This window comes from Tubulanus polymorphus, chromosome 7 (assembly GCF_964204645.1).
Source record: "Tubulanus polymorphus chromosome 7, tnTubPoly1.2, whole genome shotgun sequence".
NCBI lineage: Eukaryota > Metazoa > Nemertea > Palaeonemertea > Tubulaniformes > Tubulanidae > Tubulanus > Tubulanus polymorphus.
In genome coordinates this window covers 11,751,557-11,895,735 of record NC_134031.1, presented here as the reverse complement: position 1 = coordinate 11,895,735, position 144,179 = coordinate 11,751,557, and the positions used below count along the sequence as shown (strand labels likewise).

The window sequence follows — 144,179 nt, the reverse complement described above, 5'->3', positions numbered from 1 at the left end:
TTGATAATAATGTCATAAATCCACCTAATTGAAATGTCCAAATATCCAATAATAAATATCCAATCCATTTATTTAATTCGGTCATAACTAAATAATCATTTTTTAAATCAACATATAATCTATTTTCATCTTGAATTGGCAGCATATAATTACATAATTTACTCTAACCTTTTACTACATTTTCTGATATCGCGTCATTAATTCTAGCTGTTCTCGCGGTTTCATAAATCTTAAATAATCTAATAATTTCATCTGATTTCATTGTATCTAATTCATTATAAGTTAAATTTTTACCGATAAAATTTTTACATTTTCCAGATGCTATTAATATTTCTAATTGATGTTTACAATAAAGATAATATTCATAATTATTATTTGTTGTAACATTATTTAAAGCACCATCATCTGGAATTAATTTGTTTTCTGTTATTCCTAAATCATCTAAAGTTTTTTCAATTGGAACATCACCATTTTTAGATTTTATTTTCTTTTCACCTCCCATTTATATAACAAAAAAATAAGTTGTGATGTTGCAACTAGAATGTAACTAGAATGTAACTAGAATTCAACTAGATTAACAAGCTAGTTGATATATTGTTGTTTTTATTTATTTCTTGTTAAATCTGGTTGATTTTTGTTCCAACTACCAATAACTAGAATTCAACTAGAATGTAACTAAAAATATACTAGATTAACAAGCTAGTTAAAATATTGTTGAATTTTATTTGATTTTTGTTTCAAATACCAATAACTAGAATTCAACTAGAATGTAACTAAATATGTAATAGATTAACAAACCTGTTGAATTTAAATAAATTCATATTTAAATGGGTGTTGTAATCTAAATAGTAATTTTGATCTTTTAATATTTTTCAATTTATCCATATATTCATTATGTAAATCATGTGGAATAATATCATTTTCCTCAAGTGCATTTTTCATCGATTTTCTGTCTTTATTGTAGAATAAAACTAGAAATCTAATGTTTCTCTAAAGTCTTTAACAATTGAATTATATTTTTGATTTAAAACCCATGTTGTTATCACGAAATGTCTCCCAGAGAAAGCCAGATAACATAACTCACTTTCTCTCACTTTTGAATCATGTAAATTTGCGCAATCATCTATAATGAATAATGTATTTGATCCTTTATAAATATCTATTGCTATTTTAATACAATTATCTAAATTTTCTTTTACTGTTTTAGGATCTAATATAATAAATTTATTATTTCTAGTAATATTTCTATCATAAGGTTGATTAAATTCATATGTTGGACAAAATAATACTATATTATCAAAATAGTTTTTATAAACAGTTTCTAATAAATTTAATATAAAATAAGTTTTTCCACAATTTGTTACGCCAGAAATTAACATATTATGAGGCTCAAATATAAATAATTCCTTATTCATTTATATATTTTTAATTTTACTTGATAATATCCATTCATTGAATTTATCTGGCCATCCAACCCATTTTACTAAAGAATATTTTTTTCTTTTAATAGTTTTTGTTTTTAATACTTTTTCAATTTTATATTCTTGTTCTAGATTTTCAGTAGTTAAACTCAATTCTTCTTCGTAAAAGTAGCTATCAACTTCTTCACCATCTAAATCTTCTAATTTATAGACATATGGTTTTGTTGTTATAACCTTTTTTATTTTATATATTTCTCTAGTAAAATTTCGATCGTATCCTTTATCAAATATCTTTTTATACTTAGAAATTCTAACATTTTGACCAACTTTAAATTTAGGTTCGCCAAAATCATCTACAAGAAATGCTCCATATAAATTATTCCAAACAATTTCAGAATTTTCAGGTTTTCTAGCATCAATAGGTTTCATTCCAATAGAAGAATGATAAGAATTATTATATCCTTCTATCAATTTTGGCAAAACATCAATCCATTTAAAAGTATTATTTGCTGTAAAATATTTCCACATTCTTGTTCTTAATGTTCTATTAAATCGTTCAACAACTGCCGCTTGTTTATCCGATTTTGTTGAAAAATATTTAATATTATGATTGTCTAAGAGTTCATGAACAAGTGAATTATCAAACTCTTTTCCATCATCAAATTGTATTTTTTCTGGTTTTAGTTTATCACCCGAAAGAAATTTTCTTAAAACATTTGATGTTTGTACAGCATCTTTTCTATAAAGTGGGAAACTCCATACATAACGACTAAAAATATCAATTATACTCAATATCCATCAATAATCATCATTATCTTTCTTAACATTTTTCATATCAATTAAATCTCCTTGCCACTGTTGATCTACATAACTTACCATAGTTTTACGAGTTTTATATTTTCTAACAATTTTTTTATGTGTTGTATATGTTGGTTGTTCTAACATGAATTCATTTATATCTTTATATTTAACTAAATTTTGTGGGATTATCTTATCTAATTTATCTTGTTTTACTTGACGCCATATATTTTTGGTAGAAGAATAAGCAACCGAACTCTCAGGGTTGTAATATAAATTTCTTAAATATTGTTCTTTAGTATTAGGAGTTTTTTTACCACCCATTTATATATCCTTAATTTTAACTTAATATTTCTAATATTGAATACTATCTAATTGTGAATTTACAATATTTAATTGTGCGTCAGATATAATATAAATGTGCATTTTAAAATTTAAGCTTCCTTTTTTCTTTTTCATGAATAATTGTATTCCATCTTTAGTGTTCTGTAGTTATTTTCCAGAACCATGTAATGAATTATCCTCTGTTGTTCTAAAATCTAACCATAATGCATATTTATTGCCGGTATAATAATCAATTTGATTAATATTCAATTAAATATTCATTACAATTAATCATTTACAGATTAAAAATCCGACACTTGTCCTATGGTACATTTATCCGGTTTGATTTGTAAATTTTAGAAACGTCCTCCAAAAAACGACAAAACGGATCATCATCCCCAACACGACAACGCCATAAATAATGTCCAAGATACGAATCAAAATGACCTTTCACTGTGCCGTACTTCGGGAAATTCTTTTTAGCATGTAGCCACTGATCTCTATGAGATTCGTGCACGCGTTTGTATCCGGATCAACAAATGTCACACTATGATTTACGGTCAAATGCTCGAAACCGCGTTGGTTTAGGCAGGAATACGCTTCCCAGCAGTCGCTCATGATTGTTGTTCCCGGCAGTATCCACTTTTCGATAATCGGTATCAGGGTATCGCTATCACGTTTATCGACACTGACCATAAACACATTCTTATTATTCCCTCTCTCAATGCCCCCGAAAACCCATTGCCCATCGACGCATCGTCCTCGGTTGAATTTCCGTTTTCCGAACTTGCTTTCATCGATTACCACTACTTTGCCTGGTCCGCCTATGGCTTTACAATTGTAAAAAACAACCAGTTCGCAAACTTCACGGAAAAAACTAGCCCAGTCGACAATTGTTTTGCTGGATAAGCCCATTTCAGTCTGTATAACGGTCTGCTGTACTCCGCGCGATAACCAATACGTTATTTCTAATATCTCTGCGATCGTTAAGTTAGATTTAGAAAACCAACTGTCGGCTCGAACCGACTTAAACCGTTGGTGCAACACACTATCAACACGTTTTCGGCAACTCCACCGCCATCCTTCACTCGCAGATTTGTTGCTGATGTCCAATGACAATTTCATTTCATCATTACAAACCGGACACTGACGTGAAGCTGCAATCAGATTACGATCCATAAACCAGTCAATAGTTCCACGTCTTGTATTCATGATTGTTCCAATTAATTCTTTATAGGTGATGACTTTTTTCTTATCGTCTCTCTCATAACTACAAGTCCAACTATCATCATTTTTCAATTTTTTACTTTCTGGCGAAATCATGTTTATAGTTCCAAAAATGAGCCTAGAGCCAAACTCCATATTAGCCAATTTTTAATTCGACCGTTCATAACCTTTCATTTCGGCTCATTTCTATTGGCCAAACTTTGATAACAAAGTGTTATGGAACAATGAACGGTAAACAGGTTAACCGCAAACAAATGTGGAAATATGATTACCACTAGTACTTGTTCAGCTTCGTTGAACGATGCATTGATTTAGATTTCTTTATTGCTTGTATTCAATATACCACGCATTAGTAATAGGGGTAATGGGCTTTCATACCAAAGGTCGAACGGTCGAGCTCATTAAAAACCAAAACATTAAAAGCAATTAAAACTATAATACATTTTCATAACCGCGTGCATTTTATATTAAAACTAAATATTTATTCTAAGATATCAATAATTTAAAAAGCATATTGTAAATAAATCAATTGGTCGCTCCACTTCGCTACCGCTCCGCTCCGCGACCAATTGATTTATTTACAATACACAAATTCATATAGTCAAATATATTCAAATAATAATAATTATTCTATTATTCAACTGAAATGCACGCGGTTATGAAAATATATTATAGTTTTTAATTACTTTTAATATTTGTTTTTAATGAACTCGACCATTCAACCTTTAACCTGAAAGCCCATTACCCCTATTACTCTTAAAATATTCATATAAATAAATAACATTTAAATCATTGAACTTCTAAAATCAATTTTAATAAAACATTTAGTATTAAAATGGAAGCAAATAAGTACTACTGTCCAACATGTAATATCAATGTAGATAAATCCCAAAAAGCAAGACACAATAAAACTAAAACACATTTAGAGAATAAATTGAAACTAGAATATTTACAGTTATATTCAGAACAGTTAACAAAGGCAAAGAAATTTATTGAATTATGGAATCATGATCCAAATAATGAACAATACGTTGAGGAATTTGATATCAAGGATCTGATGTTTATACTAGAACATGATTCTATTTGAGCCTATATACATTCAATGTACAGAGCTATGGAATAAATCTATAAATTCACAGCTGTTACTATGACGCCGAGACATTATGACACATAATGTTACAAACGTGTAGAGAAAATTCTAGAACGGTGTGCTGGAACTCTGAATAGAGATGACACATCATAATCAGAAACGTGTAGAATATTCTAGAAAGGCGCGCCGGAACCAAATGACGTGGCATAATCAACGACGTGTCATTCTAGAAATCGCCCCGGAAATGAACATACGCTCTAATATTGTGCTCAGGATATTCTATCTCTCGAAACGAAATTAGGAGTTTATAGTTTACAATTATAAATCTAAATGTAAGTACTGTTTGTTGTAGTTATTAAGGCTATTAAATATGAAACCTTTAGATATATTTAAGTGTATTTAGTATATCTTTTAGATGGTTAGAGTTACCGCTAATATCTTTTAGATTAATAAAACGCCATACGCATCAAGAAGTGATAGAGAAACTCAAGATACTCTTTCTGACTGAGGAATCAACAGCAATGGATATCGAACCAATAGAATCACCAAAAGATCGACGAATAAACTATATAAGAATTTCAAAAACATTAAGACTCCAATGATTAAGTTTAACATTTGTTGATGTAGTTCAATATTTACCAGCAATTGAAAAAATGCTTGTAATTATAAATTGTATTTATAGAAATCAAATGATGTATTGGAAGAAACGACTGAACAACTTGTATAATGTATTGTGTAAATCTGTTTGGTGAATTTTTATGTTCAGTCGTTTCTATTATGATTAGCGCATGCGCATTGATCCAAACCGGGCTTGAATGCCCGGTCTTGCCTAGTGCACATTGTTTTGATATTTCATATCGGTTGTTTCTATTTACATAATGAATATATAATTATGATTAGCGCATGCGCATTGAACCAAACCGGGCCTGAATGCCCGGTCTTGCCTAATGCGAACACGTTTTGATATCTTATGTGTTCAGTTGTTTCTATTATGATTAACACATGTGCATTAAGCAAAACCGGACATCAATGGCCGCATGTGACGCATGTAACGCATGTGTTGTTTCTATTTTAAATAATTTATAGAATGAATATATAATTATGATTAACGCATGCGCATTAAGCAAAAACGCTCCTGTATGTCCGCATGTGACGCGGGTATTGTAACTGGTATTATTTAGATATCAAGGAATCGAAACTGACTTATCAAAAGCAGCGAGGAATGAAAAAGGATGACGTTGGTTGAAGAAATGGAAGAGGATTCTAAAATATTAACCAATTTAGTAAAAAATATGTATAATAAATGGAACTAGAACAACCACAAACTATCAATATTACAAATAACACTGGTGTTATAAACATATACTACAAGAAGTGTTCTAAATGTGAATTAGATAAATCATTAACAGAATTTAGTAAGCGTAAGATTAGCAAAGATGGTTTTCAATATTGTTGTAAAACTTGTTTTAAACTATACACCAAACAGTACCGAGAAGATAATAGAGAATCTTATAATGATTATATGGCAGAATATATGAGAGAAAGATATCAAACAGATCTTAATTTTAGATTGAAACAATGCTTACGGTCTAGATTAACACAATTATTCAACAAAGAAACACATTCAGAAACACTATCTAATTTATTGGGTTGTTCAGATGAATTTCATGGATTATATATCAATTCGATGATAAAATGAATATAGATAATTATGGGGATTATTACCATATTGATCACGTGTTACCAATATCTAAATTTAACATGAATGATGAATACAATAAAAAACTTATTTGGGGTTGGAAAAATTTAAGGCCTTTAGAAAAGAAAGAAAATCAAACCAAATCTAATAAACTAGATTTACAGTTATATTCAGAACAGTTAACAAAGGCAAAGAAATTTATTGATCAATGGAACAATAATCCAAATAATGAACAATACGTTGAGGAATTTGATATCAAGGATCCGAAATGACTTATCTGGACAGTTATAACTACTGCTCCTAATAGATAAACAAAAGTAGTGAGATATCAAATAGAATTCAAATAAAATATATTAAAAAAAACAATATCTTCAACTAGCTAGTATTAGTTATTGTTTTTTTAATACTTTCTTTTCAAAAAGAATACTTTATATCACAAATAAAAAATACTAAAAAAACAATAACTAATACTAAAATTCTTTACCTTTAACTAAACTAGTATTAATCTAAAGAGATACAGGTATCATTTGAAGAATACTTATATTTTTTTTTGCTTTTTTCCTGTAATATAAATGTCAAAGAAATCTAATAAGAATAGTATTGATATTGAAAAGACATTAGATGATTTAGGTATAAGTGATAATAAAGATACAGTTGTTTCTAATTGTGCTCAAGTTAATTGTAATATAGATTATGAATACTATTTATATTGTAAGCATCATCTTGAATTATTAATTGCTGGCGGGAAATCTAAGGAGTTTTTAAATAGAATCATTACTTTTCAAGAACTAGACTCTATGAAACCAGATAAAGTAATAAAATATTTTAAGATTTATGAAGAAGCTAGATTAGCTAAAATAAGTGATTCTATTTCGAATGGTATTGTCAAATGTTATTCTCAGTTATGTAACCAGTTAATACCAATTGATGATGAAAATAAATTATATAGTGATTTGAAAAATGACTACTTAGTTATGACTGAATTACAAAAATGGGTCGGATATGCTTCATTTCAATTGGGATCGGTTATGACATTAATTTCTACTGGTGTCATAACATTTTCGAACATCAAACCTATGGAATATAAATCAGGTAAGAACGAAACAGATGTACTACAACCAAACGTCGAAACAGAAAATGAATCAGAACAAAAATTAAGTAAAATAAATGAGTGATGGAGTTAAGAAAAAGGCTAGATCCGAGAAACAAATTAAATGGGCAAGAGAATTAGGTAAAAGATCTTCTGAATTAAAAAAAGCTAAGAAAAAGAAATTAACTGATATTAATGAATTATCTGATATTGATTCAAATAATAATCCATCTGATTCTTCTAATGCTGGAAGTAATTATAAATTATATATTACAATTGGATTAGTAACAGTTATTATATTATCTGGTGTAATATATAGATATAAGTATAAATCTGATTATAACAATAATGATTCCAATGATAATAAACCTATCATACCAGAAAATAAATCAAATGATAAAGTCATTGAAACTAAATCTAAATTATTATTAATGGATTAAAAGAAGATGAAAAAAGAACAATATCTTAGAGATTTATATTATAACCCAGAAAGTGAAGTATCATATTCTAACGTTTCAGAATTATGGAATAAAATTAAATCTGATAATAGCAATATAAAATATAGTGAATTGAAATCATGGTTACAAAATCAACCAACATATCAAATCCACAAGAAAATGAATAAAACTTATTTAACAAGGAAAGTTATGGTTTCATATATCGATCAACAATGGCAAGCAGATTTAATTGACATGAAGAACTTAGAGGAATACAACAAAGGATATTTCTGGATACTGAATGTTATAGATATATTCAGTAGATACGCATGGTCAATTCCAATCAAAAATAAAACTGGAATAGAAGTTACAAATGCTTTTAAATCTATATTTAAAGAAGCTAATCCAGATAAGATACAATTTGATGAAGGTAAGGAATTTTATAACAAACATTTTAAAAAACTATTATCTGATAACGATGTAAAATATTTTTCAACACATTCAGATAAAAAAGCATCTATTATAGAAACATTTAATAAAACATTGAAAACTAGAATGTGGAAATATTTAACTGCTAATGAAACATACAAATATATCGATGTGTTAGATGATTTAGTGAAAGGTTATAATAATTCTAAACATAGTTCTATAAATATGAAACCTATACAAGCTAGAAAAGAAGATAATTCGGAAATAGTTTGGAATAATTTATATGGAGCGTTTGTTACACATGATTTCGGTGAACCTAGATTCAAAATTGGACAACACGTAAGAATATCTAAATATAGAAAAACATTTTATAAAGGTTATACCCCTAATTTTACAGAAGAAATATTCAAGATTAAAAAGATGATATTAACTAAACCTTTTGTTTATAAATTAGAAGATCTAAAAGATGAAGAAATATTAGGTTATTTCTATGAACAAGAATTATCACTTGTACCAAATCCAGATGAAATAGAATACAAAATAGAAAAAGTATTGAAAACAAAAACTCTAAAAGGAAAAAAGTATTCTTTGGTTATAAAGGATACGATGATAAATTTAATGAATGGATTTTATCTAGTAAAATTTAAAAAAAAATGAATAAAGATTTATTTATATTCGAACCGCATAATATGTTAGTTACTGGAGTAACCAATTGTGGTAAAACACATTTCATATTAAACTTGTTAGAAACTATTTATAAGAATCATTTTGATAATATAATATTATTCTGTCCTACTTATGAAATGAATAAAACATATAATAGAGATATAGTTAAGATGAAAAAGTTTATTATATTAATCCTAAAAAAGTAAAAGAAAATTTAGATAATTGTATTAAAATAGCAATTGATACTTATAAAGGATCAAATACATTATTCATTATAGATGATTGCGCAAATTTACATGATTCAAAAGTTAGAGAAAGTGAGTTATGTTATCTAGCTTTCTCCGGGAGACATTTTGGGATAACAACTTGGGTTTTAAATCAAAAATATAATTCAATTGTTAAAGACTTTAGAGAAAACATTAGATTTCTAGTTTTATTTTATAACAAAGATAAAAAATCTATGCAACAATCATTGGAAGAAAATCAAATTATACCTACTGAATTACATGATGAATATATGAATAAATTAAAGAATAATAAAGGTTCAAAATTATTACTGAGACTACAATTTCCCTATGAATATATATTTATAAAATAACTATTTATATGACTATGTATTAGATACCCTAATATCTGATACCCCATTAGATACCCTAATACCTGATACCCTAATACCTGATACCCTATTAGATACCTTAAATACTTAAAACCCCCTTTTTTATTTACTATTATTTTATACAATTTTCAACCTTTAATACTTTTTGAGTGTTAGAAAATTACTTTCTGAATCACTTTCATCATCACTCTCCAATTCACTATCATACCCCATCAATTTTTTGACGCCTTATAAAACGTTACCATTATGAAACCTAAACAATGTTAACCATTCAGCGTCATTTTACAAACGACAGCCGTAAATCGATGTGCAAAACGTCACAGGTCTATGTGTACACAAACAAGCTATCTGGCAAAATATTATTGACATAGATGTAGAATGGCTTCCTGTGATTATATAATGACCTATATTTGAACGTCGAAATGTTATATTGCATTGAATATCATTAGAAGACGTATTGTAATAGTAAAGGATGTATGATTATATCAGAAGGGGCAGGCATAAATAGAAATGATAAGTAAATCGGATTATTCGGTTAAATGGCGGATGTATACACGATTTGGAAGTCTGATATAAAAGTCAGACCCTGACGTTGGCATGCCGGTGGAATGACGAAGCTATCTACGATGTGTGTAGGGCCGGCGTGAATTTCATCAGCGGCTAAAAGCGGTCAATATGAAAATGTGTAAACATATAATTTCAATATTCAAACGTTTTAGAAAATATGTTTGATATTAGGAGTATGCAGGTTTCGTGAGATTAGCAATTTATAAAAGCATAGCTATCATATACGGCTCCGCGTCCTCTGATGGCATGTGTATTAGGTGACAATTCAATTCAATTCTTTATTGATCCTTATTACATTGAAATTTCGGGATAAAATTCCCAAATCCAATAAATACAAATTTTAAAATAAATTAATACAACATACATGACACACGGGTAATTCATACAGAACAACATAAGCATGTTATTTTAAATGACAATGTCTACTTCAACCCAACCAGACTCAAGACTCTAGGATATCGAGTGACAGCCAAACCCGTGGCCCGGGCCGGCTGGCTAGGCCACACGATATGCTCGAAGTCATGATGAAGCAGACATCAGAAGAGCTCGTTCTTCAACCATGGAGGCAATGAAGTTGCAGACCAGCTTAGAGGCATAAGTAAATGAAGTCGGTCGCAAGTTCGCGATCAATTATTGAGAATTTTCAATAAAAAAATTTAAACCACTACTAGAGTCGAAGACCCGCTGTATCATCTACCCAATCGCCAAATCTCATCATTCCACAAATTTCTTAAAACTTCGATTTCAAATTTGCAATTCCACATTAGCTTAGCCCAGAAATTATACATTTTTTTCGCAGGCGTCAAATAATTTTCTAAAATTAATTTTCTTGTTTCAAATTCTCTACCGAATTTTCTCCTTCAAATTCTTTATTATTTTTATACTTATTTTTCACCTTTTTTACCGAATCATCAATAGTTGTTTCATTGTTATGCTTATTCATCCAATCAAAGTTATCATTATTTTCTACTTTATGTTTCATAGAATCTTTATTAGTGTTTGCTCCTAATATTTCACTTACAGTGTTTGATCCTAATATTTCATTAGCATCAGTTAAATCTAATTCATCTTTATTAGGTGTTGCTAATAAAAAATCTTCATATAATTCTTTACCATTTACTTTTTTATTTGTAACATATCTAAATGGGTGTTCTATAAATTCTCTTAAACCAACACGTTCTATTACATTAGTAATATGTGAATTTGTATTCATATGTTTATTCCAATTTGATGGAGCGTTTGAAAATTCACCTTTACAATAATCACAATCATTTCTATTTTTACTAACATTTAATATTATTAAATTATTATATGTAGAAGGTATTACATTATTAGATGTAGTAGGTATTACATTATTAGATGTAGTAGGTATTACATTATTAGATGTAGTAGGTATTACATTATTAGATGTAGTAGGTATTACATTATTAGATGTAGAAGGTATTACATTATTATCAATTACATTACTTAAATTATCAACAACTTCACTTTTATTATTATCGATTTCTATTAGTTTAGTTTTATAAATTTTGAAAATAGGATCAAATATCAAAGCTATATTACAAGGTATTACATAATATAAACCATCATTATTTTCATGTGTATCGATGTATGGAATATGTTTATATACTTTACCTCCTTCCATTTATATAATAAATTTTTATTAAAGTTAAAATTTTAATACATAACACTATCTAATTGTGAATTTACAATATTTAATTGCGCGTCAGATATAATATAAATGTGCATTTTAAAATTTTTGATTCCTTTATTCTTTGTCATGAATAATTGTATTCCATCTTTAGTGTTTTCTAGTTTTTTTCCAGAACCATGTAATGAATTATTTATCCTCTGTTGTTCTAAAATCTAACCATAATGCATATTTATTACCGGTATAATAATCAATTTGATTAATGTTACAATTTTCAGATGATTTTACTTTTTCATTCATAAAATGTTTTCTAATTTCTGGCCATTGATCAATCATTCTCATTCCTTGACAAAATATTTTATTTGCTATTCCCTCGATAGTTATTTCTACTTTTGTTATTTCAGGATTATAATAATTATCAACATTTATTGCGCCATTAGTATATGTTGCAATGGTAAAAAATATTAATATACCTTTAATAGATCTTCTTGGGAAGTTAATATTCTCATTAATTATTTCATCATTTGCATTAATAGTTACAGTTTTAAATTTATCAATATAATCATATAATAATGAAAATCCTTGATTGTATTTAGTTTGAATTATACTTGAAATATTTTCATCAGTTACTGTATCATATTCTAAACATATATTCGATAATTTATAACTCATATCTTTATTAACGCTAGATATTACAATTTCATTAAAAGGAGTAAATGTTATCTCAAATATAACGTCTTCTTGAATTGCGTATTTATATAAAGGCGCATTGTTATTTATCAATTCAAAGTCTAATGGAATTTTATATTTGCTTCCATATATACTTTTTATCAATTTATCTATAGCATTAGTTAATATTGCATTATGTGATTCTGATCTTAATTTATTTTGGTTTTCTGATTGGATTCCTTGAAATATCATATTATTTCTATTTTCTTTAGTTAACCATAAGTCTTTATAATGCATAAATAAATTATAATCATCTAATGAGAAAACTGTTTCTGGACCAATCTTTATTGTTAATTTTTTAATCAAATATCTTCCAACATTATCAACAACATAATTATTATTATTACCGATTACTTTTATATCGGCTGATAAATAAATACTATTTGGAACATAAAAAGTATTTTGTGTTAATCGAGGAATTCTAACATATAAAGTTTCATCGGGATTAATATTAGAAGGGTTATGAGTAATTATATGATGTGATCTTTCTGCTTTAATAGCATTAGATATTCTATGATTCTTAGAAGGATTGATATAACTCCCACTCATTTATTTAACAAAAAAATTAATTATTTATTTTTGATCATGTTTATTTTTTATCATGTTTACTAGCCCAAAAATAATTGCACTTACAACTGTAATTAAAAATAAAATAATATGTTCCGCAGCAAAGTTAATAATGTTTCCTGCAGATTTCAATATAATACTTTATCTTGTATAGAATTATTATCATTCGGGGGTTTATCTGGTTTATTGGGAGTAGGAGTAGATTTCAAAGCATTTGATATTGCTAAACCAATTGTTGTAAATAACATAGTTACAGCTGTTAGAATTGACAGAATTGTTATTCCTTCTAATTTAAATAATAACTTTATCTATCTTTCAATGATATTTCAGAATTTGGTTTAATCAACAAATCTTTAAAAAATAACTTTTAATCTATTAATATTATAATCATATGATTTTAATAATAATTTAATTTCTTGTTTTTGTAATTCTATGTTATATTATCAATCATCTTTTCTTTTTCTAAATATGCATTTCTTTTTTTAAATTCGATTTCTTCAATAACTTTATTATCTCTATCTAATTTTAGTTGTTCTATTTCTTTATTTTTATCAGTTAATTCTTTTTCTAAAGTTCTAATTTTAATATCTCTTTTACTTTTTTCATGCGCAATTTTATCAGCTGATTCTTGCATACCTTTAATTTCTCTACGTGTTTGTTCAGGAAATGCTTCTAATTCATCATCAGTTAAATCAAATAATCCTATTTCTAGTAAAGATTGTATTCGATTTATTCCAGTTTCAGCACCGGGCGTATCTAAAACACTATTCATCTCTTCTTCAAATGAATGAACTGTATCTAACATGTTATCAAAATGTTTTACTAATTGTAATTGACTTGAATCATTATCAATTTGTTGGATATCTCTTCTCGATGTTTCAGGCGTTGAAGATCTTAATTTATCTAATCGATCTCTATACTCTTCAATTTCTGTTTCTGAATTTTTATTGATTATTTTTAATAAGTCATCAATTCTTTCACTAAATTCTGTTATATTATCATCTCTTTCTTCTTGTGTAACATCAGTTATTTCATTATTAATACTTATTATTTTAATTCTATCTGGTTCTAATTATCTCAAAGTTGATTCCGCTAATATTTTATTTAGTCTTGTCTTTTGATTAGTGATATCAATATAATAATCACCATCCAAATGATAATAATATTTACCTTTAAAAACTTTTAAATTTTCTACTAAAAGTTCAGCATCTCTATCACTTATATTATACCCAGATCTTTCAAATACAGGTTTGAATCTATAAATAATTTTATTATATTCTAAATCTTGTCTTGATAAACCTTGATTTAAATTTTCAGGAGGTATTCTCGATTTAGTTCTTCTATCAAATTCATCTGTTGATGTGGCTTTAGAACCACTATCTGCTAAATTAGAATTATATGCTGATTCATCATCATTGTCAATATTAGTTTCTGCATCATTATAATCATCATCAATATATCCTTCATTATTATTTCCCATTTCTCCCATTTCATAATCTTCTCCACCTTCTACATCCATTTACATAATAAAAAAAATTAAAATTTAAAATATAATATTCCTCCGATTACAATTCCTATACAAGTTATAGCTAATTTAGTATTTTCATGGGATTTATTATCATCATTTAGTTTAATTATATCATATTGAATATCATCAGTTCTAATATTTTCTGATGTATTGTAATCTTTTATTTTGGAATCATTATCCAATTTAATATTCTTAGTTTTAGTTTCTGTTGATTGAATGTTTTTTATTTTTTTCACCTTCCATTAATTTTGGAGCAGTAATTATCTTTTTATTTATATCATTTAATCCAAATGAATTATTTATTGTTGCAGTTTTAGTTAGATTATTATAACCAATTATATTTCCCATCTTTAATACTAAATCATTAGAAATAATAAATAGATTAGGGCCTATACAATTATTTAATCTAATATGTGATTTATCTAAATAATTTTGATATCTTACAATGTTTTCTGGAATAGATCTATTTTTATCATTATGAATTGAATCTTCAAATAATACTTTGAATTGTTTCTGTGTATCAAATGATGTATTTAAATTTCCAATTATTGGGGATCTTGTTTCAACTTGCGCACCTAAAATACATATCAAATAAGTTCTAATAGATTGATTTATTCTTTCTATACCTGATTTAGTAAAACCTTCACTATTTTCTAAAATAAAATAAACCCAACCATTATTGTTTTCTTGTTTTAAATGATCATAAAATTTCGGTAATTTATTGAAATTTAATGTTTCTAAATCCTTAGTTTCTATTTTACCATAACCTAATTTATTATTATAGATATTATAAAAACTATTAGATGGTATGGGAAGTGCACAATATTCGGCAATCTTTTTAGGGCAAGGAAGTGATCTTATTGTTCCAATTTTTGTTCTAAAATCAGAACTATTTATATCTATATTAAATTCATTACAAATTTTATAAAACTTTGATAAATTAATATTATTATATAATTCTTTAAAATATCTAGATCCTGGTAAAGCGCACTCTAATTCTAATATTATTCTGATTTGAAAGTATGTATGAAATCTAAATAAACTTTGAATTTATATTTAGAATTATTCAAATGATCATTCCAACTAATTCCACATCCTGTTGTTGCACAATAAACAGCAAAATTTAATTGGTTCTGCCAATACTTCATATTAGATTTTAATAACCATTGTTTTTCATCTTTCAATTTTTTAAAATTAATTAAATAGACATGAAATATATTTTCCATCTTTGCATTAAAATTATTAGTTTCAGTAACATAAATATATAAATTAGTTAATGAATCTAAAACTTCATTTCTATATGTAATATCTTTATTAAAATCTATTGCAGGAATATTATATTTAATTGATTTATTATATTGGAAAGCTTTTGGAAAACTATCTGCCATTTATATAATTAAAAAATTAATAATTTATTAATTCTTTTAATAATTTATCTTGTTCTTCAACTGTTATATGGCCATTTAAACTTATTGTATAATCTAGTGTATTCTTTAAATTATTTATTTCTTTTATATTAGTTTTAATTTTTTCTTTATTACTTTTTATATTTAATTTTGAACTTATACCAGTTAAAACACTTGAACTTAATCCTAACACACCAATTGATATAGCTAAAGGTGTTAATGGGCTGAATATTGCCAAAAATGTTATTACAGAACTAATTGTAACCGAACCACTAATAATAAGATAATATATAATTTTAGATTTTAAATATTTTTTCTTTTTTATCTTTAAGTCACTTTCAAATTCTAATATTTGTTTTTCTAAATATATTTTTTATTTAGTTTTATTTATATCATGAGATATAATTTCAATATTATCATCCATTTATTTAGCAAAAAAAATTACTAATTAGTAAACTTATAAGCAACAAATATAACAATAACAGTTCCACCTAAAATCCAAATTATTTCATATTTCTGTTGTTCATTACTTGGGGTATAATAATCTGATATTGTAGGTTTATGTAGATGTAATTTTTCTTTATTTGTTACCGCGTTATATAAACTCATTGCATCATCGACTGATTGAAAATCTCTATGTGAAATCTTCTGATCATATAATTCCTTGTTAATATAATCCATATAGTTTTGCCTCTTTTCTCTATATTCTTCTGTTGCTTTATTGTATTTCTCTAATGCTAAGTTATGTCTTCTTTGTTCTGTTAATGATCCATTTTTATCAATATGTTTAAATAAATATCCACCACCAGTAAATGCTAAAGCGTTAACAATTGCCGATCCTATAATAGTTATAATTGCAGAAGCCATTTATTTAGTAGAATAATTACGCATTTATATGGGAGGAATATATTTTTGTTTTTCTAAATAATCAATAGTTAAATTAGATAAAGTAATTGCTAATGTTAATTTTAAAATATCATTTATATCAAATCTATCAACATTAACACTTCCCATTTTGAATACCTTCTTTAATTCCATTGAATAACCAACACTTCCAACTGATAGTAATGCGCCATTATATAATCCAGTTTTTATCCACTTATTATCACTCATTTATTTATCAAAAAAATTACTATCATCAAAATATTTAGTTATCTTATTTACAATTAATTCAACATTTATTTCATTACTAGTTTCATTTGTATATATTTCAATTACTATTTTTTTAATCATCGATGATAAAATCTTCATCTAATTCATAAAATCTTAAAGATTCTCTATTTAAATTAGTAATCTTTTCTACATTTAAAGTTTCTTTATCTATTGTTGTTGCATACTCAAACGTTGTTTCATTAGAAAATGCAATATTTTTGATATGTGTAATTACATCATTAACGTTAAATTTCATTTCTTTCTCACGTTTAAAATCAAATCCAAAACATATGCTCGGCCCAACAGTTATATTCATTTATATAATGAAAAAATTACTCTCTACATCTTATAACTAATTCATAAATTACAGGAAAGTTATTCAAATCAATTAAATATATCCATTGTGATTTCTTATTTCTAATTTAAAATTATTAAATTGAGGAATGAAAGGTTTAAAATCACATTCTGTTAAATTATAATTTATTTGAGTTCCAAATTGTTTAACATTTTATAGCGGTAAAATATTTAGTATACTAGAACTACAAATTGTTTCTTTAGTTGCTTCGAAAGTTTTTGTTGGCGCGATTAAATTGCAATAAATATAAAAGTGTGTAAAAGGTATTATATTTGAGCTGCCTTCTGCGTTTCCAGTAACTGTAAGAGGTTTAATTCCTAACATTTTAGCCAGTGGTTTGTTTACCATAAATTTATGTTGTTCATTAGATATCTTTATTCTTATTTTATTAGTACTATCAATTTTATTAAATTAAATTTCAAATACAGAAGTGCCCCCGATTTTCAACCGAGCTCTTCTATTAATTTCCTGCGCTTATGATTCTAAATTATATAATCCTGGTTTTAAAAATATATGAAACCATTTATCTTTATTTCTCATATAAATCATAAACCCTCTATGTTCAAAAGTTTTATCCGATATATTATAAAAAGAATTACATAAACTTATATTAACTAATTTTAAAACTACACAATTCTTGAATTCTCTATCTAATTGTACTAGTAAATTATGAGATTTATAATTTGTAAGCCTTCTAGAATCAACAAATATTCTGTATTCTTTTAATTCTACCATTTATTTTACATATTTTCTTATTCGAAATCTATTTCATGGTGCCCTTTTTCATTCTTACCTTTGTATACGAAATAGAAATCACCAGAACATAATTCTTCTAGATCTTCACTTGATAATCTATGAAATCTATCCGGTAAATATGTTCTGAATTTATATGTATTTCCTTTTAATCCTTCATGTTCTAAGTGTATAACTAATTTATCTCCATATTTGTTAGTTACTGTATCAATATTTGTAATTAGATATTTCTTATGGATTATTAATTCTTTTAACTTCTTAAATTTATAATCTACTGATTTGACATTTGAAGTATCTTTTATTCTATCTAGAAATAATTTGTTGTTCTCACTGTGTGCTTGTTTACTCTCCATTTATAATATATATTTTTATTAAAATTTGATTAACACGTTAGAATTCTTTTCATTATCTCGTTCTCTTTTGTTTCTTCTCTTTTAAATTTTAAGTATTCATCTAAATTACAACCATAAGCAACTGTATGAATTCCATCATCTAAAATATATCGTTTATCATCAAATGGGTTTAGACTTATCTTTTCAATTTCTTCAATAAACATTTCATGATCTTCAGATCTTAAACATCTCATCTTATGTTTTCTAACTTCTTCATTGAATATACAATTGATGTAATCTTTGAAATGAATATTCTTTTCTACTACACTTTTGGTTATTCCTTTTAACTTTTTAGCTTCATGTTCTTTAGTTTTATATGAATACATTTTAGATCTAATACCGATGAATTCAATCATTTCTTCACCACCTAATTCATCTTTGAATTTACCGGGAACTTTTTTATTATCATTGCTAAACAATTCATGATCTTTAGGATAGTTACTAAAATCAAAATGATGTTTTAATGTTTTTAAATCATCAGTTATGTTATCAGTTTTTATCTTTAATATGTAAGAATCTGTATCAAAATATAATATTTCTATATGTTTTTCTCCAAAAAGTGGTTGTAATACATTATAATAGAATTCATACATTAGTAATTTTGATAATTCTAAAACTGAAGCGCCAACATAGATTGGTTTATTAAATTTCATTGATGTTCTTCTCATTTTAACTGCAGCTAAATTTTCATCAAATATTCTGTTACCAATGAACTTAGGATATGATTGTAAATGCCTTATCCTTTTACCATTACTGACTAACTCAATATCATTTCTATTTCTAATATTTTCACAAGTCTTACCATAGAATGCATTATTCATTAACTTGAAGAAATCTTTTTCGAAATCAGTTTTAGCTTCAGTTCTCTGTTTGGTGTTAAAATCTATATATTTTTCCAACCATTTAGATTGACTAAATGAAATATATCTATGTACTTTTTTTAGGATCATTCCTTGTTTTAGATAAAACTTCAACATTCTATAATGTACTACATAATTATATTTATCTTCCTGAGTTACCATTAACTTTTCTGTAAGAATATGATTTTCGGGTTTAATTCTTTTTTGGTAATTTGATAATTCTTCATGAGTTACAGTTTTATGTTCGGGACAGTTAGCTAGATTTCTAGATTTAAATTTAATATGTTCAGGATATTCTAAATCTACAACAAAGAAGTAACCAGTATCTGAATCATCTGCAATATCTAGGATTCTTTTCTTCCAATCAAATTCATCATTATTTTCACGTTGTAAAACTTCACTTATTTCAAATACTCCATAAGGTTGTGGTTCCATCATTGCCCAACCATACAAATTATTTGCATCTATATATAATAACTTATATCCAGGGTTATCATTTACATTGAAATATCTATCACCTAATACACCTGAAACTCCTCCTCTTATAGATTTTTCAAATAATAATAATTGATCTATACTTGTTAACAAATCCATTTTTATATCTGTAAATTTTAATCCACAATCCCATGTTAATCCTGGTGATGAATAACAATGACAAGGATCAATATTGAAATATTTTAGGTTTACATCTCTAAACCTTTCGAATATATCGGTTAATAATAATACATCTGATTTTAAATATAAATCTACTAATTGCCCATGATTTTCTATTTTGAAATGATTCCAAATATTCAATGTTCTATTATAGACTTCATCTTTAACATATTCATTTTTTAATTCATCATAGAATTGTTCTTTCAATAATTCAGTTATGTTAAAATCATTATGATTTTTATAGAAAGAATATGGAATTGCTCCTTTATATCTCATTAATTTAAAATCATCATTATTTGGGTAATATTCTTTTAATATCTTTAATTCATCATCAACTAATGATTTTGATAAGTTATCTAATGAACTATTTAAAAATCTATATGAATCTATAAATCTTAGGCAACCAAATTGGAATGATATATAATTCTCAGGTGTTTTAGCTAACATTCTAAATTTATAAGTTGGTATTTTATCTTTTGATCTATTTGAATTTAATATTTCTATTTCATTATTGATTTCTTCTATTTTATGGCATAACTGTTTGATGAATAAATGTGCATCATATCCTGATAGATTATGAAATATAACTGGTATAAAGTTAATTTTCTTAGCTTGTAAGTTACAATTCTCATGTGCGGCGCCCCTAAACTTTCCATTCAAATGATCATGGTCTCTTACTTTTTTATCTTTATAATTAAATATCTTTTCACAATAATAACATTTACCTGCAAACGCAAATTCTTCTTTATCTTCTTCTGTCATTATAATTTCTATATTTTTATTTAACTTTTCATTAAATTTTATTTCATATTCAATTAATAAGTCACAAAAATGATTGATAACATTTTCATTTCTATAATGATAATATTCACTTTCAATTAGTTCTGGATAATCAGATTTTATATATAACCCGAAAGCAGCAGCTGATTGATGAATCTTTTTAATAGTATTTGTTTTTGGTGGTTCATCTGAAAAATCATTTTCATTAGAATTTAATTTCTTTCTTTTATAATATATTTCTTTTTTATCTTGATCAGTTAATTCTTTATTTAATGATTCAAAATCTCCATATATAACAAATGGTACTTTATTTTTGTAATCATATTTTTTGAATTCTAATAGCAAACTAATGAATTGTCGCGGGCGATAAAACCAAAGAAAGAATTGTGGGGGCAACAAAACCAAAATAATGAATTGCCGCGGGCGACAAAACCAAAATGGTGAATTGTCCAGGCGACAAAACCAAAATGGTGAATTGTCGCGGGCGACAAAACCAAAATAATGAATTGTCGCGGGCGATAAAACCAAAATGATGAATTGTCTTGGGCGATAAAACCAAAATAATGAATTATCCCGGGCGATAAAACCAAAATATTGAATTGTCGCGGGCGATAAAACCAAAATATTGAATTGTCGCGGGCGACAAAACCAAAATATTGAATTGTTGCGGGCGACAAAACCAAACTAATGAATTGTCGCGGGCGACAAAACCAAAAAAAGAATTGTCGGGGCGACAAAACCAAAATAATGAATTGTCGCGGGCGATAAAACCAAAATAATGAATTGTCGCGGGCGATAAAACCAAAATAATGAATTGTCGCGGGCGATAAAACCAAAATAATGAATTGTCGCAGGTGACAAAACGAAAATGGTGAATTGTCGCGGGCGACAAAACCAAAATAATGAATTGTCGCGGGCGATAAAACCGTAATAATGAATTGTCGCCGGCGATAAAACCAAAATAATGAATTGTCTCGGGCGACAAAACCAAAATAATGAATTATCGCAGGCGATAAAACCAAAATATTGAATTGTCGCGGGCGAGAAAACAAAAAAAAAATTGTCGCGCGCGACAAAAACAAAATATAAAACCAAAATGATGAATTGTCGCGGGCGGCAAAACCAAAAAGAAGAATTATCGCGAGCGACAAAACCAAAATAATGAATTGTCGCTGGCGATAAAACCAAAATATTGAATTTTTGCGGGCGACAAGGTGCACCTTTACTATACCTTACACACCAAATTTATAATTGTCTACTGTATTACATCTCGCATGTCTGTTGGAACTACTTTTTCTGGATGTATGTTAATAAAGTGTTCGTCACATGTTACTAGATAGATGGCGCATATGTTTTGAGTTCATTTTTGTTTTATGTTCAGTGTGTTCAGTCTTAAACATTGCCGATATCGCCGTCGTTCGGTTTCAAGTAGGTGGCGCTGCAAGAGCTGTCTCCGCGTGTCTTAAACATTGCCGATATCGCCGTCGTTCGGTTTTAAGTAGGTGGCGCTATCGTAAAGTTTTGTTTTATGGTCAGTGTGTCCAGTCTTAAACATTGCCGATATCGCCGTCGTTCGGTTTTAAGTAGGTAGCGCTGCAAGAGCTGTCTCCGCGTGTCTTAAACATTGCCGATATCGCCGTCGTTCGGTTTTAAGTAGGTGGCGCTGCAAGAGCTGTCTCCGCGTGTCTTAAACATTGCCGATATCGCCGTCGTTCGGTTTTAAGTAGGTGGCGCTGTCGTTCGCCTGATTAGCTGTCGTCGAGGTCCTTCAATTGTTCGGTATAAACATTCAGTAGTCAGACCATTGAACGAAACAAGATTTTAAAGAAATGTTTTGATAAGTATTGTTTCATTTATTTCGGGTATTTGATTAAAGCGAAAATCGATGATATATAACATGAAATAAGATATGAATACATACGATATATACAATGCGTTAAAAACAGTTCAGACGGATATTAATGATGTTCTATAGAATTTTATAGTGACAAGAGTTACATACAACAGGGAAGTGTGATGAGAGTCTCTTTGTCTCTGGATTGTATATATCTCTCATAATTTCTGTATTATTCATTATTTCTGAAGATGACTATTAGGACATAGACGAAACGTTGAATAAACTACTAACATTTTTGGACTTTTTCGTTATCATTGTGGGATTCTCTCTACATCGCTTCAGACGGATATAGTGTTTTATCAATCGTGATATCGGTTCTTTCCACTGTATTAAAATGGCAACGGTTGTCAACGAAATTATAAATGATGACGATTTTGACGATCTATTCTTTGATAGTGACGAATTGGTTCAGATCGATACGGAAATATTACGGGAATCCTCTGGATCAGGATCAACTAATTCGGCCGATTCTAGTGAGTGTTATTCCTTTTGAATCAATGAAATATCGGAATAGTTTCCACCTAATTGCAGGCACTTTATTCTTTCCTTTTCTTTTTCATATAGGTACTTCTCAGGCTCAGCTGACCAGAGACTGCGATCTGAACACGAGAAAACACACATACAGGTATTTTTTAAAATTTATTTTTATAATCAATACAATCCTTTTAGGTTATAAAATAATAAACGAATACAGAAAATAATATATAAACATAATATAAAAAATCCAGATAAGTACATGTTAAAATAATAATCATTATTATTATCTTCGCAGGAACACTATATATTTGGAAAAGGCTATGACTGAAGTGATTAACCATCGAGTATTTAAATTCAGTTCAAATGGAATGGCAGCAGTACATTATGGAAAATCGATCAATAAAATTTTGACTACAAATACGTCGCCGTCCAGACTTGGAATTGACCAGTGGTTTACATGTCCATTGTTTTAATTTGATAGTCACAGGGACAGTTTTTTTAACGTTTTTGTTCTTACGCCATTTTTGTAATTTGACACGACACATATAACAGATATATATCGGGTACTGTTCAGTATCATCATCAAAATCAATGTTGAACAACTCCTTCACATGGCTTTTGAAATTATTTTTATCGATATGACGACGATCCGGAGGTTTCGCATTTTTTCCACACAATCGACAAACATCCATGACTAAAAACAAGAAAAGGTTAATTAAATGAGATTGCTGATGCTATTTAGGCAACTTGGTTTATATGGGGGACAATAATTTGTAGGCCTAATGTAAGCGTTATTAAGTAACATTATTATGTAGTAAATACACATTTTAAAGATCATACTTCGTGTATATGTTTGTGTCGTAACATAGCAACATGACGTCAGAAACGAAAGCTGCGCGAGTCTGGGCCGAAATATTTGACATCCTCAAGGCCCAAATAACGCTAAACCCGGAATCGGAACGAACTGGCAAAAACATATGTTTAACACATAAAAACAGACTTTAATCACAATATAAATACTTAATGTTCCGATACCGGGTTTCGGAGATATAGAAGAATAAAAATTCATACCTTTTTGGACAAATTTTACGAGAAATTGTTGAATTTCAACCGATTTTCTAAAGAAAAATATGTGTATACAGAGCCACTTCCACGTTGTTCAATGAGCTGCAGTGCGCATGCGTAGTATCGATCGCAGAACATTTATCGGGCTAAAACTATTGCGGGTTGTTCTGCGACCGAATCAAAGTTGATGTTGACTGGTGTTCAGCTGGTAACACACACTCGATAAGCGTAGCTTACTGCTGTTGCGGTAACCTTTGATGTACGGGCTGAATTGAATAGCCTACATCCGGCAATTAAAAGCGTCCGTATTCCATCTCATCACACTTCCCTGCATACAATAACAGAAATTAAAAATCAGTTCAGACGCGAGTACGTTGGTTAGTTTTAGCTACGTAGGTTTTAGTCATCAGCGATCTCATCATCTTCGGGTTTTCGTTTTTGTGCTGCAGCACCGAGATTATCCAGAAACGATTGGGTAGGAATTGCCAGCGAACGTAATATTCGATAGACGTTAGCGCGCGCCTCATGGTCGAGGGTGCGATAATTGACCTTTCGGAAGATAAGGCTGACTCGACCACCGCGAGCCGGTTTTCTGTGCTCCAAAACACCCAATCCGATATCCTTCAAACGCGAAAATTCCGCCTGCACAGTTTCGCTGGGCATTCGCATACGATTGACAATGTAGGAGGCGGTAACTAATTCTCCTAGTGTAAGGAGTATTTTTGTAGCCAGGCGTGACGGCACCACGTTTAAATCACCGCCCGCATTATCGATAATTCCTGACAAGAACTGTTTGTGCGTGATCATGTGATTGATTAATCGGAGTGCGCGTACAGCTGTTTCCTTGGTAATCACGTGAATAAACGCCTCATATTTCTGTTCTGATTTGAAAACGGTCACAGTTTCATTGTTTTGTAATTTCAGTAGATCGTCGATTTGTCGGACGAACACATCGTCCAAAGATTTGCCGCACTCTACTTGACTCAACAATGTTGCAGCGTCGTTCGTTGCTTGCAAGACCATAGCCATTCTTTGTAACTGTCCTTTGGCTTTGCTATGAACTGCCGAAAGATATGGATTTTTGTAGTGATTGGCCTCAAGAAAGTCCTGCGTTTTTGCCCAATTTTCTTTAATAATCTCCTTAGCATCGTCGTCGTATTCGTATACATGAAACCCTCCTACGTGGCTAGCGTGTACCGTATACAATAGGCTGAAACGACAAAGGCAATACTGTAGACTGTATCGGTAAACAATTGCAGAAACAATGACAAATTAGGGTTTTAGTGCTAGTACTTAATTCGATTTGCTTGGGTCAAGATTCTAAACAGGCAACTTTGACAGGAAATAGTCACACCGAAATTAAAGTGGTAATTAGTAATTTAGGTAGGATTTTAAAACTAGTGGTTTTGATAATTACAGGCCCTGTACTAACGGCTGCAGCCCACTAACAAATGTGTTAATGCGAGTAATAGGGGTAATGGGCTTTCATACCAAAGGTCGAACGGTCGAGCTCATTAAAAAACAAAACATTAAAAGTAATTAAAAACTATAATATATTTTCATAACCGCGTGCATTTTATATTAAAACTAAATATTTATTCTAAGATATCAATAATTTAAAAAGCATATTGTAAATAAATCAATTGGTCGCTCCACTTCGCTACCGCTCCGCTCCGCGACCAATTGATTTATTTACAATACACAAATTCATATAATCAAATATATTCAAATAATAATAATTATTCTATTATTCAACTGAAATGCACACGGTTATGAAAATATATTATAGTTTTTAATTACTTTTAATGTTTTGTTTTTTAATGAACTCGACCATTCAACCTTTAACCTGAAAGCCCATTACCCCTATTACTCTTAAAATATTCATATAAATAAATAACATTTAAATCATTGAACTTCTAAAATCAATTTTAATAAAAAATTTAGTATTAAAATGGAAGCAAATAAGTACTACTGTCCAACATGTAATATCAATGTAGATAAATCCCAAAAAGCAAGACACAATAAAACTAAAACACATTTAGAGAATAAATTGAAACTAGAATATGAAGATGATATATTAGAAACTAAATTAGATGAATTAAAGAATGAAAAAGAAACATACAAATGTGATACATGTAATCAATCATTCAGTGATAAAAGGTATTATAATGAACATTTAAAATCTAAAAGTCATATTAGAAATAAGAATAATGATATTTTAGGTGAAGATTATTTTGATAAAGATAATGATAAGAAACATAAGACAATTAAAAGAATAAGAAATAAATTAAACAATAAAAGACCATACATGGAAGATGTAAGAAATTATATTAATTCATTAGATAATAAAAAAGATATAGAGATAACCGAAGCATTTAAAAGTGATATTGGTCCAGCAGCTATCGAGTTTAAATTTCATAAAGGAAAAACATTAGAAGAAAATAAAAAACATTTAGAAAATATTAAAAATATTATAAAAATAATTACTGATGTTGAATATCCTAAAATAAGTATATCAGTTAAAGTAAAGTTTATAAAATCTGAAGATAAACCAATTTATAATATAAATTCTCATTCACAACATATTATTTCAAAACAACATATAGATGATAAATTAGATAAATGTTATAATGAAGTTAAAACTAAAATATAAGAGAAATATTTTGAAGGATCTGGTTTAATATTTGATGAAATAATATTTATGACTTTACATGTTTATAACACAAAATATAATAAGTTAACGAAATCAAAACCAATCGATGAAAATAATGTATCATATTATAAAGAACCAGATATTGAAGCATCGAGTTATATCAAACTACCATTTAAAACTAATGCTGTAATAAATGTACAAAATGAAGATGATAAATGTTTTCTATGGGCTATAATAAGTTGTTTACACCCAAACAGAAGATATTACACATAGTTTTAGATTAACTCATTATAAACCATTTGAAAATAATTATAAGATAGATAAGTATCCTGTTAGAATTAAAAACATCCCAAAAAAAGAAAGAGATAATAATATAAAGATAAATGTATTTGATTTAATCAAATTACCAAATACAAAAGGTAACAACATAAAACATTATACATTAGAACCTTTATATCTATCAAAAGATTATGATTCAAACGATGTTATAGATATACTATATTATGAGAATCATTATATGTAGATTAAACAAATCGATTTATTTTTTAAATCAGAAAATGATCACCATAAAATATATCTTTGTAGAAAATGTTTACATAGATTCAGTAATGAAAGTACGTTATTAAATCATAAACAATTATGTGAAAATCATGATTATTGTAAATTAGTTTTACCAAATGAAAAAGATAAAATATTAGAATTCAAAAAATATGATTACAAAAATAAAGTACCATTTGTTATATATGGAGATTTTGAATCATTAAATAAAGAATTAACTGATCAAGATAAAAAAGAAATATATTATAAAAGAAAGAAATTAAATTCTAATGAAAATGATTTTTCAGATGAACCACCAAAAACAAATACTATTAAAAAGATTCATCAATCAGCTGCTGCTTTCGGGTTATATATAAAATCTGATTATCCAGAACTAATTGAAAGTGAATATTATCATTATAGAAATGAAAATGTTATCAATCATTTTTGTGACTTATTAATTGAATATGAAATAAAATTTAATGAAAAGTTAAATAAAAATATAGAAATTATGATGACAGAAGAAGATAAAGAAGAATTTGCGTTTGCAGGTAAATGTTATTATTGTGAAAAGATATTTAATTATAAAGATAAAAAAGTAAGAGACCATGATCATTTGAATGGAAAGTTTAGGGGCGCCGCACATGAGAATTGTAACTTACAAGCTAAGAAAATTAACTTTATACCAGTTATATTTCATAATCTATCAGGATATGATGCACATTTATTCATCAAACAGTTATGCCATAAAATAGAAGAAATCAATAATGAAATAGAAATATTAAATTCAAATAGATCAAAAGATAAAATACCAACTTATAAATTTAGAATGTTAGCTAAAACACCTGAGAATTATATATCATTCCAATTTGGTTGCCTAAGATTTATAGATTCATATAGATTTTTAAATAGTTCATTAGATAACTTATCAAAATCATTAGTTGATGATGAATTAAAGATATTAAAAGAATATTACCCAAATAATGATGATTTTAAATTAATGAGATATAAAGGAGCAATTCCATATTCTTTCTATAAAAATCATAATGATTTTAACATAACTGAATTATTGAAAGAACAATTCTATGATGAATTAAAAAATGAATATGTTAAAGATGAAGTCTATAATAGAACATTGAATATTTGGAATCATTTCAAAATAGAAAATCATGGGCAATTAGTAGATTTATATTTAAAATCAGATGTATTATTATTAACCGATATATTCGAAAGGTTTAGAGATGTAAACCTAAAATATTTCAATATTGATCCTTGTCATTGTTATTCATCACCAGGATTAACATGGGATTGTGGATTAAAATTTACAGATATAAAAATGGATTTGTTAACAAATATAGATCAATTATTATTATTTGAAAAATCTATAAGAGGAGGAGTTCCGGGTGTATTAGGTGATAGATATTTCAATGTAAATGATAACCCCGGATATAAGTTATTATATATAGATGCAAATAATTTGTATGGTTGGGCAATGATGGAACCACAACCTTATGGAGTATTTGAAATAAGTGAAGTTTTACAGACTGAAAATAATGATGAATTTGATTGGAAGAAAAGAATCCTAGATATTGCAGATGATTCAGATACTGGTTACTTCTTTGTTGTAGATTTAGAATATCCTGAACATATTAAATTTAAATCTAGAAATCTAGCTAACTGTCCCGAACATAAAACTGTAACTCATGAAGAATTATCAAATTACCAAAAAAGAATTAAACCCGAAAATCATATTCTTACAGAAAAGTTAATGGTAACTCAGGAAGATAAATATAATTATGTAGTACATTATAGAATGTTGAAGTTTTATCTAAAACAAGGAATGATCCTAAAAAAAGTACATAGATATATTTCATTTAGTCAATCTAAATGGTTGGAAAAATATATAGATTTTAACACCAAACAGAGAACTGAAGCTAAAACTGATTTCGAAAAAGATTTCTTCAAGTTAATGAATAATGCATTCTATGGTAAGACTTGTGAAAATATTAGAAATAGAAATGATATTGAGTTAGTCAGTAATGGTAAAAGGATAAGGCATTTACAATCATATCCTAAGTTCATTGGTAACAGAATATTTGATGAAAATTTAGCTGCAGTTAAAATGAGAAGAACATCAATGAAATTTAATACACCAATCTATGTTGGCGCTTCAGTTTTAGAATTATCAAAATTACTAATGTATGAATTCTATTATAATGTATTACAACCACTTTTTGGAGAAAAACATATAGAAATATTATATTTTGATACAGATTCTTACATATTAAAGATAAAAACTGATAACATAACTGATGATTTAAAAACATTAAAACATCATTTTGATTTTAGTAACTATCCTAAAGATCATGAATTGTTTAGCAATGATAATAAAAAAGTTCCCGGTAAATTCAAAGATGAATTAGGTGGTGAAGAAATGATTGAATTCATCGGTATTAGATCTAAAATGTATTCATATAAAACTAAAGAACATGAAGCTAAAAAGTTAAAAGGAATAACCAAAAGTGTAGTAGAAAAGAATATTCATTTCAAAGATTACATAAATTGTATATTCAATGAAGAAGTTAGAAAACATAAGATGAGATGTTTAAGATCTGAATATCATGAAATGTTTATTGAAGAAATTGAAAAGATAAGTCTAAACCCATTTGATGATAAAAGATATATTTTAGATGATGGAATTCATACAGTTGCTTATGGTTGTAATTTAGATGAATACTTAAAATTTAAAAGAGAAGAAACAAAAGAGAACGAGATAATGAAAAGAATTCTAACGTGTTAATCAAATTTTAATAAAAATATGTTATTAAAATGGAGAGTAAACAAGCAAACAGTGAGAACAACAAATCATTTCTAGATAGAATAAAAGATACTACAAATGTAAAATCTGTAGATTATAAATTCAAAAAGTTAACAGAATTAACAATCCATAAGAAATATCTAATTACAAATATTGATACAGTTGCTAACAAATATGGAGATAAATTAGTTATACACTTAGAATATGAAGGATTAAAAGGAAATACATATAAATTCAGAACATATTTACCGGATAGATTTCATAGATTATCAAGTGAAGATTTAGAAGAATTATGTTCTGGAGATTTCTATTTCGTATTCAAAGGTAAGAATGAAAAAGGGCACCATGAAATAGATTTCGAATGAGAAAATATGTAAAATAAATGGTGGAATTAAAAGAATACAGAATATTTGTTGATTCTAGAAAACTTACAAATTATAAATCTCATAATTTACTAGTACAATTAGATAGAGAATTTAAGAATTGTGTTGATTTAAAATTAGTTAATATAAGTTTATGTAATTCTTTTTACAATGTATCGGATAAAACTTTTGAACATAGAGGGTTTATGATTTATATGAGAAATAAAGATAAGTGGTTTCATATATTTTTAAAACCAGGATTATATAATTTAGAATCATTAGCGCAGGAAATTAATAGAAGAGCCCGGTTGAAAATCGGGGGCACTTCTGTATTTGAAATTTAATTTAATAAAATTGATAATACTAATAAAATTAGAATAAAGATATCTAATGAACAACATAAATTTATGGTAAACAAAAACTGGCTAAAATGTTAGGAATTAAACCGCTTACAGTTACTGGAAACGCAGAAGGCAGCTCAAATATAATACCTTTTACACACTTATATTTATTGCAATTTAATCGAGCCTACAAAAACTTTCGAAGCAACTAAAGAAACAATTTGTAATTCTAGTATTCTAAATATTTAACCGCTAAAAAATGTTAAACAATTTGGAACTCAAATAAATTATAATTTAACAGAATGTGATTTCAAACCTTGTATTCCAAAATTTAATAATTTCAAGTTAGAAATAAGAAATCACAATGGATATTTAATTGATTTGAATAACTTTCCTGTGATATATGAATTAATTATAAGATGTAAAGAGTAATTTTTTCATTATATAAATGAATATAACTGTTGGACCGAGTATATGTTTTGGGTTTGATTTTAAACATGAGAAAGAAATGAAATTTAACATTAATGATGTAATTACACATATCAAAAATATTGCATTTTCTAATGAAACAACATTTGAGTATGAAACAACAATAGATGAAGAAACTTTAAATGTAGAAAAGATTACTAATTTAATTAGAGAATCTTTAAGATTTTATGAATTAGATGAAGATTTTATCATCGATGATATTGAAATATATACAAATGAAACTAGTAATGATATAAATGTTGAATTAATCGTAAATAAGTTAACTAAATATTTTGATGATAGTAATTTTTTTGATAAATAAATGAGTAATAATAAGTGGATAATAACTGGATTATATAATGGCGCATTACTATCAGTTGGAACTGTTGGTTATTCAATGGTATTAAAAAAAGTATTCAAAATGGGAAGTGTTAATGTTGATAGATTTGATATAAATGATATTTTAAAATTAACATTGGCAGTTACTTTATCTAATTTAACTATTGATTATTTGGAAAAACAAAAATATATTCCTCCCATATAAATGCATAATTTTTTTGCTAAATAAATGGCTTCTGCAATTATAACTATTATAGGATCGGCAATTGTTAACGCTTTGGCATTTACTGGTGGTGGTTATTTATTTAAACATATTGATAAAAATAGTTCATTAGGAGAACAAAGAAGACATAACAATAATCTAATTAAAACTGCAACAATAAATAATTCATTTGGATTAAATGATATAAATAAAAAGATTATCACTGCTCCAAAATTAATGGAAGGTGAAAAAAATAAAAAACATATTCAATCAACAGAAACTAAAACTAATAATATTAAATTGGATAATGATTCCAAAATAAAAGATTACAATACATCAGAAAATAATAGAACTGATATTATTCAACATGATATAATTAAACTAAATGATGATAATAAATCCCATGAAAATACTAAATTAGCTATAACTTGTATAGGAATTGTAATCGGAGGAATATTATATTTTAAATTTTAATTTTTTTATTATATAAATGGATGTAGAAGGTGGAGAAGATTATGAAATGGGAGAAATAGGAAATAATAATGAAGGATATATTGATAATGATTATAATGATGTAGAAACTAATATTGATAATGATGATGAAACAGCATATAATACTAATTAAGGTGAAGATGATGATTATGATGATGATGATCCCGAATTACGTGAAAGATTAAATAAATATTTAAAAGCTCCTGAAATTGGTAGAATTTCAACTAGAAGAGAAAGAAAAGAATTTATGGAACTATTAGTAAAACAACACGAAAAAAATCCTGATAAACCTATGGAATTATTTAAAATGAAATCTAGAGTAACAGATACAATTGTTAACGAATTATTACCAACAGTTGTAATAGATGAAATTGATACTGAAGATGTTGTAGAACAAATTTTTAAGGATGACCCATATTTCAAAAATAATTTAGAATTTAAAAATGATTCATGGTATTATAATGTTAATTTAAATAACAAAATTGTATCAATTCAATTATCTAAAATGGGTCAAGAAAATATTTATGAACCTGAAATGCGAGCAAGATCTACAATTGAACGTTCAAAAGGTGGCACAGAATTTCTCAGAATTATATGGAATGCACTCGATAGAATAAATAAAGAAGAACCAATTCCTAAAATTGATATAAACAAATATTCACCATTTAAAAATCCATTTAAAAATCCAAATCCTACTGATTTTGATCCAGAAATGGAAGAGAATAGAAATCGATTAGATAGATTAAGATCTTCAACACCCGAAACATCGAGAAGAGACACTCAACCAATTGATAATTATTCAAATCAATTACAATTAGAAAAACAAATTGATAGATTAAGAGATTCAGAAGAACTGATGAATAGTATATCAGATACATCTGGTTCTGAAACTGGAATAAATCGACTGCAATATTTACTAGAAAAAGGATTTGTTAATTTAACTGATGAAGAATTAGAAGCATTTCCTGAACAAATACGTAGAGAAATTAAAGGTATACAAGTATCAGCTGATGAAATTGCTAATATTAAGATGAGATTTTCTAAAATAACCATGTTAGAAAAAGAATTAGTTAATGTAGATGAAGAATTAAAACAATTATAATTAAATAGAGATCATCAAGTAGTTTATGAAGCTGATTATGAAAACAGAAAGTTAGCTTTAGTAAAAGAAATAGATGATTTAGAATATAACATAAAATTACAAAAAGAAGAAAGAGATATATTATTAAAATCATATGATCTTAATCATATTAAAAAATTAAAAGTTATTTTTAAAGATTTGTTGATAAAACCAGATTCTGAAATATCATTAAAAGACAGAATAAAGTTATTATTTAAGTTAGAAGGAATAACAATTCTTTCAATTCTAACAGCTGTAACTATGTTATTTACAACAATTGGTTTAGCAATATCAAATGCTTTAAAATCTACTCCTACTCCCACTCCCAATAAACCAGATAAACCTCCAGGTAATAATTCTATACAAGATAAAGTTAAGGATGGTTTAAAGAAATTAGCAAAATATTTATGGGAACTATCTAAAAAATCTGCTGCAGCTTTACCAGGAGTTATTGCTTCAATTGTTGGTTTTATATTGAAATCTGTAGGAAACATTATTAACTTTGCTGCTGAACATATTATTTTATTTTTAATTACAGTTGTAAGTGCTATTATTTTTGGTTTAGTAAATATGATATCAAAAAATAAATAATTAATTTTTTTGTTAAATAAATGAGTGGGAGTTATATCAATCCTTCTAAGAATCATAGAATATCTAATGCTATTAAAGCAGAAAGATCACATCATATAATTACTCATAACCCTTCAAATATTAATCCCGATGAAACTTTATACGTTAGAATCCCTCGATTAACACAAAATACTTTTTATGTTCCAAATAGTATTTATTTATCAGCCGATATAAAAGTAATCGGTAATAATAATAATTATGTCGTTGATAATGTTGGAAGATATTTGATTAAAAAGTTAACAATAAAGATTGGTCCAGAAACAGTTTTCTCATTAGATGATTATAATTTATTTATGCATTATAAAGATTTATGGTTAACTAAAGAAAATAGAAATAATATGATATTTCAAGGAATTCAATCAGAAAACCAAAATAAATTAAGATCAGAAGCTAATAGCGCAATATTAACTAATGATGTAGATAAATTGATAAAAAGTATATATGGAAGCAAATATAAAATTCCATTAGACTTTGAATTGATAAATAATAATGCACCTTTATATAAATACGCAATTCAAGAAGACGTTATATTTGAGATAACATTTGCTCCTGTAAATGAAATTGTATTATCTAGTGTTAATAAAGATATGAGTTATAAATTATCAAATATATGTTTAGAATATGATACAGTAACTGATGAAAATATTTCAAGTATAATTCAAACTCAATACAATCAAGGATTTTCATTATTATATGATTATATTGATAAATTTAAAACTGTAACTATTAATGCAAATGATGAAATAATTAATGAGAATATTAACTTTCCTAGAAGATCTATTAAAGGTATATTAATATTTTTTACCAATGGAACGTATACTAATGGCGCAATAAATGTTGACAATTATTATAATCCTGAAATATCAAAAGTAGAAATAACTATTGAAGGTATAGCGAATAAAATATTTTGTCAAGGAATGAGAATGATGGATCAATGGCCAGAAATTAGAAAACATTTTATGAATGAAAAAGTAAAATCATCTGAAAATTGTAACATTAATCAAATTGATTATTATACCGGTAATAAATACGCATTATGGTTAGATTTTAGAACAACTGAAGATAACTTATTACATGGTTCTGGAAAAAAACTACAAAATACAAAAGATGGAATACAATTATTCATGACAAAGAATAAAGGAATCAAAAATTTCAAAATGCACATTTATATTATATCTGACGCGCAATTAAATATTGTAAATTCACAATTAGATAGTGTTATGTATTAAAATTTTAACTTTAATAAAAATATATATAATAAATGGAAGGTGGAATATATGAAATACAAACTCCAAGTGAAATGATATCAGATATATATTATATATTACCTTATGATGAATACAGTAAGTATTTTGGAGATTACTTTAATCAATTCAAATATAGAATAAGTAAAATAGATAAGAATATTGAAACAAAAATAGAAGATAATATTGAACCTAAAATAGAAGATAAGAATGATATTGAATATAAAATAGAAGATAATATTGAAACTAAAATAGAAGATAAGAATGATATTGAATATAAAATAGAAGATAAGAATGATATTGAATATAAAATAGAAGATGTAACAGCATCTACATCTTATAATATACCCTCTACATATGATATTGAATCAAAAAAGACAAATGAAAAATATTGTGACGTATGTAAACAGTATAAAAGTTATAAGAATTGGGCAACTCATCTTAATTCACTCAAGCATAAGAAAAATAAGAATAAGATTTTAAATGAATTAAATAATGATAGTGAAATTGATAATGATAATGTTAAAGAAGATAAATATTGTGAAGAATGTGATAAATATATAAGTCGTAGTAATTTTTCAAAGCATAAATTAACACAGATACATTTGGATAATATAGAAAGAAATATATGTGAAAAGTGTAATGTTGTTGTATTACCTAAAGATAGAATTAAACATGATAATTCTTTTGAACATACAATAAAAGCTGCTGATTTAAATTACCTTTATAGAGTACCATCTGCATTTTTTGATATCGAAAATAATGATCATAGGAAATTATATAGATCAATTTTTATCGATTATGTAAGAAATAATCCAAAACAAGTATTATCAGATATTAAAATTGGTCGGACGCTTATAAAAATTGATCTAAATAATTATTGGGGCATATATTATTTCATCAAATTTAAAAGGAGAGATTTTTTAACAGAATTGAAAAAAGTTGCTGCTAATGATAATATAAGTGATAACTTTGATGAAATAATTCAATACTATAGTTATGAAGATTTTTCACAGGATGTTATAAATAAAATAAGAAATGAAGCAAAAAATGAATATAAAAATATAAGTGAAGACAAATTAAACCAATATATTTATTTAACTTATGAATTTTTTGTTAAGGGTTTGAATGGTAATGGTTATCATTTTAAACTATTAGGTGAAAGAAGATCGCAAGAATTAAGAGTTGCATGGCGCAAATTGTTTTTAGAATTAGAATCAGAAAAGTAATTTAAAATATGAATATAATACCCCTTGTGTCTTTATTGTCTTTAGTAGTTTAGTACTTTTAGTACATAAAGAATAAATCTTTATTTTATTAGTAGTGAATAAAATTATTTTTAAAACTACTAAACTACTAAAGACAATAAAGACATAAATATGTATATAACACTGTTTCAATAATTATATTTATTCATCTGATGGATTTTATATATTACTGTTTCAATAATTAAATCTATTTATCACACATATTTATTATATATATCTGTTTCAATAATGATAAATATCATAGATTTATCATTTATAAAAATTATTTATATATTTATTTTTCTAAGTACTAATTAAATAAAGATTTATTCTTTATGTACTAAAAGTACTAAAGATAATAAAGACATAACAAAACACATATAGATGTAATAAATATCATAGATTTATTTATCTCACATATTTATTATATATATTTGATTCAGTAATGATAAATCTATGTGTTTGTTATGTCTTTATTATCTTTAGTAGTTTAGTAGTTCTATTTTATTTTATTCACTACTAATAAAATAAAGATTTATTCTTTATGTACTAAAAGTACTAAAGATAATAAAGACATTAGGGGAGGTATATAATACATATCTAATACATATATAATACATAGGTATACAAATAGTTATTTTATAAATTTATATTCATATGGAAATTGTAGTCTCAGTAATAATTTTGAACCTTTATTATTCTTTAATTTATTCATATATTCATCATGTAATTCAGGAGGTATAATTTGATTTTCTTCCAATGATTGTTGCATAGATTTTCTATCTTTGTTGTAGAATAAAACTAGAAATCTTATATTCTCTCTAAAATCTTTCACAATTGAATTATATTTCTGATTTAAAACCCATGTTGTTATCCCAAAATGTCTACCAGAGAAAGCTAAATAACATAACTCACTTTCTCTAATTTCAGAATCATGTAAATTTGCGCAATCATCGATAATAAATAATGTATTAGATCCTTTATAAGTATCAATTCCTATTTTAATACAATTATCTAAATTTTCTTTTACTGTTTTAGGGTCTAATATAATAAACTTTTTTATCTTAACTATATCTCTATTATATGTTTTATTCATTTCATATGTAGGACAGAATAATATTATATTATCAAAATGATTCTTATAAATAGTTTCTAATAAATATAATATGAAGTGTGTTTTACCACAATTGGTTACACCAGTAACTAACATATTATGAGGTTCAAATATAAATAAATCTTTATTCATTTATTCTTTTAATTTTACTAGATAAAATCCATTCATTAAATTTATCATCATATCCTTCATATTTCACCAAAGAATACTTTTTTCCTTTAAGAGTTTTTGTTTTCAATACTTTTTCTATTTTGTATTCTATTTCATCTGGATTTGGTACTAATGATAATTCTTGTTCATAGAAATAACCTAATATTTCTTCATCTTTTAAATCAAACATTAATATTATCTTTTTAATTTTAAATATTTCTTCAGTAAAATTAGGGGTATAACCTTTATAAAATGTTTTTCGATATTTAGAAATTCTAACGTGTTGTCCTATTTTAAATTTAGGTTCTCCAAAATCATGTGTAACAAATGCTCCATATAAATTATTCCAAACTATTTCTGAATTTTCTTCTTTTCTAGCTTGTATAGGTTTCATATCTATAGAACTATGTTTAGAATTATTATAACCTTTAACTAAATCATCTAATATATTTATAGACTCATCGATATATTTATATGTTTCATTAGCGGTGAAATATTTCCACATTCTAGTTTTCAATGTTTTATTAAATCTTTCTATAACAGATGCTTTTTTATCTGAATGTGTTGAAAAATATTCTACATCGTTATCAATTAATAGTTTTTTAAAATGTTTGTTATAAAATTCTTTACCTTCATCAAATTGTATTTTATCTGGGATAGCTTCTTTAAATATTAATTTGAAAGAATTTGTAACTTCTATACCGGTTTTATTTTTAATCGGGATACTCCATGCGTATCTACTGAATATATCTATAACATTCAGTATCCAGAAATATCCTTTGTTGTATTCTTCTAAGTTCTTCATATCAATTAAATCAGCTTGCCATTGTTGATCGATATATGAAACCATAACTTTTCTTGTTAAATAAGTTTTATCCATCTTTTTATGAATTTGATATGTGGGTTGATTTTGTAACCATGATTTTAATTCACTATATTTTATACCACCATTATCAGATTTAATTTTATTCCATAATTCTGAAACGTTAGAATATGATACTTCACTTTCTGGGTTATAATATAAATCTCTTAAATATTGTTCTTTTTTCATTCTATTTTAATCCATTAATAATAATTTAGATTTAGTTTCAATGACTTTATGATTTGACTTATTTTCTGGTATAATAGGTTTCCGATTGTCATTGGAATCATCTTTATCATCAGATTTGAATTTTGATTTATATATTACACCGGATAATATAATAACTGTTACTAATCCAATTGTAATATATAATTTATAATTACTTCCGGCATTAGAAGAATTAGATGGATTATCATTTGAATCAATATCAGGTGATTCATTTATATCAGTTAATTTCTTTTTCTTAGCTTTTTTTAATTCTGAAGATCTTTTACCTAATTCTCTTGCCCATTTAATTTGTTTCTCGGATCTAGCCTTTTTCTTAACTCCATCACTCATTTATTTTACTTAATTTTTGTTCTGATTCATCTTCTGTTTCGATGTTTGGTTGTAGTACATCTGTTTCGTTCTTACCTGATTTATATTCCATAGGCTTGATGTTCGAAAATGTTATGACGCCAGTAGAAATTAATGTCATAACCGATCCTAATTGGAATGAAGCGTAACCAACCCATTTTTGTAATTCAGTCATAACTAAGTAGTCATTTTTCAAATCATTATATAATTTATTTTCATCATCAATTGGTATTAACTGGTTACATAACTTAGAATAACATTTGACAATACCATTCGAAATAGAATCATTTATTTTAGATAATCTTGCCTCTTCATAAATCTTAAAATATTTTATTACTTTATCGGGTTTCATAGCATCTAATTCTTGAAAAGTAGTCTTAGTTAAAAACTCTTTAGTTTTTCCACCGGCAATCAATAGTTCTAGATGATGCTTACAATATAAATAGTATTCATAATCAATATTGTTATTAACTTGAATAGAATTAGAAACAACTGTATCTTTATTATCACTAATACCTAAATCATCTAATGTTTTTTCAATATCAATACTATTCTTATTAGATTTCTTTGACATTTATATTAGAGAAAAAATGCAAAAAAAAATATTATAAGTATTCTTCAAATGATACTAGATAGTTAAAGTTAAAGAACTCTAGTATTGACTACTGATACTAGCTATTTGAATTTAAAGAATTTCTATTTGAATCTATTCAAAATATAAAGTATTCTCTTTTGAAAAGAAAATATTAAAAATATAATAGAATTCACTAGCTAGTTGAAGTTATTGTTTTTTTATTATATTTTATTTAAATTAGGATTTAGATTATCTCACTACTATTGTCTATCTATTAGGAGCAGTAACTATAACTGTCCAGATAAGTCATTTCGGATTCTTGATGATAAATCCTAAAACTGAAAATAAATTCAAAGAAACGACTGGTGGAAATACTATTTCATAAATACATATATTTCATTCTACAATCATTATCGATTTCCACATTCCAAGCCGCTCGGCAGCCGAGCGGTAAGGTATGCGTGGAATGCAGGAATCAATAAAGTATAATACAACATCTGTCACTATGTGTCATTAACAACAGCTTAATGACACAATTGAAATTCCAGCAAACGTAATGCATTGGAAGCCTATACAGTATGGCTAAACTGCTACAGTCTCATGAGTTGAAATATCCATAATTTCTGATTCCACATCCATCTATCTTCACTTTCTTGATTCAATAGCCTTCATTTTGTTATCTAAAAGATAAATATCTAACGTAGAATAAAACTAACTTGAAGTTGTAGTTGTAAAATATTAATTACAACACTTAAACATGACCATTTTGTGGCTCATCTTACCAGGATAAGTTTTACATGTTTAGCGTTTTCCAACGCCTTAATAACAACAAAAACAGTACTTACATTTATAACTGTAACCTCCTAAAATTGTGTTTATAGAGAGAATATCCTATACGTTCCTATGCTTATGTGCTGCGCGCTTATAACTGCCAGTTATTCACTAGCTAAACACTGTCTGGTGCAACAGATGTTCCTTCCTTTGTAATATAATTGATTAATCCTTTTCAAACGAAATAGCACGTTCGATCAATATTCAAATGAGGTGCGCCCCATTCAACTGAATATGAAATACAGCACAGATGTTTTTTGTAAACAACCTAATACAATTACATACAGGCGGTTTGACATAGATCGAGAGAAACCGGTTCTCTAAGCGTTTAACATTCAACGTATTTTTCATTATGTGTTGAGTTCCATAATTCAACAAATGTCTTTGCTTTATCCAGTTGATCTAAATATAACTGTATATCTAGTTTATTAGATTTAATTATGTTTTCTTTCTTTTCTAAAGGTCTTAAATTTCTCCAGTTCCAGATTAGCTTCTTATTATAATCATCACTCATGTCAAATTTAGAAATCGGCAACACGTGATCAATATGAAAGTATTCACCATAATTATCTATATTCATTTTATCATCGAATTGATATATTATCCATGATTTGAGAAATTCATCTGAACAACCCAATAAATTAGATAGTGTTTCTGAATGTGTTTCTTTGTTGAATAATTGTGTTAATCTAGATCTTAAGCATTGTTTCAATCTAAAATTAAGATCTGTTTGATATCTTTCTCTCATATATTCTGCCATATAATAATTATAATGTTCTATATTATCTTCTCGGTATTGTTTGGTATATAGTTTAGTACAAGTTTTACAGCAATATTGAAAACCATCTTTGCTAATCTTACGCTTACTAAATTCTGTTAAAGCTAATTTATCTAATTCACATTTAGAACACTTTTTGTAATATATATTTATAACACCAGTGTTATTTGTAATATTTATAGTTTGTGGTTGTTCTGGTTCCATTTATTATACGTATTTTTTTACTAAATTGGTTAATAATTTTAGAATCCTCTTCCATTTCTTCGATCAACGTCATCCTTTTTCATTCTCCGTTGCTTTTGATAAGTTCTTTCGATTCCTTGATATCAAATTCCTCAACGTATTGTTCATTATTTGGATCATTATTCCATAATTCAATAAATTTCTTTGCTTTTGTTAACTGTTCTGAATATAACTGTAAATATTCTAGTTTCAATTTATTTTCTAAATGTGTTCTAGTTTTATTGTGTCTTGCTTTTTGGGATTTATCTATATCGATATTACATGTTGGGCAGTAGTATTTATTTGCTTCCATTTTAATACTATATTTTTTATTAAAATTGATTTTAGAAGTTCAATGATTTAAATGTTATTCATATATATATGAATATTCTAAGAGTAATAGGGGTAATAGGCTTTCGGGTTAAAGGTTGAACGGGCGGGTGAGTAAAAAATGAAAAACATGAAAATAATTACAATTTCTACTTGAATTAGGAGTGAAACTCATAAAAATGAAAAATAAATTCGAGCGTGTGAGAATTTATTTTTCATTTTTATGAGTTTCGCGAGTAATTCAAGTAGAAATTGTTATTATTTTTATGTTTTTCATTTTTTACGAGCTCGACCGTTCGACCTTTGATCTGAAAGCCTATTACCCCTATTACTGACGGAGATAAGGGAAGAGGCTCGTCTTCCGTACTATACACATACGTGAGAGGTCGATCGTTGATCGTAGCCTCAATTTCACACAAGAGAGTTCGTAATTCATCGTCCGTGACGATGCTTCTACCGAGAATCTTTCTGAGGCATTCTTTCGTTACGCCTATCATCCTTTCCCAGAATCCCCCGAACCAAGGGGCTCGTTTGGGAATGAATGTCCATCTGATTCGATTGTTCGCCATATATCTCGCGACGATCGGCGAATTGACGATTTCTTCTATCTCTACGCAAGATTTTAGAAAGTATGACCCGTTGTCACTGATCAGTTCATGCGGTAACGATCTACGCGAAACGAATCTCCGGAATGCTCGAATAAACGCGGCAGGTGTCATATTAATGACTGATTCGAGATGGACTGCTCGCGTGGTGCCGCATGTAAACAGACAAATGTAATGTTTATGGCGCTTGTCAGACGTGCCTCTGACCCAAATTTCGCCTGAATAATCTACTCCGGTAACAGTAAAGGGCGGAGCATCCGTAACGCGCGAAATTGGAAGTGGCGTTGGTATAGGTCTGCAGTAGGCGGAGCCTCGTACTATAGCGCACGTAACACATTTCCTGAGAACTGATTTTACGACTTGTCTAATTTTCGGTATCCAGTATCTTTGCCTGATAGCAGTAACAGTCCCGCCGATTCTTATATGTTTACACCTCCTGTGGTGAAACAACACGATCAAACGCGTAATATGGTGATCTGGTAATAGAATGGGAAATTTGGCATCGTACGGTAAAGACGAATTTTGCACACGACTGCCGCATCGAATAAGTCCCCTGTCATCGATAAAGATTTTCAGTTGTTTGACCAGGTTACCGCGTTTGAGTTTCTGGTCTGTCAATTGATTCAATTCAGATTTAAAGTATGTTTTCTGTAAGTCCATGACCCATTTGTTTTCTGCTGTTTTTATCTCATCGGCGGTGAGTTCCCCGCTAACCCGATCGGCCGGATTCCTCAGATTATGTAAATATCTGAGGAAATAAGCGGTAACACGCACGAGTTCGGTCAACGATCCATATTTTTCCGGATCAATGATCTTTAAGATACCCGCTTTTTCTAACTTTTCGTGTTGTATCGACATGGTAGTCTCGTCGACAGATTCATCAGTTTTAATTTCGTTATCGGCTTGAAATCGCGAGACTGGCCAATCGCCGACTTTCAATCAGTCGGGCCCGTGCCACCATAGTGTTGAATTGGCCAGTTGATGAGTGGTTATACCGCGTGTTAGTAGATCCGCTGGATTATCTTGAGTCGGTACGTAATTCAATTCCACATCGAGATTGTCTAGATTCAAGGAGTTTATCTCGTGCACCCGATTTTGAACGAAACACGGAAGTCGATTTTCACTCCTAGTCCAACTTAGGACTATCTCGCTATCGGACCAGATAATCGCTTTGCTGAAATTGTAGCATGGATTAAGCGCATCGAATGAATATTTGATCAAACGGGCGCCGACGACGGCGGCCATTAGCTCGAGGCGCGGTAACGAGAGCTGTTTAACGGGTGCAACTCTGTTTTTCGCTATGACAAGCGCGGTGTTTTTCCCTTGACGTAGATAAACGGTGGCTCCGTAGCCACGTGAACTCGCGTCCACAAAGCAATGTAACTCAGTATCGGTATCCTCCGACGGCGCAGAAAAATACTTCCGGTTAATCGTTATTTTTCTCGCATTTTGTAGATCGCGGTACAAAGTTTTCCAGTTATTGCTCACCTCGTCTGGTAATAATTCATCCCACGAGACATTCGCTTTCCATAATTCTTGGATGAATATTTTTGATTTGATGTGAACCGGTGATAACAGTCCTAACGGATCATAGAGACTCGCCACGCTCCTGACGATTTCGCGCTTCGTAATAATTTCTGGTTCGCTATGCTCGATCGCTTGTTTGTATTTAAGCCTGTCCTGATTGACATCCCACAGGAGTCCTAGGTTGCTGACAACGTCATGTCCGTTCAATAAGTTGTCTTTACTCGCAATATGTCTGAGGTTTTCGTTGTTACTAGTCCACTCACATAGTTTAAATCCTGCGTCGGACATCATCCGATTCGCACTATGGTAATAATCGATCGCTGTCGATTCGTCTTTCACCGACGTAACGACGTTGTCTACGTATATGCTCGATTTCATATCGTTAGCTACCGTGCTCCAAATCTGATTTTATGACGGCATTGAGAATAAACGGCGAGCACGCTGCTCCGAATAATACAGATTTAAATTGATACGTAATGAATTTGCTTTCGGGGTCGTTTGGATCGCTTAGCCAGAAAAATTTCGTGAATTTCCGGTCTGGCTCGGCTAGGCCCACTTGAAGGAAGGCCTTTTCGATGTCGCTACTAAGTCCAACGTCGCATGTACGAAAGTTCATCAAGATCGAACCAAGATCGTTAAGCAGTAGCGGTCCTTTTTCCAGGCAGTCATTTAAACTCGGAGACTGACGCGTACGGAAGCTACAATCGTAGACGACGCGAATTGGTGTTGTAGCTGAGTCTTTCTTCACCGAGTGGTACGGTATATAATGACCTTCGGATTCGTTTTCCTCGTGGATCGACTCGATGAATCCACGCGCTATTTGATCTTCGATAATTCGATCATAGATTTTTCGGGTATCGTTATTTAGTTTCCTGACCATCGCTCGCGTTCGGTTTCGTGTCGTTATTGAACGTTTCAATAAAGAATCTATATCTTTGTATTTCGATAATCCGTTCGAATGCGAAATCATCTGCTTCTGCGATAGATGATTGTAGATTTTCATCTGGCGTCAACGAAAGAATTGTTTGATCTAGTTCTTGTATGAGGTTTAGCTTTGTGACCGCTGATGATATGATTGCTACCAGATCTTGAACTTCCGCTAGGCCTACTTCTGTTGATCCGGATTGTAGGCTCTGGTAGACCTCTTCTGCACGATTGAGGTATTTAGATAACTGCCCTCGGTGGGCCAACCGAGATGCTGTAGGACGCTTCGTTTGGTCCATTTCGTTTTGACGCTCAGTTTCGTCATACGCATTTTCCGATGTCGTCGACATAATCCTGGTCACGGCACCAAATGTGATGGAGTGACTATCACCACAGAGAGTTGACCAGATCCGAAGGAGTAAAGTCGAAGAGCGTGTTGTATTTTGTGAATCTAAACAGCATCTAACTTTATTACTACAGTATAGGGTTACAGTATAGTACACATGGCGCGAAACAGCAACCAATCATATAAGAGAGACATCAACGAATCATATAAGAGAACCAACACATGTCGTTCTCGACATTATTATCATTGCTAAATAGTTCATGATCTTTGGGATAATTGCTAAAATCAAAATGATGTTTTAATGTTTTTAAGTCTTTGTTATCTCATTTGTCTTGATTTTTAGTATGTACGCATCCGCATTTTTTGCAATTAATGGAAATCCACAGTTAAATGTACCATCTTCAGTTGATAAATCATAAACATAATCTGATGGGTTATATATTTCAAATAAACTTTAACTTCTTCTGTTAATTCTTTTTCTACATGCCTTTAATTAAAACAATTTGGTTTAGATTTAATTAATTCTATATTAATATTAAATCCTAATGAACTGCATAATATATTCAATCCTGATATAGCAACTTTTCCTTTCTGTGCAAAGGTTATCTTTTTATCCTAAGTAAATTTTTTAGTGCCATCTGCGGCATAGAATCCAATGAAGAACCACTTTCTTAAATTATTTTTTGCATTTAATACATAATCTGGTACTATCTTTTCTTTAGTTGAAGTATTACTTTTCACTATTGCATGAATATAGAATTCATCATTATATTTTATAGCAAAATCTTTAGGATTATTTACAAGTATTCTATAAACTGCTGATGATCTCATAACATCCATGATTCTAAATGTTTTATGTGAATAAACTTCTTCACAGAATTTCTTAATTCTTTCTAATAATTTCAAGTCTTGATTGCATAAATACCAACAATATTTATTACCCCAAACATAATTATACACACCTGCTGAACCATCACTCATGAAAAATCCTTTGATAAAATATTCTTTTTCTTCTAATGTTTCGGGTTCTATATTATAAATATTATCAATAATTTCATCGAATGACATATGATTCATTCTTTGGAAAAATCTTTTATGTAATAATTCATCTCCAATTTTTATATCAGTTGGTTTTATTTCATCGCCATTTCGTTTAATTAAACTATGATCTTCTGTAACATCTACAAATCATAATTTAGTTCTAACTCTATAGATTTTCTTATTTGTTTTATGTCTAATAATATTCTTTAATTTTTTCCATCCATTTCTTGTCCAAACATCCATTAATCCATTTATTTGTATTAATTCTTTTTCACCATATGAAATATAACATTCACTTTGTTGTGGAATTATTTCTGAAATTCTTCTTATCAATATTTTATCATTACATTTTAATAATATTGGGGTGTCAGCTGTTACAGAATCAAAATATTATATTTCAATATGCTTTTCCCCAAAAAGTGGTTGTAAAACATTATAATAAAAATCATACATTAATAATTTTGATACTTCTAAAACAGTTGAACCAATGAATATAGGTTTATTAAATTTCATTGACGTTCTTTTTGATTTAACTCCTGTTAAATAATCTTCAAATCTTTTATTTCCTAAATGTCTAGGACTTGATTGTAAATGTCTTAATCGTTCAGAATTATTTACTAATTCAATATCATTTCTATTTCTAATATTTTCACATGTTTTACCATAAAAACTATTATTCATTAATTTGAAGAAATCTTTTTCAAAATCTGTTTTTGATATGGTTCTCTGTTGAGTATTGAAATCTATATATTTTTCTAACCACTTCGATTGATTAAATTCAATATATCTATGTACTTTCTTTAATTTCATTCCTTGTTTCAGATAAAATTTTAACATTCTATAATGAACGATATAGTTGTATTTATTATTTTGAGTAAGTATTAATTTTTCTGTAAAAACATGATCTTTCGGTTTTATTTTCTTCTGGTATTCACTTAAATAACTATCATCTACGGTTAAATGTTCTGGGCAATAAGGTAAGTTTCTTGTTTTAAACTTTATATTTTCAGGATATTCTAAATCAACTACAAAGAAATAACCAATTGGTGCTTCATCTTTTAAACTCGCAATTGCGCTTTCCCAATCAGTTTTATCATCATTTTCAACTTCTGTTAATATAAAATTTTTGTATGGTTGAGGTTGCATCATTGCCCAACCATATAAATTATTGGCGTCAATATATAATAATTTATATTCATCATTTGCTTTAAAATACCTATCTCCCATAACACCACTAATTCCACCTCTTATTGATTTTTCAAATAATAAAACCATATCTGGTTCTTTTAATAAATCTAATTCTACATTTGTATATTTTAAACCACATTGCCAGGTTAAACCAGGACTAGAGTAGCAATAACAAGGATCAACATTAAAATGATTCAAATTAACTTCTCTAAATTTTTCAAATATGTCAGCCAATATCATAACATCTGATTTTAAATATAAATCAACTAATTCACCATGATTTTTCATCTTAAAATGGTTCCAAATATTTAATGTTCTATTAAACACTTCGTCTTTCACATACTCCTCTTTTAATTGATCATAAAATTGATCTTTTAATAATTCTGTTACATTAAAATCATTGTGTGTTTTATAAAATGAATAAGGAATTGCGCCTTTATATCTCAATAATTTAAAATCTTGTTCATTTGGATAATAATATCGAGTTATTATAAAATCATTATCAACTTAACTTTTTGATAAATTATCTAATGAACTTGCTAGAAATCTATAAGAATCTAAAAATCTAATGCAACCAAATTGAAATGAAATATAATTTTCAGATGTTTTAGCTAATAGTTTAAAATCATATTTTCTTACATTTACACCATTCATAACATTATATTCTTCTATTTCTTGATTAATTGCGCCCAATTTTCCCGATAATTGTTTTATAAATAGATGGGTATCATAGCCTGATAAATTATGAAATAATATTGGTACGAAATTAACTTTCTTAGCTTGTAAATTGCAATCTTCATGAGCAGCTCCACGATATTTTGAATTTAAATGATCATGATCTCTAACTTTTTTATCAAATGAATAAAAACGTTTTTCACAATAACAACAATGAGTTGCATAATTAAAATCAATTTCATCTTCTTTTGTCATAACTATTCTTTTATTTTTGTTTAATAATTTTGCAAAATCACTTTCTAATTCAATCATTTTGTCACAAAAATCATTAACTACATTTTCACCTCTAAAAGAAATATATTGACTTTCATATAATTCAGGATAATTTGATTTTATATAAATTCCATAAGCAGCAGCTCTTTGATGAACTTTTTTAATTGTATTTATAATTGGTGGGTCTTGTATTGTGTCTTCATTTAATTCATTTCCTTTATCCATTGATTTTAATAATTGCTTTTTGTTATATATTTCTTTTCTATCTTGATCAGTTAATTCTTTATTCAACGATTCAAAATCCCCATAAATTACAAATGGAACAATATTCTTAAATTTATGATTAGTAAATTTCAATTTATAATCTTTTTCTGTTGGCATTATTAATTTACAAAAATCTTTATTATCACATAAAGAATTATGTTTTAATAATGTATTCTCAGTCATAAATTTAGATAAACATTTTCTACATAGATAAATTTTACGATGATGATCACTTTCTGTTCTAAAGAATAAATCAATTTGTTTTAACCACATATAATGTTCATTTTCATCTTTTTTTGTAATATAACAAATCTATAGCATTTTCATCATCATAATATTCTGTTAAATATAAAGCTTCCAATGTATAATCTTTAATATTTTCACCTTTTGTCTTTGGTAATTGCATTAATTCGAATACATTTATTTTTAAATTATTAACTTTTTCTATTTTGGAAATCATTTTTATAGTTACTGGATATTGATCAATTTTATATAATGTTTCATATTTCCGGTAATTTGTTATTCTAAAACTATGTGTAATATCTTCTGTTGGATGTAAGCAACTAATAATTGCCCACAGAAAACATTTATCATCTTCATTTTGAACATTTATTACTGCTTTTGTTGTAAATGGTAATTTAATATAAGATGATGCTTTAATATCCTTTTCTGTTGTAAAGTTTGAATCATTTTTAAACATTTCATTACTTTTTGATGTTTTATTTCTTTTTGTATTATAAACATTTAAATCTAAAAATATAATTTCATTCAATTTTAAGCCAGAACCCTCAAAATATCTTTCTTCAATATGACGTTTGAATTCATTAAATATTTTTTCTAACTTCTCTTTTATTTGTGTTTTTGAAATTATTTCTTCAGAGAGTGTTTGAATATTATAATCCATTTTATCTTCTGACTTTAAAAAACTTACTTTCCCAGAGATACTAATTTTTGGATATTCAACATCTGTTATCAAATCTAGTATTTTTTCTATTATTTCATTAAATTTAATATAATCTTCTATTGTTGTACCTTTAAAAAATCTAAATATAATAGCTGCAGGACCAATTTTACTACGTAATGTTTCTAAAATTTCAATTGTATCTTTTATTTCTAGTGAATCAATATAATTTCTAACATTTTCCATGTTAGTTTATTTGAAATGGATTTAGTTTTTGAAGTAATTTTTTTTACTTTTTGAGGTTTATCATCAAAATAATCTTTTCCTAAAACATTATTACTCAAATTTTGATGGTGTTTTTGTGATTCGAGATGTCTATTATAATTCCTTTTTACTACAAATTCATTACAAACTTCACATTTTATTTCATCCACATTCATATTTTCTAATCGTTCTTTTCTTTCATTGGAATTTTCTGGAGTTTCAAAATCTATTACATTTGTTATATGATTTGCAGATTTTTCATGTTTAGATTTATTAGATTTATCGATGTATTTTTTACAATATGGGCAATAATATTGATTTTTATTAACATTATTGTTTTCCGTCTGGTACTCACTCTCTTCCATTTATAAGGAAAAAAAATTACTTGTGGTGATGAGTGGTGTTTAGTACTCTAGTACTCTGGTATGAAACCCATATCTTCCAATTACTCAAAGGCCCCACTTATCCCTACTCGTATCGGGAGGCGTGGTCAGCGCCTTCATGTCGACATTGTGGGCCCATTACCCTGTACTCGCCATGGAAATGTTTACATCCTCGCCGCCCAGGACGCATTTACTAAATGGCCAGAAGCATGGGCCATTCGTAGTGAGAAGGCGCACGTTGTTGCCCGAATCCTGGTGAACGAATGGGTTTGCAGATTCGGCTGCCCAGAGAGCATTCATTCCGATCGTGGTTCAAACTTTGAATCCAGGGTATTTGCTGAGATGTGTACCATATTAGGCATCGATAAGGCACGAACGACAGCATACCATCCAATGGGCAATGGTCAGGTTATGAACCTCAACAAGACACTGAAGTCAACACTGACAGTCGCCGTTAATGATAAGGGGACCAATTGGGATGACCATTTGCCCGCATGCCTGATGGCTTTTCGTTCCAGCATCCAGATGTCAACCCAGGAAACACCATTTTATCTAACCTTTGGGGAGGAAATGGTATTACCCATCGACATCATGGTTGGGAACCCGAACCCTTCAGGACTTAAAACCAAGTACGGCCATGACCTGACTGACCGCCTAGAGTATGCCCATCACCATGTGAGAGACCGTCTGCAGGCTGCTCAGAGGCGCCAGCAATTGGCATATGACAGGCTTGCCAAGCGTGGTGGTTACCAAGAGGGTGACCGTGTCTGGTTGCTAAGCCATTTCCTGAAACCGGGGGAGGCGTCAAAATTCCACCACAAGTGGAAGGGGCCGTATACTGTTATTGAGTGCGTGTCCGAGGTAAATTAGAGAGTATCCCCAGTGAGCGGACAGAAAAAGACCAGGGTAGTACACTTCAATGATATGAAGTTGTGTTAGGGTGATATCAGAAAGGATTGCCCTAAGGAAATAAAACCCACTGGGAGGTTAAAACGGAAGAAAACTTCATCACTCCCCGTTGCTGAAGAGGATGGGTCAACTGACTCGGATGCATCATCAGAAAACCCGATACTTGAGGACACTGTGTGGGTTCGGCCAAAAGCAACACCTGTTCCAGTGAGAATCCCGCCCCCGGTGGCACATGAGCCTAATGAACCCGATGCAACCGTGGCAAATGGTACTGTTCAAAGACCGCCTGTTGATGACCATGTGCCATTGGATGCCGTTGTACCTCAACGCCAGCTTCGACCGCAGGGCACTCTGAAGCTTCCAAAGAGATACGCTTATGAGATGACACATTGCCATAAGGCGCGGCCTTGCCATTGCTTCGAGGCAACTTGGAGGCGCATCGCCCTGAAAAAGGACACATGGCTGCGTAGAGGTTTGGAACTGCGACAAAATGAATCGGCTTAGCCAAAATAAGATGTTTGGCAGTGGAGACGCCATTACCTATCTATGGTCATATGTGCCGTCTTTCCTATCCCATACGGGTTGCCTTCATCGTTCTTTAGCCTCGATAGGATGACGCAAGATATGAAGCAGAAGCTAACACAAGAAGTAGCCCGGTTTATCCGTACGTTCTGGCCAGACACAAACATGGACAGTCCATCCGTGAAGGAGCTTGTGGCATCGGCTGAGCGGAATGTGTTCGAGCCAGGCCACTTGGTCGTAGGTGCCATTATCTTAGGTTTGAAGACATCAATGAAGAGGAAACTGCACCCACTTGGGCGAAAGCGCTTCAGAGAGTTATCGGAACAGTTGAGGGGTATGGTAGCTGAGAGTGGCGGGAGGCCAGAAGACCTCGATGGGAAGCTGGCGAAACTGCAGGAAGTCATGCAGAAGAGGACGATGGGCAAGCCGATACTCTTGCTCGGAGACTCAATGTTTAAGGACGTCAAGCCAAGTGGGGACTTGCTCCCAATATGCCATCCCGGTGAGACCATTTCAATGCTCCTGGGGTACTTAGCAAACATATCGGTGAACTGTGGAGCGGTGGTGTTCAACCATGGTTTGAACCAAACAAGGAACTATGGAACAGCCACCGATGATATCTTCACCCTCTATGGTGTGCTAAGGGCTAAGTACCCCATAAGGGCTAAGTCCACCGCATAAATGTCTTCTCTGACAAGGCAGGTTTCATTCCAATAGTCCACCCAGACTTAAGCGATAGAGATTTTACCAATATACATTATCGGAAGCCTGCTATGGAGTTGGTGAAGAACCACATACTGACAGCGGTGGCGGAACATTTGGCAAATTATGGAGCTCCAATACCTGTAGATGGTCCTTTGTGTTGCTTACCCTACCCTCCGATGGTCGTTGCCTTGTTTCGTGCCTATGTTGCCCCGTCCACTAAGCTATACCACCACAGCTGCCACTACCCCCACTATAAATAATATGTATATATATATATATGTATAATTATTCTCTTTTCTTTGTGTATCTTTTTGTATATTTTAGGAATATCCATAAACAGCAACTAGACCTGGATGTCACGTCTGGGAGTGCTTTGACAACAGGGGACTGGCATCCCGATTTACCTTCTGATGGTCGTAATTGCGTGATGTGGGGAGCCGCCGATGGTAACCCCTAGTCTGACCCTGGCACTCATTGCGCGTGCGTTGCTGCCTTTGAACAAAGACTGGATTATGGACTATGGATTACCTGTTGTATATATATATCGCTTTGTTACTGTGCTTGTGAAACGAAGAACGTGTGTTTGTGGAACAAACTTTAATCTGTCAGTTATTATGTCGGTGCGCGGCCTCGACAATTTAAGGGGAGGGGTGGTGTGATGGGCCGGGTTTATCATAGTCCGGTTCTGTCGTTTAGTGTTCGAGTCCATGCGCCTCAATATAGTGTAACTGTGGAGACCGGAAGAAGCTCTCTCTCCGGTGTGAATAAAACGGAGGCAAGTGGTTACTATCTTTTGTTAGTGTTCAATCGATCGTGATCCGTTTCTTTAAAGGATTTATTTGTGCTCTATTGTCATACACACAATAGAGGCAATACTATTACACTGGTATACTGATGACTAAGCTTCATTTGCGAAGAGAGCTCCTCCCATATGCCTATCACGCGATTCAGAACTTGGAGGGTAATTTAAAATCTTTAAGATATTGTGCATGATAGGCTTAATCTTGGTGTAAACTGATGAGATTTTGTATAAAATATATTCGTTAAAGTTATATGATAAACAGGAGGGTTCAATATGGCCTAATTCCTGAGCAAATAAGATAAATGTGTGTGAAATCATCAGAGCTCTGAACTCAACGGCAGTACCACGTCATTTGGTACCAGCGACAACTGATTGGCCTTCTATACTGCACGTCCACCTTAACCCAATTATCACCAACACTCTTGTGCCTACTCTCCGTCACATTAGACTGGATAATAAAACTAGTAATAGTAAACTAATGGAATCGTTCGTATTTTATATTTTAGCATATTTTATGATATACATTGTAGCAGGAAATTCTGTTGCTAAACTGACATTCAAGTTTATAGGCCGATTGTGTGTAGTTCCTTGCTATTAGATATGTCAAACAACCAGGAACAACAGTGTGGTGACTGACTTACAGTACTGTATTTTTCTAACCATAGTATTGATGTATTATATACATGTTGTGTTATGAATACAAGTTGTCAGGTCAGCCATACATAATCTTTACTGCTAGTTTCATCGTTACGTGAACATATCATATCATGTGAATTTGAGATTTTGAGATTCAGTCAGAAATAAACATATAGTTCGAACGTGTGCTCCTTGAGTTGCTTTTCACCAGGAACCAAGGAGAAACAAGTCCGTCAACACAGATAGGGCCATGGGATCAGAGCAGACCTGCCAACCCAGAATTTTTTTACACATATGAAACACATATCTTAATTTTAAGTATTTTCTGAATTTCTAAGGAACCAAGCTTTAAACTGGTAATTTTCATGAAAAATAAGTAGTTTCCTCAACTATACACAAAAATCAAAATTTCATCTATCAAAATCAATTTTTTTTTTTGTGGGACCTTCTTCTGTACTACATTTTGTCTCGAGTTCAGAATCGTGTGTGTGTCACTAGGCTCAGATTGAGATGATGAATTTGAAGAAAACTCGGCATCAGACATGACAGAATTATCCTCATCCAACGCCATTTTTGATTCAACATAAATGGCGGTACCTGATGGAACTATACCATAGCGGGTCACAAAGCAGTCAGTGTTCCGCCAAAGTTCATTGGAAATTTATTCTGGCATGATTTACCGCAAAAGCAAGTAAATGAACAATATGACGACTTCACTTTGCTCAAATAAATTATATCTATTTTAAATGTTATGGAAACAAATTTTCCGGATTTTGAATCTATATGAAATAGGTAACATTCCTGGAAAAACGAAACACCGTAAATTCACTTTCATTTACCTAACCATTCTGGGATAAACAGAATGGTTGGCAAGTCTGCCAGAGTGGTGAAATTCTGACATTTTTATCAATCAATATGGAATGAATAAAATTTGAAATAACTACTAAAACGTAACATTTTCATGACATTTATTGAGAGTAAAAGGATTTAACCATTTCAAAAATGTAAAATATATGCCAATCTGATATGTACTCGACAAGCATGAAATGGATATGGGCCAAAAGAATTCAGGGAATTCAACTAAGAATTCAGACAACAATTCAAAATTGAGATGTAAGCATATCAGGCATGTTTTTTATCAAGTAGCCCTACGGTAGGGCATTTAGTACGATTAACAGCAATATTCTTAGTATCATAGTACCACTGAGATATATCAGTATTTTCCAATGTATCTTCAAATGCTTTACAACCTTCTATAGAACTTAATACACCATAAACAGCCTAAATAACAGAAATATTAAAAATCTGAATGAAGAATTTAATCAGGATTATGACGATAGATTTCGTTACTGCTTACCAGATCTGCTAGATTAGGTAAATTGCCTCCCATAAATTTTGTACTCTGCTTCTTCAACTCTCTCGTCCAATGATTACAAGCTTCATATAATGAAAGACGTACATCATCTTTTAAGTCGTATCTAAAAAATACATGCACGCAAGTTGAAAAAAAGGCTCGACAAGCCCAAATGGCCACACAATACATTTTCCTCTTTGGAAAATTATTTGGTCTTTACAAATACCTTCTTTTCAAAACTTTTCCTATGATGAACATGGCAGCAGCTCCGACATATATTACAACCAAACGTTCAAATTTTGAAAAGTTTTGCTCCCAATTACCAACTTCATCAAAGTGATTAAAAGCTTGTAAAGCTTCAATTGGTGTGCGGTATATATTTGGTGATAGCATATGTACCAGAACTGAATCAGCCCACTCTCTCCATATCCTTTCCTTCCTAAAATGAATATCTAATCATTGACAGAATAAATAATACTAGACATCCATTACTCCAGTGTATTTAAGTCGTAAAAACCAAAAAGTGTTTATGGAACCTATTAACAGCTGAAAGTTGTCAAGCTAAATTTATACGTACATAACCACGAATGAACACATATGAGTAACAAGAGGACTTCAAAGTCCTGAGGTTCGAAGAAGAAAAGTCTGATGTATAAATTACAAATTACATAAAAGAAAGGCAAATTATGAAAAAGAAATTAATATTCCATTAGAGAAGTTTGCTTAAAAAAATTCAATTTGTTTGCCGTTTGCATTGCTCACGTGGTAATGTTATTGTTTACATCTGACGTCATCGATAAAATGAGGCATGCAGCTGAGCCTGCCTGTTTTTCATAACTTTTGAAGTGGAGGCTGGTGTCGTGTGTAAGGCTGTACGTACTGGGTACTGGCGCTTACAACAGGCGCAGCATTGATGGTGTATTTATGCGCGAGTAGATGAAATGATTTGTTTTAACTGGCGTTCGTTACGCATCCTTTCAAAATTAATATTTATTTAGAAATCTTTATCATGATAACTATAATATTCTTAAGACAAGCGAATTACGTCTCTGGACCTATTTCATTGAGGCGTATCACGCAATCTGAAAAAAAATCGATCCTGTCACGTGTCTTCATGACTGCAACTTGACGATAGCTTAGGTTCTCATTCTTTGAACCAAAAATTGCATTCTAATGAACACTACTTCAAGATGATGATTGAATTTATTACTTCATCATTTCCATCATTACTGCAAGTGGAAGTTAACTAAATTTTAAATTGCAATCAACACAGCTTCAATACACCATAGACAAATAATCCTTCAAAAGGAAAAACAACCGGTGTAACGTTACATACAGGTTCATTATCCATTAGAACTGGTCAACCTACATATCTTTGCCATGCCCTTCAGAATTCAATGTTGATGTGTTTGGGGATTCCTTAAAAAAAAGGTTCTAAGTCTATAATAGCATGTAGCATTGCAGAATTTGGCTGGCTTCCCAAACACAAAACATAATGAACAGCTATATTCTAATCATATGAAATTGGAATTCTCAATGTAGTTTTGGTTAATTGAGCATTCTGATCAAGAAAACAGATGTGCTGCAAATGACGCCAACTTGCTGTTATTGTAAGTTTTTAAATAAAGTTTAGAATATTCATAATGTCCAATACCAGTCACAAGTTTCATGGGTGGAAACAAACACCCAATTCATAGGCCATAATTAACGGGAAAAAGTGTCATGGATCAAAAAACAGTAATAGAAGTTGATTACTAGAGGCGCATCCCAAAATTTCAATAGTTCCGTCAATTAGAATAACTGTCTAATTGCTTTTAACCCCCCTTTGATTAGACACGTGCCAAAGTTGGAACTATTGATTTTCTACTGAGAGACCACAGATGAAGATAAGACATTCTCACGAGTGTATTTCGATCACAACTTTTAATTGAAAAATAAATTAGCAAAATTACAAGTGGAAAACCTATTAACTCTAACAGACTTTATAAACAAAATCAAATAGGTCATCTAACATACCAACAGACGGTTTAATCTACTGCTTGTGTAATATATACATACATTGAAACTGCACTTCAATTCAATGTTATCTTTATTGCACCACAATATATCGATAGTTAGGCAGTCCTGATGAATCCGCGGGAGGCCTTAAACCCCAACCCCCTTCCGCGAGTTATTCTAATAGAAGTAACTATCGAAATTTTGAGATGGTTCCTAATAATAAACTAGGGGTCCAGGGACATATTGTCCACTTGGTAAAATGCTTGACAATCTGACACTCCAATATTCAACATCCCTGGTGAACAAATACGGTACAACTAGGGGTCCAAGGACACCATGCTCAACAATTTTAACAATTTCAATACTTAACGCCCCTGGTGAACCTATACTGAAACCTTAGACCTTGAAACTAACCACAACATAGAACATGTCATGAGGTACAATTTCGCAACTGATTGTGGTAACAAACTATGTCTGGGCGCCAATATAATACGGTAACATAAAGATAAACAAAACAAATACCAATAACCCTGAAACTCGCATCAATTATAGAGCATGTCATAAGGTACAATTTGCAATTGATTGGGGTAACAAAACATGCCTAGGTACCAACATAATATGGAGATATGGATATACTGAGCCAGAATACGGAGTTATTCCGCTACTGACGCCCCTGGTTACCATATTCAGAAACCAATGCCTTTGAGACTTACCACAATCATAGATGATGTCATGAGCTACATTGATTGTAGTTACGAAATATGCATAGGTACCAATATGAATAGACAAATTGTATATGATTCAATATTCAACACCTACTAGTGGTGTTAACAAAAAACTGGGCAACCCCAATTCCACGTGAGATGTATCCTGTGTACATTACTTTTTTTAAACCATGCTCAATGATATTTTTCAATATTTTAGACGCGGCAGTTTAGAAATGAACTTATAAAGTTACATCTAGACATATTCTTTCTGTGTGGTCTGGTTTATCAAGTTCGATATTCTAGTCAATTGTCTAGCTATTCTCATACTACAGTACACCACTTCGACATGAACAATATGTACGTGAGAACGTTCCCTCCTAGTATCATTCTATCGGCGAGGCAGCATAAACCACGCCATATGAGAGAGCGCGCGGATCACGGCTACCCTTCTGCATAACCATCTCAACATAAAACTTAGGGTCCAAAAGACGCAGATGTCAATAAGACGGATCCCACGCATGGGCAGGATCGTAGCGAGTAACCCGCAGCTACTCCAGTGTTCGAATTCAACTATATACTACACAATATTGGTCGATATGAAATGGGTTTTCAATGCGAATTAAAATTGTTTAAAATTCATCTGCATATCGATACAAACGTTTTTTTCGTCAAGATAATCCCGAGCTTACGCATAATTAATATCTAAAGATTAACGGCTGTGTTGATTTTGGTGAGCTATACATGTTACTAAAACGAGGGCGCTATCATCACAGCTCCGCAGTAAATACTGTAACTACGCCGCGCATCGACATGCAATTTTCAGCACAGCAAATGAAAAATCATAGGCAATTTAATATCTTCTTATGTTTCTCATTGACGAATTTTATATGTTGAATCAGTAATAAAACTAGTAGATCAAGATGTCATAATGCATCGCTAAAATCCCAAAAACGGCATAAAATTGCCAATTTACCCAATTTAGGCTTCATCAAAAGCCTTCAAAAGCAGTTAGCTGCCATTATAACAGCCAACTTAACCCTTACAATACCACTACCGTATGGCATACGGTACAAATTGTCAAGCTAGCATACCCGTACCGTCTGTGATACGGTATCACTTAACCCTTCTTCTAGAAGGGCATATCTATCAGTATCAGCCGGTGCTGCCATCTGCATAAACACCAAGATGGCAACAGCCAGCAAAAAACAATTTGGCTGGATGAAATGGTTCAGCAGCTCGTATATGATGCTGACAGTGATGCTGGTGACTAGGAATTTGGTAGTGAACAAATTGAGAGTGACAACGAAAATGACAGCAGCAGTTCAGATGTTGAGGCTTTGTCAGAAAATCGGTTTATAGTGCCGGCAATGATTTTGATGATGAAAATGAAATCAGTGACAATTTCTTTAGACCCTGTTGATACGGTTGTCATGGCAACGGACACAAAAAACAATAATGAAGAACCAGAAACTATCCATCCTCAAGGTCACATATATCCAAATAATTTGTCTTATTTGTAAGCCCAATGGTTATCAACACCATGGTATACAATGTATCAGTGTCAAATACATAGGTAACAATTTTCTAAGGCCTGAAATTATACCCCAATGAAACCCTTACATCCGGCCTTCCGGCATATCGGTGGAAAAGTTGGTAAATGAGTGGAAAGATTAATTTTTTAGTTGTTCTATTGCTTTGAAATTTCTACTACATAAAGTAAGGATATATGGCATACAATTTCAGTTGGAATTGAATAGATCAGTGCATTTTGCTGGGAGACAGAGCAGTTTATCTGAAACTTTTTCGTGAATTTTTTTCATGGCGGCCATCTTGGAGTATGTGACCTTGACCTCAAGTTCACTTATATCCAAATTATTTATGTCTACATTGTTGGCCCAAAAGTTATGAACAACATGCTATATAAATTTTCTGTCTCAGATACCTTGGTAACTATTCTATGAAGTTTCAAATATAGCCCTATAAACCCCTAAATTCCGTGAATCATTTCACACTCGGAGGAGATAGCGGTCAACACGAATTCAGCACTCCATTTTATACTAATAATACTGAATCTAAAAACTGATATTTTCCTCAAAAATCTTATTCCAACTTACAAATGAGGACTAATGACACTAAGATGGCAGCCAACTGCGTGATATTTGACTGCTCACAAGACCCATCTGATATGCTACAGATCCCTACTCATAGAATACCCATCGCAAACTTCAATGAACAAGAGCCCCAAGGGGCACTATGGCCAGCCTGTCAGCTTTTCATTAAATGACAAATGATGCATTCTGTAGGTTAAGTTTGTCCAAATACACTTCCAGCTCATAGACTAGTCAATACCAGGCTAACACAATTCAATTGTGTTTTCATAAGTAGCACAGACAGCGACTGGAGCTGGCAGGAACAAATACCTCAGATAAATCTTTTCCCTAGGTCTTATTGATTTGAATGCGGAATAGTATTGAATTTTCAGAAATTAGCTCAATAAAATAAAATTGAATTGGAATTTGCTGTTTTACCTTGTTAAATAAAGTAAAATTGAATTGGATTTGATATTTTTTTGCAGAATAAAATTTGATTGAAATTGCAGTTTGAGCACATAGCCAGTTAGCATATCAAGGTCATCCATCCGATTTGAGAAAAAGCTATTTTTCCCCGGACTTTGCACAATTGTCAATGATATTTTCTGTAGAGCAAATAAAAATATTCCTCCTACAGACCAAATCAACTAAAGATTTCACAGAAATCGATATTGAAAACAGAAATCGATGTTGAAATACAATTTTAAATCTTAACCTCTTCATTACTACTTGTGACATATATTTACGTTGCAAATAATGACCTTCTCTCACCAAGCATGACGTATATTTACGTCACAGATATATACAATCACTGGTGTGGTGAGTCATTTAACTGCTGATGTATAGCCGTACTATATGCTTGTCTGCCTCCAAGCCAATCATAGAGGAGTCTTTGCCAACGGTCTAGTTGGTCTTGTGCCAATATTGCTAGAAAGTGATATTTTGTTTTTAAGAGTTTTTGGGGGAAATTTTGAAAGTGCTTCCTTCAATTATCTTGATCTTTCACTTCTATTTGTATCTCCCAAAGGCCCACCAGCATGCGAAAAAATTGGGTGGATCAGACCAAAGATAACTGTCCTGTGACATTTTTTATTCCAAAAAGGTCAGTTTTAGCCTAAAGGCTAAAGGCTGGCTTACGTCGACAAGCGATGCTCCTACGGAGCAAGCGCGACCACAGCCCAGCTTATGTTGACGTTCCAATTAATTCCCAGCATTTTAGGCCGACTAGCGGGGTATGAGATCCTCCCATTTGCTTTCCTGCTTGAAAAGTGATTGAAAGCAACTGTCAGCCTACAATATTCCCGAGTGGAGCATGGGCATTTAGCCGGATACGGCCTGCGCGAGGCGGTAGGGGTGGGGTTGCAGTCGCGAGCCCGCCTATGTTAAACAGATTTAGGAGCCAGCCTTAAATTCCAAGACCTGTAGCTTGCTAAAGCGTTACCATTTTTAGGCCACCCGTAGGCTGAGCCTATTACTATACAAACGGAGCGAATTTAAATGACATGGTTTCTAGAGTAAAGGCTCTTTGACTGTGCAACTGAGCATATATTGATACAAATCATTCATTAGAGCATTTTCCATTCTCCAACCTCTATGAAGCTGAGTTTTGAAAGGGCCTTGTTGAAATTTGTATGAGCTTTTTCGCAAAAATCTGATCGCAAAAATATCTGTTTTAAAAAGCCAATGGCCCAGAAGCTCACCGACATGATAATCTGAGAAGCAAAAGAAAGAAAGCGAAATGTGCTTTCAAAGAAGTGGCTGCTGACCTGGTCCCAATAAGTAATTGATCAGGAAGATCTCATAGAGATATTAAGTCTGGCATTGTTAATCTTACCAGTCAATCCTGTGACAACAGTGAACTTTGCATTTGAAATTGGTGTGGAGGGGGGTACCGTTAAAAACCGGCGTATAAGTCTACGCGGCGTATAAGTCGAGGTCGATTTTTAGACCTACATTTCATGATTTTAACATATATCCGGCTTATAGTCGAGTCCCTTCTTTTGTTTTGATATCGATGTGTGCCTTCACGCACACCACCGCGCGTCAGCCTGATTGCTGCTGTGTGTTAATCAATAGACTGTTACACACACACTCAGGTATAATACACTACCATACAGTGATGCAGTAGTGTGAGTCACACTCTATATATAGCCTATATATAGCCTAATGAATTAAGCGCTGCTATGAGCCCGCATATATGAATACATCGTTTTAAATGAAGCTGTGTCAAAATGAATGAAGTTTTTTTCATTAAATAGCTTTATTTATCATGAATAATTATTGAAAATGTTATAGCAGTGAGAAGATGAACGCTGTCTTTTTTGTCTGGTAGAATCAATATTTCTTGTGACCTGAAAATACTCTGTAGAAAACTGTACTCGGCGTATAAGTCGAGTTCAATGATTTAGTGGTAAAATCAAGGGTTAAAAACTCGACTTATACACCGGTTTTTACAGTAATAATCAAAGCTTTGAAGACAAAGAACCGTGAGATGGAGAGGTAACACTCTATATAAAATAAAATGTTTTATTTTTTTTGCAAAATAAGCTAATTTTTTACAATAACTTGAATCTTGAATAGTTCAGATGTTCCGTCGTACATGTATCTAGGTTATGGTTTCCCGTGATCGTCGTAATTAGGGTTTTCTGTTATTTCACAGAAAACCCTATTGATATCCGCGTGATTATTAGGGTTTTCTGTTATTTCACAGAAAACCCTATTGATATCCGCGTGATTATTATTATTATTATTTTCTTCCACACTATTTTTACCAAAAGAACATAGGCTTTGTTACCTAACCGCTGTTTCATATACAATCCATATAATATCGTTCAGCTCACTGAGATCTACAAATAGCCCGCGTGTTTTTTCACGAATCATCGTTACAAAAGCGCTGTCGGGCCGTAAACATCGAAAATTTAGCCCCATTCAATGGGGCGATATGTTTTTCGAGTCGTCATCCCGAAATCAACCCGCAGGCCGACTGTCACTTCGATTATCAATTCAAGTATAAATGAACTAATTTATTGCCGCAGACTTCACATTCAGTCGCGGTCTTCAAACAGTGATTTTAACAATAGCCCATTTTCCTCAACAAATCATATTACCGATACACTGGACATTTACTACTTTAGATTTTAAAAGCACTGTCGAGCCGTAAACATCGACGATTCGACGTGTGTTACTCCATCGTCGTTCCGGGGATCAGCTGCGAGTTTCTCCTCATCATGAACCTACGTGAAGTGAGCCTGTTATTCCAGCCTCGTATTCAGATATAGTGTGTACACACTGTACAGCTGCCTTTAGATACTGGTTGACATGAAATGTATAACTTTGCATGACGGAGCGATGATAACTAACGTTAACGTTAGTATATAGCATCGGATACTGATACTCAAATTTCTCTGAAACAAAAACTCCAGGTTTCGTAAAAACTGAGTATATTACTGAGTAGGCTCGATTGTTCAAGTAGATATATAAAGTAAATGTCTGTGCATCGATTTGTTCAGGTATTATTTCAACTCACGATTGCATCATTCCGCGACAATTCAATATTTTGGTTTTGTCGCCCGCGACAATTCATTATTTTGGTTTTATCGCCCGCGACAATTCAATATTTTGGTTTAATCGCCCGCGATAATTCATTAATTTGGTTTTATCGCCCGGGACAATTCAATATTTTGTTTTTATCGCCCGCGACAATTCAATATTTTGGTTTTGTCGCCCGCGACAATTCATTATTTTGGTTTTATCGCCCGCGACAATTCAATATTCTGGTTTTATCGCCCGCGATAATTCATTATTTTGGTTTTATCGCCCGCGACAATTCAATATTTTGGTTTTATCGACCGCGATAATTCATTAATTTGGTTTAATCGCCCGGGACAATTCAATATTTTGTTTTTATCGCCCGCGACAATTCATTATTTTGGTTTTGTCGCCCGAGACCATTCATTATTTTGGTTTTATCGCCCGCGTCGATTCAATATGTTGGTTTTGTCACCCGCGACAATTCATTATTTTGATTTTGTCGCCCGCGACGATTCAATATCTTGTTTTTGTCACCCGAGACAATTCATTATTTTGGTTTTATCGCCCGCGACAATTCATTAGTTTGGTTTTATCGCCCGCGACAATTCATAAGTTTGGTTTTGTCGCCCGCGACAATTCATTAGTTTGGTTTTGTCGCCCTCGACAATTCAATATTTTGGTTTTGTCGCCCACGAAAATTCAATATTTTGGTTTTATCGCCCGCGACAATTCATTACTTTGGTTTTATCGCCACCGACAATTCATTATTTTGGTTTTGTCACCCGCGACAATTCATTATTTTGGTTTTATATTTTGTTTTTGTCGCCCGCGACAATTTTCTTTTTTGGTTTTATCGCCTGCGACAATTCAATATTTTTGTTTTATCGCCCGCGACAATTCAATATGTTGGTTTTATCGCCGGCGGCAATTCATTATTTTTGTTTTGTCGCCTGAGACAATTCATTATTTTGGTTTTATCGCCCGCGACAATTCATTATTACGGTTTTATCGCCCGCGACAATTCATTATTTTAGTTTTGTCGCTCGCGACAATTCACCATTTTGGTTTTGTCGCCCGCGACAATTCACCATTTTGGTTTTGTCGCCCGCGACAATTAACCATTTTGGTTTTGTCGCCCACGACAATTCATTATTTTGGTTTTATCGCCCGCGACAATTCATTAATTTTGATTTATAGCCCGCGACAATTCATTATTTTTGTTTTGTCGCCCGCGACAATTTTCTTTTTTGGTTTTGTCGCCCGCAACAATTCAATATTTTGGTTTAGTCGCCCGCGACAATTCAATATTTTGGTTTCGTCGCCCGCGATTATTCATTAATTTTGTTTTATCGCCCGCGACAATTCAATATGTTGGTTTTATCGCCGGCGGCAATTCATTATTTTGGTTTTATCGCCCGCGACAATTCATTATTTTGGTTTTGTCGCCCGAGACAATTCATTATTTTGGTTTAATCGCCCGCGACAATTCAATATTTTGGTTTTATCGCCCGCGATAATTCATTATTTTGGTTTTATCGCCCGCGACAATTCATTATTTTGGTTTTATCGCCCGCGACAATTCAATATTTTGGTTTTATCGCCCACGACAATTCATTATTTTGGTTTTATATTTTGTTATTATCGCCCGTGCCAATTTTTTTTTTGGTTTTGTCGCCCGCGACAATTCAATATTTTGGTTTTATCGCACGCGACAATTCATTATTTTGGTTATGTCGCCCGAGACCATTCATTATTTTGGTTTTATCGCCCGCGACAATTCATTATTTTGGTTTTGTCGCCCGCGACAATTCATTATTTTGATTTTGACGCCCGCGACGATTCAATATTTTGTTTTTGTCGCCCGAGACGATTCATTATTTTGGTTTTATTGCCCGCGACAATTCAATATTTTTGTGTTATCGCCAGCGACAATTCATTAGTTTGGTTTTATCGCCCGCGACAATTCAATATTTTTGTTTTATCGCCAGCGACAATTCATTAGTTTGGTTTTGTCGCCCGCGACAATTATTTTTCAGTCCACTTGGGACTTTAGTCCCAGCGGGCTATTGCGTTCACTTTTCGTCCGTCCGTCCGTCCATAGACGGAATCCAGTTATTTCGGGAAGTTTTGAAGACGCTTCATGGTAATGTCTTGATATTTGGTTTATCCATGTATCTACCCTAGACACATCGTCAGCCCAAAAACTGGCCCTGTCAGATTCAAGATGGCCGACTGGCAGCCATTGTTGTTTGCCAAAATCAGCAATTTTTAAACATTTTCGAAGTTTTCGTGGGAAATTTTGAAGACGCTTTGATCAATTACCTTGATCTTTCGTTTATATTTGAATCTACCAAAAGCCCATCAGCATAAGAAAATTGGGTCGATCTGACTCAAGATGGCCGTCCTATGACCTTTTTAGTGCCCAAAAATGTCAATTTTGGCCAGAATTCTAGGTCACGTAGCTTCCTACTGGTTTGCCATTTCTCATTGCAATTGCTGATGGGTATTCTTTAGAGAGGGATGTTTTATACCTGGGACAGGTATCTTTGATCAGCCAATTATGAGGCAATTGGCGGCCATCTTGGTGTCATCAGTACTCATTCGTAGGTGGGAAAAAGTTTTTCCACATTAAATTGATACCTAAGCATATTGTGTTACTATATTCAATTGGAAAGTTGTAGCCCATAACGTGTTCTATGATTTTGGTGAGTTTCAAGGTCATTGGTTTTTATATGTGGCCATCAGGGGGCGTTGAATAATACAATAACTTAGTATTGCTATATTGGTACCAAGGCATATTTTGTTACCATGATCAATTGCAAAGTTGTAGTTCATGACATCGTCTATGATTGTGGTGAGTTTTTAAGGACATTAGTTATTCCATATAGTCACCAGGGGGCGTTGAATAGTAGAATGGCTTAGCATTTCCTTATTAGATTGGTACCTAGGCATATTTTGTTACTATGATCAATTGCAAAGTTGTATTTCATGTACTACGATTGGGGTGAGTTTTAAGGTCATTGGGTTTTGCATATGGTCACCAGGGGGCGTTGAACAGTAGAATAATTTAGTATTTCCATATTAAATTGGTAACGAGGCATATTTTGTTATCACAATCGATTACAAAATCATAGCTGCTCACATGTTCTATGATTGTGGTGGGTTTCAAGGTCATTGGTTTTTGTATATGGTCACTAGAGGGCGTTATGTATTGAAATTGTTAGATTGTTGAGCATTTGAAACCACTTCTTAAGTGAGCATGGTGTCCCTGGACCCCTAGTTTGGTTTCGTCGCCCGCGACAATTCATTATTTTGGTTTTATCGCCCGCGATAATTCATTATTTTGGTTTTATCGCCCGCGACAATTCATTATTTTGGTTTTATCGCCCGCGACAATTCATTATTTTGGTTTTATCGCCCGCAACAATTCATTAGTTTGGTTTTGTCGCCTGGACAATTCAAGATTTTTGTTTTTCTGCTGCGACAATTCATTATTTTGGTTTTGTCGCCCCGACAATTCTTTTTTTGGTTTTGTCGCCGCGACAATTCATTACTTTGGTTTTGTCGCCTGCGACAATCAATATTTCGGTTTTATCGCCCACGACAATTCATTACTTTGGTTTTGTCGCCTCGACAATTCTTTTTTTGGTTTTGTCGCCTGCGACAATTCAGTAGTTTGGTTTTGTCGCCCGAGACAATTCAATATTTTGGTTTTGTCGCCCGCGACAATTCATTATTTTGGTTTTATCGCCGGCGACAATTCATTATTTTGGTTTTGTCGCCTGGACAATTCACCATTTTGGTTTTGTCGTCCGCGACAATTCATTATTTTGGTTTTGTCGCCCCGACAATTCTTTTTTTGGTTTTGTCGCCCACGACAATTCATTAGTTTGGTTTTGTCGCCCGCGACAATCAATATTTTGGTTTTATCGCCCACGACAATTCATTACTTTGGTTTTATCTCCAGCGACAATTCATTATTTTGGTTTTGTCGCCCACGACAATTCTTCTTTTTGGTTTTGTCGCCCGCGACAATTCATTATTTTGGTTTTATCGCCCGCGACAATTCAATATTTTGTTTTTATCGTCTGCGACAATTCATTATTTTGGTTTTGTCGCCCGAGACAATTCATTATTTTGGTTTTATCGCCCACGACAATTCATTATTTTGGTTTTGTCGCCCGCGACAATTCATTATTTTGGTTTTATCGCACATGACAATTCATTATTTTGGTTTTATTGCCCGCGACAATTCAATATTTTGGTTTTATCGCCCGCGACAATTCATTAGTTTGGTTTTATCGCCCGCGACAATTCATTAGTTTGGTTTTGTCGCCCGCGACAATTCAATATTTTGGTTTTATCACCCGCGACAATTCATTAGTTTGGTATTGTCGCCCGTGACAATTCTTTTTCAGTCCACTTGGGGCTTTAGTCCCAGCGGGCTATTGTGTTCACTTTTCGTCCCTCCGTCCGTCCATAGACGGAATCCAGTTATTTTGGGAAGTTTTGAAGACGCTTCAAGGTAATGTCTTGATATTTGGTTTATACATGTATCTACCCTAGACACATCGTCAGCCCAAAAACTGGCCCTGTCAGATTCAAGATGGCCGACTGGCAGCCATTGTTGTTTGCCAAAATCAGCACTTTTTAAACATTTTCGAAAATTTTGAAGACGCTTCGATCAATTACCTTGATCTTTCGTTTATATTTGAATCTACCAAAGGCCCATCAGCATAATAAAATTGGGTCGATCTGACTCAAGATAGCCGTCCTATGACCTTTTTAGTGCCCAAAAATGTAAATTTTGGCCAGAATTCTAGGTCCTGTAGCTTCCTACTGGTTTGCCATTTCTCATTGCAATTGCTGATGGGTATTCTTTAGAGAGGGATTTTTTATACCTGGGACAGGTATTTTTGATCAGCCTATTATGACGCAATTGACGGCCATCTTGGTGTCATCAGTACTCATTCGTAGGTGGGAAAAAGTTTTTCCACATTAAATTGATACCTAAGCATATTGTGTTACTATATTCAATTGGAAAGATGTAGCCCATAACGTGTTCTATGATTTTGGTGAGTTTCAAGGTCTTTGGTTTTAGTATGTGGCCATCAGGGGGCGTTGAATAATACAATAACTTAGTATTGCTATATTATATTTGTACCAAGGCATATTTTGTTACCATGATCAATTGCGAAGTTGTAGTTCATGACATCGTCTATGATTGTGGTGAGTTTTTAAGTACATTAGTTATTCCATATAGTCACCAGGGGGCGTTGAATAGTAGAATGGCTTAGTATTTCCTTATTAGATTGGTACCTAGGCATATTTTGTTACCATGATCCATTGCAAAGTTGTAGATCATGACATCATCTATGATTGTGGTGAGTTTTTAAGGACATTAGTTATTCCATATAGTCACCAGGGGGCGTTGAATAGTAGAATGGCTTAGTATTTCCTTATTAGATTGGTACCTAGGCATATTTTGTTACTATGATCAATTGCAAAGCTGTATTTCATGACATGTACTACGATTGTGGTGAGTTTTAAGGTCATTGGATTTTGCATATGGTCACCAGGGGCGTTGAATAGTAGAATAACTTAGTATTTCCATATTAAATTGGTAACGAGGCATTTTTTGTCATCACAATCAATTACAAAATCATAGCTGCTCAAATGTTCTATGATTGTGGTGGGTTTCAAGGTCATTGGTTTTTGTATATGGTCACTAGAGGGCGTTATGTATTGAAATTGTTAGATTGTTGAGCATTTGAAACACTTCCCAAGTGAGCATGGTGTCCCTGGACCCCTAGTTTGGTTTTGTCTCCCGCGACAATTCATTATTCTGGTTTTGTCGCACGCAACAATTCAATATTTTGTTTTTGTCGTCCGCGACAATTCATTATTTTGGTTTTATCGCCGCGACAATTCAATATTTTGGTTTTAACGCCCGCGACAATTTATTATTGTGGTTTTATCGCCCGCGACAATTCATTATTTTGGTTTTATCGCCCGCAACAATTCATTATTTTTGTTTTGTCGCCCGTGACAATTCAATATTTTGGTTTTGTCACCCGCGACAATTCATAATTTTGGTTTTGTCCCCGTGGTTTTGTCGGAACATTAAGTTTTTTGGTCGAACAGTGTGTTAAGGTCGTTTTGGAAATTTACTCGGTCTGGTATATTTTGGATTACTGTGTATGTCATTTGTCAGGACATTAAACAGAAGACGACTTAGGATACTACCTTGCGTGACTCCACTAGTTAGACCGTCTCATTCCAAGAGGAGGCGTTCCGTTGATTTCGGTTACAAGTTTCCGTTCAGAGATAACTGCTGAGCCATTTAAACGACCTATCATTGATACTGTTTCCTAATAGCCTCTTTAGTAATGGCCGATGTTGAGCCTTATCAAATGCTTTGTCGAAATCCACCGTTGAACAGGATTCTAAGACTGTGCAGAAAACCCGTTATCGCTGCTTTGCAGCTATATTTACTATTATTATTTTCTTCCACACTATTTTTACCAAAAGAACATAGGCTTTGTTACCTTACCGCTGTTTCATATACAATCCATATAATATCGTTCAGCTCACTGAGATCTACAAATAGCCCGCGTGTTTTTTCACGAATCATCGTTACAAAAGCGCTGTCGGGCCGTAAACATCGAAAATTTAGCCCCATTCAAATTTGAATGGGGCGACATGTTTTTCGAGGCGTCATCCCGAAATCAACCCGCAGGCGGACTGTCACTTCGATTATCAATTCAAGTATAAATGAACTAATTTATTGCCGCAGACTTCACATTCAGTCGCGGTCTTCAAACAGTGATTCTAACAATAGCCCATTTTCCTCATCAAATCATATTACCGATACACTGGAAATTTACTATTTTAGATTTTAAAAGCACTGTCGAGCCGTAAACATCGACGAATCGACTTGTGTTACTACATCGACGTTCCGGGGATCAGCTGCGAGTTTCTCCTCATCATGAGAATCAAATAGAGTACAAATTAATTTATTACTACCAGTGATTTGGCTGCGGGTTTCAAGGAGTTAGTTTAACAATACCTATTTTTCTTTACCGAATTAACTGTGTATTTACTATGATAAATCTTTAGTGTACCGGGGAATCGTAGGCCTAAACTAAACACGCCGAAGAGATATAGCGGAGAAAAGCTGTTATGTCGACGAGGTATCAAAATAAAAAAATGTATTACTTTATTCGGCCGCAGGCTTCAACCTCTATATCAATACCATCAATACTCTATATTTCCTACAGTACATACCGATCATTGTCAAATGCACAAGGTATTTACTAAATACAAGTATATAACACACTCCTTTCCGTATGCTGGACTCACACTTGACATTCGGAGTAAGCATTCGCTGTGGGGGAAAGGAGATCGTTCGCTGTGTCGCTTGAAGTGTTTATCGAGTTTTACGCGGCTTTAGGCCTACCGGTACTGAGCTTTACTAAACAAACACAGTATAATTGTTGCGTTTATTAACGGACATATTGGATTGAACTTCAAAATAAAATTTACGATATTTAGGTGGACCAATCTGTCCAGATTTTAGACCTACGCATATACATAGGCCTACAAAGGCTTGTAGCCTCTACTAGGTTAAAGCTAAGTTCACTGTAAAGGAGGAATCAAGATTTATTAAAATGCATGTTAATTAGTGATTAACTGGTTGTGACTTGCAACGATCAATCACAATTATCAATTTTATTGCCAAAAATGAAGATTTTTTTGAAAATTTCGTCTGAGCAGACAGCTTTATAAGCCAGACTTTTCATTTGAGTTTTTTCATCATAAATGAAACTGGTATATCATTAATTTCTTATGATTTATTGCAGGGCGTAGGTCGGCCTTGCGACGGCTTGTGATTCACTGCGACGCCTATCACTGCGACCGCCAGCGTCGATTGTGTCGCAACGACTCATCGACCTACGCTCCCTTGCGACGGGTTGCGACTTTCAGCAACGCCAGTCACAAGGAGTCGCACGTGTTCTACTTTCTGCGATACGACACGACTGTCACAACCAACCGACCCGCTCTTGCGACTGGCAGAAACTAGTCGCATACAGTCGCTGACAATCGTATCGCAACCGACTTGCACCGAAACTTGCGATGCAACGCGAGGATCGCATCGCGTCACAAGGCTGACCTACGTTTGGCTTTAAGTTACTGCGGAGCCCCAGAAATATCTTTTTTTTCGTTCAAAAGACCTTTCGCTTGAAAATTCTTTTGTCGGAACAAAATTTGTTTCGTACCAACCAATAATATTCTGTTCGATTGAACCAATTCGAAAAAAAACGTTAGAACAAAGTTGAACAAACTTTTTTTGTCCAAACGAAAGGTTTTTTGTTCGAACAATTGTTCGATTGAACAGAATCGTTTGAATTTGATCAGAATTTTCTTTTCAGAACATTAAGTTTTTTGTTCGAACAAGTATATTGTAAAAAGTTTTTTCTCCGAACCCAAAGTATTAAGTATTTTGAACAGAATTGTTTTCATTCAAACATTCGTTCGAAAAAATTGTTTATGCTCAACCAAATTTTTTTGCCGGGACAAAAAGTTTTTCATTTCAACAATAACATAGCTTTCAGAATGAAGAAAAGTTTTGGTTCAAACAAAAAGCGTACAAGATTTTCTTGTCGGATCATTAAGTTTTTTGGTCGAACAGCGTGTTAAGGTCGTTTTGGAAATTTACTTGGTCTAGTATATTTTGGATTACTGTGTATGTCATTTGTCAGGACATTAAACAGAAGACGACTTAGGATACTACCTTGCTTGACTCGACTAGTTAGACCGACTTGAAGATGAAGATGAAGCGTTCCGTTGATTTCAGCTACAAGTTTTCGTTCAGAGATAATGCTGAGCCATTTCGGCAATCATTGATACTGTTTCCTAATAGCCTTGTTTAGTAATGGCTGATGTTGTACCTTATTAAATGCTTTGTCGAAATCATAAAGAGTAATTATCGCCTAACAGTCGATTTTCCAGAGTCAAATAGGACATCTGGTTCAGTTGTCCATGGTTTCAAGAAGGTCTAATTGACTGTTTGTCGAGCTTCCTCTTATAAAACTGTATTAACCATTGAACAGGATTCAAAGACTGTGCAGAAAACCCGTTATCGCTGCTTTGCAGCTATATTTTTTGACTTGGTTTCCGCCTCCATCTGTCCATCCGACCGCATGAGCTTGTGATCGCGATTTAAGACTCTTAAATCTGTTTAACATAAGCGGGCTCGCAACTGCAACCGCACCCCTACCGCCTCGTCGCAAGCCGTATCCGGCTAAATGCCCATGCTCCACTTGGGAATATTGTAGGCTGACAGTTGCTTTCAATCACAACCTACATAAGGAGGAAAGCAAATGGGAGGATCTCATACCCCGGTAGTCGGCCTAAAATGCTGGGAATTGGAACGTCAACATAAGCTGGGCTGTGGTCGCGCTTGCTCTCAGTTGCGTCCGTAGCAGCATTGCTTGTCGACGTAAGCCAGCCTTTAGGCTAAAACTGACCTTTTTGGAATAAAAAATGTCACAGGACAGTTATTTTGGGTCTGATCCATCCAATTTTTTCACTTGCTGGTGGGCCTTTGGGAGATACAAATAGAAGTGAAAGATCAAGATAAGGAAGCACTTTCAAAATTTCCCCCAAAAACTTTAAAAACAAATTATGTATAAACTAAATATCAGGACAATCCATTGAAGCATCTTCAAAACCCCTAAAATAACTTGATTCTGTCTACTGGGGACAAACAAATTGAAAGGCTGAATCCAAGAACATGCCTGTCGCACTATTCAGCCCAAACGTCTACGTTTACTTAGTAGCCACTTGAGAACAATAAGCAATTAACGATGTCAGCTACTTTTCCAGTAGTATACATTTCAACAGTCACTCTGAAATAGTATTCCTTTCAATTCGGTTGGTTTTTTATAGTGGCAGTTTCGAAAAGTCTACCATTGAAAAGTGACCATTCTTAAACACCTGGTTTCGATAGTGCACACTAGCAGTAGAGGTGACTGTAAAACCACCCGCCGCAACAGCGACTTTGTGATAGTAACTCCTACCATAACAGATACTCTTGTGATAGAGTGAAAATTATTAACTGTAAGCTGGCGCCCCTCTATGGGTGTTCGTGGAATCACGGTTGACTTCCTGGAGGTGTTGTCAGTCTTTAGAATTCTGCCATATAGGCAGGATATTCTGTATTTTTGGAATAAAGTTTCTTGTACGTATACAACAAAAACTTTATCTTATTTAGGTAAGTTTGTCTTACGTAGATATTATATTATGCTGTATTTATAGGCCTTGTCATTGAAATTAGATGTGTTAAAAGGAATTGTGGAAATTCCTTTATGAAATCAAATTTCCTGCCATTTTTTGTATGCTAATTAAGTAGGTTAGAAAGTGGTCGTATCTTCGGTCTTTTATCAGAATATAGTATGTAAATATTTACTGTTTGGAAATCGAGATATAAATTAGTAGAAAAAGCTGATTATTAAGTGTGATATGTAATATGTAAGTTACTCTATTGTTTTGTGGACAATTTAATGAAGATGTTGTGAGATACCGTTCTCCTTGGATGGAGATTATATGTATATAATTCAATAGATGTTCAGAAGTGGTCAGTCTTTAGAATTCTGCCATATAAGCAGGATATTCTGTATTTTTGGAATAAAGTTTCTTGTAGGTATACAACAAAAACTTTATCTTATTTAGATTAACTAAAGTCATCAGTTCCTGGTGAGAAGAAACGGCTGGTCAATCGCTGATCCGGAGGATCCCGCTCTGCGACATTCTCAAAAAATACATAAAAAATACGTATATATAAATATATATACATAAGTGATCTAAAAAAAAAATAAAAAATACGTCTTTTACTCTTTGATATCACAGAAGTTATTGCAATAGAATGCTATGCATGAAATATTATATCATCAGTTACGAAAGAAAACACGTTAATATAAATGTATAGGTATGATTTGAACAATTTGACATAATGATTGAAAGAAATGCTATAACAAAATAGAATAGAGGTGCAAAAAATACAACCTAGATTAAGTAGATCCATCAAGACCAATGTATTAAAAAATGGAGAGCCGATTGCTGCAACAGCTCAAAAGGACTAATGTATTCTATGATCAAAGTTTGAACTGAAGTTTGAACCATATTTACATGACTTACCTATTCCACTCTAATGATGTAAATTCTTTAAAGCAACCTTTGAAGTCCCATGTTATATTGCCCTAATATAACACTATTCGCTGCTATGAATGAATGTATTGTCACTATATTATATTGTATTGAACAATATTTGTATACTGTACTTTGTACAGTCACAATAAAATTAAATGAATGAATATAAGTGCTTATTTGTAAAAAAAACCCGAAAAACATCTGTTAGCCAAAGCATGAAATCAACTTTAATCACTTTACTTAAATGATGTTGAAAAATTGCATGAACCTGCTAAACAATAGAGCAAATGAATTAGAACCAGGCACCGTAATTGGTACAGGCAGATACATCATCTGTCAAATTAATGGCTATTAACCAGTCAACATATAATTCAATTACTGAACACTTGCACATCCATAACAAAAATTATAAGAATTAACAACGTTGTTCCAGACAACTGTCATGGAAAATCATAAAATTAAAGTCATGATACACTTGTAATTTGTAGGTAATTGTCACTTTTATGAATGGTATGTAATTCAGAATTACAGATAACAATTACATATTCTAAATTAGTAGATATGGGAATGTATTATGCCACGATCAGTTTATTCTCCAAATAGTACTTCATCTGAGTTTGGCTCGCTTAGTGATGGTTCATCTGTTCCAATGATGACAGTTCCTGAAAAATGAAAACTAGTGTTTTATTATAAAATAATCATATGTTGACCATTGAACTATTTTCCATATGAACTATTTTCACGGTAGTAGTGCCTTAAAAAGGATCATGAAGTGGTTCTTGAGTTAGGGGTTGGGGGGGGGGGTGGTGGGATACAACCATACGTGAAAGATGAAGATAATTGATTAGAGCATCTTCAGAATTTCCCTTGGACTTCAAAAATGTGAAAAGTGCTGATATCGGTGAAAAATGGCTGCTAGTAGCTCACCTTTATCCTGACTTGGCCAGTTTTTGGGCTGTAGATGTGTCTAGGGTAGTACATGTATAAACCAAATATCATTACATTTGAGCATCTTCAAAAGTTCCCAATATAACTGGATTCTGTCTACGGATGGATGAATGGACGGACGGACGAAAAGTGAATGCAATAGCCTGATGAGACTTAAGTCCCAGGTGGGCTAAAAACTGTGATTAGGTTGTTTTTTAGGATTTTTAATTTCTATTCTTTTTTATTCAGACTTTTTGGATGCACATGGAAAATGAAATTGATGAGAAGCAAGCAATTTTATTTTGCCTGGCATCATATATTCAAGTTTATATGTTCCATCATATTGGTGAAAACCCTTTGATAAAGTGCTAAGCTGGTTTACATTATCTTAGGGCCATATGTGTTGTTCTCGGTTGCTCTTTTGTAATGAATCAATTTTGGCATGCAATCTTGAGTGTCCAGTTTCTAGGGCTAGGGACTTTTTCTTGTAACTGGATAATGATAATTGAAAATTTTTTTCATGAAATTACTATGCCTGCATACTGTTAATGTTTTTCACAATTTAATCACTTTTTCACAAACTATCTTGCGAACCCTTTAAGATAAGTTAAAGGGGAAAAACAAATGCAATTTGACCAATCTCTTACCTTGAAGATGAACAGTTTGCTCTCCTTTTTCAAGCAACAGATTTAACAACATATCCCTCCCAGGATCGGCATCTTCGCCAGTCACGATCCTTTGCAGCAATTTTTTTTTAATTGATAAAATGCGAACTGTGTCAGAAAATATTGCAGTTACATGATAGTTGGTCCTATCCTCTGATTCTAAACCAACAAATTTCACGTCAACAGTTTCACTTTCTACTGGAAGTACCTGTAATGCAGTTTGGCATGTTTGGTGTGGGTATACTGTATTTTGAAAAGTAATGGTGATATGCAAGGCTGTTGGTGTAAAGAGGACAATGTAAAGACATGAATGGATAGTCAATCTTAATCTCCAGTTCATTTTGTCAAGGCTTCTAGATTTCTGTTAAAAAAATGGAAGCATGCAATTAAATCATTACATTATTACGAGGCTATGTTTCCTTTTTAGGCTGGACCAGGGAATCGCTATGTAATCAATCTATTTTGATTCAACCCTCATTGTCATTGATTTTTTCAATTCAGGAAGCTGCTGGATATTGAGGGTGCGTGCAATACACTTTGTCTGCAGGCGTTTAGAACGAAATATATCATAGTCCTACACAGGACCCTTCACAAGGAGTGTCTGAACTGTATAGTCCCCCTAGATGGTTTAGGTCCTACATAACAATTAAAAAGATACTTACTGTGATGTGAGTCTGAGAGGTGGTCCGTAGAGTTAAATCATTGAGGTAGGCATCTTTTTTGGAAAATAGGTGTGTAAGGCTTAACCTCCAGACTGAAAATTGGTTTCTGTTAAAGGCTGCCAGAGAGTAAGTCGAATTTTCTCTCCCGAACTGTCAGTTAGAGTAATATTCCTGACATTTATCGTTCCTTTGGATGGGCTAGATACTGGGTGCGGTTGTTCGTCCTGTGTAGAGTATAGAGGTTCAAAGTAATTGTTTTGATTTGTCACATATTTGGGTACTTCTACAGTCAGATGTGTGTGGCATTCGTTTTTATAATACCTTTAAATCATAAATTATAATTATTGTTATCATACATAAACAGTGATTAACTTGTTTAGTAATTTTGGATAGGTATATAATCTATGATGCCACATTTTGGACAGAGAGATGTGAAATCATTTTAAAATGATAATCAAATATATAACTTACCTGATCAACAGTAGCAACAATATTGATGAGGTGGGCACTTTCACCTCGTTTCCGTGCCTCTTTTATGGTCACTGTCACAGGTTCGGGTGGCTGAATTATGTGTTTAGCGGTAGTTTCAATGTCAGAAGGCACATTGATGTCAATAGCTGCCGATAAACTGATCTGTGATCTTTTCTGAAGGAGAACCACATTTCTACCAAAAGTGAAGTTGGACAGAATGACTCCATCACCAACTTCCAGTTTTCCGTAATGTTTCAGTTCGCTTGTGACACATTTTACTGCACCTGTGTTATCAGCCAAAGAGAACGTTAGATTTTGGTCAGTGACTTTTTTCGCCATAACTTTTCCCTTCACAAGAGTATATGGACGTTTATTTTTCTTGAATATATCTTTAATGGACAACATCTGTAAAATATATGCTATTTAGATATGAAAGTGCAATAGAATGACATGATGATCATGAAATTCATACATGAGTATATGCATTACAGGTTACACCTAAATTTATCTTTTTCTAGAGCTATCCACAAGGTTTTGTGGTCACTGAAATATGATTCAATAACACCATGCCTAAACTTGTTGCTTTCTATATGGTATATATGTGGTCTAAAGTTGAATGATAGTCTGTAGTTGGTTCATGTACAAGTTCAAGGTAGCAAAGTTTTGAGCAAGGAGATCTTTACGTTTATTGTAAGTTGGATTGTGACTACATCAACATTAAAATCACAAAATACTATCAAGGGATTGTTCTGATCAATATAGTGTAATAAATTTTCAAAGCATGGGTAAGTATGACTGAAAGCCAAAGACGGTGAACGATACACAGCAACCAGCTGAGGGTCTACATGCTTATGAATTCGAATTGTAAAGAGTCACTTCTATATTTGAGTAATTAAGTGTGTGAATATTTGATACCAAAAGTTTCATGGTAATAAATAGACGTTCCATGACAGGTGTTACTACTAGTTTTATTATGATAGACGTTGAAGTTAGGTATATCATAATCAAGAATACTATTGTTATTCTTGTTGAAGCGTAGTCGAGTTTCTGTTACAATAAATACTGTACTGGAAATGGTATTGAAGTCAGCAGCAATATCAGGGAAATGGGATTTGAGGGATCGTACATTTTGGAAAGATAATTTCAAATAATGTTTGGAATCGAGGACAGGAAAGTCCATTTCTGGTATCTGAAGAACTGCTTCTGTATGTAGGCGTATCATCTCTTTTTTCACAGAGTCATTTACGCAAATACAATTTTCATTCAAATTTTGTATATGTACATTTGACAATTGAGTGCAACTACTAAGCACTACATAATGAATGTGGGGAACACGTCTGCCTGAGAAATCTACAACAATTTCAGACAGCGTGTCTCCTTGAGCTCTGTGAAATGTTTTCGCAACAGCCAAGCGCAGTGGAAATTGTTTCCTTTCAATATATACATTAGCATTTAATTTATATTGAAATTGGCGTGTAATGGGTAGAACAGGGGTCCAGGTAGCATGAATGTCCTGAGAGTACAAATGTTTATTATCTCTTCTCCATGTCACACCAGTTTGGTTATCATCAAATAAAACCCAAACTATAGAGGCTTTTTTACTAATATCTACAAAATGTATCTTTTTGACAGTGAGGGCAGCACCATTGGTAAGTCCATCAGCTGTACTTAGATTTGCAGTGAGGTCATATCGTACACCTTCAGCAATATGTAATATGGTATGCAGTCCTGCTGTTTCAGTAGCATCATTAGGTACTGATGATAACATCTTATGTTTATTATAATCCGGTATATCACCGATAACAATATCGAAAGCTTGACAACAAACTTTGAATGTTGTAGCATTGTGGAACACGTTACTATTTATTTCATCAGCGGCTTTGTTTGTCAGCACCAGGTTTGGTAACTTAAAGAGTTTCTATAGGGGAAAGTGTACACTTACGGGCCTTAAGAAGTTTTACATCATCTGATGTCTGGCGTCCATCTCTTAGTCTGTTTAGTAATTCTGCAAAAGCAAGAACATCTTTTTGTCGAATAATTTCCTCCAACTCGAACGATTTGAAGTTATCTTGCCAGAGATTAGAGGCCAATGAAGAGTAGTCTCTCGTTCCATGACAGAAAATATACTGATCAAATGCTGGTTGTAACTGAAACAGATCGCCTACTGCAATTACACTGATGCCACCAAAAAGGAGTCAGTTTCCTTTTATCTTTTGTAATCGGTTGTTAATAAATTGAACATACCTGAACCTACCATAGATATCTCATCAATGAAGAGAATTTCAAGCTTATTGAGATGGCACCGTAAGGTATTGAGGGCTTCTGAAGTTAGGCTTTTGTAGTGATAGCCTTGTGATGCAGGTATGTGGAATGCTCCATGTAGTGTACTACCATTGATGTTATGAGCGGCTTTTCCTGTAGGCGCTACTATGAGGACTTGACAGTCATCAGGATTTTCCCCTACTTGTGAATAGAAATACCTAACCAGAGCTTGGAAAAGAGCTTTTGTGACATAAGGTTTGCCCATTCCTGCACCACCGGAACAAAAGACAAATATTTGCTTAGTATTAGTTTTGAAATGTTTCTACAAATGATTGACAATCAATTTTTGCCTATAGTTCAATGATCTCATCATTTTGTAAAATTCAAAATCGGTTAGTCTCCTGTTCATCACTTCATGCTGGATAGGAGTACATGTGGATATATGTAAATCCTGGGCTAAATCGTACTTAACATCAAGATTGGTAGGGTTTAAAGAACTGTATGTAGGACTGGGAAAGCCACCAGCTTCAATGTCAATAGTGTTTCTGTACTCTGTATTAGGGGCAACAGTGTCCCAAAGAAGGGCGTCATCATCAATTGGTCATTCAATTTCATTAAGGTCGACAGTAAATGTGTTAAAAAGACGTTCGGCCTCATCAACAGCAACGCTGATGACATTGTAATGTTCTTCATAAGAATCATACTGTCCTTTCAGATCACTCTCTTTCTTCCAAGGGTACTACAACATCAATTTTTTGCTAAAAAAAATTTTCACTATCAGAATATCTATTATACCGAACAAACCGAATAATTTTAGGCTTTTTCCTTTTATATAGGTAAACATTATGTGAAAGATGAAGTGGGAATTGTTTGTCACATTTATTTTCTACAAAATCTTTTCCCACATCCTCAGCATTATCATCTGGATTTGAGTCATCCACTGAAGTATGAACAAATTTTACATCTAACAAAGACACAAAGTCTGCTAATGTCCAAGTTTCTAGCGATTTTGGACGGCGTTGGTACCTTTTTATCACGCTATCTGCTTCAATATCAGTAGAATCATCAGGCATTTGTTGAATATATTCCAATTTCTTGAGAAGAAATGTACGTTTTTCAGGTGGGGAAGTGTTTATAAATGCAAATCCTCTGCTGCATTTTCGTAAAGGAAGTTGTAAAACTAAGAATACTGCTTCTTGTGCTGATATTTCTGTGTGATTCAAGAATTTGTTACCAATAGATCTTATCTGATGACGAACATCTTCATTCCCTTTTCTAGCTTCTTTAGCAGCCTCATGCAATAGATTTGACATACCACGCTGACCTTTTGACATCTAGGACACAATATACATGGCTACAGCGTATGCGTCTAAACAGAATTGCAAGTCTATTTTAGCCTGCCAGGCTATCAGAACTGCAGGATTATAATTATCTATTCGTAAATTCCGATAAAGTCTGTGCAAGGAAAACAGTATTTCTTCTTATTGATGAGCGAATAGCTAGTATATACTCTTCTTCAGTGATGTCAAGGAAAGACAGAAATTCTTGGAAAGATTTTCCAGAATTTTCAAGTGTATTGATCGTACCGAATATTTTGAGTAAATTTCACTGTAGCATCAGTTATCTTGTGAGGAGTTAAAATCATGGTATGCGGCATGGGAGGTTGGGAGAAATTGAATCTGCAACATTTTACTGACTTTTTCTTACAAGTCGAGAATGTCTGTGAGTCTGCAAGGCCAAAAGGTTATCTGATACATGTGATTTACTGCAAGATATATGTCTATCGATAAATTCAGTAACATCAGCATTGCTATCCTTTCCATACTGAGGTGCATTTTGAATCCAGATCAAACAATAGTTATGTGGTGACCCTCTTTGTTGAAATTCAACTCTTACAAAGTAATCCTGAACGTCTCCGATTGGGTCCATCTTGTCAGATAAGAAATGCAAGAATAATGTTGTACTAGAAAATCGAAGTGTCTGGCACATGTAACTGGATCTGATTGGATCAGACGACATTTGTTCTTGCCACTGCATTTGGGATAAGGCAGAGTCGTCATAATCGATACCATCAACTACCTTTCCTAGAATTCTGAGCAGATGTAGCCACTTAGTTTCTGCTGCTGATGCAGAGAAAAAGTATGTCGGCACACCAAGCTGTCTGATCATCGCAAAAATATCATGTTTACACTTCTCCCAATATGGTGGACTCCCTCTAAGACACTTGAGAACTCTGAAACCTTCGTTCAATTTAACGATATTATTGATTATTGCAGCAGCAGTCAGATTTTTGACACATCTTTACATTTTCTCATAGAAATATTAGCTGCATTCATAAGTTGCATTCATAAGTTGTTTGAAAACACAGACAAATTGAAATTGTTTTCTTGAATGATAAAATCAACTTTGCCAGGGAGTCTTTATTGCTTTTAGTTTTCTGTTTACGTACAGCTGAAAGTTCATGAACTTTTCTTCTTTTTTTAGCCCCTATTGATTCAAAAGAATCTAACTTTCTCTTCTTTTGACATGATACACGTTTATCATTAGTAAGTTCTTTCTACCTGTCTATTAATTTCTCTAATGACATTAGTATTACATAACTTTTCACATACAGGACTGATTGGTTTTACAAGATGATGGGACACATCATTAGGAACTAGTCTGACAGAAGGAAGATATAGGCCCACGGGATAATTGATATTCAGAATACGACAACTGAAAAGCTTATAATTTCTTAGTTTTGGTTTTGTTTAAAAAACCTCTCAGATATGGTTCTAATCTTCACCTATTTATTACATAACGTATATTCAAATGACAACTTGAAGACTATCTTTCAGGCATTTCAAAAAATGTATCAAGTCTTCAAAAGATGGCAGTGTTAAACATGTACAGACACCATCATTATGCATCCTTTCTTGCCAGGGGTCCGGTATCGCTCCCGAACTCGCTTCCACCAGCCCCCTGGCCTCACGAAGCGTGATTTCATTACTGGCGCTGTTGCGCATGACGTCATACATCGATTTGCGAAAAACTTCCTTGTTCGGTAAAACGTTCGCTGATTGGTCCATTTAACAGGAAAAACCAACAGAAGCCCAATGTCCTTTGTTACAAGCGCTGTGATTGGTACGACTGGATTCTGGTCGGCTAGTAACAACTCCAACGACTCGTGAGGTCAAGGGGTTCGGGGAACAGCTTTAGCGTAGTGGGTTCGTCATTATGTAACATGCCTAGGGAATTACGGGAATGGCTATCAAATACTACAAACCTATCATTAGTTTGTTTTATAATGGCTAATGCTGATTCCTTAAAAGTCATTATACAATGATCAGTTGATATATATGCTAGAGTCAGACCATCCCGTAAAGAATACATCAATACATTAGGATCTGTTTCACTCTCGAAGTAACCATGAATGAAGTTCTGATGGTATACACTGAAGTACATGCCATTCCATGATATGTATGTAGGTGTGTCTGAGGCCAATAAATAATTATCATCAGAATGTACAAGAGGAGACTGGTTGATAATTTCATTATACAAGTAATTGCCACTGATAAGTACATTATGCAATATGTTACTATCCCATGTTTCAGGTGATAGAAAGGTAGCATGGATCAAAGCAAGCAAACTATTACAAATACATTGTCGCCCACGTGATGGAATAGCAAATAAATCAGCAGCCAGATTAATGTCCGCCAAAATACACTTTTCAATATTGTAAGTGTTATTATAATCAGTATCTGGATTTCCTGTAGGAAGAATTTGCTTTCCATGGATGTTCATTGCGAAGAAAATGTTAATACAATGGAGCAGAATTATTACTTTTTATTAATGTTGTTCTAAAAATATGTTGAATTTCAAGAAATATCACGTCGAGTAGGCTAGAAGTTCTTTGATGGCATTAAAAAAGTTCCAATTCCGTAATGATATAGAAATGGTGATTTATAGGCAATTAAGCAAAGGGGCCAGTACAATTATAAGATATAATATTACATGTTCTGATAAGCTAATGGATTAATTTCATTAATATTCTTAACTGGTTGTTTTAATAGATTAGGTAATGTTTGAATAGATACTCAAGATAGTGAAATCTGAAGTGACTTTAATCAAGTATGTATTGAAGGTATTGCAGGCATTGAAGTTTGTATCAAAGGTTAACTGAATGTGAAACTACTTACCTTAAAAGCTTATCTTGACTTTAGTAGTGACTGTAATGATGGTAAATATCTGAAAGAAAATAAAATAAGGCTTTAATGAGTAAATCAAACATGATCTTTTGACTTTTAATGCCCAAAATGATATTTCACTATAAAATAAATTAATTGATCAAAATAATCCTAGGCTATCAAAAATGTTATGTCAAAGATGACATAATAAAAGAAAATCTGTTGTGCATTTGAAAAGGTCCTCCAAGAAACTGTGTACATGTTCAAGTTTCAATGCCTAGCAACCATGCACAGGGCTTTCAAAATGATTTGAAATAGCAGTTGCAGACAAAGAAATAGCAGTTGCTATATTTTCCCCGACCACTGACACAGTGCTTGTTTTCACGGAAATATTTAGTTATCTCATATTTAGTTATCTTGAGGTTACAAAAGCTTATTTATTGAAAATTTCATGACATGCTTAAATCAGATTCTCTATCTAAAAAAAGCACAATAATAGTGATAAAAGCCAGGAATCAGGAATAGTGTATACATGAATTTGCATGTTTTAATTTTTAGAAATGTCAAATTAATTGATTTGCTAGTGTAAGTGACTGCAGTATGGTAATGGCAATTAGTAACTGTTGATTGGTTAAGCAGACAACTTAGGAACACATTACAGCTATTGCTATTAGGCTACCCAAACTAATAGTCTCTGCGAGTGTCTCTGAGAGTTCATCCATGGACTCGTTTTAGAGTTCATGGTTCACCGAACAAAGTTTTCACCTTGTGCATATGAAATTTGTCTAATAGTCTAGATAACAAGATCCGGAGCATCAACAATGTGTTCAAAATGAAGTAATTCATCGAATATACACTACTCCTTAAACACCGACAGTCGCTAGAATGATTTGCAGTAGTTTGGAAGTCAGCCAATTTCCTGGAAACTTAAACTAGTCCACGCGTATGAGGACGTTTTCACACGATGCACACTGACAACAGTACATTCAAATATAACCACTGATCACAGCTTTTATACTATCATTGATATCAGGCGAGATATTTCACAGCCGCCGTAGGATTCTTACTAACAGTCGGATACGACAGACGGCATATTTTGAGCCCTGCATGCATTAATTTTTCAATACACTATACGCTGGAGAGAGGCCTACTACACGCGCAGCGCTTTTCACCAGCGTGCTATGCGATTCATGTTCACGCAACCATCAGACACAATTGAGGCGCAAACGTTATACCACTACAGACCTCACGAGGAGTTCTATGAATACAAGTCGAAATGTTTTGCGCGGTTGACACCGGTAGCGATCGTTTGCGATTACTATTGGCCTACCCTAATATTAGAATTAATTGTTAGAATTGATTGACCGCTCGATCATGCTGTCAGGTCGGCCTCATTTTTATTGACAACATACAAGACCGAAAAAAACAATCCTGACACCGACGACAGTCACAGGCCATAACCTCGGTAATTGAATATTCCCGACAGGACAACTTTTGAAACATCTTCGTGATTTCAGTTTTAATTAGGGAATTAATATTACCTTTTAATACAGTCCGACCTTCTGTTCCATCCAGCGTCCAACCGTGAAGTATTTTTTATGAACTATTTTCAAACATATCAGTGCCCGAGGATAGTGATGGGGACAACGCTTCATTGCCGAGTAAAACTGATAGAAATCAATCGCTGACTGGTAGGCCCTTTGCGAGCCTCAAAGCATTCCACAATGTTATCAGAAAGTCATATATTTGGGAATTTGAATACAACTCGCTATGATGGCCACCATAAAGACAAAGGCAAATGACACGTATACAAGCTTTTTTATTACTTGATTATCAGTTCTATATGAACTACGTTATGGAACTATATCCATAGCAGTAGAGGTACTACAAGTGTTGTTCGGTTAACGGCAGGATTTTTACCAGCTACGATACCTATATGGTCTCTGACCATGATAACAAAGACATTAAGCAAGAATAAGTTGCATTTCCTTCAAATGACAATCCACTACGATCATCCGATATTGCCACCATAGACTACCGCCCTCTGGCTCTTTGAAGAGACAGGGAACCAGTCTTCAATTCAGAATTTATTTTACAGAAAAGCAGTTTTTAAGTTTTAGATAAACTGAAAAATATAAACGTTCATACAGAGATTTTTCAAATGGTTGCTAACACAAGCACTCAATGAAAAGAAAATTAAAAGAATTTTTACAAACATGAAAGTAAATGTTATATTGTGAAATTGTGTCAAAAAAGAACGAATTGAATTGCCAGCACGATGCCGCGCATGAATACCAATTTCAAGACTGATCACGCACGCTCACAACCAATGGTGTGCGCTGCTGAAATAACAAAAATGATTAAACATAATCATAAAACAAAGAAAACGACAACCGATATAGCCAATATGCGAAAGGAACCTAGACTTTATTACTGCATTTAATGTGTGTAAATATCAGAGCCCAAAGAACAGAACACAAAGGTATAATGTGAACCTGGGTTTTCTTTGTATCCAATATCCATATCATGCCTTTCAGGTTGAAGCCCATCTTCCACGTTTCTAACCATAAACGGAACACAGCTTGTTTAGGTCGTTTTAGAAATAGACTCTGTCCGGTACATTTTGAATTAGGTCGTTTTGGAAATATACAGTAAATATCCGGTACGTTTTGAATTACTCTTATATCATCTATCAGGAGAGCGAAGAGAAGACGACTTAGGATACTACCTTGCTTGATTCCACTAGTTAGACCGATTTATTCCAAGATGAGATGATTTCAAGATGATTTCAGCCACCTGTTTTCGTTCAGAGTATTTGCTGAGCCATTTAAGCGACCAATCATTGATACCTTTTCCAAATAGCTTATTTAGTAATCGCTGATGTTGGACCTTATCAAATGCTTTTTTGAAATCCATAAAGACTAATTGAGGCCTAACAGTCGATTTTTGTCGAGTCAAATAACCATTTAGTCCAGTCATCCATGGTTTCAAAGTAGTCTCATTGACTGTTTGTCAACCATCGTTTTATAAAACGGTTTTGACAGTTGAACAGGATTCTAACTTCCCTTCGATTTTTATGGCATGGTGCCGCATCATCAGCGTACACGCGATCGTCGACAGTATTCAGACAAGATCAAGAATACAAATGAGGATGAGCAGAAAACCAGCTATCGCTGCTTTGCAGCTATAAACCGGCTATATTTAGATTCAATATTTCCATTATCAATCTATAATCAGTTTGCTGTAATCAAGTTTCAACGCAATTTCGACCTTAACCCTAACTCCGAACCCTCACTCACCTTTAATTTCTTATTATTAATAACATATTATTATTAGTCTATTCCTAGTTAAAACAAAATTCATGCTCAGTAATAAAGTAGTAATCAAATTTCGAACGTGTATATAATCTGGGTAGGAAATGTCTGAACATAAACTGTGGAATTTTATTATCATCATTTGTTCATTTTTAACGGTTGAAAAAATTTTGTTAAAAATTGTTGGTGGCATTTTTACCGGTGGTATTTTTGCCAGTGGAATTGTAACCGGTGGCATTTTTTCCGTATAACAAACCGACCACATGTTTGAAGTTTTCTAGTTTAGGCCAGTGAGCCTACTACTATGCAAATGGAGCAAATTTAAATGACATGGTTTCCAGAGTGTGGACATAGGTATCTAAACCCAGGTACAGCAGGTGATCCATCTATAGTAGCAACTGTACTTACTTGCCAGCTTTCATTTTTTCTTCAGGAAGGTCAGAAAAGTTCATGACGAAGTACTTATTTGGATGTTCAAATACTGTTTTTCCTTTATCATTCATTGATTTTAAAGTAGGATAATATGTGACTAACTTTTCAATGCTCACATCAGGATGTCTTAAGTGTGTTGACAGTAAGCTGATGATGACACTTGAGTCATTTAGTTGCTGAAATCGAAAGTATTGATATCAATAAGAACTAGAATAAGTACAATTACTTTTTCTAGACCGTCCCAAACCCAGATCTGAATTAAAATTTCTTATTTGCAATGAAGTTATTTGGAATCTCATCAGTTATTACCTGAAAATAAGTCAATTAATAATAATTGATTGGTATCATTGCTCTATATGGAAATATCTGTGGATGTTTGAGCAGCCTATGAAGCTTAATAGTCGAGCTAAATACCAAGAAAACAAGTCAGCATTTACCTCCCCATCATAGAGAGAACAAAAACCAGGTAATCCTTATTCCATGTACGGAGATGTGTCTAATGGCAATGCGGACAATAAACAAACATCAATATAGGTTTGAAATGATAAATATATTCATTATATTCTAAATTTTGTTTAACTAAATCTGGATTATCATTTTCAGGATTTATTCTCGATTTAGTTCTTCTATCAAACTCGTCTGTGGACGGTTCTTTAGAACCACTATCTGCTAAATTAGAATTATATGTTGTATCATTATCATTATCAATATTAGTTTCATTACTAGAGCCCCAAGGGGCACTATGGCCAACCTGTCAGCTTTTCATAAAATGGCAAATGATGATGCATTCTGTGGGTTAAATTCGTCAAAATACACTCCCAGCTGAGAGTCAATACCTAATAATTTACAAAATACAATCGGAGATAACAAAAGTAGCACAGCGACTGGATCTGGCAGGAACAAATACCTCAGATCAATATTTTCCCTTTGGTCTTATTGATTTTAATGCGGAATAGAATTGAATTTTCTGAAATTTGCTCAATAAAACAAAATTGAATTGGATTTGATATTTTTTTGCAGAATAAAATTTGATTGAATTTGTAGTTTGAGCACATGGCTAATAAGCATATCGAGGTCATCTATCCGAAAAAGCTATTTTTTCCAGACTTTGCACAATGGTCAATGATATTTTCTGTAGTGCTTATAAAAATATTCCTCCCAAAAACCAAATCAACTAAAGCTTTCCTTGAAACAAAATTTTAGATCTAAAAATAAAACCGGGAAGTAAACGGTAGACGATACCGCGGGTTCACGTGAACACCTGCTGATTTCTGCGGCTAAGCCAATCATAGAGGAGTCTTTGCTTTCTGATTGGCTTTTCAAAACCAATATTTTTGCGATCAGATATTCGCGAAAAAGCTCATATAAATTTTAACGAGGCCCTCCTTCAAAATTCAGCTAAATGTCTTGTGTCCAATGAAACCAACTTTTCTCATGCTAATGTGCCATGTGGGATGGAAACATACATACATACAAGATCAAGAAAATTGATTGAGATGTCTTCAAAATTTCTCTTGAAAACTTCAAATAGGGGTCCAGGGACACCATGCCCAGCTGGTAAGTGGTTTGAAATGCTCAGTCATGTGACAATTTCAATATTCAATGCCACCCATTGAACATATACTGAAACCAATGAAACTCACCACTAACTAGACTAGTGATCCACGGACACCATGCAAACTTGGCAAGCGGTTTCAAATGTTCAACAATCTAAAATTTCAATACTCAACGCTCCCTGGTCATATTTATCAAAATCCAATGACCCTGATACTCACTACAATCAAAGAACATGTCAGGAGCTACAATTTTGCAAGTGATTGAGATACTGCGGTACCAATATACCAAAAATGGAAATACTATGTTATTCTACTCTTCAACGCCCACTGGTGACAATATGCAAAACCAATGACCTTGAAACACCACCACAATCATGAAACATGTGATGAGCTACAACTTTGCAATTAATGGTGGTAACAAAACATGCATAGGTAACGATATAAATAGACAAATTGTACTTAATATTTAACTCCCTCTGGTGGCATGAACAAAGAATTGGGTAATTCCAATTCCATGTGAGGAGATGCATCTTCTGACAGTGCTAATAATAATAAACTAGGGGTCCAGGGACACCATACCCACTTGGGAAGTGGTTTCAAATGCTCAACAATCTAACAATTTCAATACTCAACGCCCCCTGGTGACCATATGCAAAACCCAATGACCTTGAAACTCACCACAATCATAGAACATGTCATGAACTACAACTTTGCAATTCATCGTGGCAACAAAATATGCCTAGGTACCAATCTAATAAGGAAATACTAAGTTATTCTACTATTCAACGCCCCCTGGTGACCATATAGAGTAACTTATGTCCTTAAAACTCACCACAATCAAAGACAATGTCATGAGCTACAACTTTGCAAGTGATTGTGGTAACAAAATATGCATAGGTACAAATATAATATCGAAATACTAAGTTTTTGTGTTATTCACCCCCTGGTGGCCATATATAAAACCAATGACCTTGAAACTCACCAAAATCATAGAACAAGTTATGGGCTACAACTTTCCATTCGATTGTGGTTACACAATATGCTTAGGTATCGATTTAATGTGGAAAAACTTTTTCCCACCTGTGATAGGCAGTCCTAATCCAAATTTTAGTAGTTCTATCTATTAGTTGGATTGCTGTTTTAGGTGGTTGTCTTGTGGCGCCTCCTTGTCATACTTTTGGCGGGTTATGAGTTCATAATCCGCCATTGTAATGTGTATCTGAAGAAATAAAGTGTGTTGTATTTTCTCAGATGTTCACAAAATATTTATCATTATTTCTTCAGTGGTTGTAACAGTGGAGAGATCTCGTCGTCGCTGTCAAGAGTCGTGTCACATCCACAGACCCCGCTGGTGTGAAATACAGAAATCGACAGCCACTTCTGACCACCAGGTCTGGTTTCCGTTTCAGGAAATAAATCTGATATGGAATACAACAGGCTGTTATTCACCTACAAATGAGTGTAGGTGGCAGCTGTGGAGCAGCGAGCATTCATCATCCTTTAAGTCATTCCCCTCCTTGTAAAAACCTCGCAGAGGGAATGTCTGATATAGACATCGCAGATATTTCTGTGGGTAGAGATATTTTTATCCAGTACTGGACCATAAAAGCGTCCTGAAACCGTAAACTTGTTTGTGAATCCCAGCCCAGCCTGCGTCATCCAAGTCGTGTAATAATAATGTGTGCTGATCATGGTAATTGATCTAAGCATCTTCAATCAAAATTTCCCTCAAAAAGTTCAGAAAGTGTAAATAGTGCTAATTTTGACGAACAATGGCTGCCAGTCGGCCATCTTGATTCTGATAGGGCCAGTTTTCGGGCTGAAGATGTGTCTTGTTCTGAAGAGAATATTAAGTTGTTATTTTGGCATAAGCTTGTGCTGCCACCTGGTTTGTTTTTTGGTTGTCACTGAGGATTGGGGGATTGATGAAGATAACAATGGCTGTTCTTGGCCAGAATAAAAGAAAAGTATAGTTAAAATCCGGCTCCATCCTATTTTTTCGGTCTCTTGTGGACATTATTTGGTAGCAGAGCGTGGTTAGAAAAGAACTGTGGTTAGGATGGCAGCAATAGAGACACTGAAGCTTCAAAGAACGAAGGCAAAAATCGTATTTAATAGACAAAAGACTGAATTGATAGATGCATTGGAAATTCACAGACGATGGGCCAGCTGATAGAAACCAGTTGAAAAGAACATTGAAGGACTTCGATGGTGCGCTTACCAAGGTGAATGAATCTTTAACTCATATATGGGATTACTATCATGGTGCAAATGACGTAGACAGGTTAGCACAAATTAATATTGAAATGGAGAAAATATGTGATGAACATTCCGAAATCAGAAATAGAGTTTCAACCTATTTAGAGTCGACAAGGAGTGAATCTGGTAGTGTCATTTCTAAAGCCGTTGTTGAGTTTATACTTGTAGATGGAATATTTTCAATCAAATTTAGTTTATTTTATATTCGTCGATTCAGTTACAGATTTATTTTGTTGCATGTTTTTGGCGCGTACACGCCCTCTGTAATTCGGGCATTCATAACTTAGCTTTGGATCATGGTTCCCGAAACGAGAAATAAGCTGCCAAATTCTTCTGTGAGTAACTTACATAATATAAATATATACATATTAGCTTGTATTATCCTTTGTACCTCAAGTTAAATGTTAAATCTGTAGTGTAAATGTGCCTTGTAATATATGTTTTGTAGAAACGGCAATAAAAGAAAGAATGATGCCAGTTTAGAAAATTAGTGGTTTAATCATATCGATTCGGGTGACCATACCAGTGTTGTTGTGAATGAGCTCCCTAGTCGTTGTTCCGTGATATAGATAAAGTCTTGGTCTCTGTTTTAGTTTGTACTCTAAGATGGCTGAATAATAAAGTCGCGTTGCGTCTAAGAAGTCGTTATAGTTCTGGTTTTATGGGTCTGTCCCCCATCACTGACGACACGAAACATGGTGGCAGCGGTGGGATTATCTACAGTGAGTACAGCAACTAACTCAGAACTCTGAACTGGTGGTAATTTCGTTGAGTGCGCTACTACGATTCTTCGATTGTGACACTGCGCTGGCAGTCGAGTATATTGCGAAATATTGATCTACCGGTATTGCAACACTTTACATGAAACTATGTTGGACGGTGAAAATCACAAAAGTAATCATAATCCTCGCCCAATACAAGGCACTGAAGAGTATAAGGTCGCATTATTGCCTCACACGCTAGGCGATGAATTGTTGAAGATATATAATGGTTTTACTTTCCCCACTGCTGAAGTCGACCGAACAGAGATAGAGATATTACAGAAATTTGAAAGCTTTGCTGTGGGTGAAACAAATGAAACATACGAACGATTCATATTCAATAAAAGAGACCAAAATGATGGTGAAACTTTTGAATCTTTCCTATCAGCAATTCGAGCGCTTGTAAAAACGTGCAACTACCATGAAGCTAGCGTGGATTCAATTCTCCGAGATAGAATTGTTCTTGGTATAAGAGATAGAGAAACTCAGCGATCATTACTGAAAGAGCGCAATTTAACCTTGGCTTGTGCCATTGATATTAACAAGGCTGCCGAATCAGCCAGCATTTAAGGCAAGGCCTTCAGGAACAATCCGGTTAATTAGGTTTCTTCTGTTGCGAAGCCTCGATGGAAATCAAAACGCGCAACTAATTCGAAACCCGCTAGTACTCGATCTGACGGTGCAGAAACAAAACATTGTAAGTTCTGTTCGCAGAAGCATCCTATGCGGAAGACTGACTGTCCTGCTTGGGGCTAAATGCCTAAAAGCAAAACAGGTCAATGCGGTCGATACTAATTCTTGTTCAGATGATTCTGAACACTGCGAGTGGATTAATAGTATAACGTCGATTTGTAATTCCATTTCGGATGTTCGTTGTCGCATGATTGTTGGAACAGAGCCGGTCGTCTTCCAGGTTGATACTGGAGCTGCTGTAAATATTCTACCAATGCGATATGCCATTCACAGCGACGTGAAACCTACTTTTCGTAAATTATAGACATACAATAATCAGGTCGTGACACCTGTTGGTGTGTCTAGAGTTATCGTAGTCAACCCTAAGAATCGGAAACGTTATTCGGTTGAGTTTGTCGTGATAAAAGAGGATCTATCACCGTTGTTAGGTCTCAAAGCGGCTGAGGGGATGAAACTTGTTACGGTTAACAATACCCTAATGGAACGTGTAGCGAGTGTTGGAATGACGGATAAATATGCTGATATTTTTGATGGGAGACTTGGCAAACCGTCTGGTTCCGTTCATTTGAAAGTTGATGAAACAGTAGAGCCTGTTGTCTCTCCGTCGGTAGCACTTCGTCCTTGTGTAAAAGATGAATTGAAACGCCTTTCTGAAAAGGGAATCATTGAACCAGTCGATGAGCCTACACCGTGGGTTAATCAGATGGTTGTGGCGGAAAAGAAAAACGGTTCGTTACGCATTTGTTTAGACCCTCGAAACTTAAATCGAGCGCTGAAATGTGAACATTAGCAACTGCCGCTGTTGGAAGACATACTGCATAATATGGCTGGATCTAAGGTATTTACTAAATTAGACGTAAGCTCTGCATACTGGCATGTGGAGTTAGATGACCCGTCCAGTCTGCTTACCACTTTTCAGACGCCATTTGGCAGATATAAATGGCGACGTCTAGCATTTGGTTTATCGGTATCATCGGAAATCTCTCAGAAAAAGATACTCGAGGCTATCGATGGCTTAGAGGGAGTAGAATGTATAGCAGATGACATTGTTGTACACGGAAAAGATACCGAAACTCATGATCGAAATCTTGATGATCCGGAAAGACTTGTGCGGTGAAAAACATGAACAATCCCACTAATGTGGAAGAACTCCGACGTTTTCTCGGTATCGCTAACTACCTGTCTCGTTTTATTCCGAATCTTAACTCTGTGACCTCTCCGTTGCGTAATCTGTTAAAGAAGGATGTGCCGTTCGTATGGTCGCAGTCTCAAAACGAATCGTTCGAAAAAGTGAAAAATTTGATATCGGAAGCTCCGGTATTAGCAATGTATGACCCTAATCAAAATTTGATTTATAGAAAATGATGCGTCTGACTACGGAATTGGTTCGGTGCTGATTCAACGAGGTCGTCCAGTGGCGTATGCAAGTCAGGCGTTGTCGGACACGGAAACCCGATGGGCTCAAATCGAAAAGGAGATGCTGGCAGTTATCTATGGTTTAGAAAAATTTCACCATTATACGTACGGACGGGATGTGCAGATAGTGACCGATCATAAGCCACACGTCTCGATGGTGACTAAACCGTTACATAAGGCTCCGAAACGACTGCAAGCCTTATTACTTCGTGCTCAAAAACATCTTTTCTCGCTACAGTATAAACCTGGGACTCAAATTCCGAAAGCTGATGCGTTATCCCGCGCTCCGCTTCCAGAGAAACCTGATTGTGAACTCGTATCTGTGAATTTGATTAACTTTTCACCTATCAAACCCGATCGTTTGCAACAGATTCAAGATGCCACCGCGCTGGATGAGACTCTAACCGTGCTGAAACAAACTATAATCAAAGGTTGGCCTGACCTGAAGGGTGATCTATCGACTGATCTGGTACCGCGTGGCGAACGCGTAGTCATCCCTAAAAGTATGCGGCCTGACATGAAGGAACGTTTACACGCTGGACACTTGGGTATATCCTGTCTTTATCAATGCCATTAGATAAATAGGAATGAAATGTTAACAATTATTTTTGCAAGATTGTTGTTTTTACTGAAACAAATTATTCATAGATTCATAAAATGCTAATTTAGGGACCACTGAACTTTTAAAACAGTGACTAAAGTAAGATTTACTTACGATATATCCATTTTGTCCAATGCCTTCAAGTACAACTATAGGGACTTTTCTGTATGTGGACCATTTTATTTGAGTTTGTTTCACTGAGTTTACCTCTATCACATTGTACGATAAGCCATGATAATCAAGAAATGCTCTGACTTTACAACAGAATGGACAAGTTTGATACTGATACAATGTAATCTTCAAGCCAGATTGATCTGCTTCATTATAAATCTGAAAAACAAGGAATACATTCTTTCAATGAGACCAGCGTAGGCAGAGTTAAACAAAAGAACGAGAGCCCCAAGGGGCACTATGGCCAGCCTGTCAGCTTTTCATAAATATGGCAAATGATGCATTCTATGGGTTATATTTGTCAAAATTCAATGGGCCCAGCTCAGAGTCAATACCCGCTATAATTTACACAATATCATTGTGTTTTCATAAGTAGCACAGACAGCGACTGGACCTGGCAGGAACAAATACCTCAGATAAAACTTTTCCCTTGGTCTTATTGATTTGAATGCGGAATAGAATTGAATTTTCTGAAATTTGCTCGATAAAACAAAATTGAATTGGATTTGATGTTTAATTTGAGCAATAAAGTAAAATTGAATTGGATTTGATATTTTTTGCAGAATAAAATTTGATTGAATTTGTAGTTTGAGCACATGGCTAATTAGCATAAATGACAATGATATTTTCAAGTCAACTTAAGATTTCACAGATATCGATCTTGAAATACAATTTAACATCTTAAAATAAAACCCGGAAGTAAAACGGTAGACGATACCATGTGTTCAAACATGAACACCCGCACACCTGCTGATCTCGGCGGCTAAGCCAATCACAGAGGAGTCTTTGCTTTCTGATTGGCTTTTTAACTATTTGCCTGCCAGGCCTATTTTTTCAGGAAATGATTTCTGTGTTTTTCAGAGATTCATAAAACAAAAACTATTGGTTATATCATCATCAAATTTGTTTTATTTTGTTCATCAGTCGTGAAAAATAAGTAGCATTTCTTCTAAAAGTTATAAAATCTGCAGCAATCACCAGTGCAGAGGGGTTATTTTGCATAAAATATGCCCATTTATGCGTGTTCAGACCCCATTTCAACAGATGACGTCACTAACACACTGCATTGAACGACTGATGATAGTTTGTTTTAGTAGTAAAGGCATTAAACTAACTGGTGTTGTGTGATGAAATATCGAACGTACCAGTACGTTTTTGGCAGGCAATGAGTTAAAACAAAATATTTTTGTGTTCAGATATTCACGAAAAAGCTCACATGAATTTTAACGAGGCCCTTTTTCAAAATTCAGCTTCATAGGGGTTGGAGAAGGATAATGCTCTTATGAATGATTTGTATTGATTATATGCTCAGTTGCACAGTCAAAAGCGCCTTCACTCTGGAAACCATGTCATTTAAATTCGCTCCATTTGTAAAGTAATGGGCTCAGCCTATGGCTGGCCAAAAAATCGTGACACTCTGACGTGGAAAACAGATAATAAGCTTAAAATATACATTTCAAACCCTCTCTCTAGAGAACATTATCAGCTATGAGGTAATAACTAGAAACGAAGGGAAAATAATGTGATAATTGCAATATTCAACGACCCTTGGTGACTATATACAGAAACCAATGACCTTAAAACTCACCACAGTCATAGATGTCATGAGCTACAATTCAGAAAATGATTGTCGTAACAAAATATGCCTAGGTACAAGTACAATATAATACTAAGTTATTTCACTATTCAAGCCCCTTAGTGACCATATACAAAAACCAATGATCTTGAAACTCACCCCAATCATAGAACAGGTCTTGAGCTACAACTTTGCAAATGAATGTAGTCACAGTTACCGATGTAAAAAGAACTAACGAAGAATTTCTTAACATGGACTTGATGTCGGTCAGTGTGAACTTTTAATGAAACTGTCATTTATAAGAACATTCTTGAATAACATTTTCGATGATTGATGATGGGAATTTTAAGACTCGACAATCGTTAATAATTTCAATAGATCCTGTATTATAGTTAAAATTTCATATTTTCTTTGTGAACAGTTTGTTGCTACATGTCTGTGAAATATTAATTAGCCTGTTATTTATCTGTCTGTCGCACCTCATTCATTGTCTTTTTCTTACTGTCTCTGTCGTGCTTAAACTGTTCTATCTGTCACACCTATGAAAAACAAGTATATATATATATATATTAAGATATATATATAGCTGAAAATGTAACACTGAGTTAGTAAGTTAGTTATTTAGTTGCCTCGGGCAGTAAAGATATATTTTCTTACTGAGATCACTTGGTACCTCATCAACTGCGAATGACTCCCAATATTGAAAATGGCTACAATTCTCCAGAACATCCAGGATCTACTACGAAGCTTGCCGATATCACTACAACCAGCTATGTGGGATCTGAAAAATACAGGATCTTCAGTTTCCCTGCATATAACTTGGAATTTGGAAACTGCTAGTGCCAACTCGGAAGACGACAACGACACAAATACACCACAGACTCATGAAAAGGTACGCATACGTAATAGAAAATCACCGAATACCATTAAGCATGACCAAAAACGAATGAAGGCATTTCTAAAGAAACGAATGCAACAAAGCGACTAACAAAAAGATCCAAAGCCGAAAGAGAAATCATCATTAGTTGCAGCAAATACTCAGACCGATCTTTATTCCGAAGCTAAGTGTCGCCAACTTTCTGTTTCTGCCACACAAACAGAAATAATAAAATCTACTGTTTCCGCACAAACAGATCCGACTCATATAGAATGCATTTCTTCAACCGAAAAAGAATCCAACTGTGCATCAGTTCAAACTGAAAACGCTGAACTATCTGAGTTGGAGAAAAGAATAGCTGATCCAATCGGTGCCGCAGAAAAATGTGAATTTTGCTTTAATTTCATTGATGTTTTTACAGAAGTTGATAAAACAGACTACGCAACAATAGACAATTATTATATTCAACCAAAACTGGAGTTATGCGATTATGAAATTGAAATGCGCGAACTCGAATCACGTTTCCAGAAATTTAACAACTTCTGGGAGGAGTCAAAAACATACGCATATACAGGAGCAAATTAATGAATGTATGAATATTCATCGTAATAACGTTCTTCAGCCAGATTCGCCTACTCATAACCTCGTGGGGTAAAACTATCAACTCAAATCGGACTTAGATGCATTAAAATCTAACTTCAAGCACGCGAACCGTTTGTCTGATATTATACAAGATCAGGGTTTAGAAAATTTGCCGCCAAACGTCGACTCAAACTTTATGCGCGAATTTCCACTAATATGCGACGAAATTATTCAGCATAAATATGACACTTTATTCTTGGAACATTTCATCAACCAAACATAATCCGAATGGATTTAAATCTAAACAAATCTAACTGTGTGCCACTCAATGCGACCTTTAATTCATTCTATGTTATTTGCTACGTCTTATTTTAATTTGCAATATCTCCATTAGTCATAGTGTATTTTCAGTTACCAACAAATTAATTGTTCTTGCTATGCAACTCGCATTTGTATTAGCCAACTGAGGTCTGTCTCATCGGCTCAGGTTATTGCAAACAGTCATACTTTACCTATGTGCGTATCACTTAATAACTGTTGTATTTCTAATCATCTTATACATTCAAATACTCTTAGAATCAAACTTATCTTGACTTTATTCAAGATATAGATTGACGATCAACACATTTACACTTTCAATGTACTATTGCGCTATTGATTGTCGCTGTTTGAAATAAGCTATAGTTACACCCATGAATTTTGAACTAAATGTGATTAATTGCATCAAAAAAATTATGCAACTAGGAGTGTAAGATTATTCATAAGTCAGTATCTAGGTATCTTAGTAAGTCATTCAGCAATGGCATTGTGGCTTAACCTCGTTTAGGATTAATCTGATCATATGTATTTAATCATTTTATTCAAACAATCCATCCATTACTTAAAGGGGAACTGCAGTCAAAAAATTATAATTGGCCATTAATTTCTACTCTTGTTGTTGTTTAGCATAATGCTAGTTGAAATTTCCAATTCTTCCTAATTAACTTGTATACAACGATTTTTATACTATTACCAGCAGATTTTACTGCAGATGAGAGCCGCCATATTTAAATTCCAAAGTGAGGCATGTAAACATTGATGACGTATCCCGGCCCATCACACACTCCAGTGTGTACACAAATAGATGCACTCATTGAAGATCTGTTGAAAATTGCAATTAAAATACTCCTGCTGGGCTGCCAGTGGGGTTTTTACTTTTTTACTTTTATTTATCCATTCACTGTGTGAAAGATATCCATATAATTGCTGATGTGGGATTATGCTGCAGTTTAGAACTGTTATTGGACTTTAAGTGATGAAAACACTATGAATAACAGCAGTAACACATATCGAAGTGGGCCGAACTACGTCACAGCCGAGAGAAAAGCGTCTGCCACGTGGAGAAAATGGTGGCAGTAGTCTCTCTACAAAACCCTCTTTTTGGATAAAGTATTGGATGAAATGTTTTTCTGCTGTTTTGACAATGTATTTATAAAGGTTTCTAACACATATAGATACAAAAAATTTTCACTGCAGTTCCCCTTTAATTCAAAATCTCAATTCATCTTTGTCGCTATAACATTTAATTTATTTTCAATTTGCGGGAGCAAATTTCTCGGCAGCGAAGGGGTATATTTTAGTGTAAATTTCATATTTTCTTTGTGTACAGTTTGTTGCTTCATGTTGCCTGTGAAATATCAATTAGCCTGTTATTTATCTGTCTGTCCCACCTCAATCATTGTCTTTGTCGTACTATGAAATATATGTCATGTCTCGTCACCGACAACCATTGTTAGTTTTGCACTCATCAATTAATCTTTATATATATATGGCTTCAGCCTATGCAATGGGAGTCAATTAAGATTCGACTTCTTGAAAAAGCAGCGCAGATGCCTATTCAAATCACACGTAATTAAGAAATTCAGTGATTCTTAGTTTGATGTCCCTGTTTTCATCGCGCACGTGGTTAGAATTATTGTTAACATCGAGCATCTTCAACAGTGAGACAACCACACCCGTGTTTGTCAATCATCTTTATTGATTCATATACTAAAATGCTCACTATGAAAAGACTATGCGGTAAATCAATCCAGAATTTTTCAATAGAATGTCAGACACTAGGTACCTTTCTTTGAAGGTTTATTTATTGAATGTCATTAATAATCAGTTATATAATACTTTATTCATAACACAACAAGAGCCCCAAGGGGCACAATGGCCAGCCTGTCAGATTTGCTTTTTATAAATGATGTAATCTGTGGGTTATATTTATCAATATACACTCCCTGCTCAATATCATTTACATAGTAAAATCGTGTGTTAACACAGACAGCAGGAACGAATGTAATATAGAAATACTAAGTTATTGTATTGTTCAACGCCCCCTGGTGGCCATAAAAAAAACCAATGAGCTTGAAACTCACCTCGATCATAGAACATGTCATGAGCTACAACTTTCCAATTGATTATAGTAGCAAAATATGCTTAAGTATCAATTATGATGTGGAAAAACTTTTTTTCCACCTACGAATGAGTACTGATGACCCCAAGATGGCCGCCAAGTGCGTCATAATTGCCTGGTCAAAAATACCCTCTCGGATAAAAAAGATCCCTTTCCAAAGAATACCCATTACAAATTGCAATGAAACATGGCGCACCATTAGAAAGCTACAGTACTCAGAATTCAGGCCAAAATTGACATTTTTGGGAACAAAAAAGGTCACAGTACGGCCATCTTGAGTCCGATCGACTCAATTTTTCTCATGCCGATGGGCCCTCGGGGGATACAAATACATACGAATGATCAAGGTTATTGATAAAAGTGTCTTCAAAATTTTCCTCGAAAACTTCAAAAATGTGTAAAAAGGGCTGATTTTGGCGAACAACAATGGCTGCCAGTCGGCCATCTTGAATCTGACAGGGCCAGTTTTTGGCCTGAAGATGTGTCTAGGGTAGATTCATGTATAAAACAAATATCAAGACATTACCTTGAAGCGTCTTCAAAACTTTGGAACTCTCACGAACTATCTAGATGGTTATCTCTCGACCTCAATAGCTTCAAGACCCATCTCAAAACAACTTTGTTCCATGCAGCATACCATTAACTCTCGGAAAGCGAATTGTATTTAACATTTTTTGGCAGAATAAAATTTGATTGAATTTGCAATTCGGGCACATGGCTAATTAGCATATCAAGGTCATACACCCGATTTGGTAAAACCTTTTTTTCGCGAACCTTGCGCAATTGTCAAAGATGAATTTTCTGTAGAGCAAATAAAAATTCCTCCAAAACACCAAATCAACTAAAGATTTCATAGAAATCGATCTTGAAATACAATTTTAAATCTCAAAATAAAACCCAGAAGTAAAACAGTAGACGATACCGCGGATTCACGTGAACACCTGATTTCTGTAAACGAAATGTTGGTTGTGACAATGTTTTAGGTGGTGTAATAAGTACGGAAACGTAACGACCATGGTCGACTTATTCGATGAAATCAGGCCTATGTGATATCCAAATTTTGACTTTTTTATTCTCCAGACCTCCCTGATATAGAAATAAAAAATTTTGGTGGTACGAAAGTGCAATCACAGCGCCGACGGGGACAGAGCCGTGTCAGAGATCGGCGGAGTGAAAATTGAGGTGGACGAACACGAAGTAGGCTATTGCGCTACTTGAATCACGAAAACTCCTGGCGCGGCCCCGACGCTTTTCATTGATTAAGTAATACAAATATCATGCAATGGGTTTTCACAATCTACCACTGGTATTTACCGGATTTCAATATCACTCCAAAATTCAAAGAAACCTCGAAATATCGAACCGGAATTGCTATTTTATTTGAAAAAGTAATATGTTGCCATAGTTACAGATAATAAAATTTCAAGCCAATTTTTAATTACGCCAGTGGCAACCTTTTTTCCAAACTAACCTGTTTCAAAAGGGATTTCCCCTAAGAGCAAAAAGTTAAGAACTCCTCAAATTCCCCATCCACATTCAGGTTGCTAAGTGATTTCCAATAATATAATCTGTTTCCTGGCTTTTTCTTGAACAGAGAAATAATTGTTTGTAGACGTCCACACAAAATATGGAAAATTAGACGCCCCTCCCCTATGTCCAAATAAAATCCACATAATCTAAACCCCCTTCCCCTTGTTCACTGGACAGTGACCCGCATTGGCATTTGGATAATTAAGAGATTTGATTATTGAATAATGTTGAGCTATTTTACTTATATTCTTTTATCCACAAAAAATCAAACCCCCTCCCCTACAGCATGGATGTATTTTATAGACGGCTCCATTTGGGAATTTTGAAGTAAAAAATTAGCATAGCTTATGTATTTTAGCCTGCTTGGCCAAAGGCCATACGGGCTTAGATGCTGTTCCCCCGGGTCTTAGTGGTGGTCTATTGTCCATTTAGAATTTTTCTACTTTGAAACACTATAGGCTGTATCATCTAAGATTATTAAACTGGGGTGTATATTATTGTGATTGACTTCACTAAGCACACAGGCAAGCGGGCTTAGATGCCTTGGCATCTTGTTAGGTTCGATTTTACAAGTCGGTCGCTTGATAGTTTGGCAGTGGAAAGTGCACTCGCCAGTATGCATGTTGATATTGGGGATATTGTTGTCATATTTTTTCTTTCCCTCTGTTTATTGAGAAATGTGAACTGCAATGCAATAGAGCGTGGTGTCTCAGTCACCTATGTTCTAACTTTTTAGGGATTCAAATGAACATGGATCGCCACTCTTCCTAGTCTTGAATACAATAAAAAATGATGGTTTCAGGTGACAAAATTGGAGTACGTTACATGGAGGACGATAGACACGCTTTGATTCAAGCAGCACTGAAAATTAGGAATGATATTTTGAGTTCTGGTTCTAAGCATTCAACAGAATACATTGACATAATTTGTGATGCAATTAGTGAAATAATTCCTGAATCACTGAACTTATTATTGTCGATCATTATCCAAAGAGAGCCAGAAAATGAACATGACACAGAGAGGACTAAGCAAAATAGAAGTAGCATAGGCCAGGATCTTGTATATGCGGCCTCCAAGGGGAATGTACTAACCCCGAAACACGTAGGTTTAGGGCTATCGTTACATCACGCAACCAGATCGGAAGCTCTCGTCGACATGTTCCATGCAGCTGGGCATTGTATAGGAATTAACACAATACGTCGCATCCATTATACTCTGGAAAAGAATTTCACAGACAATATATCGGGCAATTGTGTATATATACCACCAAATAAAAGGCTGAATCCAAGAACATGTCTATCGCACTTTTGAGCCCAAACATCTACTTTTACTTAGTAGACCCACTTGAGAACAATAAGCAATTAACGATATCAGCTACTTTTCCAGTAGTATACATTTCAAAACAGTCACTTTGAAATAGTATTCCTTTCAATTCTGTTGGTTTTCTATAGTAGCTGTTTCGAAGAGTCTACTATTGAAAAGTGACCATTTCAAAACATCTGGTTTCGATAGTAGAGGTGACTGTAAAACCACCCGTCTGTAAACAGTGACTTTGTGATAGTAACTCTTCCCATAACAGCTACTCTCAAAACACATCGTTTCTAAAAGTCAACTATTGAAAAGTGACCATTTTGAGATGGCTTGGTAATTTCCTGTTCAAAATAGCAGCATCTGTTAAAGATTTGCAGTGATTCGTGTCAGGTTCAAAGGTACTGTTAAACCCTATCTGCTTTGTATACAGAACTCTGTATGGTTTGAATACAGTTCTGTGAATAGAAAATCAAAGTTTTTGAGTTGCTGAGAATCCCCTAAATTATATCATCATGGATTAAATCCATTAAAGGCCGAGGAGCAGTATAAAAGCCCAATCAATGTCAAAGATGGCAGTACCCATGAAGCAATAGTGCAGTGGAGAGCTCCAACGGTTGAAACTGGAATTCTCCTATTTTCTCTGTCAGTTATCCGATTTGGACCCTCCTTTTTGTCAGACATATGTATTAATGTGTAATATATTCATTTCTGCAGTCAAAAATGTGTTTTAGGCCCTCCTCTACGAGAAATTAAGCTTTTTAGTTGGTATTTCCTTCAAAATTTGAATCTTTGAATGACATAGAGGGAGGAGTTATCCAGTGAATTAGTGTAGCTCACAGAGCACATGAACAGTAACTTGATACCTATAGTCATCAGTATACATAAACAAAACATAGCCTCATTCATAGTACCAAAATTTGGCAACATCAAAACTTTTTTCATGGTCAATGGATCAGTCTGAAATTTCGTACACTTGTTTAGCTATCTACCATCAATGTTGTGTCCAAATTTCATCGAAATCGGATAAAAATTAATGATTTTCAAAAAATTTGAAATGTCTCTAAAATCTTTAATCTTGGCCCTATCCCTTCAAAAAAAGATCGCTAGCATCAGATTTTCATTCCCACTATGACTAGATTACTTAAAATTAGTTTAGAACTTGATATGAAAACTTTTATGAATTTGTCAAATTTAACTGTGTGTGACCTGCTTTTCTGTTGTGTGCCAACCTTGCTCACTCTAAACATTATAAACAAGATACTGTAGTTAGTGGGACGGCCGATCTCAAGTGTTTGCCACCCGGTTAACTAGCATCCATACTCCTCGGCCTTTAATACGAAAATATAGTGCCAGTCCTAGAATTATAAACATTCTGGTGCGTTCATAAATCTTTAATTTTGTAGAAAAGAAAGGCAAAAAATAAATTTATCTTTTAGGCTTAATTTGTTTTTAAGGGTATATGAGAGAGGAATATACAAATAAAATCATATGTTCAGAAAATGAATTACGAAAAAAATGTATCTAAAATACTTAGAATTAACCTTGAATTTATTGTTAATTTCGATACGAACGATTTTTAAGTAATCCTTGTGATGTTCACTTTGTCACGCGGTTCTCTGAATATCGTTTTATCGCTTGCTAGAAGTGATACCCTAATCAAAATCTTATTTCGTAGTTATATAGTTTGGTTGAAATGAAATTACCAACTATTATGAAAGATCAAAGGATTAGCGTATAAGAGTTGAGTGTTCGCGTAATTTTGAAATCAGCAATTTCATTTGATAGAGAAAACTTCGTTTGGCTTAAGAAGTGAAAGAAATGTGATAGGCTGTAATTTCAGTTTCACATACTTTCCTACTTTGTTGAGTAAATTGTTTATACAGGTTATCAAAAACTCAGCAGCAGCTATCGGTCAGCAGGTCAATTACACTGGCTAACTAGACAGTGATTGATGAACGAATGAACTAACTGCACTAACCACCTAAAGATCACGAACCAAAAGTAATCACCTCTCTTAATAGTAATAAACTTAGCACCGCAATATCTCTATGAGAGATTTTGTTTTTACGAATCGATGAACCAATGATCCGCTGAATTATAAGATAATCATCAGTTTTCTCCAACTAAACTCTTTTTCTAAAATTATCGTAAACCAACGTTACTTGAATTTGAAAGCGAATGCGGGCTAGAACCAACAAGGGTACCGCTTTAAGGTGCAGATATACAGGGAATCCCTCTTATAGCGACAAACTCGGTTGTATATCCCTTCTGTGCCGAAAAGTAAATAATTTTCTATCTAAACGGCGACAGGACCCGAAGAAGTCGAATAAAATACTCTAAACCGTGTTAACTGTAGATAAATGAAGAAATTCCACAATAGAATTTTGTATCATGAAATTTATTAAAGTTGAACCACAACGTTTCGGCTGTTGACTGACAGCCATCTGACTAAAAGGCCTTCTCACTAGGAATGCCTACATTCCACCTGATGATGGCTGTTAGTCAACAGTCGAAACGTTGCGGTTTCACCTTAACAAATTTTATCATATTCAAAATTCTATTTCGAGATTTCTTCATTCAAAATTCTATTTCGAGATTTCTTCATGACCCCAGGGACGATCACCAAAGGCTGTTACCGTAATCCAAATGAAATCTTGAATACCACACAAAGTTTCTTCTATTAAATTCGATCAAATATGGGCTCTCTTAGAATTTTTAAAATCCACATGGATAAAGCATATTTTGTTTAAAAAAAATTAATGATTTTGCGAAATTAGAATTCAGGGAAATTCGAACACTCCGAAATGCACATCTTAATTTAAGATGCAAAGACATCCAGGCCCCCGTTGAAAATAAACCACCATTTCAATGAGAGGTTAGCCTGAATTCATGATTGTGCTTTTAATCTAAGAATTTAAATCAAAAATAAATGCAGACCTATGCTTGAAAATAGCTGCATTTGTTCAAATTGAATTCATGAAAAGAAGGAAATTTCGATTTATCTTAAAACTACATAACTATTGACAATTTGTAAACATTTTTAATTCGACTTTTATTGGTCAGAGTTGGGAATCGCTCATTACATTTCACATCCTCAAAGAGTATCTACAATATCTTCGGATCTTAACTGAGTTACTCTTAATGGAACTATACCCCAAACTATAGCGTGAGTAGAGTTTTTCTGTATGTTTATATTGTCACGTATCACTGCAAATTTGAAGCATATGTTGCTACCGTGTATTTATAACAGGGAATCTGGCAAGCGATCTCAAAATGGTCACTTTTCAATAGTTGACTTTTAGAAACGATGTGTTTTGAGAGTAGCTGCTATGGTAGGAGTTACTATCACAAAGTCACTGTTAACAGGCGGGTGGTTTTACAGTCATCTCTACTGCTAGTGTGCACTATCGAAACCAGATGTTTCAAAATGGTCACTTTTCAATAGTAGACTCTTTGAACCAGCCACTATAGAAAACCAACCCAATTGAAAGGAATACTATTTCAGAGTGACTGTTTTGAAATGTATACTACTGGAAAAGTAGCTGATATCGTTAATTGCTTATTATTCTCAAGTGGCTACTAAGTAAAAGTAGACGTTTGGGCTCAAAAGTGCGATAGACATGTTCTTGGATTCAGCCTTTCAAATATAAAACATTATGAACCAGGGAGGCTGGTTATAGCTTCATGTGACAACATTGACCTTAATGAGTGTACACCTGATGGGAAAGACACCCTTCATGCAACACAAATGCTTCTATGGCAAAGGGGCATAGTTGACAGTTCTTTGATACCAAGAAAGAAGTTGGTGCGAAGTGGAGCCCGAAATGAAACGTTAAAAGAGTACAACATGATAAAGAATTCAAGTCAGCCAAGTAAGCATGCCACGACAGTGTTTTTTCGGTACACTGGGGTTGTACCAGTTCTTTTAGAAATACCTTTTCTCTGAGGCTCTAAGCTTTTCTCTTAGTCCTCTTGTGTAGAATGGCATTATTAGTATATTTCTTTCTTAAAAATTACATTATTAGAATGTTGACTAAACTAAGTTGCCCCTTAGCATTTTATTAATAGATGACGGTGGTAGCCCTGATAGGGAAACATAAATGGGTATTGATTTTAAAAACTGTTGCTTTCATTTCATAGGAAAAATCGTGAATGGTGTTTTTTCAGCTGAGAGGTCCAGCCCTACAGTTAATGCTAATGTAGTCAGTGAAATGCTCCAAACATCAGATGTATGCAATATATCTCGCCAAGCGACCGACATATGGTTGATGAGTAGGATATTGGATGATCAAAATGTTGTGCCGATGTGGGCCCCATTCTTTGAAATCTGTGATCAACAACCGGTACTGCAAGAAAAAACTAATGTTGGTATCCTACCTATTCTAAATGCGCAGTCTCAAAACAGAGATACAATGATAAAAGTACTAAACAGGTTTATGGAGTGCTCGAAACAACTAAATCAGAAATACACTGTTATGTGTGCCGATCAACCACTCTACAGTCTGGCCCAGGAAATTGTGTCAGAAAACCTGCAGTACGAACACGTCATTTTGATGCTTGGTCACCTTCATATACTCTTTAACTTTCTTAAGGTCATAGGACAACACATGGCAGGGGCAGAACTAGAAGACTTATGGACAAAGTCCGGATTATTTGCCAGTCACAATGTCACTGCAATGTTAGAGGGGAAGGCATATTATAGAGCAAAGAGAGGCCATCAACTTGTCTTTGAAGCTGTGAATAAAATTAGGTTGGAAACGTTCGTTACCTGGATTAAAGACAAAGCAAAACCATGCGATATAATATGTGCTGTTCAAGGTCTCATTGAATCTATCAAGATTAAAGACTCACCGTATGGTAAGAATAATTTAGTATGAAGACCTTATCATCTTATATTTTATTATTCAATTATTGTTATTCCACAGTGAGCAAGCAAATTCGAACATATTACTAATTATAGTCAAAGCTAATTACCCAGGCTTGAATAGCTCCAATGTAAAGACTTGGCAATATATATCACTGGTCGGCATTGAACAGTGTATATTTAATTGCGAATTTATTTTATTCTGATATTTACAGCTCAATTCCACTACACTATTTTATCTTTTAGACAAAATGAAGTTACTCGCAGATCGATTGAGGAATGCAAAGTTCAGCCATCTACTGCAAATATTCGATGATGTCCAAAGTGAACACTCAAATAATTACAAGTTATGGCTTGATTATATAAATATGGTTGGAGTGATGCTTGATTTCATCAGAGCGACGAGAGACGGGAACTGGTCACTTCATTTAGAAAGTTTTGCTAAAATGCTACCATGGATGGTAAGGTACGACCATGTCCACTATAGTCGTTGGGGACCAGTGTACCTGGCACAGATGACTGACTTGGAGAACACTGCACCTGATATCTTGAGGTACAATGCCGTTTGAAAAAAATAATTTTGTCATTTAGAAAGTTCATCAATATTCAGCTCTATTTGGCTGGTAAATTGAAATTACCGTACTGTACTAATGCAAAATCTTTTGACACGGGTTTATTTTTTATTTTTGAATATCTGCTAATATGTAACAGATAGTGTCATGATTATCATAAAATCTTACCATGTTATCCATTTGAATTACAGGGAATTTATCAGGGGTAACTTTGTTGCTAAAAGAACGAGCAACAAGTTTAATCAAGTCAGTTTTGACCAGGCAATGGAATGGATCAATAGAACGTGTAAGATGGCAAATGGTATCATTGGTATTTCCCTTGACGAGAAAACCAGAAACAAATTCTGTATAACATGGGCAGCAGCTGCTAATGCCATGCAGCAGACCAGAGTTCTACTGGGCATCGAAGATACTGAAGTTGAAGGTCCTGTCATATCAGGACGAAAAGACATGCTTCCCAGCAGAATTAATACTGATGTTACAGCAATTCAAAATCTGACTACACTTCTGATAAATTACAATGTTAGTCATTAATATAACAAAAATGTCATCATTATTTTAATTGATCATTCCTAAATGTGCTCCTGGTGGATTAATTCGATCTGTGATAAGCAATGATGTAGCGACAAGGCCAATTACGAATGACTTGGTTAATGCTCACCAGAAAGGCGAAAATAAGTTGGACGGTATAATCCAAAGTAGATTTCTGGACAAATCCAACAGTTTCGTTGATCCGATCACCAAAGAGAAAGCAAAGAGGTTTCCCGATGTTTACAAAGATGAAGTCGTTCAAAGAAAGTAAAACCAGCCGCTAATGACAGCACTGCTAAATTCTTCCAAAAGGTTCTAGTAGCTCCGCAGGGTGGACGTGATATAGACATGAATTTTATATTAAATCATTAGTTGGCAGAATACCCAGCAGCCATAGTGACTACAACAGGAGAGATGCGTCAAACAGCCAAAAGCAAAATTCTCGAAATTCTTGGTAAAAATGCTGGTATTGATGTATCTGATAGAAGTAAACTGGAGAGTACAAAATCAGAGAAATCGATCATCATTGTAGACGGTGTTGACCTCATACAAAAAACTTGGGAGTCCAGCAAATTCATCATGCAAATCCTTCGATGACTATAGAAGAATATTCTTTGAGAAGGTAATAATGATAAATTACCCACAGACTCAATTTCCGATTTCTTGTAACCTTTAATTTTGGATTTGCATTGTTATTTTATTATGATATTGATTCTTGGTTGTTATATCAATTTTTCAGGCATGTTCCAACAAACTTGATGACACATCCAGAATAGACGTTGTCTTAGACTGTTACAATGGAAGTAATTCAATTAAACTTCAAACTCGCCAAAAAAGATCGAAAAAACCTGGAGTGAGGAAACTAATCAACCACAACACGCCTGTCCCAAAGGTTTGTTAAGTTATTTTTCAGAAATTCTTATCATAAAAACAGAATAATATGTTTAAACATCAGTTTGACCATTGGCAGTTATTAATAACATGATAGATGTTGATAATTCAAATGTAATTTCAGGACTGGAAAGCATTCATCACACTAGAAGAAAACATATCAGACCTCGTAACATTTCTCAGCAACTTTGTGGTGAAAGTACACAGTGGTATAGAGATATTAGTCAGTGGTGGTGGGACTGTTCCTACTTCAACTACATCTGGGGTTTTGCCGCATCTGGAATGCCATCACGAGGAGGCTGACACCCGCATAATTTATCACATGCAGCATGCAGTAGATGCAGGTAAGCATTATAATCCATTTTGCTGTCTCAAAATCCACAAAAGTATTGGCAAAACACTTTATTATTGTAATCTAATTACAATTTTTGTTAACTTTTCAGGTGCAACTCGAGTAGTCATTGTTGCTGACGATACAGACGTGCTGCTGCTGCTGCTGCTGCTGCTGCTGCTGCTGTATTACACAGCAGACATCGATGCTACCGTTTTGATGATTAGTGGTAAAAAGGTGTACGACATCAGTAAAATCAGGGACAGTCTAAGCGAAAACGTTTTAAACAATATTTTAGGATGGCATGCGATAACTGGATGTGACACAACTAGTTCTTTCTCGGGCATTGGCAAAAAACTGCTTGGGATATTTACGTTAAGCATCCAGAACTGCTTTCTGGAATTGGCCGCGGTACAAGTTTTGAAAAAGTTGAAGAGTTTGTCTGTAAAATGTATGACACACAATTTTCAGCTTTAGAGGAAGCTCGTGTTTCATTATATGAAAATAAGGCCAAAAACCTTTGCTCGCTACTACCAACCAGAGACGCATTGCATTATCATTATATCAGAGCGAACTACCAATGTAAAATTTGGTTGAATGCAAATCGTATCTACATGGTGGAAAATCCTGAGGAGACTGGAGCCTGGGTAGATAAAAATGGTAAACTTGTACCACATTACAAGGACAAAACAGATTTTCCCGATTATGATGAACTGAATTCATGCAAGTGCATTAAAGGCTGCAAAGCAGGGTGCAGATGTAAGAAACGTGGGAAGTGCATAAAATCTTGTTTCTGTAAAGGAGAATGCCGCCATGCACATACAGACTAATTGGATAGTTCTATAATGCCTGTAATAGTTCTGAAGAATATTGTTGTAATAATAGTTTTTGTGATAGTTCAAATAGTGTATAACAATTATGATATGTAAGTAGTGATACTATTGTAATAGTTATCGTAATGATGTATGGTAGTAATTATAGCGATGCAATGTTTCTAATGTGTGATAGTTCTGTAAAACTTCTGAAATAGGTCAAAATAGTGTTAATTAAACAATAAGTGTAATACAGTACATGTATTTATGATACTATTGTATTAATAGTTGAATCATATCTGTTTCGCGTATTGTAATAGTTGACAGTTTATATGTAGGCTTTATGTGACTGAATAATTAGTACAAGTGAGAATATGTTAGTGGTACAAACTTTCAGTGTCTAAACAATAAAATGAACATAATTTATAAAGATATTTTATAAAGCTTCGTGAAAAGTGCTGATATATTATATTTAACAATGTTGCGACCTTAATAAATACAAATATGTATGTAGTTAAATTCATTTCAAGTATTAAAAGCTGAATTTATGTAAAGTGATTAATGGGCTCTTTTGTCAAAATACTATCAGAATTTCGTTCAATCTTTATTTAAATGGATTTATCTCATCGGAAATGGATTCCGGGTCTATGGAAACCTAGGAAATGACACCAATATCAGCTTTTTCTCTGTACTAGAACCAGAGTTATGGCAAATTTCGAAATATCCACAATACAGTAATAACGGGAGCATGTTGCTATGGAAACACAACAATGACAATTTAATTTGAATATCAGGGGATTCTAAAATCCATAGCAACCATAATTTATTGTAGACATGTTGTTTACTTACCTTTAGAGTAAGATAACGTAAATGCAAAGATTGTCAGATAAATTCATAGATATTGGGTACTGTTTTCCTATAACCATAGCAACGGTGTGGCAACAATGAATTGGCCGATGATTGAGGAAAGTAAACTAACAATGGTCAAGTATTATCAGTAAAAATTGTTTGAAAAAATATAATGTCAAAGTATTACTTTTAGAGCTTAAAAGTTTTTTTCAGTATATTTTCAAGTAAATGTAGGCACCAGATTTATGTTGCTAGGCAACACGCAACACACAACAATGAAAAAAAGTGATTGTATTGACATTTATATTTGTGCATGACTATGGTATGTCATCTGTCACCCTGATATAATTTGCATATTTCATAATCATATAGATCTACAATGTCATATCGAACGGTTCATAATATTTCATAGCTCTACTACATATTAATAACAATAATAATAATAATAATATTAATATAATATAACTTATGACTATAGTGTCAATATGTGCTTTAAGGTCGTAATCAACATGTGACATTACTCAACATGTTTTCACAATAATTAGCTAGTCAGTGCTCATCGATAATTAATTAATGTCTCTCAAACATGTCACTAGGTGTTTGTGAGTCCTGATGTCTACAACTTGTCTGACACCTAGTTCTCACATTATACTCATGATTCTGTATATAAAGACTCTGTAGAGCTATGATAATCATTCTCAATTCGGGATGCAATAAGATTTTACATATAAGGTTTAACTGCCTTGTTGTTCTCCTGTACCGCTGGTGTAAATGCTAGTTCCCCAGCCAGCCTGCTGATACAACAACCAGCCGGTTACAGATGGCGGAGAACCGGATTTACCTTCACAGATCGACGGTTACAGATGGTGGAGAACCCAAATTTACGTCCTCGTGACTTACACAAGTACAGATGAAGCTGTTAAACTATTGGTTGTGACTGACACGAGAAGATCGTATTCAACTACACCTGTGACGAGATGGCCGTACTGATCGTGAACATTGCTGCTGTTTCAGTGGATACAATGCATTACGGTAACTTTTTGTCAGCCGAAGGTAATACAGTTGCTTCTTTGTCTCGAATTAGTGGTCAGATGAACATGATAGAAAATTATAGGAATTTGGATATAAGATACTACCGTACGATCAAAAAAGTTATCGCCGGTTTAAATAGTATGATTCACAATTCTTTTTTTCTAGGCATCTAGTTCCAATCATTATAAATCAATTTTAGTTTCATTTCGTACTATAAGTGTTAGAATACGGAACACTTCTCAGGGGATATGTCTAAGGTTAATTAGTCAAATTCATCTACTTACAGTACAGTGCGTATCTATACTTTTTTCGCAACAAACTATTTCGACTATACAAAAGGTTTAATCGGCAATTTTCATTTTCATAGGTTAATATTTTTTGTTTGTTAGTATAACTAAAACATGAATATGAATTGGTTGAATTTTTATGTGGACAAATATATAATCTCAGTTACACCTGGCCACTTATTTTGGATGATGATCATTTTTTCCTTTTGGTTGACAAGGGTAACTGTATTTGTGTTGTGTCATTGCCTGAACTCTGCTCTGATGTCAGATGTTGCATGTTACTATCATTGTGTCACGATGTTATTTCCAGTCAGTAATCGAAAGATCTTCAAAACAGAGAAATGCATTCCAGTACTACTTGCAATCACCAACTGGACTTCTGGACGCTACAGCTACACAACACGTCGTTACTTCTGTTCCTTCGTCACAGAATCAGCCAGAATTCGGGGATCCTTTGCAGATCATTCAAAATTACAGTTAACGTATCATCGCATTGTCCGCATATAACGACAACATGTGACTCTTTCGTGAATGACTGATAATCCGGATGTTACTGTCCAGCGTTTGCACATTTTCGCGCGGTGAAACTCAATTTTACATGTTGTCGCAGTGGAAGGAGTTTTAATGAACTTATAGCATCTGCATTTTCCGCAAATTTGGAGGACCAAATTTAATTGGACAAGGGGGCATCTGTCACCCTGATATAATTTGCATATTTCATAATCATATAGATCTACAATGTCATATCGAACAGTTCATAATATTTCATTGCTCTACTACATATTAATGATAATAATAATAATAATAATATAATATAACTTATGACTATAGTGTCAATATGTGCTTTAAGGTCGTAATCAACATGTGACATTACTCAACATGTTTTCACAATAATTAGCTATAGTGCTCATCGATAATTAATTAATGTCTCTCAAACATGTCACTAGGTGTTTGTTTGTGAGTCTTGATGTCTACAACTTGTCTGACACCTAGTTCTCACATTATACTCATGATTCTGTATATAAAGACTCTGTAAAGCTATGATAATCATTCTCATTCCGGGATGCAATAAGATTGTACATATAAGGTTTAACTGCTTTGTTGTTCCTGATGGATGGAATCCTGTACCGCTGGTGTAAATGCTAGTTCCCCAGCCAGCCTGCCGATACAACAACCAGCCGGTAACAGATGGCGGAGAACCGGATTTACCTTCACAGATCGACGGTTACACATCACTAGTACATGTTTCAGCACCATTCACTTGACGTCCAGGTAATAAAATGAATTCACTTTTGCGTTATTTTTTGTTAAATTTAGCTTAAATTTGGGATAAACAGAGGGTACAGACTTTAGCGCCCCCTAGATGCAAAAAATGAAGTTGCCACAGTGGCAACAACCTGATTCTGGATGCTGACATTATGGTCTATCCATCGATGTATGTTGCCAAGTTCTACCCAAAAATGCTTAAAGATCGATCTTGGATGGCGGACTATTCAAGGTTTTGAGAATTAACTCGTTAAATGAGAACTCTAGAAATGGAGCTTTCTAGTTTCAAATCCTCAGTAGAGAGTTCAGATAATTAAAAATCCATAAAAGAACAAACAGTTTCATTTTCCATATATATAAATCATGTTGAATAAGTCGAACGTTTTCGGGTTAACATATACCACTTCTCAAGACAAGTAACAAATGATGCAAAACTACAGTATGTTAAGATATAAGTTTACAGAAACAGGTCAACAGTGGTGCTTAAAATAGCAGAAGATTACATAATATAACCTGGTAACAACCAGAAAAGGCCAGATTAACGAAATACATTTAAAATGAATGAGGAACCATTTTGAAACAATTGTAAGTTTTAAGACGGCTTATCTAATCTAATAAACAAAGCCTCTCGGATTTTACATTCAAAGTCTGAGTAAGTTTTGTCTAAAATCTTGAATTTGTTTTCATTGAAGTCCTGACTACAAGTGGAAGAGATAGTTAAATGTTGTCCTATAGCGATTTGTTTGTCCGATGCTCTTTAACTCTCGTAGCTAGATGTTGTTTAGTTTTTCCTATGTAGGAGATGTTTACATTACATAATTAATTGAATTTGTATACAACATTAGCCTTAAGGGATTTAGGAGTAGGACATTTCAATGAGAAGAAATTCTTAATCTCTGTGGTAGTGAATGAGCACTTGAGATCAATGCAATAATGTTTTTTGAACAAATTTTATGATCTTACGGGCCCACATATGGAATAGAGATAAATTGAGAAACTTCATCGCGTTCAATCTGTTTATTACCCGGCGTAAATCTAGAATCCAGAAAACGTATGACACAATTATCAAAGACCCTACCTGGGTAACCGTTACGGCAAAACATATCACGGAGACAATCTAATTCTTCAGCGAAAACCTGCCAACTGTTACATATATTGTAAGATCTAAATAACATACAATTAACTAAACCTATTTTCCACTTAAATGGACACATCGCATTAAAGTTGAGTAAAAGACCAGTATTTGAAGAATTTCGGTAGACACTTGATATAAAATTGTTCCTAATTCTAAAGGAGTATCTAAGAAGGGTAGAATGTTAGGACCAAATTCGAAAATGAATTCTAAACAAGAATGTAAATCGTTTAATTGTTGGAAGAACTTTAGATATGTGGAATGATCTCTAAATACACAAAATACATCATATCTCAAGTATAGGGCTAGCTTGAATTTTGATTCAGTCAATAAGCGGTTTTCTAAGTGTGCCAGGCAGAAATTTGCAAACGTGAGACCTAGAGGGCTGCCTATGGTGATGCCATCCACTTGACGGAACAAACGATTGTTATACATAAAAATACCAGAAGAGGCAAATTTTAAAAGTTCTCTAAATACCGCTTTACTATATAATGGTTTGGAATCTGAATTATAGACATAATCAGAAATAATATCTATAGTTTTTTTGAGATGTACATAGGTGAAAAGTGAAACTACATTGAAACTAATCAAAAGGTCTGAAGGCTTGAATAAGAATGTTTTGAGTTTATCCAAAAATTCCCAGGTACTCGAAAGCATGTAGTTGGATGGAATTACTTGTGCGAAATAATCATCTTCATTGGTAATTCAATGGCTTTCTTTGTCTACATTAGGTTTATTCTGAAGTGTTTAGTGTATATACTATTACCTGGAAACCCAAAAACATTCAGAAAAAGTTGAGGGAAGAATTTATAGAAGGAAATTGATCACCTTTATAAACTAGATGCAAAGAATAGCCAAATCACATCCAGAGAGAGTAATTTGAAATTATTGAAAAGCAGAATCCATTCCAATCATATTTTTAGGGATGCAAGTGGTCATATCTTTCCTAACAAAGTGAAAATCTTATCAAACCATGTATAGGGATATATAACATGGTAACGGAATTAAACAATGCAGGACATTTCAAATGCACATTTTCAGTGATGCTTATATTAAGAAAAAGTAAACAAATAAACTCTAAAACCTAAAAAACATGTTTCAATTATGAATCAAATAAGTTCATACGCTGAGAACATTTTTTCTGAGTCTGTTTTGAGACCTCAAATGAAAAATTAACTTAAATAATCAAGCATTCACTCCAGTCATATCTGCAGTTCTGGGAAACTCCTAGTGATACAGGATTTGTCAAGCGAATCAATGCAGGGTTCATTGTGTCACTGCTGACAAAAATTCACTGCTATTCACTGCCGATGAAAAGTCAAATTCACTGCCATTTGGCTACCTAGTAAAGACATGTTACCAAAAGACTACGGATAGAGCCAAAACAATCAAACACCCGCTGAAGAACCAAAAAGCACCAACTGGGTATATTCGCATAATACTTCATTTATTAAACATGAACTGCTTTTGATTGTCTTCTCATTATAAGGCTTAAAAAGCCAATTAAAATCTAAATGACAAAGCCATAAAAAGCCATAACAACCACATTTCTACAGTAAAATAATACATGTTCAATATACAAGAGAAATCCAACAATAAATGAGCCAAAGATGAAAAGTTCTTGAATATACGAGTATATGTCGAGGCGTCAAGCGTACTAATGATGGCTAAAGTCTTAATGTTGCTCAATATGTACTAGTCTAATCAAGAACTTTTCATCTTTTGCTCATTTATTGTGGGATTTCTCTTGTATATTCATGTTACACGGATATTGTGTATCATCTTGATTCGTACATGTTCAATAATACAATAAGCACATGAAACGAAACTAAAATTTTGGTAAAAATTCTACACGCTATCAATGACCTTTGACTGTGTCTGTATTTCTGTTTCAACAGTTTCCAGTTCAGTTTTTTTACTCTTCACGCTTTTTCTCATTTCGACTGATTTCACTACTAGACTATGAGTTTCAGATTGCTTCTTGGTACACAATGCCTGCTCTGCAAACAAATCTGCTTGATCTTGCAATGAACTAATGTCTATCTCCATCGCCCTTTTCTTACTTTTAAATTCATCTAATTTCGTCACTTCAAGTTTACGTTTTTGAGCTCTAGCGGAATCTTCGTTTTGCTTTCTATTTTTATCAATATAAGCTTTGTAACAACTATGTGCAGAGCCACAATACGATATGAGCTCAGTATTAATTTCAATATTTCTTACACCACCAACACTTTTCACACAATCACAAATGAATCGCATAGCACAATATGACAGTTCAGATAAGTTATCTTCCTCAATTTGGCGGTTTACAGAAAAGACTCGTTCAACGGCAGCTTGGCCATGAGATAACATAAGTAAGTTCTTCACTACCGGCCACAAATTACAGAAGGCATCAGTACCCGTGTAATCATAATACAGACAATCGAACCTGTCCTTTTTCCAATCAAAATCCACAAAAACAGATTTATGTTGTGCCACTTTCATATCTACAAAATCTTCAAATTCATTTCTCAAATCATCGCAATCTTTATCGGGAACAATTCTAGTGATTTAGCGATGCGAGTATTCTTTTGAATTTTGATTTACAAATGTCCGGATGGGAAGCTAGGTATACGGGGTCTAGACACTTCATATTTTGCACTACAGTATATCTAACAGGTGACTTAGCTTTAATTTTGACCACTACAGCAACTAGAAAAGATCTCACTCGCATTCTAAAGTCCATTGCCATTCTTTCTTAAATTTTCTTCAAAGCAAGTAATTCTTTCAGTTTTTTCTCTGCAATGTGCCCTACATCTATATCAGTATGAATACGGTAATTGTTAGAGCTCTCAACATCAATTGCCAAAAGCTTTGACAGATTATCAGCGTCTTTCATGAGATCGCCTTTAATAAATATTATCATTAAACTTCTTAATATAATGAAGAACTGAGATGCCATAAAAGGCATAAGAGGTCGATCACTTTGAAAATCAACTAGAAAAGGTCTGAGTATCTTAGCTATTGATAAGATTGCATAAAAACGTGGAATCACAACATAATCTGATGCAGCATTCTTCACATCAATGTACGCCTTACATGTTGGCTTTTCACTATTCTTCAATTTCGTTTCCACATACAAAACGTATTTCTGAATAGATGTCCAAATTTCAACTGCTCTTTCCACTGCAGGAATATTATCCTGCCACCTGTGAAAAAGCAAACAATAATTGAAATAATAAAAACTGTCAATCAAGTATTTCTGTATAATGGATTATTATGAACAGATGAGCGCAGAACTACATCGGAAATATGGAACTACCGGTTACGGTTTCATAATCTTCCCTTCCAGCAGGGGAATCTTTAAACAGACTATACAGACTTCGCAATAGTGTTTCGATGTCCCATCCAGATTTAGTTGAGCCAGCCTTGAACGAATTATGCACAATATGGAGCCCACAGCTTCCTATATTGAGCAAGGTAGACTCTTTGTTGAATTCTGTTTTCACATATTCACTGAATTTGTCATAGAATGACCAGTTGACATTCGGACCGTCCATAGATATTTGAAAAAGATCGCCATAATTCAATTTGAATTCAGTAAAATGTTGCAGCATGTCAGATGCTCTAGCATGACCGATGAAAGTTGAATCATAGTACTTTGTCACTACCATGTTGTTGTCCCAGTATCGCAAATGTACATCCAATTGTTTTTTTTGGTTGTGATTATTCAGCGACTCGTCAAAGAGCATACCATATGGGGTACCACTAAGTTTCGACCAGAACTTTTTACGAAAGTACGGATTAATTCCAAACGAAGCGAGGTATTTACATTTATGTTCACTAAATGTAATTCGGTCTGCGATAACAGAGTCTGCAAACATTAGCTTAAACAAATCACGCACGTCCTCACAAGATTTGAAAGAAAAATGACTTGTTACAGTCTTCAGAGTCCAAAGAATTTCAGCTTTTCTGACCGAGTCTTTTGAAACAAAATCATCAATAATGGTTTTGCTACTCCCGGTACTGGTTGTAGGCCTGTTATCGACAACAGACTGTACTCTAAAAAATAAAATAGAAAAATTTTAACCAGTGATAAATAAATGGTCCTAAATAAATCAATTTTTGTTCATTGACATTGTATTATAATTATCAATCAGCCTACCCGTACGTGACTGACAGTGATCTCCACAGGTTAGCCATGTAGTGAGTAGGTTACCACATGCACAATACTTATTATAAAATTCTGACTTATTGCCGGATTGGGATTCGAAACCAAATAAAAAAATATATGGCAGTAGTTGTCGAATAAACACTATAATCCGTGTAAACTGTAAATAAATGAAGAAATCCCACACTTCGAATTTGAAATTATACAATCAAATTTATTATTACGAAACCACAACGTTTCAGCTGTTGACTCACAGCCATCATCAGGTGGAATGACCAGAAAAACAAGTAACAAAGCATATAAACTCACAGGATCTAAAATAGAAGCGGTGTGTCAAAACTAAAGATAAATAGATATTCGTAATAATAAATTTGATCGTATAATTTCAAATTCGAAGTGTGGGATTTCTTCATTTATATGGCAGTAGTCCATAGAAAACAGCAATGAAAATTAATTTATATATATGTTTAAAAAATTAATTTATATATATAATTTATATAGTCAATGAAAGTTAATTTATATATAGCCTCACCTAACCCTAACCCTATTCTTTCATGCATGATGTGCGTATGTAGTCACGTATGGGTAGCCACTTAAGTATAATTGAACACAAATGAAAACATTAATCATTATTTAGAAGAAACGATTATTTCAAAAGCACACACTTACTTCCCACAGCGATTGTTGTTGAGATCTTTTTTTGCCAAACATATCATCTAATTCAACTGTTTGAGAGACTATCAAACCACCAGATAGGTGTAGGGTACTTTTCATGTGAGACTTCAAAGCTCCCAAACCACCGGCTCCAAGTTCGTTCGATTTCATGCAAATTCTGCATCTAAACTTATGAATACAATTCGGAACACGTTCAATCCAGCTACGGTACTCCGGATGATAATGCCACGAATCTTGAAATGTACATTTTCCCACTTTTCCACAGTGTAACGGGCCAGAGATTTTTTTAAAATCCGAACGCAAACCACCGCCATTTGCAATTTTGTGAAACAGCTGCCTGAACCTGGTAGCCATGGCAACCATAAAAATTAAAACTCGTGAATAAAATTGAATTGAATTGGTTGACACGTCGATGGTCACAATACCAATGAATAAAATGAAATTGAATTACCGTCGGCATGACATCGTCGGTATACTTTTTGTTCGAAATTTCTCGTGACATTTTAAAATTGCCAATCTCAGACAAAATTGAACACATTTCCGAATTCACTGCCCCCTTTCCCATTTCCACTGCCTTTCTAAAAAATTCACTGCTATTAACAGCTGTGAATAGATTTTTTTCAATTCGCTGCTATTCACTGCTTTCACTGCCCGCGACGAACCCTGTCAATGTCATCAACAGCATGCCAGTTCAATTTAGAAAATTTCATCTCTTTTCAGGTATCTTATGCTTATCATTTCGCCTTCAATATTTATGACCTGATAATTTTCGAACATATTTTGCCTCAGTGTATTTCACTTCACCCCATTCCCAGGGCAAGTTATCATTTTAGATTTTTAATAAGATTTGAACTGAGGTTCGCCTGATGTTTCCTCTTCATCCTCTAATGCTGATTCAGCATTATTTTCCCACTGATTGTTTGCATATTGTGAAACAATTCCGGGCTATTGCAGATGATTCTGTACATCAATAAAATATAGTTGAACACTATATGAAATGCTTAATAATAATAATGATAGTATTAATAATGTAATATAACTTATGAATTATAGTATTAATATGTGCTTTATCGTAATCAACATGTCAGACTACTCAATATGTATTCAAAGTAATTAGCGCTAGTCAGTGCTCATCATTAATTAATTTAATGACGACTCTCTAATGATGACTCTTCATCCTCTAATGCTGATTCAGCATTATTTTCCCACTGATTGTTTGCATATTGTGAAATAATTCCGGGCTATTGCAGATGATTCTGTACATCAATAAAATATAGTTGAACAGATATACAATTTTATGTTGTTTCAATGCAGGTGACCTAGGAGATGTACTCAGCATCTTATTTTAGTGAATTAGATGTCACCCTGATATAAGTCACATATTTCATAATCATATATATATATACAATTTCATACCGAATGGTTCATAATATTTCATATCTCTTACTATATGAAATGCTTAATAATAATAATAATAATAGTATTAATAATGTAATATTACTTATGAATATAGTATCAATATGTGCTTTATCGTAATCAACATGTCAGACTTCTCAATATGTATTCAAAGTAATTAGCTCTAGTCAGTGCTCATCATTAATTAATTAACGCCTCTAAAACATGTCACTAGGTGTTAGTTTGTGAGTAGGCCTACTGATGTCTAAAACTTGTCTGACACCTAGTTCTCACATTATACTCATGATTCTGTATATAAAGACTATGTAAAGATAAGATAATCATTCTCATTCCGGGATGCAATGAAGATTGTACATAGGCTATAAGGTTTAACTACCTTGTTGTTCCTGATGGATGGAATCCTGTACCCCTGGTGTGGATGCTAGTTCCCCAGCCAGCCCGCCGATACAACAACCAGCCGGTTAAAGATGGCGGAGAACCGGATTTACCTTCACAGATCGACGGTTACAGATGGGGAGAACCCGAATTTAAGTCCTCGTGATTTACACAAGTACAGATGAAGCTGTTAAACTATTGATTGTGACTGGAACGTGGACCTCATGAGAAGAGCGTATTCAACTCCACCTGTGACAAGTTGGCCGTACAGATTGTGAACATCGCTGCTGTTTCAGTGGATACAATGCATAATGGTAACTTTTTGTCAGCCGAAGGTAATATAGTTGCTTCTTTGTCTCGAATTAGTGGTCAGATGAACATGATAGAAAATTATAGGAATTTGTATATAAGATACTACCGTATGATCAAGAAGTTATCGCCGGTTTAAATAGTATGATTCACAATTCTTTTTTCTAGGCATCTAGTTCCGATCAGCGTAAATCAATTTTAGTTTCATTTTTGTACTATAAGTATTAGAATACGGTACACTTCTCAGAGAATATGTCTAAGGTTAATTAGTCAAATTCATCTACTTACAGTACAGTGCGTAAATATACTTTTTTCGCAACAAACTATTTCGACTATACTGAAGGTTTAATCGGCAAATTTAATTTCCACAGGTTCATATCTTTTGTTTGTTAGTATAACTGATAAGTGAAGAATAATTGGTTAAATTTTTATGTGGACAAATATATAATCTCAGTTACACCTGACCACTTTTTGGATGATGATCAGTTTTTTTCTTTTGGTTGACAAGGGTAACTGTATTTGTGTTGTGTCATTGCCTGAACGCTGCTCTGATGTCAGAAGTTGCACGTTACTATAATTGTATCACAAAATTCCGTCACAAAGCTATTTCCAGTCAGTATTCGAAAGATCTTCGAAACAGAGAAATGCGTACTACTTGCTATCACCAACTGATCGTCGGGACGCTGTAACTACACAACACATCGCTAGTTTTGTTCGTCGCAGAATCAATCAGAATTCGGGGATCCTCTGCAGATCATTCAAAATCACAGTTAACGTATCGTCGCATCGTCCGTATATAACGACAACATGTGACTCTTTCGTGAATGACTGAGAATCCGGCCGTTACTACACAGCGTTTGCACATTTTTGCACGGTGGAACTCAATTTTACACGTTTTTCACAGTGGAAGGAGTTTTGATAGCTTTCAGCATCTACGTTTTCCGCAAATTTGGAGGACCAAATTTAATTGGACAAGGGGGCATATGTCACCCTGACATAAGTCACATATTTCATATCTACAATTTCATATCGAATGGTTCATAATATTTCGTATCTCTTACTTAATGAAATGCTTAATAATAATAGTATTTATAATGTAATATAACTTATGAATATAGTATCAATTAGTGCTTTATCGTACCGTATTTTCCGGTGTATAAGTCGAGACAAAAAATCATAGGTCGACTTATACACCGGCTACACTTTCGATATCGTTTTAAACTGACGATGTTCAAGGTCGCCATGATGAAATGGAATATTAATTTATGTTAGGCTACACTCATATACCAATTAGAATTTAGGATGTTGATAAAAATAGTTTTTTATAGTTTGGAAATGTTTCAAAATAAACTAATGTTAAAAATCAAAGAGAAAGAAAACCTTGTATATTCATTGTACAGTGATTAAATAAGCCGCGATGCTGTGGCAGCGTGCCAGTAATCAATACACAGTCAGTCTAATACTAGACTACAGGCGCGCGGCATTCAACGTATACACTATACATCCAACAGTGGATACAAACAATGAGCACTAATCCGGTTATTTAATATCAGAAACAACAGATCCCAATGATCTAATAATACAAACAGTGGTAAAGACTCTCAACTACTATGAGAATGACATCGGCACTGTTTTCAATGTGACATATGTAAACACATGAAGAAGCGACTCGACTTATACACCGACTATAGCCCTAGCACAACTTTTTAAACTGAAAATTTGACCTCGACTTATACACCGGGTCGACTTGTACACCGGAAAATACGGTAATCAACATGTCAGACTACTCAATATGTATTCAGGGTATTCAGCTCTAGTCAGTGCTCATCATTAATTAATTTATGTCTCTCAAACATGTCACTAGGTGTTAGTTTGTGAGTACTGATATCTACAAATTGTCTGACACCTAGTTCTCAAATTATATTCATGATTCTGTATATAAAGACTATGTAAAGTTATGATTATCATTCTCATTCCGGGATGCAATAAAGATTGTACATATAAGGTTTAACTGCCGTGTTGTTCCTGATGGATGGAATCCTGTACCGCTGGTGTAGATGCTAGTTCCCCAGCCAGCCTGCCGATACAACAACCAGCTGGTTACATAGATTTAATAATTTGCAAAGAAATTCATATTTCTGAAAAGAATGTATATTTGTAATTCCGTTACCAGACTACTTTCATAATTCCGTTACCATCTTATTGAAAAACTGAAGCTAACTAGAGCATTTTCTTTAAAAGTACACATTGTTCTTAGTAGCCTATAAGTATGAATAAAGAAAAATCTAGTTTTCCTAAAAATCTGGTGATTACTTGCCTCGCAGTGAAAGAAAACCATGTTTTTATGTTAACGGAATTTCGGGAGAACTCAGTATTGTGGCATAGGGATTTTTTATTCTCCATTAACGGTGACTTAATTTGTGAGAATGGAATATTGAAATAAATACATCCAGTGATTATATTACAGAAATTATTATTTGGAAAACTCTATATAGAGTGATTGTTTTGACAAGTAAACCAAGCTCAAATTAGTCAGCTATTAGTCGTATGAAATTTCCCATGAAATACCCCATCTTGCCATGTTGAAACAAATAATGAAATGCCTTATAATCTGCTTTAATGTGCTAAAATTCTGAAAGCCTATGATGTTTTCTGCTTGAAAATCACAATTCAGAAGCATTTCGTGAAATTTAATGATTTACTGAAATTGAGTTTCTCATCTGGAATTGCCCAACTGCTTCATTGATTTTGGGGAGCTTAACGTGTTACTAAAACGATGGCGCTATCATCACAGCTCCGCAGTAAATATTGCAAACTACGCTGCGCATTAACATGGAATTTTCTGCACAGTACAAGATGCTTATTAATTTGTCTCATCTTTCTCTGAATCTTAATTAGAGTAAATCGGATGATAACAATCAATTTCATTTAGTTCTTAACTTTTGAAGTGAGGATCGGAAACTGTATTAGTCACGTGAAACATGATGAACCGGTTTTCGGAACACACAAATCTTAGCTGCTTACGCGCATGAGAAGTGCTGATTTTTTGTCCTTGCCGCGCAGGCCTCATATTATAACCAAATATACATTGTTAATTTAAATTTCAACAAAATCTTTTTAAGGCCTACGATATACAATTTAACAAGTAGCGGAATATCACAAATAGTAAGAATTCTTTTTTTAGAAAGGCCAGTCACCACAGCCATATCGGTGTGCAAAAGTCAAGAGATATCCCGATATGACATCAGGTGGGAACATTATAATTTTTTTTACAGAATTCCTTCAATTTCTTTTTTCAGAAATAAATTCATTCTTTCTTTTAACAAACTCAGGAAAGCGCAACAAATTTCAGACTGACTGAGCAAGTTACAAGGCTATCTTGGCGTTGCTTCACAACCCGACCACAAAAATGGTAGAATTTTACAGCATTTGAGCGATGGTTTCAGTGAAAATTATGACAACCTGCTGAGCCGTGGCCAGGATAAGGTGTTGATAATTTTAATGAGATAATTTGGGGAAGCTTAGCTGGTCATTTCTCAAACATATGTCATCATATTTTACAATTTGTCGTGGTACTGGTTTTGGGAATTTTTTGACACATTGGGAAAAAAGTCAGATAATTTTGATCAGGAAAATGACCGTTTACCGGATACACGGCCTAGTGGAATGGCTGGGTAACATTCATATTTCATCTTCTAATTCAACAAAATGGTGGGAGTTACAAGAAACGCTACATAAGTCGATGTGAAAAGATTTCTAAACCCCCGCTTTAACATGCTTTATCATGAAAAACTGGCGTGCTTTTACGAGGGGGAATTTGATACCTGATCATCCAAGTCAAGCATGACCTAGAGTGCCAATGTCAAAGGCATTTGAGGGGGTGGCTAGCCACCATTCACCCCCTAGAGCCTCCCCTGAAAAGGTCACAGGATGGCCAGCTTGTGTCTGATCGACCCGATTTTCCTTACGCTGATGGGCCCATGGGAACAAAAATACATATGAAAGATCAAAGAGTCTTCAAAATTTCCCTCGAAAACTTGAAATATGTGTAACTAGGGGTCCAGGGACACTATGCCCACTTGGGAAGTGGTTTCAAATGCTCAACAATCTAAAGATTTAAATATTCAACGCCCCCCGGTGACCATATACAAATACCAATGACCTTGAAACTCACCACAATCAAAGTACATGTCAGCAGCTACGATTTTGTAATTGATGATGATAACAAAATATGCCTTGTTACGAATTAAATATGGAAATACTAAGTTATTCTACTATTCACCGCCCCCTGGTGACCATATTCAAAACCCAATATCCTTGAAACTCCCCACAATCATAGAACATGTCATGAACTACAACATTGCAATCATGGTAACAATATATGCCTAGGTACCAATATAATAAGGAAATACTAGGTTATTCTACTATTCAACCCCCCCTGGTGACCATATAGAATAACATATTTCCTTAAAACTAACCAGAATCATAGACAATGTCATGAGCTACAACTTTGCAATTGATTGTGGTAACAAAATATGTATTGGTTAGCGTCTTCAAAACTTACCAAAATAACTGGATTCCGTCTACAGACAAAAGGACGGACCAAGGGAAATGAACGCAATAGCCTGCTGTAGGCTAAAAATAGGCAAACAAAGTCAATTGCGATCCCAGGTTAAGACAGTTATTAAAAGTATGAATTTACCTCACGTGAAATCTTGAATTTTGGTCTCTCAATTGAATCTGCTAACAATGTTGATTTGCTCTGAATTACTTTCTTAGAACAGTAGACAACTCCATAACCGAGGGCAAGCCCTCCACCCATCATTGCGCAAATTCTGGATACTTTTGAATTTATGGATATTTTCGGAATTTTAGATTGCGATACATTCCTTTTGATTTGTGAATTCAAACCAAATACCTTCCAATTTGAAGGATTTCTTAAAAATGGCAATGAAGCAAAAATCCTTTTAGATATCATACCCGTCCTCAGCCTTAAGCAGCAAAATTATCCACGTTATAAGGATAGTCTAATTACTAGAACAACACGATCAAACTGGTTACCTAAAATGAGATTAAAGGGCTCATTAATTAAACAGGCTAAAAAGCTAAGAATCCAAAACGAAAGCACTGACCCAGTATCTAAACCCAAAAACATGTGTTAACACATTCACTGCTGACTAGAAAATATGTTATAGTTTCTGCTGATCCATTATAGCCATTCCAACTCATTCAAAATTCATTCTCTATGCTCATTGCTGAATTGTGAACAATATCTATGTGACAGCTCTATTGCCAATGAGATAGTAGTGACTCATAGTAGTGACTGGGAAGAAACAGTAGCAAACATGGTCAGTTATGGTTACTACTAACAAGAGCCCCAAGGGACACTATGGCCAGCCTGTCAGCTTTGCATAAAATGGCAAATTATGCATTCTGTGGGTTAAAATTGCCCTACACTCCCAGCTCATAGACTAGTCAATCCCAGGCTAATAATTTACACAATTCAATCGTGTTTTCATAAGTAGCACAGTCATGGACAGCGACTCGAGCTGGCAGGAACAAATACCACAGATAAATCTTTTCCCTTCGTCTTATTGATTTGAATGCGGAATAGAATAGAATTTTCTGAAATTTGCCCAATAAAAAAAAATTGAATTGGATTTTTTGGAGGCCCTCTTTCAAAATTCAGCTTCATAGGTGCTTGAGAATGGATAATGCACTAGTGAATGATTTGCATGAAAAGTTGCTCAGTTGCACGGTCAAAGAGCCTTTACTCTGGGAACCATGTCATTTAAATTCGCTCCATTTGTATAGTAATAGGCTCAGCCTACGGCTGGCCTAAAAATATTTTGGAGCTGAGGTTTAAGACAGAATATCTGCCACTTTTTTGGAATATTAAAAACCTCTTATTAGTGGGGATTTATAGACTGGTATTAACTATAACCCTGCAACTCAGTTGAAAATTGATTTAAATGAATTGAGTCATCCCCTGGGTGAAAGTTAATATCATTCAATAAAGCATAGATGAAAGGCTGAATCCAAGAACATATCTATCGCACTTTTGAGCCCATATGTCTACTTTTACTTAGCCACTTGAGAACAATAAGCAATTAACGATATCAGCTACTTTTCCAGTAGTGTACATTTCCAAACAGTCACTCTGAAATTGTATTCCTTTCAATTCGGTTGGTTTTCTATAGTGGCTGTTTCGAAGAGTCTACTATTGAAAAGTGACCATTATAAAACATCTGGTTTCGATAGTGCACACTAGCAGTAGAGGTGACTGTAAAACCACCCGCCTGTAAACAGTGACTTTGTGATAGTAACTCCTCCTATAACAGCTACTCTCAAAACACATCGTTTCTAAAAGTCAACAATTGAAAAGTGACCATTTTGAGATGGCATGGTAATTTTCTGTTCAAAATAGCAGCATCTGTTAAAGATTTGCAGTGATACGTGACAGGTTTAAAATAACTGTTAAACCCTAGGCCTATATGCTTTGTATACAGAACTCTCTATGCTTTGAATACAGTTCTGTGAATACAAAATCAAAATTTTTGAGTTGCTAAGAATCCCCTTAATTATATTACGCTTAACAAAATATCAATATCCAATCGGAAAACTATTGATTTATATAACATCATCATAGATTAAATCCATTAATACTAATATACTGCCAGTCCTAATATAGAATTTTAAGGTTTTTTTACCATTTGCAATTATAAAACATGGATAATGCACTAGTGAATGATTTGCATGAAAAGTTGCTCAGTTGCACGGTCAAAGAGCCTTTACTCTGGGAACCATGTCATTTAAATTCGCTCCATTTGTATAGTAATAGGCTCAGCCTACGGCTGGCCTAAAAATATTTTGGAGCTGAGGTTTAAGACAGAATATCTGCCACTTTTTTGGAATATTAAAAACCTCTTATTAGTGGGGATTTATAGACTGGTATTAACTATAACCCTGCAACTCAGTTGAAAATTGATTTAAATGAATTGAGTCATCCCCTGGGTGAAAGTTAATATCATTCAATAAAGCATAGATGAAAGGCTGAATCCAAGAACATATCTATCGCACTTTTGAGCCCATATGTCTACTTTTACTTAGCCACTTGAGAACAATAAGCAATTAACGATATCAGCTACTTTTCCAGTAGTGTACATTTCCAAACAGTCACTCTGAAATTGTATTCCTTTCAATTCGGTTGGTTTTCTATAGTGGCTGTTTCGAAGAGTCTACTATTGAAAAGTGACCATTATAAAACATCTGGTTTCGATAGTGCACACTAGCAGTAGAGGTGACTGTAAAACCACCCGCCTGTAAACAGTGACTTTGTGATAGTAACTCCTCCTATAACAGCTACTCTCAAAACACATCGTTTCTAAAAGTCAACAATTGAAAAGTGACCATTTTGAGATGGCATGGTAATTTTCTGTTCAAAATAGCAGCATCTGTTAAAGATTTGCAGTGATACGTGACAGGTTTAAAATAACTGTTAAACCCTAGGCCTATATGCTTTGTATACAGAACTCTCTATGCTTTGAATACAGTTCTGTGAATACAAAATCAAAATTTTTGAGTTGCTAAGAATCCCCTTAATTATATTACGCTTAACAAAATATCAATATCCAATCGGAAAACTATTGATTTATATAACATCATCATAGATTAAATCCATTAATACTAATATACTGCCAGTCCTAATATAGAATTTTAAGGTTTTTTTACCATTTGCAATTATAAAACATTCTGGTGCATTCGTAACTCTTTGATTTTATAGAAAAGAAAGACAAAAAATAAATTTGTCTTTTAGGCATAATTTGTTTTTTAAGGATATGAGTCAAAATATGATGTCCTAAAATTTCATTACGTCCTGAACAATTCTAAATTCAACCCATTTATATTGTAGGATCACTCTTGTAAAATATCTCAAGAGAAGGTGCGAGGAATGGCCATACAACAGCAAGAATTTGAAGTGATGACTACTGAATACAATTAAATGAACACTTTTTAAAAGTAGTTTGTCCTAATTTCATTTCAAAAATTTTTGGTGTCTTTTTTTAGCAGATAAAATCATCGATATTTTTTCATACTTTGGGTTGCACACAAGACTGATATCTTTACTCCATTGAAAATTGCTATAACTTTTGCTTTTTATTAAGACGTATGTAGTACAATTGTTAAAATAATAAAATGTGGAATTGATGGCGAAACAAATTTGATCCGGACGTAACATATGGAGTCCTATTTGTTACGTCCAGGAAAATTCCTATAAATAAGAACGATTCCGGATAGTACTTAAAATTTTGCCGCTAAAATAAGCTTGACCTTCCAGAATCATCAATCGTAGATAATATTTGCATTGTTCAGAGGATCTTTCTTTATTCTGCATATAAATCGTTGAAGAATTATTTTGGTGTCAAAAAACGTGCGTTCCGAAATAAAAAAGTTGTTTACGTATGGAGCTATAAGCCGGCAGACGATACCTTACACCGCGCAAGATTAGCCTCTACAATGTATCCGTACAGTAGCGCCACCCCAAACTGAGTTTGTTTCAAGATGGCAGACGATGTCGCGGTCGATGGAAAGTACGTATAAAAAAAACTTTAGTTACGTCCTTGACAAATTGTATGTATGGTTCGTTTAGTATTGAAATGAGTATTTATTATTGCCTGCATACCTAGAAATGACTCGTACCATGAAACTTTCTCTCATAAAGTAGCAGGGGGCAAATAAATTGAGTTATTTCACGTCAACTAGCGTCAGCAACAAGCGCTTGAAATGAGACGGCGCTGCTTTTACTGTTATTTCGGGTCGTGTCCTATTTACGTCCAGTTGTAAAAATAACTTCTGCTAACAACTGGAAGGTATTTTTACAGGTTACTGCCTTTGATTTGAAGAAAATCACTAATGAGTTGCTCAATTTCAATTTGGAACATATTTCCATATTTGCATTGCCTAGGCCTAATTCTCAATGCATTGGATGTAACAAAGACACTAATAATGAAGAAATTCCTTTTCAAAATTTAGAGTCACTGTTACGTCCTTGTTGGAAACTATAAGATTCGCCCAGAGAATGCTATTTAGACCTTTGATTTAGACCATAAATGAGAATCTGCATGGCATTATACTCGTCACAACAGACCTAGATATTTTTTTGGGTGATTTTATGGCAACAATAGCAAGGATGTAACAAAGACGCTAAATTTTTGTGTCTTCGTGCATCCTGAACTTATAAAGAATAATCTGTAACGAACCAAATGTTTACTGATTTGCGGTATAGAAGCAAGTGATGTTAACGGCCTAGAGGCCGCAATTGATGGCCGATTTTTTTCAAACTTGGTAGACAACTAGGGTATCACCTGGGGCAGAACCCTATTTAAAATTGGGTCGATTCGATTCAAATTATGGCCACCAGGGGGGCCGACATGAAAATGGACGTTAACGGCCTAGAGGCCGCAATTGATGGCCAGTTTTTTTCAAACTTGGTAGACAACTAGGGTATCACATGGGGCAGAACCCTATTTAAAATTGGGTCGCTTCGATTCAAATTATGGCCACCATTGGGGCCGATATGAAAATGGACGTTAACGGCCTAGAGGCCGCAATTGTTGACCATTTTTTTCAAACTTGGTAGACAACTAGGGTATCACATGGGGCAGAACCCTATTTAAAATTGGGTCGATTCGATTCAAATTATGGCCACCAGGGGGCCGATATGAAAATGGACGTTAACGGCCTAGAGGCCGCAATTCATGGCCGATTTTTTTCAAACTTGGTAGACAACTAGGGTATCACATGGGGCAGAACCCTATTTAAAATTGGGTTGCTTCGATTCAAATTATGGCCACCACGGGGGCCGATATGAAAATGGACATTAACGGCCTAGAGGCCGCAATTGATGGCCGATTTTTTCCAAACTTGGTAGACAACTAGGATATAATATCCGCTGCAATGGAACCATATCTCTTTTCATCTCATTGACTCAATGTGTCTTAACTTTTTCAGAGAAAATAAGAGATCCGTACGATATAAATTAAGAGTTCGTCAATTCAGCCCTGAAAGACCGAAGAGCCGTCAAGAGAAGAGACAGATGTACTACCTCTTAGAGAAAGAAAGACGAAAAGAAGATAAGGAGGCTTATAAAGAATTTTTACGAAAAGATGCCGAACGTAAACGCCATTACCGCCAACAAATTTCCAGTGAGAAAAAAAAAGAGCTCGCAGAAAAGAGCAAATTAAGAATGCAAGATTATCGGCAAAGATTGAAAGAAAATAATGGGCGGCCAGTTACAACAAGAATGGCTCGTGAGAATTTGAGAAAATCTTGGCGGGAGTCCAAAAAAAGACTTCGAGAGAAACAAACTCCACAATCGAAACGACGTGAACTCGAAAAAAGAAGAATGAATAACCAATTGAAGAAAACACAAAATGAATCGAAAAAAGAACCTGTTAAGTCTGAATCAAGTTCCACAGTTGACACTGAAAAAGAAATTGTCAATAATATCAAGAAAAATTTAAGAGCACATAAGGTATCAAAGAAGTACAGCAAATACAGAACATTAGTAACACTTGTGTGTGGAAAGTATAAAAACAGTTGCGCAGCTAGAGCCAAACTTGACATATCATATCAGCACTGGAAGTATGCCTCACTATTAGAAGAGAAACCTTATCGATGTGACAAATTGTCCGAAGAAAAACGAAATTTGATCAGAAAGTACTACTTAGAAAAATCGACGATTTTGCCAACTAAGAAAACCGTCTCCCGAAATGGTATTCAGAAATGTGTTCTGAGTGCCCCGATTAAGATGATCCATTCAGAATTCGGGGATTTTAAAGTAGGATTGTCAACATTCGCGAAGCTTCGTCCTAAAGAATGCCTGACTATGGATAGGAACAAATATAATCGCTGTTTGTGTGAATACTGCATCAACATTGAGTTCAAATTAGATGCCATCAATAATTTAGCTCACAGAAAAGGAGTAAAAACAGCTGATGTTGGTAACAAGTTTCAATTGGTCAATACCAGTATGTGTCCTAAAATAAGGACCTCGGCATATCATGAACCTGCATGCATTAAGCGGACCTGTAACAAGTGCGGTCCTAAGCTTACAAGAAGTATCTTGAATGAAAGAAAACTGGATGGAAAGCTGCCCCTTCAATGGAAAAAATGGGTGGATGGTAATGAAAAAACCAAGGATGATAAAGATAAGAAGGTGAAGGTTTTGATGGAGAAAAATGGATCATTGAATGAGTGCATTGAAGAATTGTTGGTGGAATTGGTACCATTCGCTGAACATCTGTTCAATGCCAGATGGCAAAACGATCAGTATAAATTGTTGAAAGAAAACCTACCACCAGGATGGGTGTTGACTGTGCAGGATTTCAGCCAAAACTATAGGACAACATACCAAGATGAAATACAATCAGTGTATTACCAATATAAACAGGCAACGCTGCATCCAACTGTTGCTGTCTATAGGTGTCCAAACTGCCAAGATTTTGTAGAAGAAAATATTTTCTTTGTATCAGATGACTTGAAACATGATGAATATGCCGTTGATTGGTTTACAAGAAAGGTACATGATCATCTAAAAACACGTGGTGTTAAAATAGAACACGAAGTCCATTTTTCAGATGGATGTGCGAATCAATATAAAGGGAAAAACCTATTCTACTTAATGTCAGATGTGAAAGATTACACACTAGATAGATGCTTTTTTGGCTCACGGCACGGAAAAAGTCTTTGTGACTCTGCAGGCGGTGTCATTAAAAATGCAGTTGATCGTTTTGTGAAAAGTAGAAATGGTATCATTCGCGATGCGGAAGGATTGTACAAATTTGGTAAAGAAAACTTGACAAATGACTCTGGTGTATCGAAAAACTGTGAACACCGCAAGCGTGTATTTTTCTATGTGAAAAATATTCCAAGACCAGAGAAATTGCAAGACCCCCAAACTGTAAAGGGCACTAGAAAACTTCATGCAGTTCGGTCATTAGGTTGTAGAAATGTGGCAACAAAAAACTTGACCTGCTCATACTGCCGTACCTCTGGAGCAGAGAAGATCTGTGAAAACATCAAGTATGTTGACGAAAGTTGGAAGGAACACAAAACATATAAATCATTTGGAACTAATTCAAAGAAAAGATCCAAGGAAACCGGCGTAGAAGTGACGAAGTGTAAACCCTTCTCCTCTCTGAAAAACAAGATGACAAAAATCCGCATCAAGGAAGTACCAGATTATACTACACCTGTATACATTGCAACTCATAAACTGGAAGTTGACAAAATAAGTTTAAAGCTGAAACCGGATGACATTCCAGGGGAAGAAGGTCAATTACTCTATCCGGTACGAATTTATGGGGATGGAAACTGTCTCCCACGATGTGGGTCGTTAGTTTTGTACGGAAATCAGGATTACCACGATGATATTCGATCACACATTATTCGTGAGCTTGTATTGAATCTTGACTTCTATGTAGATAAGTGTGAAACAACCATGAAGAAATTAAAGCGAAGTGATCTAAAAAAATGGTTGCAAGAAGAGTGTGTTGAGACAGTTTCTCCTGGTACTTGGTGCAGTCTCTGGCATTTGGCTGCGCTCGCAACTGTGTTGAAACGTTCCGTTGTTTCAGTTTACCCGAAGGTGAAATATGATGATTCGGTCATGCGTGAAGACTTTCACAAAATTATATACCCAAGGATACCTGACACTGAAAATAAGCCACCAGCGTATATTATGTGGACACACACCAGCAAAAGCGCGATTACGAATAATTGGAAACCAAACCATTTCACAGTTTTGGTTAAAACTCACAAAATGCAAGATACAGTCGAGGTCATAGATATGAGTGGAAGTGGTGATATCAGTAACCTGTTGGCAAGTGACTGCCTTGAGTTCCTGGATGAAATGTAAGTTGAAAAGTGTAGTCCAGATTCCAGTTCCACAGGTGTGAGTTGGAGTTAGAATCAACCCCATTTCCATGTTTAAGTCCCTAAGCTAAATTCAACTCAGAACTGTGGAACTTGGTCCCGGGTATCTATTTGTATTTGACTTAAAAACATTTTATTTCTAGCGGTGAAAATCTGAGTTTTGATAGCACGCAGCAACTAGGTGGCAGTTTAGATACTACTGAAGAACTTGGTAACTTCCTTGACAGTACAGTGGCACTGGAGAATGATAGCACTCTAGATGAGATCAACTTGGATAATACATCATCACCAACATCCAAGAAGTAAGTGAACTGTCATCCAGTATTGCATAGTGGCTAAGTTTTCTTATGAAATGATTGTATGTTTCAACTGTGCAACGCCAACTCCATTTATTTAAATCTCGATTTTTATTGCAGGAATGAGAACATCTGTTTAGATACCAGTATATTTAGGGATGGAAGTTTGTATGCCAACACATTACCTGAAAGAGAGCGATTCGTTGAAAATGATAGAGGGGTAGGCAATAATGAATTTGAATCTTTGATGGTCGTAATAATATCATGCAATAAAGGGGATTCAAACTTCTAATCCATAAGAGTTTGTGAGACATATTATGCCGACATTTGAATACCGGCATCATTATGCATGCAAATCTAACCTATGATTGCATTCAATGTACGAAGTATGTTTCCAATCAAAACTGTCATAAAGAAGCAAACTTGTTGTTTTTCAGGCCATTTGTATAGGAGACTATGTGGCAATCAAATGTGGCAAGTCAAAGTGGTATGCCGCAAAAGTACTTTCCATTGACACGAGCGAAATCGAAGTCGATTTTATGCGTCAAGCCACAGGTACAGTTGCACATTATCTTTCGAACAGTCAGATTTTTATCTTTAACTCAGTGTCTGACATGTTATTGTAGGCAAACTAAACCTGGGTCCAAGTCATAGTATTGGACTAGGAATCATCCAAGGTTGCTTTATTATAAGCACAATCATTGATATTTTTTAGATTCAAGATCGTTCATATGGCCAGAAATCCTGACCAATCTTGGGTGTCTGTGAAGAAAGTCATTCGTATGCCGCCTCCCGAAGTATGTTTCATGGGTGAACGTGTTTTGTCACGATGGAGCACAAACCAGTTGGCTGACGTAACTAAGGAAGTGAACAACAAATATTCAAAGCGTAATTGTCAATTCCAGCCTCTGTGTTTCGGCCCTTTATTAAGAGAGATGGAACAAAATCTTCCTTGACTGTTTCATTTCATTATACCTAATTTTTTATTAGATTTGATGATAATATTTATTGTTCCATGTTTCTTGGGTTAGTTGTTAAGGTGCATCACCGAGCCGTGGGCCTGCTGTACATGCTAAAGCAAAATGGAAAGCATATACAACATGTTCATCAGTACAGGTTAACTCGGATACTCACAACAATAAACTTGAATACAAAGTGTTAGTAAACAAATAAATAAAATGCAATTAAACTAAAAAAAATTAATTTAATTCCGGCTGCAATATTTTTTCAACATTCTTACATCTTGCATTTAAATTTCTTGCCAATCCTATTCTCTGGAAAATTAGGGAGTTCCAAATGTCTCCCAAAAGTCTTATTAAATGATATTTAACTTATTTAACTCGTTTGCACAAACTAAACCTGCGAAAATTTGAAAAATGTAACACTTTGGAATATCCTTATCGCGTCCTGTTACATCCAGTAATATTTTTGGAGATAATCTCTGAAAATAATGTTTCAACTTCATAGTTTCATGTGAAGGGATGTCTATGATTATTAATTTTTACAGTGACATTGATAAAATTATAAAAAAAATAGAACATCATGCCGATAAATCAAATTTTTGATTTACATTTTGTGTCCCAAGTTACGTCCAGGAATTTTCATTAATTACATAATTAAGGTTGTTAGGACTGATGAACTATCTTTTCCATTTTACTTATACTTAGGTATACTCTTAACTACAGAATAATACTGTTGGATTCAATTTTGTTCATGATTAAATTTGTAATTTTGGCATTTCCCGGACGTAACAGGAATTTTAGGACACCATATTTTGACTCATATATGAAAAAGGAATATACAAATAAAATCATATGTTAATAAGATGAATTATGTCCTATTTATCTCATGATCTGGACGAAGACTACAAAAAATATTCCGAAAAAATGTATCTAAACTGGAATTATTACTGGAATATCCAGAAAATATAGAATGTTTTGCGCATTTGAAGCACTCGATCATCAAAATCGGTGAAGGATTTCGCGTCGAACTCAACGTTTCAAATTTCGAAATCGGCAAAAACCGGCGTCATAGCATTTTCGGTCCTAGTCGGAATACCAGTCGTTGTTACGGTTCCCGACAACGTCTGATGCTTAAGTATCATATAGAGGTTAACTCCAGTTAATTGCAATGCAACAACTGATTTTAGTGTCAAATCAACCCTTTGTACTAAAATAAATTAATAAGTTACCTTGTTGACTTTGAAAACGTGTTTTATAATAATATTTTTGATGATTTAAATCGCGAATCGGAGAATCTATTGATTTGATTTGAATTGATTGCCACAATCTGGTTTTCCAATATGGACTAAATTAATAAAATGTGCAAATTCAATATGTCTCTCTAAAATTACTCTAAATGTTAATTTTGGTAGATAAATGAGATCCCCTCATGCAACACTAAAAGCCGCCATATTTGTTATGTTGCTTCACTTCAACTGTTTTTTGAAGCGACTAGTCAAAAGTTTTGAGCTACTACGATCGTCAATAGCTACTTAGGATTACAAATTTCATGCAAACAATAGTTAACTTCCATCTGATTACAGAAAAGTCAGTTTGAGGTAAGTTGATGGTGTTATAAGGGGTGAAATAGACACTCAAAGCCTCGTCCCTCAAAATGAGGGACGAAAATTAACCTTATATGAGCACTTACGCCCTAGACGTTGTTTGAGGAACAACGGCTAGGTACCAGTCAGGAACACTTTCCAAAAACGGCTTATTCTGCCAATTTCGGCGTTTTCCACCAATATCGGCAGAATCAGCCATTTATGGATTACTCAGTTTTAAACTGCTTCTGCCAATTTAGCGGAAATCGGTGTTTTCTGACATTTTTGGCATGTTTTAAAAAAATGCCATTTCCGCTGTTTTCAGCTGTTACAGTTTTTTAAACTACATCGCCAGAAATGGCATTTTTAGCTTAGATAGTTTTACAGGTGCTATCTATAGTGCTAAGTTCGATGGGAGTCCCTATTATGACATCATCGCTTTTCTGCTGGCATACATTTGTATATTTGCGCCGAAAAATTTATCTCATTCAAGAAAGAATTAAATATAAATGTACGGGTTTCCGATGGCAAATGAATTTGAATTCTGTTCTTTCTGTATACCTGTATTCTATGTAATAAATATATACATACATGTATCCCAAATTGTTTCGAAAATGTTTGTTGTATTTTGAAATGAGTCTAGATACAGCTGTATTGATTTTGAGTGTTTTAACGTCATCAGCCACCAATTCATTCAATCACTACCCATCAAAAGTCCAATTAGCTGGGAGGCATGGAAGATGTTAAATACCTTCAATTAACCAACATCATATGCAGTCCAATATATCCCTCAACCATTCTATGCTTTATTAGGCAAGATAAGACCATGGGCAAAACTTAAAACTAGATTTTTGATACACTAGTTTATACATCCATGATTGATTTGTCTTATGAGAATGATAATTATAATAGCCTAATAATTTTATTTTTATTTTAAACATATAATATTTACACATCTGTTCACCTCAGCAAATTAATTATTTTATTCCGAAAAAAAGTACCGTGTAGACACTAGCGAAAAGGTCTAAGTGGGTGGGGGAATCCTCATATATAAAAATGGCAACTGTCATCTCCCACAATGCTTAGCGCAATGCTGAACCGAAATGAATTTTATTTCCAATTTATTTTCTGTGTATATTTATGTGAAATTCAGAATCTATTATAACCTGATCGTGTTCATTCTAGCTTAAATAAGATTAAACATTATTTGATTGAATTGTTACGAATTAAGATTCACTGCGGACCTGTTGCTAGTTCAAGTTCAAGGTCGACATCTTGCGATCGCGTATCGAGTGCGTGTATTGACGTAAAATCGAAAAATTCGTGTTTGCAAAGCTGGAAGATCGTATGGATTAACGAAACAACCGCAATATCCAGAAAATATAGAAAGTTTTGCGCATTTGAAGCCCTCGATCATCAAAATCGGTGAAAGATTTCGTGTCGAACTCAACGTTTTAAATTTCGAAATCGGCAAAAACCGGCGTCATATCATTTTCGGTCCAGGCGATTTCGGCCCTAATTTCGCGTTCAAAGACATAGGCCTATAATTCACGAACTATTCATTGGAAGTTGACGGGATTAGTTTCGTTAGAAGCTAGTCAGTAATCTGACTGTGGTTTAGTTTCACGATCGGATATTTTCACAAACCACAGTCAGGAATGGGAAGGTCATTTTTCAATGAAATTTTCGTGAGTCAATTTGATTTACGAGTAATTTGCCTGGCATTTCATTGCCTCTTAAGACATCCGTCTAATTTTTGTTGTAATCAACGCACAACAGATTCGTAGTTTGTTTGATCCCCATAAAATCTCACCCGACAATCTTAATCCATGTGCAAATCGGCCGTCAAGTGAGAGTAAATTTCCGTGGATTCGACGGCGGCCATTTTGAAAACGTGTGGAGGGTGCTGGCACCTGTGGACTGAGGCCAGGACCACAACACAAACTAACGAAACAACGAAGTTGAAAAAATTAAGAAATCAACACTTATTCACATTTTTCTTTTACCAGAATTTATAATTTCATTATTTATTATGGAAAACACGAAGATTTGAAATATATGTTGGAAAACCATCTAAAAAATAAAAAAAGTCGTTTCGTCTTGGAAGTAATATATAAATCCTTGTAGGTCATCTTGTCTATCATGCCACATGTATGCAATACACAGAAATGGCGGCCAATGGCGAAATTTGTGGAGAAATTAATTAATTTATCAAAATAATGTTGATTAATCGCTCGAAACATACATAAAATTGGATTATTTCGAAAGGTACCTGTGTTAGTTTGTGAATTAAGTTTCACCATAATGTTGGTGTTTTTACATTTCGGGTATTACAAAGTATGGTTTATAAACCATTGAAAAATTCCTGATACAAATCGAAATAGTAATCTTTTAAGCAGTGGTAAACCGACCTACCCCGGGTAGCCAAAGACCATTTTATGTTTAGTTAAGAAATTGGTCAAGTTATTTTCATAGAAAATTGAATTTCATTTGATCTACAGATGAAATGAACAGGTTCATTATAATTTTCCTAATCAAAATTTAAGCCAAAATTTTTAATAACCAGAAATTAATCGAACCTTAAAGTTGAAGTTTCATCTTTCTTTCCCCCACCACTTAACTAAATGGCATTAGTTTTCATTTTTCCAAGCTTAACAGTAAGAATTGATTTAATTTCTTCAATAATTTAATGCTCGGGGCCCAAATCTACAGAACAATTTCAACATCGAAATAAAATTGATAGACTTTAAGACTTAGTAAGAGTTTCTTTCCAGTTTCATTGACAACAAATTAATTTTCTCGGTGTTTTAGTCACTGACATTATTTTGAGTGTTTTTGTTACTTACACTCCATAGGCCTACTAGTTAGTTACCTAATCGTTGGTGGTAAGCTTTTTATAATCGGATGGGCTTATACCAACGTTAGGGATGACAAGGACCAAAACACGGTTGAAAAAAGTAACACTTCAAAAATATACTTTCAATTCACTTCAGTCCACAATTAATGGCTTAATTCACAAACTAACACAGGTACCTTTCGAAATAATCCAATTTTATGTATGTTTCGAGTGATTAATCAACATTATTTTGAGAAATTAATTAATTTCTCCACAAATTTCGCCATTGGCCGCCATTTCTCTGTATTGTACATGTGGCATGATAAGACAAGGGGACCTACAAGGATTTATATAAAACTTCCAAGACGAAACGACAATTTTTATTTTTGATGGTTTTCCAACTTTTATTTCAAGTCTTCGTGTTTTCCTTAATAAATAATGAAATTATAAATTTCTGGTAAAAGAAAAATGTGAATAAGTGTTGATTTTTTAATTTTTTTAAATTTCGTCGTTTCGCTTTGTTAGTTTGTGCTGTTGTCCTGGCCTCAGTCTACAGGTGCCAGCACCTCCAGTAATTTTCAAAATGGCAGCTGTTGACTGGACGGAAATTTACTCTCACTTTACGGCCGATTTGCACATGGATTAAGATCGTCAGGTGAGGTGTTATAGGTATCAGACAAACTACGAATCTGTTGTGCGTCGATTACAACAAAAATGAGACAGATATCTTAAGAGACAATGAAATGCCAGGCAAATTACTCGTCAGTCAAATTGGCTGACGAAGATTTCATACAAAAATGACCTTCCCATTCCTGACTGTGGTTTGTGAAAATATCCGATCGTGAAACTAAACCACAGTCAGGTTACTGACTATAGGCCTACGTGAACGAGGTTGATTTCGAATCGTTATGATTTCTTAATCTTAGTCGTAAAAATTAAATCAAGCTGCAGTGACGAAGCGTCCGTCACTTAGATTTCATCTATTACATATTAAATTTGATTAACAGATTATCGTTTTTACATTACCTACAACTCTGATACGAGCCTCTGTGAGTAAATCGGCTGTTTACCTGTAATTGCATATGAATCATTCTGCAGATTTTCCAGAACCTGCCCTGAGTGGCCAGTCGTTTGAATCAATGCAAAATGAAAACCCATTCAACAGATTGAGCTGAAACGGTGGCAAGGTGATCGGGATGTTCAGATTCAAACTAGTTTTCGATCATACAATAGAAGACTACGCTGTATTCTATAGAAATAAATTAAGAAATACTAATGCTTTTAATCATATTAAGCTAAACAGGTTAAAAGTCAAGACGATAGGGAAACAAAAGTTTCATGCGGAACCCGTTACAACTAAAATGAAAATATGAATTTTTGCTGAAATATATAAGAAAATAGAATTAGAATTGGTATTTTTCAGGGTCGGCAGGTCGACGCTACATGCAATACGTCGTGAACTGTCGATTTGAGTATTCCTTTACTTTTGCACCGTAGTGTATCCAAGTCTATGAAACTCTCGTCGTTTTATATTTATTTTTGTATGAGGAATCGACTGGTACAAATCGTTTTCAAAAATCATATTACAATAAAATTATGTTGTTATAATTCTTGGTATCGTTTCAAATTATTTTATTCATGTCTTTTGCTTGCGCCTGCCACCGATTTTAAGAGGTTTTTAGAAAAAAAAATCTCAAAGTGTAAAACAAAATTGGGCCCAATATTGTTTGCCGACTTAATCGATTTTGAGGACTACAACCACATGAGGATCTCAAACACAAACAATTTGGCCTCAAAGGGAATTTAAAGAAAAAAACTTAAAAACGTCTACCCGGTACGTCAGGTTTCACTTTAATATCATCATATTATCGGTTTCACTAATCGCCTATGCGTCTTCAAAGATCATCTGCAGTATGCACTAATTCAGAATATAGTTTCCGGACGTACCGTAACACTGGTTCTGATGATGATACTGTACTGGCCTGAACAGAACTATGTATTCATCCGGCCGTTATTGTAATAAATA

The 144,179-nt window shown here is 33.6% G+C and overlaps 4 protein-coding genes and 1 pseudogene across 6 annotated transcripts; 1 reads left to right on the top strand and 4 right to left on the bottom strand.

Annotated features, from left to right (window-relative positions):
* Positions 1-2,993: 2,993 nt before the first annotated feature.
* On the bottom strand, positions 2,994-3,866 carry LOC141909161 (uncharacterized). The gene has a single exon (XM_074799547.1). The coding sequence runs from the start codon at positions 3,864-3,866 to the stop codon at positions 2,994-2,996; it is 873 nt and encodes a 290-aa protein (XP_074655648.1).
* A 19,516-nt stretch (positions 3,867-23,382) lies between these two features.
* LOC141909160 (uncharacterized) lies at positions 23,383-24,038 on the top strand. The gene is made up of 3 exons (XM_074799546.1): positions 23,383-23,561; positions 23,653-23,713; positions 23,861-24,038. Exons 1-3 carry the CDS (start codon positions 23,423-23,425, stop codon positions 24,036-24,038), a joined length of 378 nt encoding a protein of 125 aa, XP_074655647.1. The 5' UTR covers positions 23,383-23,422.
* A 20,026-nt stretch (positions 24,039-44,064) lies between these two features.
* Positions 44,065-45,532, bottom strand: LOC141909159 (uncharacterized; annotated as a pseudogene).
* Positions 45,533-55,315: 9,783 nt separating this feature from the next.
* On the bottom strand, positions 55,316-143,266 carry LOC141908638 (prostaglandin E synthase 2-like). 3 transcript variants are annotated; one of them, XM_074798751.1, is made up of 7 exons: positions 143,224-143,266; positions 128,243-128,601; positions 95,676-95,891; positions 88,252-88,451; positions 56,066-56,278; positions 55,843-55,963; positions 55,316-55,766 (listed from the first exon to the last, which is right to left on the bottom strand). In XM_074798751.1, exons 2-7 carry the CDS (start codon positions 128,516-128,518, stop codon positions 55,608-55,610), a joined length of 1,185 nt encoding a protein of 394 aa, XP_074654852.1. In that variant the 5' UTR covers positions 128,519-128,601; positions 143,224-143,266; the 3' UTR covers positions 55,316-55,607. The 3 variants fall into 3 exon arrangements, with proteins under 3 accessions (XP_074654852.1, XP_074654851.1, XP_074654853.1); XM_074798750.1 differs by having other exon boundaries at positions 143,180-143,252; XM_074798752.1 differs by having other exon boundaries at positions 143,184-143,228.
* LOC141908380 (uncharacterized) lies at positions 75,552-80,628 on the bottom strand. Its single transcript, XM_074798416.1, has 6 exons — positions 80,356-80,628; positions 80,044-80,248; positions 78,102-78,385; positions 77,631-77,854; positions 76,951-77,176; positions 75,552-76,038 (listed from the first exon to the last, which is right to left on the bottom strand). Exons 1-4 carry the CDS (start codon positions 80,626-80,628, stop codon positions 77,711-77,713), a joined length of 906 nt encoding a protein of 301 aa, XP_074654517.1. The 3' UTR covers positions 75,552-76,038; positions 76,951-77,176; positions 77,631-77,710.
* Positions 143,267-144,179: the final 913 nt, after the last annotated feature.

What these genes read in the sequence shown, in the direction of transcription:
- LOC141909161 (XM_074799547.1), bottom strand. Translation starts at nt 3,866, where the DNA reads ATGATTTCGCCAGAAAGTAAAAAATTGAAAAATGATGATAGTTGGACT.
- LOC141909160 (XM_074799546.1), top strand. Translation starts at nt 23,423, where the DNA reads ATGGCAACGGTTGTCAACGAAATTATAAATGATGACGATTTTGACGAT. An exon ending in AACTAATTCGGCCGATTCTA is followed by an intron (nt 23,562 to 23,652) that starts GTGAGTGTTATT and finishes TTTTTCATATAG; the next exon opens with GTACTTCTCAGGCTCAGCTG. An exon ending in ACGAGAAAACACACATACAG is followed by an intron (nt 23,714 to 23,860) that starts GTATTTTTTAAA and finishes TTATCTTCGCAG; the next exon opens with GAACACTATATATTTGGAAA.
- LOC141908380 (XM_074798416.1), bottom strand. Translation starts at nt 80,628, where the DNA reads ATGGGCAAACCTTATGTCACAAAAGCTCTTTTCCAAGCTCTGGTTAGG. An exon ending in TGTAAAACTTCTTAAGGCCC is followed by an intron (nt 78,386 to 80,043) that starts GTAAGTGTACAC and finishes CTGATAACACAG; the next exon opens with GTGCAGTAAAATGTGTCACA. An exon ending in TTGTTGCTACTGTTGATCAG is followed by an intron (nt 77,855 to 78,101) that starts GTAAGTTATATA and finishes TACTCTACACAG; the next exon opens with GACGAACAACCGCACCCAGT.
- LOC141908638 (XM_074798751.1), bottom strand. Translation starts at nt 128,518, where the DNA reads ATGATATCTAAAAGGATTTTTGCTTCATTGCCATTTTTAAGAAATCCT. An exon ending in AATTCAAGATTTCACGTGAG is followed by an intron (nt 95,892 to 128,242) that starts GTAAATTCATAC and finishes CTTGTTTTTCAG; the next exon opens with ATTTATAATGAAGCAGATCA. An exon ending in TACCTAATCTAGCAGATCTG is followed by an intron (nt 55,767 to 55,842) that starts GTAAGCAGTAAC and finishes TCTGTTATTTAG; the next exon opens with GCTGTTTATGGTGTATTAAG.